This window comes from Brachycentrus maculatus, unplaced genomic scaffold, assembly GCF_059751285.1.
Source record: "Brachycentrus maculatus isolate JH-2025_06_01 unplaced genomic scaffold, ASM5975128v1 h1tg000064l, whole genome shotgun sequence".
NCBI classification, from domain to species: Eukaryota; Metazoa; Arthropoda; class Insecta; order Trichoptera; family Brachycentridae; genus Brachycentrus; species Brachycentrus maculatus.
This window is the reverse complement of record NW_028280818.1, coordinates 28,579-150,474: the sequence shown is the minus strand read 5'-3', so window position 1 is coordinate 150,474 and position 121,896 is coordinate 28,579. Positions and strand designations below refer to the sequence as shown.

The 121,896-nt window shown below is 34.8% G+C and overlaps 2 protein-coding genes across 5 annotated transcripts; both read right to left on the bottom strand.

The window, feature by feature from the left end:
* Window positions 1-320: 320 nt before the first annotated feature.
* On the bottom strand, window positions 321-49,835 carry LOC148311454 (putative multidrug resistance-associated protein lethal(2)03659). Its single transcript, XM_088256592.1, has 25 exons — window positions 49,712-49,835; window positions 33,159-33,250; window positions 28,652-28,737; window positions 28,217-28,361; window positions 26,512-26,719; window positions 24,362-24,584; window positions 23,809-23,965; window positions 22,397-22,599; window positions 20,059-20,431; window positions 19,766-19,908; window positions 18,816-18,968; window positions 18,372-18,565; window positions 16,688-16,873; window positions 15,403-15,599; window positions 14,185-14,330; window positions 12,313-12,539; window positions 10,412-10,562; window positions 9,567-9,797; window positions 9,049-9,166; window positions 7,187-7,420; window positions 6,244-6,430; window positions 4,253-4,425; window positions 2,984-3,083; window positions 1,537-1,677; window positions 321-730 (listed from the first exon to the last, which is right to left on the bottom strand). Exons 2-25 carry the CDS (start codon window positions 33,236-33,238, stop codon window positions 668-670), a joined length of 4,119 nt encoding a protein of 1,372 aa, XP_088112718.1. The 5' UTR covers window positions 33,239-33,250; window positions 49,712-49,835; the 3' UTR covers window positions 321-667.
* A 7,685-nt stretch (window positions 49,836-57,520) lies between these two features.
* Window positions 57,521-78,073, bottom strand: Uxs (UDP-xylose synthase). 4 transcript variants are annotated; one of them, XM_088256591.1, is made up of 9 exons: window positions 77,833-78,073; window positions 69,902-70,392; window positions 66,406-66,585; window positions 64,527-64,632; window positions 63,309-63,422; window positions 62,315-62,502; window positions 60,938-61,070; window positions 59,562-59,698; window positions 57,521-58,666 (listed from the first exon to the last, which is right to left on the bottom strand). In XM_088256591.1, the coding sequence occupies exons 2-9, from the start codon at window positions 70,124-70,126 to the stop codon at window positions 58,544-58,546; spliced, it is 1,206 nt and encodes a 401-aa protein (XP_088112717.1). In that variant the 5' UTR covers window positions 70,127-70,392; window positions 77,833-78,073; the 3' UTR covers window positions 57,521-58,543. The 4 variants fall into 4 exon arrangements, with proteins under 4 accessions (XP_088112717.1, XP_088112714.1, XP_088112716.1 ...); XM_088256588.1 differs by lacking the exon at window positions 77,833-78,073 and adding an exon at window positions 76,797-76,972; XM_088256590.1 differs by lacking the exon at window positions 77,833-78,073 and adding an exon at window positions 73,960-74,068.
* Window positions 78,074-121,896: the final 43,823 nt, after the last annotated feature.

Genomic DNA, 121,896 nt, shown 5'->3' with positions numbered 1-121,896 from the left:
GCCAATTCAAGCTAATCGTCATTTTAAAACGCTAACTGACGTGCCGGACGGTAAATTCTGCGGACGCCCTAAGAGCGCTTGTCCACTACACGGAATTTTGCCATCCGGCACTTCAGTTAGCGTGATAAAACGATGATTGGCTTGTGCTTTGTCCATCTTTCTTCAGATTGGTGCGTGAACACGTTGCGCGTAAATTTGATCACGCTAAACTGTTGTAGTCGCTTTCATTTTTCAAAACCGGACTGTTGGACGGTGAAATTCCGTTAGTGCACAAGCGGCTATACATGTTTCGACATGAATTCTTTTCTATTTGTTTGTAATTTTGTATTTTCCTTTGTGATTTAATATTAATAAACGAAAAAATATACATTTCACAGTGTTTTCATTTATTTAAAGCATAAATAAAATATATGAAATTACGTCCACCGGGCGTGACGTACTGACACGTCCTAGTGAAAGAGTTCGCCTGTTGTATGTTGCGAAATTAAAAAGTGAACTCATCGGTTAACAGGTTAAGGTGATTGAAACAAGTCCCGTCGTCTTGGGTTCATTTCCTATTTCGTTTACTAAATTACTAGTAACGAGAACTGGTATGGTGAATTATAATAATATGCGAATGGGCATTGATTGACAGTATGATAAATAGTGAAATGAGTGACGTTATGGTTCATTCGCTTTTCAATCTACTCTGCGGCGAAGCGCTCCGTTCTTTCTTCTGTCTCTCGTAGCACTGAAAAAAAGGATAATAATAAATTAACATAACAAATGTTTGCGGGAAACGCTTAAAAGCGTCTTTTACATACTGTTGGTAGAGAGCGGGAGACGCTTAGGGCGTTTGTGCAGAACACATTGTTGTCGGGCTGTTATTTTATATATATATATATATTTTTTTTGTTCGGGAATTGTACAGCTTACATATAAAAAAATATATTATAAACAATAGTTACATTAACAATTATAAACATTACATTACATTAACAAAAATAGTTAAAAACAAATAAAAAAAATTCCACATTTATGTTCATCAACTCTGACCCTAATTATACTCAGACAGTCTGCCGCCCGACCCTCAGTATACTAATCACAAGGAACCACAAACCTAATTCTGACTGCATCATATAAATGCAGTGTTATCTTGATCGTTAACACATGAAGTAGAGGTGATCAGCCCTCCGCTTCAGGTACCAGTCCAGGGTCATATTAAATAAATATTAGACTGAAAAATCACAAATATTTATTTTGACCCTCTTGGGAATCGAACCCAGCATGGTAGCCTAGCGTGCTGACCATTACACTACGGAGGTGGAAATGGAAGTGGTAAAAAATATATATAAAAATATTTTTTCCATATATATTCTTAAAAACAAAAAAATATCACTCACATTTTTTTTTTAATTGAGCGTGAGCACACGACCAGTCTGAATGTGTTCACCGTGGGTGATTGTACTCTGATCTGAATGCTTGAGACAAGCTTGAGATCTAAGCCTTAAAGCTACATCTACAAATGAACTACAAGTGAAAAATTAAACAACAAACCTGTTGCGCAATCTTCATTAGCGTCTCGCTCATATTCTTCCCGGTCTGGTTGACCATGCTCCGGAAGACTCCGTGCTCGTTCTGCAGCAGGATGTGCGGATGGTCGAACTCTACGGCTTTACCAGCGTCCATTACCAGCACCTGCAGATCAAACACACCGTATAAATGGAAGTATAAAGTGGTATAAAAATGGAAGTAAAAAAATAGTTGAATAGATTGAATGCGTTGGAGGATGTGGGCCTATAGAAGAATGCTATGCACCAAATAACAGAGGGGACGATCGAGGGAATAAACATCAGAGGACGCCCACGCCGCGAATACCTAAGCGACTTATACAAAGACATGGGCTGCTTGACGTATGAGGAGCTGAAGAGGACTTCCGAAAATAGGCGAGAATGGCGAAAGAGATGTCATCTGTTGCTACAGACCAATCTGCAGGATTGAGACCAGAGAGAGAGAGAAAGATGTTAGGGATATCCTGGAGAGACCACATCTACAACGACGGGGCGCTATGAATAATCAAAGAAAGAAGGCACCTACTCGCGACTATCTCAAAGAGATATCTTTGCGACCTATACGAGGACATGGACTGTTGGACGTATGAGGAGCTGAAGAGGGTGGCACACATGATAGACCGGAATGGCAAAAGAGGTGTCATGTGTAACTGCAGACCTATCCACAGGACTGAGACCACAGAAGATAAAAATAGTAGGTAGCAAAAATGGGTGCAATGCTGAAGGTCGTAAGTCCTGTAAGTACCCAGACTCCATATTCCATTTTCTTCTTCATATATCTTGAGATATCAATAAATATCAGTTTAAAAAAAAACTGAAATTGTTCACAAAACTGAAAAAGGTGAATAATGGCAACTTGACAAGAGCCAATAAATTGTCAATCTAATGATTTTACAATTTTATATATCGCTCACTCCTTTCAACAACGTCATGAATCAAAAAACTTGATTTTTCAGGAGATCATTTTCAAAGTTTAAAAATATAATATAATGTATAAAAAACCAATATCGAGCCACTTATTGAACTTTTTACTGTGCAACAGATCTTTTTAGGTAAAATCTGAATGTTTTTCCTCCATTTGAAAAATATTTAGTAAATTTAAAAAAATAATAAAACAATACCTTTTCTTCAAAATGCAAAAACAACACTTTCTGCCCTGTAGCGGGTAAATATTAAGTTAAAAATATGCCACTTTTGCCGGGATATAGTACATTTTCTTGCCATTCCGAAAACATGCACAACTGAAAATTGTCGATTTTTGATTTATGATGTTCTTGAAAGGAGTGAGCGACTTGTCCTTGTACTGTTATAGCGAACTGTTGAATAAACCAATTGCATCCTAATTACGAGTTCTTATTACCGATACCCGAGCCCCGTAATAATATACTAGAAAGGGTTCCATATCACAGACAGGTGTGCGGATGAGAACTCACCTTATCGGAGTCCATGACGGTGTGAAGTCTGTGAGCTATGGTAAGCACCGTGCAATCTGCAAACTTTTTCCTGATGGTCGTCTGTATGAGGGCATCCGTCCTGAGAACACAAACATATAATTTTTTGACATCTCATCAAAGATGAAGAAGAATATGGAAGTCTGGGCATTTACGGGGCTGACGGCCATCATAGGCTGGTTCAAGTGATCACTTTACACACGTGTAACATTCACCAATTCTACCCATTATTTACATCCACACAACTCAAATTCTCGGAAGTTCTATGTATATGAACCAATTTTAAAACATTATTCTTGAATCACTAGAACTTCACTAGAGACATCTATTGGTGAGATGAAAATGTTGCAAATATATAATCATTCTTTTCCTCTTCGACCCCCATCCCAACTGATGATGCTTAGGGCACCGCATCGACACGGTGTTTGAGACTATCAGGGGGCAGTGTGAAGTGTAATTTGATTTTTATTAAATGAAATTATGCTAAAATATCGGACAACTATTTTTGTTTTTTGAAGCATTTAAATGGGTAATGGAAGTAATATTATTATTCTTCTTCAAGCCCTTTACTGCACCCGACGGTGCATAGAGCACTGCATCATATAAGCACAGTGAAAAAAAGGTGATCAGCCCTCCGCTTCAGGTACCAGTCCAGGGTGATATTAAAGAAATATGATAGTGTAAAATCACTAATATTTATTTTCACCCCTCCTGTGAATCTAACACAGGACCCCAGCGCGGTACCTAAAAACGCTAACCGTTAGACCATAGAGGTGGAAAAAACGTATTTGACGGTACAAATATCAAAATTTAAATCTGCCTCCATAGTGTAATGGTCAGCACGCTCTGCTACCGTTCTGTAGGTCCCGGGTTCGATTCCCGAAGGGGGTAAAATAAATATAAGTGATTTTTTCACTGTTATGTTTATTCAATATTACCCTGGACTGGCACCTGAAGTGGAGGGCTGATCACCTTTCCTTCATGCGTAAACGATCAAGATAACACTGCGTTTATATGACGCAGTGCCCTATGCACCATTGGGGTACGGATAAGAGTTCGATTTTGTGACTACCGCTTTCGGAATAATCATTCCATCATCAGGTCAAATGTAGACGTCAAATGTTACGATTTGACATATATAAAAAAAGGGTTTTATTATTATTTTATTATTATAATATACAAATATATTAAGATGTGGGATCAAGCTAGCGGAATAAGTCGGAACAGCAACTGGGGACTGGGGAGACTCACTGCGGATCCACGTTGGCCGTGGCCTCGTCCATGACCAAGATCTTGTTCTTGCGCACGATGGCGCGCGCCAGGCACACGAGCTGGCGCTGCCCGACGCTGAAGTTGGAGCCGCCCTCCGACATCTTGGAGTTCAGGCCCCCCTCCAGCTCCAGCACGGCATCCTTGATCTCCACCTGCGTGGGAAGAGACGTTTCATTGATTGATTCTGCGGTCACTTTGGGCTAGTATCTAACTATCAACACATTGTTAGCAGAAACGCTTAAAAGCGTCTTTTACACACTGTTGGAAGAGAGCCGGAGACGCTTATAAGCGTTCCATTTGCTTACTTAAAGAGAGAGCGAGAGACAAAAAACATAGTATAATATTCAAAAATTCAATGAAACCAGGTCGCTGGTCAAATAAATTTTATGTGGAAAAAACTATATATTGTTATTTTATTACATATTGCTCACTTCTTTCAACAACGTCGAAATAAATGAAAAAACTTATTTTTCAGGAGATCGTTTTTAAAGTTTGAAAATATAATAAAATGTATTGAAAATAAAATTTTTACTCTGCAACAGATCTTTTAAGGTAAAACCTGAATGTTTTTTCTCCATTTGAAAAATATTTATTGTTAAAAAAAAAAATTAAACAATACCTTTTCTTCAAAATGCAAAAACAACACTTTCTGCCCTGTAGCGGGTAAATATTAAGTTGAAAATATGCCGCTTTTGCTGGGATATAGTACATTTTTTGGGCATTCCGAAAACATGCACAACTGAAAATTGCTAATTTTTGATATATGACGTTGTTGAAAGGAGTGAGCGATTTATAAAATGTAGTTCCACCAAGAAATGTCAGAACAAAAAATTGTCCAGATCAGAACTGGGTTTTTGGTTACTTGTGATTAATAATAATAAATAAAACCCTTATCCGCACCCCAATGGTGCATAGGGCACTGCTTCATATAAACGCAGTGTTATCTTGATCGTTTATACATGAAGGAAAGGTGATCAGCCCTCCACTTCAGGTACCAGTCCAGGGTAATATTGAATAAATATTACAGTGAAAAAATCACTTGTTTTTATTTGACCCCCCCTGGGAATCGAACCCGGGACCTCCAGAACGGTAGCCGAGCGTGCTGACCACTACACTACGGAGGCAGACACTACTTGTAATTGGCATACAATAAATTTTTTGAACTGGACTACTTCTAAATTAAACAAACTCTTAAAATAATAAATAAAATAACATTTTTTTAGTTCTATTTTTGTGAAAAAAACACGAGCATTAAGTGGGTAAGTTACCCTTAGGGCGTTTGTCCACTACACGGAATTTTACCGTCCGGCACGTCAGTTAGCGTTTTAAAACGATGATTGGCTTGGATTGGCTTGGATTGGCTTGTGCTTTTGTCCATTTTTCTTCGGATCGGAGCTCTTGATCGGTGCGTGAACATGTTGCGCGTAAATTCGATCACGCTAAACTGTCATAGTTGCTTTCATTTTTCAAAACCGGACTGCCGGACGGTCAAATTCCGGGTAGAAGCGCACAAGCGGCTATACATGTTTCAACATGAATTCTTTTCTATTTTGTTTTGAATATTGAAAGCATGAACTTTGTGGATCATATTGATATATTATTTCGAGAAATAAAACTACTTTGTGTTTTGATCCACTCACATTTTTATTAACCAACTAGTTTCGGCAACAACCTGTTGCCCTCTTCAGAGTTTAATTTATGACTAGTCATAAATTAAATGACTTAGTCATAAATTAAACCCTGAAGAGGGCAACAGGTTGTTGCCGAAACTAGTTGGTTAATAAAAATGTGAGTGGATCAAAACACAAAGTAGTTTTATTTCTCGAAATAATATATCTTTTCTATTTGTTTGTAATTTTGTATTTTTCTTTGTGATTTACGTATAAATAAACGAAAAAATATATATTTCATAGTCTTTTCATTTATTTTAAGCATAAATAAGCGTTTTTGAAACAATTATCACTACTGACCTCTTCCAAAGCCTTCCACAAGACCTCGTCGGAGTACTGACTGAAGGGGTCCAGGTTCTTCCTCATGGTTCCCGAGAACAGCACGGGCTCCTGCGGGATGATGGAGATTTTCCCCCTCAGGTCGTGCAGCCCCAGGGTTCCCGTGTCCACTCCGTCGATGATGATCTTCCCCTCCACGTACGCCAGTCTGGAACCAACACAGTCACACTATACATTAGTAAATCAGAGAAGAGAAAACCTAATAGTACCTAAATAAAGTCAGCTAATTACGAGGGGCGTACGTGAGGTAAGGTCTCCAAGGCCCGCGCGTCGCCGCATGCAGTGCTACGCAAAATCTGGCTCCTTTCAAGAACGTCATCATCAACGATATCAAAAATCGTCAATTTTCAGCTGTGCATGTTTTCGGAATGCTTAGAAAATGTACTATATCCCAGCAAAAGCAGCATATTTTCAACTTAATATAATATTTACCCGCTGCAAGGCAGAAAGTGCTGTTTTTGCATTCTGAAGAAAAGGTATTGTTTATTTTTTTTATTATAGTAAATATTTTTCAAATGGAGAAAAAACATTCAGGTTTTACCTAAAAAGATCTGTTGCACAGTAAAAACTTCATTAAGTGGATTTATATTTATTTTTAATACATTTTATTATATTTTTGAACATTAAAAACAATCTCCTAAACAATCAAGTTTTTTTATATATGACGCTGTTGAAAGGAGTGAGCAAAGTGAACAAAGTAGCACAATATGTGAACAAAGAAATATTACATCCTGCAAATTATAATAATGGGAAAAAAAGAAGGACTGTGGCTTCGCAACATCCGCGACTGGACCAGGATGAGAGGAGTGGAGTTGTTCCGGACCTTTCAAGCCTTTGTCATAGTGATCGCCAACTACGGGGGCACCTAACAAGGCACACGAAGAACAAGAACTGTAATGCAGACCTGAAGAGTGCGCTGATGATGGAGCTCTTCCCGGCGCCCGTGCGGCCCACGATGCCGAGCTTGTCGCGGGGCTCCAGCGCGAACTGCAGCCCCCGAAGCGCCGGCTCGCCCCCGGGCGCGTAGCGCAGCCACACCTCCTGCACGGCCAGGGCGCCCCGCTCCGGCCAACCGGAGCCCGGGGGCACCGCGCTCTCCAGCGGCGGCTCCGACTCTATTTCGTTGTACTCCATCACCCTGAAATGACCACACGTATTAGCATTTAAAAAAAATATAATTTATTAGTTGCCTAAATTATTTTTCCTTTTTTAACACACTAAGGACGTTTGTGCACCAAGCGCGGTCCGTCCATATATGCTGTGGATGCTCCGCATCCCTTGCGTTTTAGAGTAAAAATATTTAAATGCAATACAATACTGCAATTTAAATATTTTGATATTTCTACAGCGACCATATCATGTTATTTTTTTACAAAAACAGCGCTGTACAAAATCATACAAATATTATTATTATAAAAGAACGTGCATATATCGTCCCGTCTCAGCGTACGCGTAACGAGCAACACGATACAAAGATCGCGGGCGAGTCTAAATACACATACATTCCCAAATACTGGGATTGCGTAAAAAGCACGTAAACAAGCAATACTGGATGCGATTTGTAAACCGCGTGCACAATGTCAGAACTTACGTTCTTTCCGCGCATGCGCACTGAGACCCGCAAGCCAACATCCATATCAACTGTATACGATATTAATGACAGCATCCGACGTTCATAACTAACTAACTAACTAACTAACCATCACGCCGCTTCCCCGCAGGGGTAGGCAGCGAGAATAGAGCGCCACACCACTCTGTCCTTGGCAAAAATTCTTCCCCTGTTCCACGTTCATGCATCTCCCCATACATACCCGCCGATTGTAACGACTCCTAACCTGACCACTTTCAAGTATTTGGCATACCTGAGCGTGCCATGTTTTTCTCGGTCTCCCTCTGCTTCTTTTCCCACTAACATTCGCCTCATAAATTTGTTTTACCGTTCTTTCCTCACTCATTCGTTCTACATGTCCAAACCATCTCAACACACCTTTCTTAATTTTATCGATAATGCTTATCTCAGCTTTGCGTTCCTTCCTTATTTCACTATTCGCACATCTATCATACATCATTTTCTCACACATTCTTCTGAGAGATTGCATTTCGACTGCATTCAGTCTACTTTCATCCTTCTTTTGCCAACTCCATGTTTCACTTCCATACATTAGAGTTGGAACCAGGACTCCGTTGTGCACTGCCAGTTTAGACGTTCATAAACGACGTTCACAAAACGTCTTTAATACTAATGTAATGAACAGAATCACATTCTCTATTGGATTGTTCTTAGTGTGCGCGTTGCTTTGACAGTTTACTTTTGAGCTTGAAGACTGTAGTAAAACTGTTATTGAATATTATTAACCTGGGATTTACTTAATAATTTAAATAAATGAAAATGAATTGATGATATTTAGTATCTGTAATTGTTGAGTTTTGGATTTATGGAGATGGCGTCTAGATATGCATATTTGATATCTAGTACGTAGTAAATACGAGTATAAACATTTGACGTCCAGCATCCCTTCTACAAAAAGTCACCGATCGCCACTGGGGAAAATATAGAGTCCACGAGGTGTAGGCAGAAGGCAGATCTCCTGGCTCCGGAATATACGAGATTGGACTCAGGGATTGGGGATCAGGACTGTTTAGAGCTGCCCGTGACAATTACTCTCAAGCGATAGTCGACGTCGGGAGGACCTAACATGACACAAACAGAAGAATAAGATTTATACACTGCAGAGTTAGAGTCGGTGTTGATGTGGAGCCACTCACCTCTCCACGCTGGTCATCTGGTTCTCCAGCTCCGTGCTCTGGCGCATTCCCCACTGGAACATGCCCGTCAGCCCCATGGCCTGCGTGATGGCCAGCCCCACATTCCCGCCCAGAGCACCTGCAAGTGGTTACATACTTATTTATATATTTCCAAGTTGACAAATGATGCATAAATATTACTTTGAACTGTGGCGAGATTTCGTAAAATTTGACTTATACTGTAGTTGCGAATGTTACACAATCTATAAAGCTTTAAATACAACTTGTACAAAGTGTGGCATGTAGATACAATTCAATTTCATTCAAACCCTTTTCTGCACCCAATGATGAAAAGGGCACTGCTTCTTATAAACGCTGTGTTATCTCGATCGTTAACACATGATCAGCCCTCCGCTTCAGGTAAGTGGCAGTGTCCTATGCACCATTGGGTGCAGATGAGGGTTAAAAAAACCCAGACATCCATATTCTTCCTCGTCTATGTTGAGACGTCGTGGAATGGAGACACAGGCGGTACTCACTGTCGCCCATGAGGAAGAAGCTGAAGGTGACGATGCCGATGTAGAGCACGCAGACGATGTCCAGCCAGAAGCCGAAGGCGCGGGAGGTGGCTATGAAGAGGTACCAGGCGGAGCTGTGCAGGTCCTGGTGGGAGTCGAACTCCCCCTCCAGGGTGCTCTGGGCCGCAAACGCGCGGATGGTGGTCATGCCCTGCAGCGAGGCGTTCAGGTGGGAGAACACGGGACTGCGGGCTGTGAATAATTATATTTATTTATTTATAATTGACATACACATTACAAACTAAAATTTAAATGTTTTCTTATTTATTGTAACTGCAGACAGTTGGTGGAATTACATTTAAAATTTTTGGGGTAATATATCCAAAACTGTCTGCCTCCGTAGTGTAATGGTCAGCACGCTGGGCTGCCGTACAGGAGGTCCCGGGTTCGATTCCCAAGGGGGGGGAGGTAAAATAAACATAAGTGATTTTTTAACTCTAATATTTATTCAATATTACCCTGGACTGATCACCTTTCCTTCATGTGTTAACGATCAAGATAACACTGCGTTTATATGATGCAGTGCCCTATGCACCATTGGGGTGCAGATAAGGGTTTGAAGAAGAAGATAACCAAAATTAAACAGGGTTATTGGATTAAATTCTACTTTTATTTACATATATAAGATAATATGTGACGCGTTTCGTCTTATCAAGACATTATCAAACACTGACCAGTGTTCATGTACTGACTTGATAACTAGAGCCATCTACAGAAAATTACGGTTTCACAAATTGCTCACTCCTTTCAACGACACATATGAAAAAAACTTGATTTTTCAGATCTCGTTTTTAAACATTACTTACTGACTCCCTCGAGACGCTTGACACTCCGGGAGGTGGACAGGTAGTAGATCCTCAGAAGGTAGAAGATGTAGCCTACTACCAGCGTAGGGAGCAGCAGCCAGTAGTTGACTATGGTGATCACGACCACAATACCGATCAGAGAGAGACCAATCTAGAAAGTTCCAATATTATTGATTTATTATTAAAAGGAGACAGACAGTGTATTATTAAAAATAGAGTTTTAGGCGTGCAGGGGTTTGACTTTGTGAGGAATGAAGAGATAAGGCGTCTTCTTCTTCCATGTTCGCTCCCTAGGTGGAGCATATGGCCAACACGAGTCGTCTCCAAGTCACTCTGTCACGCGCCATCTCCTTGGCTTCCTCCCAGGTCAATCCGGCGTCTCGAAGTTCCGCTGAGTATAGTCGGTGAATGGTCGTCAGCGGCCTTCCGGGGCGCCGGAATCTCGGGGTTGGAAGAAGAAACATGAGGGGTTGATGCCCTCAGGTGGCATTCTAAGGACATGTCCCAACCATGTCCACCTTCTTCTCTTCAGGACTTTCAGTATGAGGGGCTGTTGAGTTTTTCTCCTCACATCGTCATTCCTGACGAAGTCATACCACTTTATACCCAGTATTCGCCTCAGGCATCTATTTTCAAAACTTGCTAGTTTCTCGCTTTGAGCTTTGGTGAGGTGCCACGACTCACATCCGTACAGCAACACTGTTAGGATGAAGGCGTTAAAGAGACGACACTTGGTTTTTGTCGAGTAAAGCAGTGAGTCCCAGACATTGCGCATTTTATTGAATATAGCTCCTGCCGTTCCGAGCCGTACATTCAGTTCCTTCTGGACACTACCATCCTCCACCATGAGTGTTCCAAGGTATCTGAAGGTATCGACTCGAAAGAGATAAGGCGTAGGGCGCAACAAATATTGGTGGTAACAACGTTACAACGCAAGGTGATTCTCTTTCGTCCCGAGCCACTGGAGCGACCTGACCTACCTTCAGTTGCCCATTTACCGTACCATTTCGTCGTGACGAAATTTGTAACATTTTAGTGAATACAAGTTTAGCGTAAAACCTGTAAACCTTTTAACTGCGTTCACTTTGTTCCTGAGACGCCCGTGCGCGGCGGTATTTCGCCGTTTTTTAAATGATTACTTTTATCATGTATTTAGTTAAGAAACGATTTATTTTCCTAAACAAAAACGTTCAATGGGATTCATTGTGCCTTTTTGGTACTCTATAATACACTTGTGTCACATTATTCTTGAAATATATCGTAATATAAACAAATAAGATCGTAACATAAATAAATCAAAGCACACATCGTGTGTCACTCTTACCCACTGGCGATGCGTAGCGTCGCGAGTGAGACAGATATAGGGCATAATATAATTACCGACCGCAAGAAAAATCAGGGATCTGTTCTTTTATTTATCCTTGTGATGTTACAAATTATTAGTCAGATGTTACAAATTATTAACAGATGTCATAAGGCCAAGGATTGACGTATTATTTTATTCAAAGTTCCACACCATGAAAAAATCCCTCCAAGTTGAACTGAGGTTCGAAACTTGGAGCAAAGTAAAAACACATACGGTTATGTCAGCCGCGTACGGAGAATGTTTTGTGAAAACACATACGGTTATACGAGCCGCGTGGATCCGGTTAATCTTAAGTAATTGTAAAACAAAATTCTTTTGTCCAAAATAAACGCGGATATATCAAGTAAGTTGAGCATTTATTCTTTTCATTATTTCATACAATTGTTTGCAACCTCTGAGGAGTTAGTGGATGAGTGTGCCCGTGATCAGTGCCAACGGGCTAACCACGCTTCCACACTTTGCCCTGGAACATTCTGAACATAGGGCTAGTGTGTTCATCATTCCATGCTCCAAGAGAGAGACACCCATGGCATACCTGGAGGACATCTATGACGGCCATGGGCAGCATCTCGTCGATGGAGCCCATGTCCTTGGAGAAGCGGTTGAGGATGCGGCCCGAGGGGTTGGTGTGGAAGAAGCGCATGGTGGCGCGCGTGATGGCGCGGAACATGTCGTCGTGCAGCGTCGTGGAGGCGCGCATGGACAGCCAGAAGAACATGAACGAGCGCCCCATCGTCAAGACTATCAGCGTCACGATGAGAGCTGGCATCGGAGACAAAGATAACTATGTATTTATAGATTTAATGTTTGATTTATAGAACTTTCATTACTTTTTATTGTTACTACCATTTTTTAATGATGTGGTCATGTACTCTTTCTTTATATATCGCTCACTCCTTTCAAGAACGTCATAAATCAAAAATCAACAATTTTCAGTTGTACATGTTTTCGGAATGCCCAGAAAATGTACTATATCCCGGCAAAAGCGGCATGTTTTTAACATAATATTTACCTGCTACAGGGCAGAAAGTGTTGTTTTTGCATTTTGAAGAAAAGATGTTGTTTAATTATTTTTTTAAATATACTAAATATTTTTCAAATGGAGAAAAAACCGTCAGGTTTTATCTAAAAAGATCTGTTGCACGCTAAAAAGTTCAATAAGTGGATTAAAATGAATTTTTAATACATTGTGTTATATTTTCAAACTTTAAAAACGTTCTCCTGAAAAATCAAGTTTTTTGATTTATGACGTTCTTGAAAGGAATGAGCGAAATATCAAATCCCGTCGCCAGCAGTCCGCAGGTGTAGACTTTCAGAGAATAAAAGAGGCGTTGGAAGACCTCAAAATAAATGGTCCATCGACACAGCCGCTGTGGGGGGTAAAAACTTGTTGGGAGCAGCAACCAACCAAAAAAAGGAAGGATACGGAAGAAGTCTATATCCAGCAGTGTAGAACAGAAGGCTAGAGAAGAAGAAGAAAGATACTAATAAAAGAGTTTCTGCTCAATAAAAAGCTTCTTTTCATCTCACCAATAGATGTCTCTAGTGAAGTTCTGGTGATTCAAGAATAATGTCGATTGTTGCGTGGTATGATCGATAATCCTGAAATTTTCCGGAGCATCGGTCTGTATGTTCCCGATAGTTACCTAAGACAGCGTCGGCATTGATTGTTTCACATTCCTATACACAGGACCAACCTGCCGATGGTTATGCCTGTAGGAAGAGCTACCGCTATGTTGAACAATATCACATTGGATATTGATCTGTTCCATGTGTCCGAAGGAGTTTTCCGAAGCGGGATTCTTCTACACAATTAACAAGAGTCTTCTTGCTTACTTTTTAAATATATATTTTTTTAATGTTTACGCCTTAAATGTTAGTTTGTAATGTATATATTAATTATTGAATAAATTGAAAAATTGAAAATGTTTCAAAATCAGTTCATATATATAGAACTTCCAAAAATTTGAGTAGTGTGGTTGTCAATAGTGGGTGGAATTGGTGTATGTTACTCGTGTTTAAAGTGATCGCTTGAACCAGCCTAAAAGACAACATTTTGAGTATGTCCAAATACTTGTTCACAAAATCTGGATTATCTCCAATTGTATTATCTGGATTATATTATCTGGATTTCTGCTTAGTAAAAAGCTTCTTTACATCTCACCAATAGATGTCTCTAGTGAAGTTCTAGTGATTCAAGATCAAGGTTTCTAAATTGGTTCAAATATAAAGAACCTCCAAGAATTTGAGTAGTGTCAATAGTGGGTGGAATTGGTGAATGTTACACGTGTGTAAAGTGATCACTTAAACCATCCTATGACGGTCGCCAGCCCCGTAAATGCCCAGACTTCCATATTACTTCATCTTTGATGAGATGTCAAAAAATAATATAAGAATAAAGAATTACCCGAGTAAATGTAGATAAAGTGAGCTCTGGTGAGGTAGGAGTCGTTTCCAAGGTCCACCAACACAAAGTCCAGGCCGGTGGAACTAGTGTTGACATTGTTTGCGAATACAAAGTGGCCGGTGGAACTCAACTCTTCCACGTTTACCCTGCAAATCAAATAAAGAAAACATATAAAACCTTATTTCAGCACAAGTTCACAGCATTTTGGTTGTACATACAACCAAAATGCTGTGAATTTGGTATTTTTACTTATTTTGTAATTTATATTATTGATAGCCTTAAATGTAACGGTGGAGACTGACCGGAGCATTTCGTCGTAACATAACGTCGTAACATCGCTCGCGGCGAGCATCAGAAACTTTTTTTTTTTAGATGGGAATTGCATGTATTGTATTATTTACCTTGCTTATAATGTACAAGGTTTATAGATCATTTAGTGGATTTTTGCTTCTTCTAGCTAATTAAATATGTTTTTATTTGAATCTGTGTTGGGAACAGGAGGGATAATCTAGTGTGGGCCAATCAGGAACTTGTCAGCATTTGCTCATTGCTGGGAGGAAACCACGTTGCACTCCTCGGGAGAAGGCGGACTGTTGACTGTCATTAGCAGACCTTCAGTTCCACTAGAAGAGGTTTCGACTCATCGGAAACTATGGATGGGGCCGCATGGCTCACTATACTGACTACACGAATGCTCGCATCGTAACGTAACACGTTACGACGGAATGGCTCCGGTCAGTCCCTACCATAAGTTTGTCATGTGTAAATGAATTATTCAATAAATTTAATTGAATTATTGTAACTAGTATCTTACTAGTATCTTTTCTTCTTCTTTCTTTCTCTAAACCCTTATCCGCACCCCAATGGTGCATAGGGCACTGCATCATATAAATGCAGTGTTATCTTGATCGTTAACACACGAAGCGAAGATGATCAGCCCTCCGCTTCAGGTACCAGTCCGGGGTAATATTGGATAAATTTATTCTAACACCATAATATCTTATATAATATGTAAATGATAGATTATAAGCACATTAAAAATGAAGTAACAATCCTTTACTATGTCCTAAATTATATTGTTTACCCACACACAGGCCACGCCTTTGTGGGATCTTTTTTTGTATTTATATTTTATTCATATTTTTTTTGTATTTGAAATTATGCCATGTTTGTATAATGCAAAAGAATTTAAAATAAAGAAAAAAAAAATCTAATTACCAGTAGCTGGTCCAGTAGTCGGATCCCGAGGCGAAGATCTGCGCCAGCACGGCCGCGGCCAGCAGGGAGGCCGTGAGGACCCAGGAGCCGGCGGCGCGGAGGTACGCGGAGTACACCCGGCCCCCCACGGCCCCCTTGCTGCGCTGCTCCTCCTCGCTGTCGGCCGGGGGCAGGTTCACTTCATCGGCCGATGTCGTCTGGAAAGGGAAACGTACTCATCGTAACGTAATATGTCAAGGTGAGGGTGTTATATGATGATATGCAGAAGATGAAAGTCCTACTCACTTGCTTAGAGAATACTGTTGACTGATATCAATTGTCAAGGGATAACTGGAGAAGAGTCATTGCTTCGACAAGGGTAGGTCCATTTAGGAACCTGCCCCAGTAACCACAACGTGTATTAAATTAATGATGTCATTAAACAAAATGCATTTTATTTGGACGTTACATCGCTCACTCTTTTCAACATCATAAATCAAAAAACTTGACCAGATAATTAACTATCTGGTCAAATTATAAGCTTAATAATAAAAATGAAAATGGTATTTTCTGGCGTTTCTCATGTGTGTGATTATAATCCAGGATTCGGATCTCACATACTAATATAAGAGTTTCTGCTTAGTAAAAAAGCTTCTTTACATCTCACCAATAGATGTCTCTAGTGAAGTTCTAGTGATTCATGAACAAGGTTTCTAAATTAGTTCATATATATAGAACTTCCGAGAATTTGAGTAGTGTGGTTGTCAATAATGGGTAGAATTGGTGAATGTTACACGTGTGTAAAGTGATCACTTAAACCAGCCTATGACGGTCGTAAGCCCCGTAAATGCCCAGACTTCCATATTCTTCTTCATCTTTGATGAGATGTCAAAAAATAATACAAAAAACTTGATTTTTCAGGAGAACATTTTTAAAGTTTAAAAATATAATACAATGTATTAAAAACAAATATCAAGCCTCTTATTGAACTTTTTACTGTGCAGAAGATCTTTTTAGGTAAAACATGAAGGTTTTTTTTCTATTTGGAAAATATTTAGTATATTTAAAAAAATAATTAAACAATACCTTTTTTTAAAAATGCAAAAACAACACTTTCTTCCCTGTAGCGGGTAAATATTAAGTTAAAAATATGCCGCTTTTGCTGGGATATAGTACATTTTCTGGGCATTCCGAAAACATGCACAACTGAAAAATTACGATTTTTGATACATGACGTTCTTGAAAGGAGTGAGCGACATGTCTGGGTCCCATTCAAAGTATTCACCTCCCTGACGCATACACTTACAGAATTAATGCTGAGATGGCGATGGAACTCTCTGGAGCCAGTGTCGTCCGTGGCGTCCACCGGCAGTTCCACTTGCTCCTCCTCTTCGGACCCACTCTTCAGGAGCTCCGCAAAGTCCAGACCTGACGCTTGAAGAGCTTCGAAGGAACCCTCCGCCGCTATTACTCCATTCTTGAGAATTATAATCTAAAAGGGAAGAACAAAGATCAGCCCATTATCAAATGCATCTGGAGTAAAGAAAGCCTATGTATTTTAGCAGAAATTATATACGTTAAAATTTAGCAAATGTAGTTGGAAAACGGAGCAGAGGAAGATCGAGAAAAACTTGGCACGATCAGGTATGCCAAATGCTTGAAAGCGGTCAGGTATTTCATCTCCTAAGTTGAAATAATCGGCGGGTTTGTATGAGGCGGACATATGCAATTGTCAGCACGCCCGGCTACCGTTCTGGAGGTCCCGGGTTCGATTCCCGGGGGGGTGATTTTTTCACTGTAATATTTATTCAATATTACCCTGGACTGGTACCTGAAGCGGAGGGCTGATCACCTTTCCTTCATGTGTAAACGATCAAGATAACACTGCGTTTATATGAAGCAGTGCCCAATGCACCATTGGGGTGCGGATAAGGGTTTTATTATATTATTATTATTATGTATGAGGAGATGCATGAATGTGGAAGAGGCTAAGATTTTTTGCAAAGACAGAGTGGTGTGGCATTCTATTCTCTCAGCCTACCCCTGCGGAGAAGTGGCGTGATGGTTTGTTTGTAAATTAGTTATATTTGTGGTGACAAAAGTGTATGAGGTGTGTGGGGAAAGTGATTTGCCAATGAATGGCAAATCTAAATTTATAGTTTTTGAAAGAGATGAATGTATCTGGGTGTAAAATATTAGTAAAAGAGGAAATTATGGAACAGATGGAAGATTACCTTTACTAGGGAAGTATGTATGTTTTCTAGGGACGGAAAGATCGATAAAGATATTGAAAGGAGAGTGAATGCTGTGAAAAGAGTGGACGGTGCACTAATATGTCTTTAAAAACAATCGTCGCCTCTTCTACATTCATCCATCCCCTCGCACATTTTTCATTCATTCAAACCCTTATCCGCACCCCGATGGTGCATAGGGCACTGCATCATATAAACGCAGCGTTATCTTGATCGTTAACACATGAAGGAAAGGTGATCAGCCCTCCGCTTCAGGTACCAGTCCAGGGTAATATTTAATAAATATTAAGAGTGAAAAAATCACTAACATTTATTTGACCCCCCCTGGGAATCGAACCCGGGACCTCCAGTACGGTAGCCAAGCGTGCTGACCATTACACTAAGGAGGCGGACTAAAATGTGTCTTTAAAAACAATTGTCGCCTCTTCCACATTCATGCATCCCCTCGTACACACCCGCCGATTATTCCGACTCCTGACCTGACCACTTTCAAGTACTCGACATACTTGATTATGCCAAGTTGTTCTCGGTCTTCCTCTGATTTTTTTTCAACTACACTCCCCTCATAAATTTGTTTTATCGTTCTTTCCTCACTCATTCCTTCCACATGTCCAAACCATCTCAACACACTTTCTTAATATGATGGAAAATACTTTATATCCCAGCCTAGCATTCTTTCCTTACATCACCGTTGGAACATCTATGATTGGAATATTTTGAAAATAATGGGAAACATACATGGTCCACTTCATGCAGGTACTGCAGCTGATGGGTGATGAGAATCCGGGTGGCGGGTCTCAAGAAGCCGGCGATGCAGTTGTCGAAGAGCTGCCTGCCGACGTGGGAGTCCACGGCCGACAGCGGGTCGTCCAGCAGGAAGATGTCCGCCCTCCGGTACACTGCGCGCGCCAGGTTGATGCGCGCCCTCTGACCTGCGGGAACGAGACAATCATTCGCACTACTGCTGCAAGATACAAGTTATCGTTGACTGATTCATCGGTTGAAACATGTAGGGAACAACTAGATGCTTACTTAATGTTACGGATGTAGACGGATGTTAGAGGTCAAAATGAAATATGGAACAAAGGCAAAATAAAGGAATGGAGCGGAGACTGACCATGAAAGAAACAAGCCAATCATCACGAAGCTTGTGACCTAGGAAGAAAGGTACAGTATGCTAACCTCCGCTAAGACTGATTCCTCTCTCTCCGACCACTGTTTTGTCTCCTCGCGGGAAGAGGGAGAAGTCTCTCTCCAGGGCGCACTTCCTGATCACCATGTTGTAGCGGACCCTCTCCATGGGAGCCCCAAACAGGATGTTCTGGCGAATGGAGCCTGTAAACCAAAAATTGACTTTTTCATAAAATTTCGAGGTCCTAATACTTTTCACAAATCGGGGTAGATTTTTAGGAGTTATTTTTACATTTTTTTGACATCTCAATATAGGTGAAGAATGATATGGAAGTCTGGGTGTTTAAAGGGCTTATGACCAGTCATAAGCCCTATAAGGACTTTTCTGTCCGCCTCCGTGGTGTAATGGTCAGCGTGTTTAGCTACCGTGCTGGAGGTCCCGGGTTTGATTCCCAGGGGGGGTGAAAATAAATATTACTGGACTGGTTCCTGAAGCGCAAGAGTGATCACCTTGCCTTCATGTAAGTAATGATCAAGATAACACTGCGTCAATTTTTATTATATATTAACCCTTATCCGCACCCCAATGGTGCATAGGGCACTGCTTCATATAAATGCAGTGTTATCTTGATCGTTTACACATGAAGGAAAGGTGATCAGCCCTCCGCTTCAGGTACCAGTCCAGGGTAGTATTGAATAAATATTACAGTGAAAAAATCACTTATATTTATTTGACCCCCCTGGGAATCGAACCCGGGACCTCCAGAACGGTAGCCGAGCGTGCTGACCATTGCACTATGGAGGCGGGCATAGACTGATTTAGTTAAAATTAATGATGTACTGATCTTTAGTTTTGGTGCGAATTTTCCTTATGATCAAAAGTGCTCCCTTACTTCAAAAAGGTTCAGAACCACCTACGGATCAAAGCATTCGCGTTTCAGCAGTTTCTAGTTGCCTAGAGTAGGTATTATACATCGTCCAGCATTCGGATTTTTACGTACCAACAAATAGCCAGGGTTCTTGCGATGCGTACGCAATCTTCCCGTTGACTTGCAGAGTCCCGCTGTTGAGAGGCAGTTCCTGCAGGATGGCGTTGAACAGGGAGCTCTTGCCGGCTCCCACGGGACCAATCACGGCCACCAAGCTGAAATTTCAAATGGAAAATATAAGTTTAATTTTTTTTAAAGTTTATTTGTAAATACCACTACTTCTTAAAATCTATTGTTCACTATTCCGCATAATTTTAATTTAATTAAACACCATCTTATCAACAGGCTTAAATACAAGAACCAACCTTCCCGGCTTGACTTTCATGGTAATGTTGCTGAGCGTGTCCTCCGACTGCTCGCCGACCCACTTGGCGGTGACGCTGCTCAGCACGACGGCCGGGCTCTCGCCGGCGTCAGGCACCTTCCGCTTGACGTCGTCCAGCGCCTCCACGCGCTCCTCCTCGTCCAGGTGGCGGAAGCGGCCCTCCACGCGCGCCTCCTTCTCGCTGCTTGACGTCGAGTTGACGAACTTCACGTCGTCCTTGTGCTTGCCGTTGGGCTTCTCCGTCGAGTTGGCGTCCACTTCAGGTGGCGGCAGCGGTTTGGTCGTCTCCTCGTACAGCATGAACTTCTGCAGGCGGCCGATGGATATGGTTGCCTCGGCGATCTGCGCGATTCCTGCAAAATTACACGTTATTTATTATTTCATTTTTTTTATTTGGGAATAGTACAGCTTGTATGGCTACATCGTAGAATGCTACGTATTCCATGGACTGATATGGTCAGCAATGAAAATGTGCTCCAAAGAGCAAGAGCAGGGAGACAGTTGCTGACTGGTATCAAAGTCCGGAAGGTGTCCTATCCGGGGCATGTGCTGAGAGGAGAGAAGTACGAGCTATTGTGTCTAATTTTTTAAAATTTTTAAATTTTATTTATTTGGGAATTGTACAGCTTTGCATTTAGTAAAAATATATAATAAAAAATAGTTACAAAAAACTCGTGGATTTTGCACCGCGATAATGCACCGTCGCACAATGCCATCGTTATCCGTCATTATTTGGGTAAAAACGGAACGAATACCATCCAACAACCACTGAATTCACCTGATTTGGCTCTCCTATTCAGTCGACTCAAGAAACCGCTCCCGGAACGCGTTACAGCATCCGAGATGAGGTCATAGAAAAATCAAAGATGGCTCTGATGGCCATACCGAAAACCGATTATAAAAAATGTTTCGAGGATTGATCAAGCGCTGGCATTAGTGCATTGAAGTCGATGGGGAGTACTTTGAAGGGGACAATATCGATTTTGATGAATAATCTTGTATTTTCAATTTACTGAACACATTCTGGAAACTTTTTGATCACGGTGGTATAATTCAAGTCCAATCCGCTAAGCCATTACAAAATCCATTCTAGTTCACTGAGCCATTCCAAGACTATCATTTAAATTGAATGAGTTTAAGTATTGTATTATAATATTATATTATAATAATAGGTAAATAATTACATGTAATACTTAAACTCATTTATTTTAAATTCATTTTGTCAGAAAAAAAAAATATTAAATCATGGTTTTCAACCCCTGCCTTGTTGTGCATATAACAAAGTGCCTTACCATAACTTATACATAATTATTATTATAATACACTACTTAAATTCATTCATTTTAAATTCATTTGTCAGAAAAATTATATAAAATCGTGGTTTTCAACTCCTGCCTTGTTGTGTATAATAATATAATATAATAAAACCCTTATCCGCACCCCAATGGTGCATAGGGCACTGTTTCATATGAACGCAGTGTTATCTTGATCGTTTTACACATGAAGGAAAGGAAAGGTGATCAGCCCTCCGCTTCAAGTACCAGTCCAGTGTAAAATCGAATAAATCACTTATATTTATTTGACCCCCCCTGGGAATCGAACCCGGGACCTCCAGAACGGAGCACAGACCTCCATTCTAGTTCACTGAGCCATTCCAAGACTATCATTTAAATTGAATGAGTTTAAGTATTGTGTTATAATATTATAATATTTTCAACTCCTGCCTTGTTGTGTATACAACATAGAATTTTATCTAGCTTGAACAGAATCAATTTATAGTTTAATAATAAGTTTATCATAATTTATAATTAAATAATATTATTTAATTAACTTGACATTGGCAAAAGCAATATATTCTATATGCAACGCCATTATACCATATCGCTCACTCCTTTCAAGAACGTCATAAATCAAAAATTGTCAATTTTCAGTTGTGCATGTTTTCGGAATGCTCAGAAAATGTACTATATCCCAGCAAAAGCCGCATATTTTTAGCTTAATATTTACCCGCTATAGGGCAGAAAGTGTTGTTTTTGCATTTTGAAAAAAAGGTATTGTTAAATTATTTTTTTAAATATACTTAATATTTTTCGAATGGAGAAAAAACCTTCAGGTTTTACCTAAAAAGATCTGTTGCACAGTAAAAAGTTCAATAAGTGGCTTGATATTTATTTTTAATACATTGTATTATATTTCAAACTTAAAAAGCGTTCTCCTGAAAAATCAAGTTTTTTGATTTATGACGTTCTTGAAAGGAGTGAGCGATATATGAAAAAAAAGAAAAAAAAAGTTGTATGTAGCTCAGTTGGTGTAGTTACCTTGGGGGAAGAACACCGTCATGGTCTGTCTGAGGACGTTGTAGTAGGAGGTGATCACGAAGACAGTCTCGGCCGAGATGTACTCCCCGGCCAGCACGTAGGTCAGGATGCTCAGGAACAGGGACACCCTCGTCACAAACATGATGAACGATATTAGGACGCCCTTTATGTACGACGTGGCGCGGATCTCCTTTATTTCGCGTCTGAAATTCAAAATATATATTTTTTAGGTATTTGCATTTTTATTGTTTACAAAAATACTTATTCATATTATTTTTTGACACTTTACACACGTGTAACATTCCCCAATTCTACCCATTATTGACAACCACACTACTCAAATTCTTGGATGTTCTATATATATGAACCAATTTTGAAACATTATTCTTGAATCACCAGAACTTCACTAGAGACATCTATTGGTGAGATGAAAAGTGATCACTTAAACCAGCCTATGACGGTCGTCAGCCCCGTAAATGCTCAGACTTCCATATTCTTCTTCATCTTTGATGAGATGTCAAAAAATAATATGAAAATAACTCCTGTAATTGGAGATAATCCTGATTTTGTGAACAAGTATTTGGACACACTCAAAATGTTGTAAATACTTATTCATACTATTTCTGTGAGCCTAAGCAGCTCATTATTAGAAATAGATATCAAATTGTGGTAGAGTGGGTTCGAACCGAGAAACTCTGATTCAAGAGTCCGCGACACTAACCACGGGACCACAACCCGACACAATTTCATTTAACATGTTCAACGCATTCCAATATATCGGGAACAATCGCAGAGAAGCCGATAAAACAGCAATTTTCAAAATGTTAAGATGAAGACTGACCGGAGCATTTCGTCGTAACATCGCTCGCGGCGAGCATGTTACGTTGTGACATTACGGGATTGGTGACTGACCGGGATTGGTGTTTGTGTCCTCGAGCTCAGTGTTGCCATAGTCACACCAAAAAATATGCCGCAGTCACTCCTTTCAACGTCATATATAAAAAAAATTGATTTTTCAGGAGATCATTTTTAAAGTTATAAAATGTATTAAAAATAAATATCAAGCCACTTATTGTACTTTTTACTGTGCAACACATCTTTTTATGTAAAACCTGAATGTTTTTTCTCCATTTGAAAAATATTTAGAGTATATTTAAAAGAATAATTGAACAATACTTTTTCTTCAAAATGCAAAAACATTCTGCCCTGTTGCGGTTAAATACAAAGTTAAAAATATGCCGCTTTTGCTGGGATATAGTACATTTTCTGGGCATTCCGGAAACACGCACAACTGAAAATTGTCGTTTTTTGATATATGACGTTGTTTGAAAGAGTGAGCGATTTGTCAAAAAGTTTGCTTTCTTAGTCTTTCTCTCGTAATCCATTCACTCCGTGCTGAAAATGGACCGTACCTTCTGGCCAAGCGAACAAGTTGTGCGAAGGGATCCTCCCAGGTGTACATCTTGATGACTTGGATCCCGCTGATGATCTCGTTCATCAGACGGACTCTTTCGTCCGTACGAAGCGCCGTCCGCAGGCGGAGAACGGATGTTCTCTTCCCGAGCCATCCTGGAAACAATACAGAAGAGTGGATTGTAGTATACTACGGAGCAGGACTCTTCAACCTTCCCGGTCTTTGGGCCATACTGATTACTCCGGTAAGTTTTAATTTTAACTAACTAACTAACCATCACGCCGCTTTGATTTTTGTTTCTGTTTTTTTTTTTTTTTTTCTAAAATCAACTATTTTTGTGCAAATTTGCAAAAAAAGTACACTCAAGTTACTGGTATGTCATACAAATTCTTTTCCCGCATTCATAGTTTATTTCGATAGGTCCCTTGAAAAACGATAGATAGAGGTTTCACTGTATTTAGACCTTTATTTCTATCAAATGAGTGATTATTTTCTATTAGGTGATTGGCAAATTCAGAATAATTATTTAGACAAAAAAAAATAGATTTTACCTTGCAGAGGAATGAACAGCAGCATGAAGACAACCCCGACAACAGCGGAGTAGCCGATGAGCCTCCACATCATGAAGGTGACGAGGAGTGTCTGCAGCGGCCCGATCCACAGGTAGTGCAGGAAGATGATGGCCACATCGAAGCGGTTCACGTCGTTGGACAGCAGGTTGACCACTTGGCCCACTGTGGTCTCCCCCAGAGCGGTCTTGGACAGTCTCAGCGCCTGAAACAAGAGAGCTACATTAACACTTTCTTCTTCTTCTTCTTCTTTCCATGTTGGCTCCCTAGGTGGAGCATATGGCCAACACGAGACGTCTCCAAGTCACTACGCGCCATCTCCTTGGCTTCCTCCCAGGTCAGTCCGGCGTCTCGAAGTTCCGCTGAGTATAGTCGGTGAATGGTCGTCAGCGGCCTTCCGGGGCGCCGGAATCCTCGGGGTTGGAAGAAGAGACACGAAGGGTTGATGCTCTCAGGTGGCATTCTAAGGACATGTCCCAACCATGTCCACCTTCTCCTCTTCAGGACTTTACACAAAGTTATTTATTAACAGCGACGGAAATAAATCATTTGTGAACAAATCGTAAAAAGGTAAAAACTGTCCAGGTAAGAACCTTTCGGCAAAAGCTAAAACGGCAGCGCATAATAGACTCCTGGTACACTGCAAACCCTAATGTGTGGAAGCGAAGCATGGAGTTTGCAGTCTGAAAAAGCAGGATGAAAGCAGACTGAATGTAGGCAGAATGCAATCCCTCGGTGCAGCAAAACCAAGTATGATAGATATTCCAATGGTACTACTACTACTACCATCACGCCGTTTCTCCGCAAGGGTAGGCAGAGAGGATGGAACGCCACACTCTTGACATACACTCCTCGCCTCCTTCACATCCATACATATAGTCATACATGCCCTCCGATTACGCAGACTTTTGACACCGCCAGATTTTAGGTTCTGATTGATCTGATCGTGCCAAGTCTTTTTCGGTCGTCCTCGTTCTGTTTTCCCTCTCACATTCGCCACATATATTTTCTTAGTCATTCTCTCGTTATCCATTCGCTCTACATGTCCATACCACCGTAAAGGACTCTTCCTAATCTTTTCAATTATTCCTTGTTCAGCCTTACATTCCTTTCTTATATCTTCGTTTTTAATTCTGTCATACAATGATTTTCCACACATTCGTCTGAGGGAGCGTATTTCCAATGGTTTTATAAGGAAACAATGCAAGGCTGAGATAAGGATCTGGAGAATATATAAGGCTAAGCCCCCAGAAGCTCTCTCATTCCTCAACAGGGAGCACGACCAGTAACATCACAGTTCTCTTCCAGGAGCGCGAATAGTGCCATTGTAGTTCTACACAGCTACGCGACCTCTACGACCAGCAACTGACTCTGCCTCGGAACGCTCGTGCTCCGTCAACTCGGGAACAGCTACGCGTCTTCTACCACGCTATGAAGAATATTTTAACCGGATCCACGCGGCTCGCATAACCGTATGTGTTTTCACAAAACATGCCCCATACGCGGCCGACATAAGCGTATGTGTTTTTACTTTGCTTCAAGTTTCCAACCTCAGTTCAACTTGGAGGGATTTTTTCATGGTGTGAAACTTTGGATAAAATAATACGTCAATCTTTGGCCTTATGACATCTGTTGAAATATCTGACTAATAATTTGTAACATCACAAGGATAAATAAAAGAACAGATCCCTGATTTTTCTTGAGGTCGGTAATTAGTCCGCCATAAGCATGCCCTATATCTGTCTCACTCTCGACGCTACGCATCCCAGTGGGTAAGAGTGACACACGATGCGTGCTTTGATTTATTTATGTTACGATCTTATTTGTTTATATTACGATATATTTCAAGAATAATGTGACACAAGTGTATTATAGAGTACTGAAAAGGCACAATGAATCCCATTGAACGTTTTTGTTTAGGAAAATAAATTGTTTCTTAACTAAATACATGATAAAAGTAATCATTTAAAAACGGCGAAATACCACCGCGTACGGGCGTCTCTCAGGAACAAAGTTAACGCGGTTAAAAGGTTAATAAATACTATTCATCCGATAAGTGTTTCAATTACAATCCCTGGCCTCCCCTAAGCACCAAGAGCCCATAGATGCACGAATGTGGCTCGAGGACCTACCTTCCTGTAGATGAGTGAGCAGCAGCCCACGCGGAACTTCATGCCCATGTGCAGGATGCCCATCATGTAGGGGTGGACCACGATCACGTTGATGGCGGAGCAGGCCACCACGCCCGCGGCGTACAGGTACGCTTCATCTCGCGTGATGTGCGTCTGGTTGGGCATGCTGTACGATATCAGGTTGCCCAGGAACACGGGCTGGATCAACCTGGAAACCAAACTTGATTGGTTCGGCAATCACTTTGCGGTACAGTAGATTCTTGGTTAGGTTAGGTTAGGTTAGACCAAGGGTGGCCAACCCGCGGCCCGCCGGGTGTCTACTTACTACACTACGAAGCAGTGTTTCTTTGATCGGCGATTACATACTTATTGATGTAACGGGATGTTTATTGTTTGCTTAAAATTTTATTATACAGTTGTACCTCTCATAAGGAGTTGTATTTTATTGTTAAAAAAACACATAAATATCAATATTGTGACAATTCGCTCACTCTTTTCAACAACGTCATATATCAAAAATTGTCAATTTTCAGTTGTTAATTTTTTTGGAATGCCCAGAAAATGTACTATAAATATCCCAGCAAAAGCGGCATATTTTTAACTTAATATTTACCCGCTACAGGGCAGAAAGTGTTGTTTTTGCATTTTGAAGAAAAGGTATTGTTTAATTATTTTTTTAAATATACTAAATATTTTTCAAATGGATGAAAAAACCTTCAGGTTTTACCTAAAAAGATCTGTTACACAGTAAAAAGTTCAAAAAGTGGCTTAATATTTATTTTTAATACATTTGATTATATTTTTCAACTTTAAAAATGACCTCATAAAAAATCAAATTTTTTGATACTTATATGACATTGTTGAAAGGAGTGAGCGAATTGTTTCGCCAAGTTATGGCATTTTCAAACGAATGTCCCTTTTCCTTTACCCGACTGCACGCATTATATTTGCGCGCCTGGCGACAGTCCTCAGTGCTTAGGTAGCTCTTTTGCTGAGAGGACATGTTGCGCATTGTTTCCTTATTATGTTTCTGTCATATTTTCGGTGTTCAAATAAAATTAACTGGGAAAACCTAAAAAGGAACTGGGAGTGCGATTAGGACTCGCAGGGTCCGCATTTAACAGTATGAAGGCTGTCTGGAGATCGGATTTTTACTTGGTGAAGACCAAATGACGCCTATACAGTGCCTGCATTGCTCCTGTTCTCTTATACGGCTGTGAAACATGGCACCTTACAAGGGCCCAGAGCAGCCGTGTACTAAGCTTTGAGAATAAATGTCTGCGGAGAATTTTAGGCGTGCGGTGGTTTGACTTTGTGAGGAATGAAGAGACGCAGCAAATCTTGGTCACAACTGTCGTCAAGAAAAGGCGATTCAGTTGGCTTGGCCATGTACTCCGCATGCCTCCCGAGAGCCGCCATCAAGCTTGCCTCTTTTACAAGGCATCAGGTTCGCGCCGCCCAGGACGACCACTGCTGACAATTCGTCGGCAGTTCTCGTAAGAACTTCGGGACGCGGATCTGACTTGGGAGGATGCGAGGGAGCTGGCAGCCGACAGAAAAGCCTGGAGACAGTTTGTGGACTACGTGTGCTCCGCCTAGGGAGCGGATATGGTTTAATATATATAATATAATAAATGAAATGAACACATTTCAATGTACTTTTTATCATTTTGCATGTTATCCAACCTTTCCTGAGTGGATTTACCTGAGAACGCACTCCATGAAGAGGAGCAGGAACCCAAACATGGCACACTGCAGGCCGTAGCAGCGAAGAATGACCCTCAGGAGGCTTGGCGACTTCTTTTTCATTTCGTCTTCCCATAACTTTTCAAATTTGTCCCCTAAAAGATCTAAAAACAGAAAAAAAACACATTCAAATGAGTATCATTAATCATATTATTTTTTATATCTTAACATAGATATGGAAGTCTGTGCATTTTTATTATATCTATATGCAAATGTATAATAAAATATATATTTAACATTATTTATATATTTTATTATGCATTTGAATATAGCCCTTGATTGAGGTCACTGGTGCCCTAAGGCGCTGCGGTCTAATACAGGCAAGATCACCAGTGCCCGCCATGGCATTTAACGTATTAACAGTACAAAATGTAACATATCATTGTATTCTTACTTGACTTGTGGTCTTTGAGTGGTTGGTAGAGGTCGGATGCTTCCAAATCCCTTTTGTATCCAGTCCAAAATAATCTGTTAGTCCATCTGAAACATGAAAATAAAACTGTTTAACCTGCTCTTTAAACTGTCGAAAAATATTGAAATATTATTTTAATCACACTTTCCCATTCACCCCTCTTGACAATGTCACGTCTGCATTAGTTGATTGATTTGCATTCACAATTAAACTGACAAAATACTGTCAGCAAAAGATGTATTGTAAAAAAGTCTTCTTCTCGTTTTGTAGATCCTAGGGATCCTTCACGCGTCCTTCACGGTTACTTTGAAGGGCGATACGTGGAAGTCTGTCTTCTGACATTCTGTTTATATGTTCCTTCCAGTATCCCCTTCATTGTCGTCCCCACCTCACGATATCATCCGTCTTACACATGCTCCGGATTTCGGTATTTCTTACTCGGTCTCGCAATGTGTTTCCGGTTATAGATCGGAGAGTCTTCATCTCGGAGGTTCGAAGTCGAGATTTTGTTCTGGAAGTATCTGCTTTAAATATTGAAATCTTATTTTAATCACAACTTTTCCATTCATCGCTCTTGACAATGTCATGTCTTGTATTTGTTGATCAGTTTGCATTCACAATTAAACTGACGAAATACTGTCAACAAAAGATGTATTGTAAAAAAGTTGTATTAAAATATACAATGGTTATTTCGCAGATTCGAAATGATTTATCCTTTTGGCAAGGTGACATATTTTACCATGAATTATAGAAAAAATTGTCAGATTAAGCTGTAAAGAAGATGCCCCCGTTATGTTGACGACTCTTTTAGTTTTAAAGAGAGTTAAAAACATTATCATTCATCGTTCACTTTGTTATATTACCATACCACAAAGTTAACAATGCTTTTTTTTATAAATATAAATTGTATACATTGATTTAAATCACAATTTTAAACAATTAAAAAAATATATATTGCAGAGACCCACCAAGCCACCTTGTGTGTCTTGTCACTGGAGTTCTTTTTCAATACATTTTTATTTGTTTTTAACCATTTTAACCTAATAAAGGGTCCACCAAATAACTTTTTTTTTTCAAAAACAGGGCGCAAAACATCGAGTGTAGCTTCGGCTGTGTGGCACGTAGCGCCGTCCTGTTGAAACCAAATGTTGCCAATATCCTCCTCTTCAATTTTTGTGAACAAAAATCCGTTCAACATGGCCCGATAACGATCGCCATTGACTGTAACGGCCACTCCTTGCTCATTTTCAAAGAAAAATGGCCCAATTATGCCTCTGGACCAAAATCCGCACCAAACAGTGACTCGTTTTGGGTGTACCGGCTTTTCAATGTATGCGTGCGGGTTTTCTGTGCCCCAAATACGACAATTTTGCTTGTTTACATACCCGCCAAGATCAAAATGAGCTTCATCCGAAAAGATGATTTTTTTGGCAAAATCGGCATCTTCTGTAAGTCGATCGCAGGCCCACTCAGCGAAGCGAAAACGCATTGGATGGTCAGTTGGCTTCAACTCCTGAACCAATTGGACTTTGTATGGCGTCATACCAAGGTCTTTATGCAAAATTCGTCTCAATGATGTCTCCGAAATGTTCAATTGTTGAGAACGACGGTGAATTGATGTTGATGGCGCTTCACGCACACTTTCTGCCACAACATCGATATTCTCGGGTGTACGCACTGTTTTTGGCTTTTCACGCTTTGGTTTATCGATGAGGATGCCAGTTTCTTTCACTTTTTTCACAAGATAACGAACATACGGAGCTGACGGTGCTTCTCTTCTTCCAAAAACCGTACGCAATTTTCGCACACATTCTGCAACATTACCATGATTTTCAAAGTAATGTCGCAATATTTTCCAGCGTTGTTCAAGCGTATACACAACCATATTCGCTCAGCGGAAGGATAAAACTAATTATCTGTCAAATCAGACATGAGCTAAGTGTTACCATTCACGAAATAAGCACTAGTTGAAAAAAAAAACTTTAGATGGCGGACCCTATATATCCACACAAAAAAGAGAAAAAAATTAAGAATATAAACATTTTACAATTTTCTAAAATTAACTCTTGATCATTTGCCCATTCCTTTATTTTGTCTTTGTTCCATACTTTATTTTGACCTCTAACCTCCATCGGCAACAAATTAAAAATGTTCGGAATGATATATGTATTGCAGTGTTGGACTCCCATATTGATTGTTAATTCTTGGGACTATCAAACCTTCCTTGTGTGTAAATCATGTATTATGGTTGTGTACTAAAAGATTTCAATATTTAATATACAAAATAGATTTTTAATATACAAAAAATAAAGTGAGTTCTTCTATTCAACGAATAAAAGGTGGTGAAATGATTAATTCAACATTTAATTTGCCCATTCATCTGACGACGTATAGCGCACGTATTTGAATAACATTTCAGGCGCCAGTTTAAAAAAACATTCAACACTTCTGCATTGTTATTATGTTGCGTCGCCAACTGCTTTTACACACATCGCTCACTCCTTTCAACAACGTCATATATCGCTCACTCCTTTCAAGAACGTCATAAATCAAAAATCGTAAATTTTCAGTTGTGCATGTTTTCGGAACGCCCAAAAAATTTACTATATCCCAGTAAAAGAGGCATATTTTAAACTTAATATTTACCCGATACAGGGCAGAAAGTGTTGTTTTTGGATTTTGAAGAAAAGGTATTGTTTAATATTTTTTTTAAACACACTAAATATTTTTCAAATGAAGAAAAAACCTTCAGGTTTTACCTAAAAAGATCTGTTGCACAGTAAAAAGTTCATTAAGTGGCTTGATATTTATTTTTAATACATTGTATTATATTATTAAAATTTAAAAACGTTCTCCTGAGAAATCAAGTTTTTTGATTTATGACGTTCTTGAAAGGAGTGAGCGATATCAAAAAACATGATTTTTCAGGAGATCGTTTTTAAAGTTTAAAAATATAATGAAATGTATTAAAAAATAAATATCAAGCCACTTATTGAACTTTTTACTGTGTAACAGATCTTTTTAGGTAAAACCTGAATGTTTATTCTCCATTTGAAAAATATTAAGTTTAATTAAAAAAAATTGAAACAGTCCTTACAGTAAAAAATATTTAGTATATTCAAAAAAATAATGAAACAATACCTTTTCTTCAAATGCAAAAATAACACTTTCTGCCCTGCAGTGGGTAAATATTAAGTTAAAAATATGCCGCTTTTGCTGGGATATGGTACATTTTCTGGGCATTCCGAAAACATACACAACTGAAAATCGTCAATTTTTTATATATGACGTTGTTGAAAGGAGTGAGCGATTTGCCCTTCAATCATGTGTCATTCAACCTGACAGACGTTGCATGGCTCAGTTCAACTGCTAATTAAACTTCAATTACGGTTCACAGTTAACCAATCCACTACTCCATTCAATTTTAACCGAACCAGTGTTATTATCATTAATTTATATATTGACACAGACCGGGGTGTGAGTAACAACACCAAGATGAAGCTAGTCAGGAGCTTGGTCCACTCCATTTTTCTCTATGCTGCTGAAACATGGACCATAAAAGCAGCAGAAAGGAAAAAATAGATGCCTTCGAAATGGGGTGTTGGAGGCACATGCTCCGAATTCCACGGACAGCTAGACGCACCAATTAGTCCATTCGCCAGGAACTACGCTTGGATGGCTTGACTCAGGCCAATATATGTACCCGACGGATTCTCCAGTTCTTTGGACACGTTGCGCGTGGCAACGAGGATAGCCTGGAACGACTAGTTGTGATCGGTAGCCTGGAGGGAAAGAGAGGGAGAGGAAGATCCCCCACACGATGGACCGATCAAAATAAGGCAGCAGCAGGCACCTCGGTGGTTGGAGCGCTACGTGCAGCGCAGTCAAGGGATAACTGGAGAAGAGTCATTGCTTCTGCAAGGGTCACAACCCTCAGCAATGAGGAATAAGACGGAGAAGATATATTGACATCTCAATATAACTGAAGAAGAATATGGAAGTCTGGGTATTTACGAGTATACGAACTTCATTTATGTTTGGGTTTGCCCAGTGAGACAGTGTACTAACCCATTGTTTATCTGTACCATAGAACGGGGCTACATGAACTTTGATGTGTTACTTGAGCTCAGTGCAATTTTTTTTTTATTTAAATCTGTATTTGGTCTACAATAATGAACGTATCAACATGATTCATTGTTTCCCTGACAGGTGACACTTATTGTCACAATACTTCGATCGATACCACGATCTAAATATTTGTTTTGTACTGGGCTCAAGTAACACATCAAAGCTCAAGTAGCCCCGTTCTACAGTACTTAAGTTATGTTTCATTCAAACCCTTATCCGCACCCTAAGGGTGCATAGGGCAGTGCATCATATAAACGCAGTGTTATCTTGATGATAACACTGCGTTTATATGATGCAGTGTTATCTTTCCTTCATGTGTTAACGAACGTTGTTTCCTTCATGAAAAACGATTGTAACTCACGAGAATGTGATGGAGGAGAGTGGGTTGCTGGTGGCTCTAGGGTTGGGTTTCAGACCCTCCTTTTTCTTGTCAGTATCCATTGCTCCGCAAATCTGTAACAAGCAAAACATATTATACAGGGTGAGCCATTAGTTGGTACATATCAATGCAATATGGTAATGCATTGAAAATGCTAGGATTTGTTCTGCGTACTGCCAGGGTTTTCCAAAATACCCGCGTGCTGAGAACTCTTTATAACTCCTCGGTGCGAAGTAGACTCGAGAGTGGCTCCATGATTTGGGGGCCACACGAGCTTAAGTACTCTCTTATGACAGAGCAAGTCCCAAAGAAGTTTCTGAGGTATCTCTACATGAGAGAGTACGGCTATTATCCTTGGCTCTACCCGACCGAGTTCCTCCAGGGTATGCTTGGCAACAATAATTTAGAGACTAGAAGGAATGTGTATTTGATTACGCATTTTTTTCGATTGTTACGCAGTATGATCGATAATCCTGAAATTATCCGGAGCATTGGTCTGTATGTTCCCGATAGTTACCTAAGACAGCGCGGCATAGATTGTTTCACATTCCTATACACAGGACCAACCTGCCGATGGTTATGCCTGTAGGAAGAGTTACCGCTATGTTGAAAAATATCACATTGGATATTGATCTGTTCCATGTGTCCGAAGGAGTTTTCCGAAGCGGGATTCTTCTACACATTTAACAAGAGTCTTCTTGCTTACTTTTTAATTTGTTTTTTAAATGTATACGCCTTAAATGTTAATTTGTAATGTATATATTTATTATTGAAAAATCGAATTGAATTGAATTGAATATCAATTAGATTGGGGTCATATGAAGGCAGGGAGACAAGCTGCACTCCAGATATATACATAGATGAAGAACAATGTGAAAGTCTGGTATGAATATGTTGAGATGTCAAAAAAATAATATTGTTACGGCGCAATATTTCTAGCAACTTGAACTATGACCCCAAGCGCCCGCTAGAAGCAGGGCGGAGTGCGGGGAGTGTTTACGTTATACCCTTATGAGATTGAGGCAGGGGAGTCTGTGGACACACTTGTCATTGTACTGTCACGGCGACCTGTTGAATAAACCGATTGCATCCTTATTACGAGTTATTATTACCTATACCTGAGTCCCATAATAATATAAAGAATAACTCCTATAATGGATATTTGTAGCGATGCTACATGTTTGTTTAATATTTGATACCATATATCGCTCACTCCTTTCAAGAACGTCATAAATCAAAATACTTGATTTTTCAGGAGAACGTTTTTAAAGTTTAAAACTATAACACAATGTATTAAAAATATATATCAAGCCACTTATTGAACTTATTACTGTGCAACACATCTTTTTAGGTAAAACCTGAAGGTTTTTTCTCCATTTGAAAAATATTTAAAATATTTAAATAAATAATTAAACACAACCTTTTCTTCAAAATGCAAAAACAACATTTTCTGCCCTGTAGCGGGTAAATATTAAGTAAAAAATATGCCTCTTTTGCTGGGATACAGTACATTTTCTGGGCATTCCGAAAACATGCACAACTGAAAACTGACGATTTTTGATTTATGACGTTCTTGAAAGGAGTGAGCGATATGGCTGTTTGCAATCAGAGGGAAGATAGTACTTGAACATTAAAATGAGAACATATTACAAATTAACATTTAAAAAACATAAATTACACAATATGATAGTAAGGAGGGCAAAGGAAAAAGGGAGTTTAGGGAGGGAAAAACTAAGGGAGGAGGTTTGATGAACAGTTAGGATTCTGATTATAGATAGTAATGTCTCAGATGTTTCTTAAAAGTTATTAGGGAAGGTTTAGATTTTTAATTAATGTTTTACTTAGTAAATACCACTATTTCTTCAAATCTATTGTGACACGTGTTTCCTTGCATTCATCATCATTTTCAAACACCGTATTTAAAGTAAAACATTAATTAAAAATGGATAGATTTTACCACAAACTGACTGCCGAATCAATCAAAGAAATAATTTCATAATTAATTAATTTAATAATTGTACACCTTTCACCTTTCCTTCGTGTGTTAACGATCAAGATAACACTGTGTTTATAATGCAGTGCCCTATGCACCATTGGGGTGCGGAAAAGGTGCTTCTTTACATCTCACCAATAGATGTCTCTAGTGAAGTTCTAGTGATTCAAGAACAAGGTTTCTAAATTGGTTTATATATATAGAACTTCCAAGAATTTGAGTAGTGTGGTTATCAATAATGGGTAGAATTGGTGAATGTTACACGTGTGTAAAGTGATCACTTAAACCAGCCTATGACGATCGTCAGCCCCGTAAATGCCCAGACTTCCATATTCTTCTTCATCTTTGATGAGATGTCAAATAATAAGTGCGGAAAAGGGTTTGAATGAATGAATAATTTTACATCACATTATCTTTACGTGGATTTCGTCAATACTTGCATTTTTTTTCGGAAGGTAGAGTCAACTCAGAATGCTGATCTAGCGTTTACGTTTACACATAATACTTTTATGGCATAAGTGTCTTGTTGTACTATCTTTTGTTCAAACATGGAGTCAGGCATTACGGAGCCTCATCACCCTGACTTGCAGAATCACTGATACTCGTACAATGGCGATGTAGCTTTGTGACAATATATGGTATATGGTTTTACAAGCAGCTAAGCGTGATTCGCAATATTAGACAACCTTAGTGCTGTCTATAACTTAACCCTTCACTGCATTGTGTATCAAATTTGTTAATAAAAAAATAATAATAAAACCCTTACCGCACCCCAATGGTGCATAGGGCACTGCTTCATATAATCGCAGTGTTATCTCGATCGTTTACACATGAAGGAAAGGTGATCAGCCCTCCACATCAGGTACCAGTCCAGTGTAATATTGAATAAATATTAGAGTGAAAAAATCACTTATATTTATTAAACCCCCCTGGGAATCGAACCCGGGACCTCCGGAACGGTAGCCGAGCATGCTGACCATTACACTACGGAGGCGGACAAAATTTGTTACATACCCAAAAGTTAGTGTTAAAACGTCCTTTACAAAAAAAGCAACCGTTCTTTGTTGTTACTGATTAGATACATTCATAACTCACGTATATAGTACATAATTTAGCCAAAAGACGCGCTATGAACGCCAAAATAATAACCTCACTTGTCTCTCCAAGACCAACTGTCAATGCAGTCATGCAGTCATGCAAAAAAAAGTCATGCAGTGAATGGTTAAATAAACAATCAACTATTTTATGTATATATATATATATATATATATATATATATATATATATATATACATAAATATATAAAAATATATATTGTGTCCGCCTCCGTAGTGCTATGGCCAGCACGCTCAGCTACCGTTCTGGAACATTCTTCGCGTCTTCCACGTTCATGCATTTCCTCATACATACCCGCCGATTGTTACGACTCCTAACCTGACAACTTTCAAGTATTTGGCAAACCTAATCGTGCCATGTTTTTCTCGGTCTTCCTCTGCTCTTTTTTCCACTTACATTCGCCTCATAAATTTGTTTTACCGTTCTTTACTCACTCATTCGTTCTATAGTGCTTCAAATATAAATTATACTTTTGGTTGAGTTAAATACAGATTGATGGGAAGATTGACGCATTTAATATAATCAATACGCATGCTCCTATTGACATTTCAACGAATCAATTGACTAGAATAGTATATAGCACGCTTTAAGTATTCCACAAGTTTCAGCGCTTGTTCAAGGCGAGTTTCTTTATATTTGATTCGTAGACATCTCAACATGGATGAAGAAGAATATGGATGTCTGGGCATTTACGGAGCTTACGACCATCATAGGCTGGTTCAAGTGGTACAAACGTGTAATGTGTAACGTTCACCAATTCTACCCATTATTGACAACCACACTACTCAAATTCTTGGAACTATAATATATATATATATATATATATATATATATATATATATATATATATATATATATATATATATATATATATATATATATAAGACTGATTAATATAAATCAATAGTTTTCAGTATTGTCCGCCTCCGTAGTGTAATGGTCAGCACGCTCGGCTACTGTTCTGGAGGTCCCGGGTTCGAATCCCAGGGGGGGTCAAATAAATAAAAGTGATTTTTTCAGCCCAGACTTCTTCTTTACACACGTGTAACATTCACCAATTCTACCCATTATTGACAACTACACTACTCAAATTCTTGGAAGTTCCATATATATATATATATATATATATATATATATATATATATATATATATATATATATATATATATATATATATATATATATATATATATATATATATATATATATACATATATATATATATATATATATATATATGAACCAATTTCGAACATTGTACAAGAATCACTATAATTTTTACTAGAGACATCTATTGATGAAATGAAGAAGCTTTTTATTGAGAAGAAACTCTTATATTAAGTATGTGAGGTCCGAATCCTGGATTATAATCACATACATGAGAAACGCCAGAAAATATCCTTTTATAATTTGACTTTGCCCAAATGCCCAGACTTCCGCATTCTTCTTCATCTATGTTGAGATGTCATAAATATAATATGAAATAACACATATAATTGGAGATAATAATCCAGATCTGTGAACAAGTATTTGGACACACTCAAAATGTTGTTAATATGCATATTTAATTCGATATACATACATATATAAATATATTTTAATTAACCTAATCTTACAGATAAAATTAACAGTTTTTAATCAGATACATATATCAATCAATTCACAAGTTTATCGAAACAATTACACACTCATTACTGTCATAATCAATTATCAAATACAGATCAATTAAAATATCATTACTGATAAAATATATTTATCATATGTGGAGGTTATAGATGATTTTAAGTAATCAGGAATTCTAGCTTGTAAAATTGTTACGTTTTGGTGCGATTCAATGATTTCATATTGGTTTAACACAGGATTGGTCACGTTTTGTCGCAACTTTAATCAAAATTTCGATAAAATACAGTGAACAGGACAGATTTGCATTTAAAGAATTTTTTGTGCAATCTTGGAAATGTAACATTTTAGTGAGGGCCTCCACATATCGCTCACTCCTTTCAAGAACGTCATCAATCAAAAAACTTGATTTTTCAGGAGAACGTTTTTAAAGTTTAAAAATTTAATACAATGTATTAAAAATATATATCAAGCCACTTATTGAACTTTTTACTGTGCAACAAATACTTTTAGGTAAAACCTGAAGGTTTTTTCTCCATTCGAAAAATATTTAGTATATTTAAAAAAATAATAAAACAATACCTTTTCCTCATAATGCAAAGACAACACTTTCTGCCCTGTAGCGGGTAAATATTAAGTTAAAAATATGCCTCTTTTGCTGGGATACAGTACATTTTCTGGGCATTCCCAAAACATGCACAACTGAAAATTGTCGATTTTTGATTTATGACGTTCTTGAAAGGAGTGAGCGATATGTTATCAACATGGATATATTAACAACATGTAAATCTTCTTCTTTTCCTTTCATAGATTTTTATTTTTATTTAATATGGTTACAAGTTATTTTAATAATTATATGTTATCAGCTGTAGGTACGTATAGATGAACAACAGATAGATGATTTCGTATGTTTTCCAGGGATGGAAAGATTGATAAAAATATAGAAAGGAGAAATGTGAATCTTTTTTTTTTAAAGTGAAATATTTGGGTTTTTATTATTTACACATATATTTCAATTTCATACTATTTCTGTGAGCCTAAGCGGCTCATGATTAGAAATAGGTATCAAATTGTGGTAGAGTGGGTTCGAACCAAGAAACTCTGACTTAAGAGTCCGGAACACTAAACCACGGGACCACAATCCACAATCTTCTAACTCTTATCCGCATCCAATAGTGCATAGGGCACTGCATCTTATAAACGCAGTGTTATCTTGATCGTTAACACATGAAGGAAAGGTGATTAACCCTCCGCTTCAGGTACCAGTCCAGGGTAATATAAAATAAATATTAAAGTGAAAATATCACTTACATTTATTTTTGACCCCCCCCCCCCGGGAATTGAACCCGGGGCCTCCAGAACGGTAGCCGAGCGTGCTGACCATTAAATTACGAAGGCGGAAATATAAATAGTTCAAGGAAATTATTTTTAGCAAAACGAACCCGATCAGCGAATGCTTTATTTGGATGTATGCAAGATCCGAATTCCGGATTATTTTTACATACTGGGAAACGTCTGAAAACATCAAACATTATTTTTTTAACAACTTCAGATTTGTGAACGAGTATTTGGACACACTCAAAATGTTGTGAATAAAGAATGCGACACAATGGATTCGACTTCTTGGAATGACAAATCTAAAAACGTATGCAAAACTACAGTGACCTCGAGACGGGTTACGTCAGTATGGTTCAGGGGTCGGCAAATGGCGGCCCCCGAAGCATTTTATAAAAAAAAAATCCGATACAAAATATATTTAAAAAATTAATAATAGAACCCTTATCCGCACCCCAATGGTGCATAGGGCACTGTGTCATATAAACGCAGTGTTATCTTGATCGTTTATACATGAAGCGCGCAAATTCGATCACGCTAAACTGTCGTAGTCGCTTTCATTTTTCAAAAAGATTAGTAAAATTCCTGTAGTGCACAAGCGCCCTAACTCCGTCGTGACAAGTGTTTCTAAGCATTGCATCTGAACAACACGGAATGCATCGACACACGTGGCATAAAATATTTTCAGAAATAGTGGAATTTACCAAGTAAAATTTTATTTTTATTCAGATACCCCCGACTGCAAGTACCTACTTCGTTTTAGCATGGCATCACATTTTTTAAATGTTTCGTCGGCATATTGTGATATCCTAACTATACACGTTTTTATTACTGATAAAAAATATAACAGACATTATTGTCAATGACATATCTCTATTTTACTATCAGATTTAAGATAAAACCACTATAATCTTAAATTTAAATTATTGTTTTAATAGATTTATATTATCCACTGGCACTTCGTGATGGAATTGCATTTTAATATATTATTAGATTAAAATCAATATTTTTAGCTTTTCCACTTTATTTTTATTTGACCAGCGACCGGGTTTCGTCGTTACCGACATCATCAGACTGGTGGGAGGCTATACAAATTGTTATGTTTATATAAAACAAGGCAGGAGTTGATAACCATGATTTGATATAATTTTGTTGAGAAAGTTTCTCAACAAAATTATATCAAATCATGGTTATCAACTCCTGCCTTGTTTTATATAAACATAACAATTTGTATAGCCTCCCACCAGTCTGATGATGTCGGTAACGACGAAACCCGGTCGCTGGTCAAATAAAAATAAAGTGGAAAAGCTAAAAATATTGGTTTTAATCTAATAATATATTTTATTTAAAACAAGTAAAAAACAAGTGTTTTCTTTAATCATTGTAATAATATAATGTTTTAATCTTTTTGAATGAATTTATAATGCTTGATATTTAATTATTAAAGAAAACACTTGTTTTTTTAAACCACTTGAGTTTATTTAAGACTAAGTTTCGCTTCTAAGCTAAGCTTCCATTTTCAGCGCTAAATGTAAACTATCATTTCATCTTTGAAACTGAAAATATTTATTTTTATAGGTGTCTCAATTTGAAAAGAAACATGTATCCTTTCTTAGCTCTACCAGTTGACCCTAATTATGGAAATCAATTAAATATCTATATGTAACGAGAAAAAAATGCTGTGTAGCGATGATACGAGAGCATTAAACCTTGAAAAGCTAATTGCACACATCCGGTCAATGCAGATTATAAACCTAGTACGATTACGCTAAACGAGTGGAACCATTGTTAGATTTGCAAACAGTCGTCACCTGTCATTATGACGTAACACATATCGCTCACTCCTTTCAACAACGTCATACATATATCAAAAATCGTATATTTTCAGTCGTGCATGTTTTTGGAATGCCCAGAAAATGTACTATATCCCAGCAAAAGAGGCATATTTTTAACTTAATATTTACCCGCTACAGGGCAGAAAGTGTTGTTTTTGCATTTTGGAGAAAAGGTATAGTTTAATTATTTTTAATTATTTTTTTAAATATACCAAATATTTTTCAAATGGAGAAAGAACCTTTAGGTTTTACCTAAAAAGATCTGTTGCGCAGTAAAAAGTTCAATAAGTAGCTTGATATTTATTTTTAATACATTTTATTATATTTTTAAACTTTAAAAACGATCTCCAGAAAAATCTAGTTTTTTTTATATAAGTATGACGTTGTTGAAAGGAGTGAGCGATATAATATGTTACGTTAAGAAGTATACTATTACTGCCGTGAGTATGTAAGAGTATTCTTCTTCTCCTATGGGTGCCGACTTCTACTAGAAGCGGGTTACTAGAGTATAGTTACTAACGATAAGTACTACCAAATTTGGCGCTCTCCGGAGATTTCACAATATGGTGAAATATAGCACACGTGATCGGCCAGCGACAAGCACTACCAAATTTCGCAGAGCTACAACCTTGATAGACCACATTGTTTTGCTGTTTTAAAATCATTGCTCCGGACATCCGCAATAGGCCGAACGTTGCACCATTTATATGTAACTATTGCACCACGATATGCAACCTTTCAAACAATTTTCTCATTTAGCGTTATCTCAAACATTAGTTAGGAATCTCACTGATAAGAAAACAGACAATTATCAAGTACCACTATTATTTATTTAATAACATTTTATTATTTCAAATTACAAGATGGACCCCAAGAATTATACGATGGAGACCTTGGGAGAGTAAAAGAGGTGTCGGAAGACCCCAAAAGAGATGGTCTGAGAACAAGTCGCTATGTTCAATAATATAAATAAATAAATAAATAAAATTTATTTTTTATTTATTTATTTATTTTTCATAATACATAAGTATATACATTCAAATATACATATTCATTTCATATTTACATTTATTATATGTATTACGGCTCTTTAGGCATGGCCTGTGTTGTTCCGAATACTAACATGTTAATAAAATTTTTATTTTATTTTATTTTTATTTTTTAATAATATGCACACAAAGGGTTGACACTAGGCCCGAGATGAATTTGAATGTTACAATTACCTGTTTTATTTGTTATTTATTATTGTGAATGTATTTATATTAATGTTCTGATAAATTTATAAATAAATAAACACATCACGAGAATGATCCATGGTTGCCCTGGATATCGGCTGTCCAAACTCAAAACACAGTAAGGGACATTTTTTTATAGTACGTTTTTTTGCGTTTTTGGACTAAGTAGAATCTACTTAGTCCAAAAATGCAAAAAAAACGTATTTATATCATATAACCCTTATCCGCACCTAATGGTGCATAGGGCACTGCATCAAATTGACGCAGTGTTATCTTGATCATTACTTACATGAAGGCAAGGTGATCACTCTTGCGCTTCAGGAACCAGTCCAGGGTAATATTAAATAAATATTACAGTGTTAAATCACTAATATTTATTTTCACCTCCCCCCCTGGGAATCGAACCCGGGACCTCCAGCACGGTAGCTGAACACGCTGACCATTACACCACGGAGGCGGACAAAAAGTGTTTAAAGTTTGGACAGCCGATATGGCATCTTGTGGCAAATGAAATCTGACGACATGGTAATTAACTAACTCAGATGACCATCTTTTCTACTGTTAATGAAATGTCAACAGCTTTATCTTCCCGAATGTGTGAGTAAGGTATGAGGAGAGCAAATTCCACTATCTTATCTGTGATCACGTTAGCGGAGACATCGAAATGGGTAATCGCTATAAACCGCAAGTTTACTCGCGGCTCAGCGGAGATTACGCAACACGTTATTAAAAAGAAGATATATATTTTTTGACATCTCATCACAGATGAAGAAAAATATGGAAGTCTGGGCGTTTACGGGGCTGACGACCGTCATATTCGAAGTTCTATATGTCGCTCACTCCTTTCAAGAACGTTATAAATAATAAAAAAATAGATTTTTCAGGAGAACATTTTTAAAGTTTAAAAATATAATACAATGTATTAAAAATAAATATCAAGCCGCTTATTGAACTTTTTACTGTGCAATGGATCTTTTTAGGTAAAACCTGAAGGTTTTTTCTCCATTTGAAAAATATTTAGTATATTTAAAAAAATAATTAAACAATACCTTTTCTTCAAAATGCAAAAACAACACTTTTTGCCCTGTAGCGGGTAAATACAATATTAAGTTAAAATATCATCTTTTTCTGGGATATAGTACCTTTTCTGGGCATTTCGAAAACACGCACAACTGAAAATTGACGATTTTTGATTTATGACGTTCTTGAAAGGAGTGAGCGATATATGAACCAATTTTGAAACATTATTCTTGAATCACTAGAACTTCACTACAGACATCTATTGGTGAGATGAAAAGAAGCTTTTTATTAAGCAGAAACTCTTATATTAGTATGTGAGGTCCGAATCCTGGATTATAATCACACACATGAGAAATGCGAGAAAATATCATTTTAATTTTTATTATTTAAGCTTATAATTTGACCAGATAATTTATTTACTACATTTTGAGTGTGTCCAAATACTTGTTCACAAAATCTGGATTATCTCCAATTATGGGAGTTATTTTTCATATTATTTTTAGACATCTCATCAAAGATGAAGAAGAATATGGAAGTCTGGGCGTTTACGGGGCTGACGACCGTCATATGCTGGTTTAAGTGGTCACTTTACACATGTGTAACATTCACCAATTCCACCCATGATTGACAACCACACTACCCAAATTCTTGAAACTTCTAAGTATATTGATCAAACTCAAAACACAGTGCGTGTGTTCACTGGAGGCATCTATGGTGGGATGAAGAAAGGTTTTACTAAGCAGAGACTCTTTCATTTGTAGGTGAAGCAATGTAAAAAATAACTCCTGAGAAGTGGAGAAAACCCAGATTAAGCTGCAAAAAAAATTAAAATCATGTTTTCAGGCGATTCCCACTATGTGAAAATAATCCAGTATTCACATCTTGCATTCATACAAAACGGGTCTCTGCCAAATAAAAGCTTACCTAATCCAACATAGATGGCTGTTGTGAACTCATATGTACTGTGTTATGAGATTGAGCAATATATCTAGGAGTTCGAGAAAATTTGAGTAGTGTGGTTGCCAATCATAGGCAGAATGGTGAATGTTGTACTTGTGTAAAGTGATCACTTAACCAGCCTTTGATAGGTCATAGTCCCGTAGTATTATAAATACGTAGTTTTCCATGTTTTTCTTCCTCTATGTTGAGATGTCAAAAAAATATTTTATTTATTGTTTCGGCATTTACTTTGTGGTAAGACATGTTACAATGATTAAGGAAACACTTTACCTGACGATGGAAGTTTAGCTTCCGAAACTAGTAGTCTTTAATAAAACTCAAGTGGTATAAAAACAAGTGTTTCCTTAATCAAAAAATAAATCAAACATTTCTTTGAAAAAAAAATGCGTAATGAATAATTGGACATATTTAAGAAGTTGCATGAGTATAGTGGAGGGAAAGACCACAGAGTGGTGTGGCATTCTATCATATCTGCCTACCCCTCGGGGAAGCAGCGTGACGGTTAAAAAGTGTCCACAGACCAATCTGCATTAAAAAAGACGGCAATCTCACGCTTCGCAGATTATTTTTGAATTATAATGGCTTCGTTCATTTAAAAACGAGGTCATGGTTCGTATTGTAAATATACATATCGCTCACTCCTTTCAAGAACGTCATAAATCAAAAATCGTCAATTTTCAGTTGCGCATGTTTTCGGAATGCCCAGAAAATGTACTATATCCCAACAAAAGCGGCATATTTTTAACTTAATATTTACCAGCTACAGGGCAGAAAGTGTTGTTTTTGTATTTTGAAGAAAGGGTATTGTTTAATTATTTTTTTAAGTATACTAAATATTTTTCAAACGGAGAAAAAAACTACAGGTTTTACCTAAAAAGATTTGTTGCATAGTAAAAAGTTCAATAAGTGGCTTGATGTTTATTTTGAATACATTGTATTATATTTTTAAACTTTAAAAACGTTCTCCTGAAAAATCAAGTTTTTTGATTTATGACGTTCTTGAAAGGAGTGAGCGATATGTTACATTAAGGAGTATACTGTTATTGTCGTAAGTATGTAAGAGTCTTCTTCTTCTTATGTGAGTGCCGACTTCTACTAGAAGCGGACTATCATCAAGGCTAGTATTTGAACACACTCAAAATGTTGTAAATCTATTGCAGTGTTCGACTCCCATATTTATTGTTAATTCTCGGTTATCATGAATTATTTTTAATTATTTTTACGTATTGACATCTCAACATGGATCTATGAGTAAGAATCGGAGTGACCTAAATGGAAAATACCAAGATAAAAGCATTGACCTAATTGAATCCGTAAATGGGACCAAACGCAAATTGAAAAACACGCCCTTTCCGAGGCGCTGTTCCAGCGGTCGGCACGCGGCGCCGTACGGGCGACAGGAGGAATTCTAGGAAAACGTTCAAGGCGCCAGAATGCCATCGTAACATGGGCCAGGGAAGGCGAACCTTTTTGAGCCTGAATGACAATAAAAAAAAAACATATGGCGCATGCCACATGCCATGGAAATAAAAATGCATAAAATGTTTGTGTTACTTCAGATTTTTAATATAAACAAAGCATTAATATATCAAAAAATATGTAATTAATGGTTAAAATAAAAGAAATAAATAAAAATAGACTTATTCTGTTTTAGACGGGGCTGACGACCGTCATAAGCTGGTTTAAGTGATCACTTTACACACGTGTAACATTCACCAATTCTATCCATTATTGACAACCACACTACTCAAATTCTTGGAAGTTCTATATATATGTATGAACCAATTTTGAAACATTATTCTTGAATCACTTAAACCAGCCTATGACGGTCGTCAGCCCCGAAAATGCCCAGACTTCTTCATCTTTGATGAGATGTCAAAAAATAATGTGAAAATAACTCCTGTCATTGGAGATAATCCAGATTTTGTGAACAAGTATTTAGACACACTCAAAATTTGTAAAAATGGACTTAATTGAAAAATGTAGAACCCTTAAAACTTCATTATTAGTGAGATTTTTGTTGTTGGGTGCAAGATGACATTTTGTTATATCGGGTTCATAGCTGGAAGCTTTTAATAGAATACAAGCAGTAGTACTTTCGTCTATTTAAATGTTTTGTATTTTTAATACTATATTATATTAAACCATATCCGCTCCCTAGGTGGGGAGTATACGGAGTCCACAAACTGTCTCCAGGCTTTTCTGTCGGCTGCCAGCTCCCTTGCATCCTCCCAAGTCAGATCCGCGTCCCGGAGTTCTGACGAGAACTGCCGACGAACTGTCAGCAGTGGTCGTCCTGGGCGGCGCGAACCTGATGCCTTGTAAAAGAGGCAAGCTTGATGGCGGCTATCGGGAGGCATGCGGAGTACATGGCCGAGCCAACTGAATCTCTTTGGATTTTTTTTGTATGATCACTCTTTTTCTCTTCATTCCCGTGCCATGCGAAATCGTCTGGCTTGCCACCTATGGCACGCGTGCCATAGGTTCGCCATCCCTGATATGGGGTATTGGAATATGAACTGGGCATGCCGGTGAATGGAGGCATTTCCAGGAAAACGAAGGTTCCTACCTACACAGGGGCAGATCTTGCTTGGCGCTATTTTACCAAAATAGCACTGTATGAATACATATTTAAAATAAAATATATTAAAAAATATTTATTATTTTTCCCACAGAGAAGACATTATTACACAACTCATGACAATCTAACAGCTATATGCTTAAATGTAGATTGCCAGATAACTGAATGCAGGGGAAGGTCAATGACAATTCGCTCACTCCTCTTAAGAACGACATAAATAAAAAAACTCGATTTTTCAGGAGAATGTTTTTAAAGTTCAAAAATATTATACAATGTATCAAAAATAAATTACTGGCCACTTATTGAACTTTTTACTGTGCAACAATCTTTTTAGGTAAAACCTGTAGGTTTTTTCTCCATTTGAAAAATATTTAGTATATTTCAAAAAATAATTAAATAATACCATTTCTTCAAAATGCAAAAACAACACTTTCTGCAATGTAGCGGGTAAATATTAAGTTAAAATATGCCTCTTTTTCTGGGATATAGTTCATTTTCTGGGCATTCCGAAAACATGCACAACTGAAAATTTACAATTTTTGATTTATGACGTTCTTGAAAGGAGTGAGCGAATTGTCTGACGAGTAGTCCGATATATGAATGAACGAATATTTTTAACCATTTCCTACTCTTAATTTTTTTAAAAAATATTCTTGTTTTTACCGTTTATTTTTTTATAATATATCTCATATATATCTTACTTAAAACTTAAATTATACTTTTTAATACACTCAATTATTCACGATATTCGTTTGGAAATTTTGTGTTTGAACAAAAGTTTGTCCGCCTCTGTAGTGTAATGGTCAGCACGCTCGGCTACCGTTCTGAAGGTCCCGGGTTCGATTCCCAGGGGGGTCAAATAAATATAAGTGATTTTTCACTCTAATATTTATTCAATATTACCCTGGACCTTTCCTTCATGTATTTCCCTGGACTGGTACCTGAAGCGGAGGCCTGATCACCTTTCCTTCATGTGTAAACGATCAAGATAACATTGCGTTTATATGAAGCAGTGCCCTATGCACCATTGGGGTGCGGATAAGGGTTTTATTATTATTATTATATTTCTTAGTTAGTTTATTTTTCCAAATATTTTCTGCTTCGACAATATTTCAGATTACAACTAGCTTCATCTCTATTATTCTTCTCGTCTTATTTCTCATTGCTGAGGGTTGTGACCATACCATAGTGTAAATATAATTACTTATATAGTATTATATTTTCATATTTTTAAAGTTTTTTTGTTTTTATTTTCTGTTAGTCTGGTATTTTTTATTTTATATTAACACTTTCATTCAAGTTCTACTTCTTATAATAACTATTGTATTCTTGCCAGTGTTCTTTACTATGACCTAAAATATATTGTATACCCACACACAGGCCATGCCTTTGTGGGATCTTTTTTGTATTTATATATTATATTTATAGTTTTTTATTTGTATTATGTTGTATAATGTAAAATAATTTGAAATACAGAAAAAAAATTATACCCGCACACTACGCCTATCTAGGATTTTGTTTACAACATTTTGAGTGTGTCCAAATACTTGTTCACAAAATCTGGATTATCTCCAATTACAGGAGTTATTTTCATATTATTTTTTGACATCTCATCAAAGATGAAGAAGAATATGGAAGTCTGGGCATTTACAAAAAAAAATGTCAAACATAATAGGATTTGTTTTTTTTTTTTAATTTAAATAAATAAATAAAATGTGGTCATGGTTGCACGTACAAAATATTCATGATATTTTTTATCATTAAAACTATAAATATAATTGTATTCAAATCTATAATGGCGTTCAGAATATCTTTTGTTATGTTATTATTTCTCGTTTTTTATGCAGATTTCATAAAATTTCAAAACGAATACAAAATGCATTCTAAAGTTACCAATAATTATGTGCATTCTTTATTTTTAATTTAAGATTTACTTGGTAAATACCACTTTTTATTGGCACAGCCAATTTACCAATATTATCAATTACCAATTTTTATTAACAGCGGTATTTACCGAGTAAAACTTGGATTAAAAATCGATAGATATTACTACAAAGTGACTGTCGAATCAATTAATGAAATTGTATTAAAAAATCCTACAACGATATATGTTATACATGTACATAATATAACTAAATTTAAAAAAAATACCTACCTATGATAATATATTTCGAGCAGTATAAAAATGTTACATAATATTTACATACACATCATATTCCACAATTCTAGGCGGTTTCTAGGTTAGAAAACTCTATTCAAAGTTCGATTTAACAACATAAAAATAAATTAGATACAAATTATTCGATACTTGGAATAAATTTCCATGTTATCCGCCATAGGAATAGCAAAAATGATGTAATGAAAAATTTAACAGCTATATAAAATGATTTTTTAAAAAAAAACTTTTGAAAACTCCCGAAACGTCAGATTCAAAAATGTGCTCCAAAATATGACATTTGACAGGTTAGTTTAGTGACATGTGCCAATTTCGAAGGAATTGTGATATATGTTGGATGAAATAACGTATTAAAATTCCAGAATTAGGATATTGTAGTCTAAAAGTGGCCGGAAATAGATTATAAACGGCTTCAAACTCAAATTTCAAGCATGGGAACATGCCAAATATAAGGTCAACACAAAACATTTTTACGCGTATTAATTACATAATATTAATGAACAAATAACCTAAAATTAATGCCGGAGCTATTTATGGCTCTGTCTAAAATCCACACTCTTCATGTGAGCTGTTTCGAAGAAAAAATACAAGGGCGATGACAGTAAAAGAAATAAACACACCTGACCGGCGTGATACTTCTGTGCAATAATTGTTTGGTAGTTACCTGTGAGTTATTTGCAAAAACAACACCGCACTTTTAACACAATAAATTAATATAAACACTTGAAAGATTGCATCGTGCGAGACACGAACACGACGCTCCGCCGCGCAAACCCAAAACAAAACTGAAATGAGAATCGACGAAATGAATTTTACTGAAATGGGATCGTATAGTTAATCAAAATGTGACCAGCAAAATGATTATCTGCGTTCTCACCGCGCGACTCAACTCCAATACAGTAAAGCCTCGATATAACGGACTTCTATTTATTTTATTTTATTTGCTTGGGAATTGTACAGCTTAACATTTTAAAAAATATATTTAAAAAAATCTGTTACATTATCAATAATAAACATTACATGATTTAACCCGTACATCCCCCATTAGCTACTGTTGTCTCCCATAAATTATTACTGCACATGTTAAAACTGTCACTTAGAATTGTATAGCTACATAAGGACCGTAGTCCATTTGATCTTCACATTCGTTTGATAATGCCATAACAAGGCGAAACAATTGTCACAGTATAATTTTTTTATGTGCTTTTTTAATAAAATACAGCTAAGTGGACTCAAAAAAATCTGTGTTTGATTTAAAATTAATACATAATAAACATTACATTACATTAACAAAAATAGTTACACCAACCTTTAGCTACTGAGGTGGATTTAATTTCACGTAACCACTGACGTGGGGGCTTTAGAGGCCCGTATATATATTTACTTACATTTAAAAATCTTTACGTTTTTAGGACTTAGTGTTTAATAATATAATTAGCTTTATTGGACAGATTTAAATAAAATAAAATAGTGTTTGTTTAATTTATTCATTTAAAATTATTTCAAAGTTAAGAAAACACTAAGCATTAATAATAAAGCCAATAAAACAATTCCACATTTATGTTATAATTACTATGAAAACATTAAGAGAAAATAAAAGGAAAAAAGTGGTAAGGTAAGGTATAGTATGAAAAATGGAATATGCAGGAAGGAAAAAGAAAGGAGAGTAATTAATGATAGTGGTTTAAGGATTTTTTCTACAAAATTTAACAAAATACAGACAATAATCCGGGAAAATGTAAAAAAAATCTGTTAATATTATACACAGGGCTTTTTTTCTACGGGGACAAAAAGGCGATTCAGTTGGCTTGGCCATGTACTCCGCATGCCTCCTGAGAGCCGCCATCAAGCTTGCCTCTTTTACAAGGCATCAGGTTCGCGCCGCGCGCCGCCCAGGACGACCACTGCTGACAATTTGTTGGCAGTTCTCGTCAGAACTTCGGGACGCGGATCTGACTTGGGAGGATGCAGGGAGCTGGCAGCCCACATAAAAACCTGGAGACAGCTTGTGGACTCCATGGAGCGGATATGGTTTAATAATAATATAAATATAGATCGTAATTGATTTTGAAAATTAAATAAAAAATTATCTGTAAAAAAAGGTGCAGGAACGCCGCGCCGCGCCTCGCCGTCGGATGAATGTACAGATTAAATGTTGAATTAATCATTTTATAACATTTTATTTGTTGAATAGAAGAACTCTCTTTATGACTAAAAGAGTCATCTACGATCTACGTAACGGGGGCGTCTTCCTTTAAGCTTTATCTGACAAAAAATTCAATAATGCACGGCAAAATACACTACCTCACTAAAAGGATCAATTATGGACAATCTGTGATGCGCCAATCTGTATTTTTGAATACACCTTTTTTACAATATACCTTTTGTCGACAGAATTTCGTCAGTTTGTCGTGAATGCAAATCCATCAACTAATGCAAAACGTGACATTGTCGAGAGCGATGGATCGGAAATTGTCATTAAAAGATTTTAACTTTTAAATTTGATTTACGAGTGTCCAGATTTGACTGTTGATAAATTGTAATCGCATATAATCAATTATTCATTCTTATATTTTTGATATCTTAACATATCGCTCACTCCTTTTAACGACACATCAAAAAAACTTGATTTTTCAGGAGATCGTTTTTAAAGTTTAAAAATATAATAAAATACAATGTATTAAAAATAAATATCAAGCCAATTATTGAACTTTTTACTGTGCAACAGATCTTTTTAGGTAAAACCTGAATGTTTTTTCTCCATTAAAAAAATATCTAGTATATTAAAAAACATAATTAAACAATACCTTATCTTCAAAATGAATAAAATGTATTGTTTAAGTATTTTTTTTAAATATACCGAATATTTTTCAAATGGAGAAAAAACATTCAGGTTTTACCTTAAAAGACTGTTGCTCAGTAAAAAGTTCAATAAGTGGCTTGATATTTATTTTTAATACATTTAATTATTTTTTTTAACTTTAAAAACGATCTCCTGAAAAATCAAGTTATTTGATATAAAAGGTTGTTGAAAGGAGTGAGCTATTTGTTTGCTAAATCATTTCCACCATCTTCATTTCTTTAATTCACTCAAGGTTAGTATTTTACCTTGAGTTAGTATTTTACTATATAATGAATTTTCTTGGTTCTGGCTTCTTCTTTACTCATGTGGATTGCGTCTTATGGAATTAGATTAGATTCTTGGCTCCAGTCTTGCCAAATTAAAAAAAAACTTTTTTTTACGGAGTGGGTAAATACATGACCAACAGCTGAGAGTTAGTGCAGTGTCAGTCACAAATAAATAAAACCAGTCTGATGATGTCCGTTACGACGAAACCCGGTAGCTGGTCAAATAAAATTCATGTGGAAAAAACTACATAGTTGTTATTTTATTCTATAAATAAATACAACACATATATTTTCAACTTTGTTTTAATATAAAAATCTTCAAACTCATTTTACATACATAAATACAAAAAATTCTGATAAATAAAAATGACTATGTACAAATAAACAAAGAAACTCCCTACCAGTATAGAAATAAATTAGAAAAAAGGCAAAAATATGACTTATAGTACTCCTTACACACCAATTTTACAGTAATGTCATAGAAATTAAAAATAAAGGGCTAGATCTATACAAAAATAAAGATCCGCTGTAAATAGGGATATTGACCCCCTTCACACAGTTATTGGCCCTGTCGATTTCATACAAACCTGTACATTCACGCAAAGCTATGCCTGAGTGGGATTTTTTTTATTACGTTTTAACCGCCCTACCCATACGAATGTATGTTATACATCCACTATATTATCACCCAAATGCAACAATCCGTATCCCGTACGTTCTCAGGTACAAAAAAGTATACCCGCAACCACAAAATACTTGCGATACGTCAAATTGTTCCTACTCACCCTACGCATAGCAATACATCATATGCTGCATCTAGTATTTCGAGGTCAATATCGCTGGCTACCTCGTTTGCAGAATATGTCGAGATTATGTTGGTTGATATATTACATATGGAAATGAGTAGGTCATGTCGCTCACTCCTTTCAAGAACGTTATAAATAAAAAATTGTCAATGTTCAGTTGTGCATGTTTTCGTAATGCCCAGAAAATGTACTATATCCCAGCAAAAGCGGCATATTTTTAACTTAATATTTACCCGCTACAGGGCAGAAAGCGTTGTTTTTGCATTTTGAAGAAAATGTATTGTTTAATAATTTTTTTTAAATATACTAAATAATTTTCAAATGGAGAAAAAAACCTTCAAGTTTTACCTAAAAAGATCTGTTGCACAGTAAAAAGTTCAATAAGTGGCTTGATATTTATTTTTAATACATTGTATTATATTTTTAAACTTTAAAAACGTTCTCCTGAAAAATCAAGTTTTTTGATTTATGACATTCTAGAAAGGAGTGAGCGATGTGTGACGACATATTATGTTGAAAGCCAAAGGATATAAAAAAGAGTGATAAATGGGTGCATTGTTGAAATATTTTGTCTGATAAATTGTAAATAAGTACATATTGTTATTCAGAAATCTAATGAAAAAAAAACTGATGTTTTTTTTTACCCACTTTTTGAATTAAAACATAAATGTATTAATTTTAAATCAAACACAGATTTTTGAGTCTTAATTATCTCTTTATACCATTTCTCTTTATACCTTTAGACCATTATTTCCTAAAAATCTACTGTGACAAATGTTTCGATACATTCCGCATCACATACGGTGTTTGAAAATGATACGGAATGCATCGAAACACGCGACACGGTAGATTTTAAGAAATAGTGGTATTTACTAAGTAAAACATTAATTAAAAACTAAATAATAGTATTTAAATCATGTTTATTGGTAAATTTATGCATAAATTTTAATCAAACACAGATTTTTTGAGTCTACCAAGTTGTATTTTACTAACAAAAACACATAAAAAATTAATATTGTGACAATTGTTTCGCCTAGTTATGTCATTTCCAAACGAATGTGAAGATCAAATGGACTGACGGTCCTTATGTAGCTATACAATCCTAAGTACTTGCACTTATAATTGTATAGCTACTGTATATTGTATAACTAGGCGAAACAATTGTCACAATATAAATTTTTTATGTGTTTTTGTTAGTAAAATACAACTTAGTAGACTCAAAAAAATCTGTGTTTGATTTAAAAATTAATACATAAATTAAAATGGAGTTCTACAAATTAAACGCCAAATCATTAAATAAATGAATGCATGTAGAGTGGAACCTTGATATAAGATAACCATGTCAGGAGATTTTTCTCTTATAAAGTCTTTCTTACATTCTTCTGTAAAAGATGAAAGAACGCATTTTGGTCGCCGGACTAAATGATTTTCATCCGCCTAGTGTAGTGGTAAACGCGTTTGGCTACCAAGCTGGAGGTCCCGGGTTCGATTCCCAGGGGTTCAAAATAAAAACAAGTGACAAACAGTTTGCTTGTAAACCAATGTGCTTTAACACACTAAGGACGGGAAAGGCATTTCTATCCGTTCGGTCGATTGATGCTTAAGTACGGCAAAGGTATTTTTAAATTCTTCGCTGGCCTCAATTTAAAGGCAGAAAATAAGGTATTATCCAATGTTTTTAAATGAATATTATATACCAATCTCTTTATTAAGGTCTTAACTATATGTACATAATTATGAAATGCCGTCGCCAGCGGTCCGCAGGTGTAAAAAATACCGGTCCGAAATGTGTCAAGGGCCAATAACTATCTCTCTTACCCTACATACATGTTATATTTTTGAGCACAGCATAATTCGACTCTTGTCAGACTCTCAATTAAATGGTACAGTAACCTAGAAAAGAGCAGAACGCCGATATACAAGGCGTGGTAACTAAAGAAAACGACAACGGCTCTCAAGCAAAAAACAAACCAAAAAAAACAAAGATGATTTCAAATTTTATTATAGATTTGTGAAGACTCCGATGCAAGTACCATATCTATATTTACAACATTTTGAGTGTGTCCAAATACAAATAAAAAAAAAATGAATAAAAAAATAAAAAATAAAATAAAATAATATAAAAAAAAATATATATCTATATTTAGTACGGCTGTATTATTTTGACGTTTCCCATACGGTGCTAAAAACTTGCGTGCGACGATGATAAGTGTTTTATACACCATATGAAAATGTGATTTAAAGACGGGAAAAATGTGAATACAATTCCTAAATGTTGCTTTTATAAACCATAGTTGAGTTGAAATGTATCTTTTTTTTTTTTTTGACATCTCATCACAGATGAAGAAGAATGTGGAAGTCTGGGCATTTACGGGGCTGACGACTGTCATAGGCTGGTTTAAGTGATCAATTCTACCTATTATTGACAACCACACTACTCAAATACTTGGAATCTCTATACATCTCGGCTGTCCAATTTTAAAACACAGTAAGGGACATTTTTTGTGTAGTAAGTTTTTTTTGCATTTTTGGACTAAGTAGTGTCTACTTAGTCCATAAATGCAAAAAAAACCTACTACAAAAAAATGTCCCTTACTGTGTTTTTAATTTGGACAGCCGATCTATTGGTGAGATGAAAAGAAGCTTTTTACTGAGCAGAAACTCTTTTAGTAGTATGTGAGGTCCGAATCCTGAATTATAATCACACACATAAGAAACGACAGAAAATATCATTTTCATTTTTATCATTTTAGCTTATAATTTGACCAGATAATTTATTTACAACATGTTGTAAATAAAATGTATCAATTTATGTCAGCCCTGGTAAGTATTTGAAAACGAATAAAACACATCGCAAGTAGCCGCTATAGCTAGCGTAGCGGCATGATCACCCTGAAGGACGACATGCGCGCTACTTAAAGGACATTGGCAGAAACAGTATGAAGCCGCGTGCGCCTGTACGCCAAGCACAGCACGCACGCACACACTGAGAAACGTTTGTGTATTGGTGATTCTATCCCTGATTTTTTTCAGAATTTATTTATTTCCGACGCTACAAATGTTTAACTTTATATTATAATACTTTTGTGTAATACGTAATCATATTATGGAGGAATACAAAAATTCTGTGCTCGTATCTATTGTATTTTATATTGATATTCTCATTTTTAAAGTTAAATTGTAGTAAATACATATCACGGGTAGGGGAAGGTTAATTCAAACTATGTGACCCAATACATATATCGCTCACTCCTTTCAAGAACGTCATAAATAAAAAAACTTGATTTATTAGGAGAACGTTTATAAAGTTTAAAAATAGAATACAATGTATTAAAAATAAATATCAAGCCACTTATTAAACTTTTTACTGTGCAACAGATCTTTTAAGGTAAAACCTGAAGGTTTTTTCTCCATTTGAAAAATATTTAAGATATTAAAAAAAATAATTAAACAATACATTTTCTTCAAAATACAAAAACAACACTTTCTGCCCTGTAGTGGGTAAATATTAAGTTAAAAATATGCCTCTTTTTCTGGGATATAGTACATTTTGTAAGCATTCCGAAAACATGCACAACTGAAAATTGTCGATTTTTTGATTTATGACGTTCTTGAAAGGAGTGAGTGATGTATTTTTTTTTTGGACATCTCAAAATAGATGACCAGTAAATGCCCAGACTTCCATATCATCCATGTAGAGATGTCAAAAAAATTATATAAAAAGTAACTAATAATTGGAGATAATCCAGATTTGTGAGTAAGTATTTGACACACTCAAAATGGTGTAACCCAATTACCATTGACGCTATCATCACCATCTGTGAGCACAAAAGGCAATAACTTTTTTGCTACTCCACGTTTAAGTAAAATCGGGAGTGCATTGTATAAATTTTGTGATATGCAGCGTGCCGGCCATGACAGTTTTGAGATGTGGAGATTGGGTTCATCATCCAGACCATATAACCTAACATCCCCTGCATTTTTATTACAGATAAAAGATAAATAAATATTATTTTCCAAACACCAAAACCTAAACACCAATTTCGGATTCAAATTGAGCCATCTACTGATAAAATCTCAAATATCAAAAAAAAAAAAACAGCATTTACCTTAAAAGCTAATACTGCTTTGTTGTTTCTTTGTCATTTGAAGGGAAAAGATGACATCATTTTCTGTTTTAAGATAAATAAAAAATCCAGCACGTCATTGCATCGTGTGGTATTTTTAAAAAATCGTGACACTCACACGCGTTTTGACATGACACGCACAGAAAAAGGAATTTAATTCAAACATTTCTTTTGTATTACACATTTTCACTCTTACCACTCTGTAGGCCAGACATTCTGGCCCGTATGATTCTAGTAGGCAGCTCCGTGGGCCACAATGTCCGGCCCGGCGGAGGTATAACTTTAATCACCGATTTCTCTATCACCCAAGTATATTCTAACAACAAAATATTTCAGATAAATACAGTTAATCTTGATTAACACGGTCATACGAATTGCCAGACAGAGTGTCCCAAAATTAGGTAACCAAAATTTTTATTTTAATGGTAGAAAAACGTCGCATTTTTTTTGATCAGAGTAGCTGTTCAGTTATGAGAAAAAATGGTCAGAGTGGAAAGGGTTAAAACATATATTTAAAAAAAAAAAAACTTTTATAAATTTATACCGCGCCTAAAAAAGATTCACTTAAAAAAAATTGTTTTATATTTGCATAAGTTTTCCGATATACCTGTTTATCACTCAAAAGAAATGTATATATACATGTGTGTGTGTGTGTGTGTGTGTATGTGGAACATAAATGGTAAAATGTAAAATTTCATAAAACTTTAAGGGTCTCTAATTTTATCTTTACGGAATTAAATATGTACATCGTAGTCATACGGGAGAAAGTGACCAAGTGCATTTTTTTTACAAAAACATGATTGTTGACTTTTAAATATCTTACTAGCTTAATATTGCCCTGAAAAAATATCGAGGCGATTTTAAACTTGGAAGTATAATATATAAAAAAAAACTAACTAACCATCACGCCGCTTTCCGCAGGGGTAGGCAGAGAGAATAGAGTGCCACACCACTCTGTCCTTGCAAACATTCTTCGCCTCTTCCACGTTCACGCATCTCCTCATACATACCCGCCGATTGTTACGACTCCTAACCTGACCACTTTCAAGTATTTGGCATACCTGATCGTGCCATGTTTTTCTCGGTCTTCCTCTGCTTCTTTTCCCACTAACATTCGCCTCATAAATTTGTTTTACCGTTCTTTCCTCACTCGTTCGTTCCGCATGTCCAAACCATCTCAACACACCTTTCTTAATTTTATCGATAAAAATGACTGACTGCATTGATGTTTATTTTCTTGCCGAGCAAAAGTGTCTTAAATGGCCATCCTGAACATTTTTCGTTTTGTTAGTTGGTCACTTTCTCCTGTACGACTGCGACATTTGAAATAAATGCGCTTATTTTTTTTTAATATTTGGGATTTTGTCATTGAATGCCTCAATTCTGATAAGAGTTATGTGTAAAGTGGGAAAGAAACAGGAAGAGGTAGGAACACTATTTGTCAGGAAGTGTTTTGAGGTCCTCGGGTATGTAGATGTTCCTCTCGGAGTGGCTGCTTCGATTCAACTCGTTCCTGAAGTAGTCTATCGTCTTCTTGAGGCCTTCTTTCAGCAGCACCTACAAAAACGAATATGTATATAAATTACGAAAACGGCACTATATAAATTATCCAATAAATAAATAAATAAATTAAAACCAGTCTGATGATGTCGGTAACGACGAAACCCGGTCGCTGGTCAAATAAAAATAAAGTGGAAAAGCTAAAAATATTGGTTTTAATCTAATAATATATTAAAAATGCAATTCCATCACGAAGTGTCAGTGAATAATATAATAATAATAGTAATAAAACCCTTATCCGCACCCCAATGGTGCATAGGGCACTGCGTCTTATAAACGCAGTGTTATCATGATCATTTTACTTATGAAGGAAAGGTGATCAGCCCTCCGCTTCAGGTACCAGTCCATGGTAATGTTGAATAAATATTACAGTGAAAAAATCACTTTTATTTATTTTTACCCCCCTTGGGAATCGAACCCGGGACCTCCAGAACGGTAGCCGAGCGTGCTGACCATTACACTACAGAGGCGGACTTAAGATATAATTATTAATTAAACGGAATTAAGATATAATAAAATAATTATTGTGACTTTAAAACAAGGTTACAAATTAATTATTAAATGGAAAATTTAATATGCACGCAGTGCCCTATGCACCCCAATGGTGCATAGGGCACTGCGTCATATAAACGCAGTGTCATCTTGATGGTTTACACATGAAGGAATGGTGATCAGCCCTCCGCTTCAGGTACCAGTTTATATTGAATAAATATTAGTGACGATGAAATCCCGTGAAATGGACAAACGCCCTTACAATGACTTTTATCACCCTCTATGGTATTAATCTTAAAATAAAACACAATTATTGTCAGCCAGGATACAAAGATCTTCTTATCATGACTGTATATAGAAGAGAAAACTATGAAGATGGGTAGATGGAAGTGTAATGTACCTTGGGCTCCCAATCCAGATGGGTCTTGGCCCTGGTGATGTCCGGTCTCCGACGCTGAGGGTCGTCCTCCACGGCGGCCATCTGCGATACGGTGCTCTTGCATCCATCCACCAGGTCTCGGATGATCAGTGCAAATTCTGATATAGAAACATTTCCCATTATAAATACATGATGCGCTTGAAAAATTGTCAAATGGGAAATGCGATGGCAGAATTTGTCTTCAAATGCTTCGATGGGCCTCTGGGTCTGTCTACTGTGGTAGTATTTTTTGGTTAGTATTTTTTTTATTGCTTCTATTTTGTTTTTCTTTTAAACTGGTTAATTTTTAACCATCCTACTCTCGGGTTATTATCCGAGAAGCAAAAAAAATCACTTCTTTTTCCTACAGAATTGCGAAAACAATGTTTGTTATATTCAGACCTGACAATTTAACTAACTAACTAACCATCACGCCGCTTCTCCGCAGGGGTAGACAGAGAGAATAGAACGCCACACCACTCTGTCTTTGCAAACATTCTTCGCCTCTTCCACGTTCATGCATCTCCTCATACATACCCGCCGATTGTTACGACTCCTAACCTGCCAATTTTTTTGCCATAATACTGCACTTAGGATGGAACTGATGTAATTTCTCGCTGTCGCGTCCCATCTCTCTCTCTCTCACTCTATCTCGTCCGAATGTATATCCAGTACGCATTAAATATTTATGGCACAGCTATTTTTTGGTGCGTGTACGCAATACGGGTTAGCGCGGAATGGTGCAGAAAAAATGCATGTATCACGTATGCTCGTGTGTATAGGGCGGTTAAATTACGCAAAATAAAATCTGATAACTTAAGTTCTTTTTTTGCAAAAAAAAACACAAGTATGAAGTGGTTAATATTTTGTACAGAACCATTTTTGTAAAATACTATCAATTTTTACTTAAAAATGTTAATAATATTATTTTATTTTTATTTTTTATTTATTCGGGAATTGTACAGCTTACATATAAAAAAATTATATAATAAACAATAGTTACATTAACAATAATAAACATTACATTACATTAACAAAAAATAGTTACGTTAAAAAAAAAACCCAATTAAACAATTCCACATTTATGTTATAAAACTTTTAAAAAACATTCAGAGATTTTAAAAAAAGGGTATTATATAAAATAATAGATTTAGCAGGAAGGAGAAGAAGATATCCAGTCCCCGGTGAGTGGTTATATACTAATATTATTAACATTTTTGTAAAAAAATAAATAAGTAAAAATGACTAATTACAAAGTAAATGCTTTAAATATTAGTAATATTGAGAATAATACTATCTCAATGTTATATTATATATATGGCGATGTCAAAGAAAAAAACTATAAGGTCAAGATTTACCTTCTATGGTGTGCTCCACGGGGTTGCCAATATTGACGGGCTGTGTATAGTTAGACGCCATGAGGGCCACCAGTCCATCTACCAGGTCGGAAACGTACTGGAACGACCTAGTCTGCTTCCCGTTACCGTAGATCTGCAATAGAAACAGGTCAATCCATTGTAGTCTGGCTCCATCCCAACTAACTATCTAATTATCTTTGTAGACTGTTGGGACAGCTTCCTCGTCCTCAGGCTGTAGGTCCTTCTGTCATATACAACGTCACCTAGGCCATGCCTTCGAATAAGTTATCTTTCTGTAGCATCCATGAATTTTTTTGGTGTTTCTCTAGATGTCTTTCGAGGAAGATCCATGGGGATTGCCTGCTTTACAATATGTTCAGGTTCTCTGCGTCCTATGACCCCATACTGTCTCAATTGCCTTTCTTCTACCTTACTATTGATGTCTATTACACACAGGCTTGAATGTCTATTGCACAGAATGCGTGAGCTCTTTATTTTGAATAAGCATTCGCATTTCAGCACTTTCTAGTTGCTTAGAGTAGGTGTTATACATCAACAGATCAATCTATTGTAGTCTAGTCTGGATTTCTAAGCCTGTAGGAGATGTTCAGTGCTAGAAACAGCTCCTACCCCCTCTCTTCATTCTTCAACATCCCAAGGACACAAGTCTAAATTAAGACTTAGCTTCACATACAGCGTTTGAAAGTGATGCGGAATGCATCGAAACACATGTCACAATGGATTTTAAGAAACAGTGATATTTACCCAAGTGAAATTTAAATTACTTCTTTTACTACTCTACCTGTCCGCCTCCGTAGTGTAATGGTCAGCACGCTCGGCTACCGTACTGGAGGTCCCGAGTTCGATTCCCAGAGGGGGATTAAATAAATAGCAGTGATTTTTTACCTCTATACATATTACCCTGGAGTCGTACCTGAAGCGGAGGGCTGATCACCTTTCCTTCATGTATTAACGATTAAGATAACGCTGCGTTTATATGATGCAGTGCCCTATGCACCATCGGATGCGGATGAGGGTTAGAAGAAGACTACTACCATCACGCTGTTTGCTCCGCAGGGGTAGGCAGAGAGGATGGAAAGCTACACTCTTCTGTCCTGACATACATTCCTCGCGTCCTTCACATCCACACATCTAGTAATACAAGTCCTCCGATTACGCAGACTTTTGACACCACCAGATTTTAGGCTCTGATTGATCTGATAGTGCCAAGTCGTTTTCGGCCGTCCTCGCTCTGTTCTTCCACTCACATTTGCCAAACATACTTTTTTAGTCATTCTCTCGTTATCCATTCGCTTCACACGTCCATAGAAATTTTAATTAATTTAGTTTAGTCAGAATTAGGGATAGAAAACATACGGTTATAGAAAGGTTCTGCAAGGCTTGCATTACGAAGTTGGACACGACTCTCCCGTCTCCCGCGTGCATGCGCGGCCCATACGTGTTGAATATGCGAGCAACACGCACGTCCACATGTTCCTGCTTGGCGTACGCGTACGCCAACGTCTCCGCCACGCGCTTTCCCTCATCATAGCACGCACGGGGACCTGTGAGGAAAGAGTTATACACACGTGAGAGAAAATATAGCTTGGAGTCTAGTACAGTAAGCTTTTTTTATATATTTTTTGTTCAAGCCAAAATAAAAATTTTAGTTTTTTAAAAATTATTCTTCGGTATCTAAAATAAAGAGCATGTTCACATGAGCTTAAGTACTCTCTTTTCGTAGAGAAAGTCCAAAAGAAGTTTCTGAGGTATCTCTACATGAGAGAGTACGGCTATTATCCTCGGCTCTACCCGACCGAGTTTTTCCAGGGTATGCTTGGCTACAATAGTTTAGAGACTAGAAGGAATGTGTATTTGATTACGCATTTTTATCGATTGTTGCGCGGTATGATCGATAATCCTGAAATTATCCGGAACATTGGTCTGTATATTCCCGATAGTTACCTAAGACAGCGTCGGCATAGATTATTTCACATTCCTATACACAGGACCAACCTGCCGATGGTTATGCCTGTAGGAAGAGCTACCGCTATGTTGGACAATATCTCATTGGATATTGATCTGTTCCATGCGTCTGAAGGAGTTTTTCGAAGCGGGATTCTTCTACACCTTTGGCAATAGTATTCTTGCTTATTTTCTATTTTTGTTAATGTTTACAATTTAAATTTAAGTTTGTAATGTGTATGTTAATTATAAATAAATAAATTGAATTGAATAAGCTAAAATTTTCTTTATTTCTCTCATTTTTCTCAAAACACGATTTAAGTTCGAATTAGTGAGCTGGAACTATATTTGCAGATGAAAAAAAATGCATTTAACACATCTTATGCGGGGCCGATTGAGTCCTCACCGATTGGGTTGACATGCCCCCAGTAGGTCTCCGGCTGCGGATGGACAGTGGGGTCCCCGTACACCTCCGAAGTGCTGGCTATCAGCACCCTGGCACCGACTCTCTTCGCCAAGCCTGGAAAAAAACAACAGTTATGGAGGCTACTACGCCTGAGACATTACTATCTATCATTAGAGAATAATTGTTGAGTGGAAATGCGATGACTGACCATTTTCTTTAAATGTCTTTGCACTGTTCCGTGTCTTTCGGGGTTGTGGGCGTCTGTGTACCGGCCAACGTCGAGTCGGAATCGGATCTAGCTGACCAATTGAACTAAACACTAATCCCTTTCACTGCCTATACTGGGGTACTTCTAGAAAATTTGGTGAGGGACTTACAATCCTGTATTTATTTAGATTGGCAGTGACAGGTATATTGAAAGCTTTTAAATGTAAATTCACAGTAAAATCAGGATACAATTTTATATTGTTTCACATTTTCAATAAATTTCGCAACTTAGTTATAAAAAAAAACTGTTTAGCAAGAGCAGATCTGTCAGGAAGTCTAGATGCTTCTGTATCAGATCTGGGCATGCGGTGGGACAGCTTTTAATACAATCTATCATTAGAATCCTAACTGTCCATCAAACCTCCTCCCTTAGTTTTTCTCTCTACATCCTTCCCTAAACTCCCTTTTTCCTTTCCTTTCCTTATTATCTTCAATTTGCAATTTATGTTTTTTAAAATGTTCAAGTACTATCTACTCTCTGATTCTAAACAGCTATATCGCTCACTCCATTCAACAACGTCATATATCATAATACTTGATTTTTCAGGAGATCGTTTTTTAAAGTTTGAGAATATAATAAAATGTATTAAAAATTAATATCAAGCCACTTATTAAACTTTTTCTGTGCAACAGATCTTTTTAGGTAAAACCTGTAGGTTTTTCATTCATTTGATAAATATTGAGTATATTTAAAAAAAATAATAAAACAATACCTTTTCTTCAAAATGCAAAAACAACACTTTCTGCCCTGTAGCGGATAAATATTAAGTTAAAAATATGCCGCTTTTGCTGGGTTATAGTACATTTTCTGGGCATTCCGAAAACATGCACAACTGAAAATTGAAGATTTTTGATATATGACGTTGTTGAAAGGAGTGAGCGATATATGATGATCATGATATATGATGATATGTGATGATCAATTAGCCAATAAATGATGGTGAATATTACCGAGCATATTGATGGTTCCCACGGTGTTTGTTTTGATGGTTTTGACGGGATTGTACATGTAGTGGGGCGGAGACGCCGGGCTTGCCAGGTGATAGATCTCATCGACCTAAAGAGCAGTTTCATTAATTGATTCGGCAGTCACTTTGCGGTAAAATCTATCCATTTTTAATTAATTTTTTACTCAGTAAATACCACTATTTCTTAAAATCTACTGTGACACATGTTTCGATGCATTCCGCATCACATACGGTGTTTGAAAATGATGCAGATTGCATCGAAACACGCGACACGGTAGATTTTAAGAAATAGTGGTATTTACTAAGTAAAACATTAATTAAAAACTAAATAATAGTATTTAAATCATGTTTATTGGTAAATATATGTATCAATTTTAATCAAACACAGATTTTTTGAGTCTACTAAGTTGTATTTTATTAACAAAAACACAAAGCAAATTAATATTGTGACAATTGTTTCGCCTTGTTATGTGTTTTTGTTAGTAAAATACAACTTCTTATTCTTCTTCTTCAAACCCTTATCCGCTCCCCGATGGTGCGTAGGGCACTGCATCATAAAAACGCAGTGTTATCTTGATAGTTAACACATGAAGGAAAGGTGATCAGCCCTCCGCTTCCGGTACCAGTCCAGGGTAATATTGAATAAATATATTAGATATAATATTGAATAAATATATTACTATCCGCACCCCAATGGTGCATAGGGCACTACATCATATAAACACAGTGTTATCTTGATCGCTGAAACACATGAAGGAAAGGTCCAGGGTAATACTGAATAAAAAGTAGAGTGAAAAAATCACCATATCATATTTATCATATTTATTTGACCCCCCCCCCTGGGAATCGAACCCGGGTCCTCCAGAACGGTAGCCGAGCGTGCTGACCACTACACTACAGAGGCGGAAAAATGTGAGCAGTATTTATTTATTGAACGGCTAAAGCCTTTAACATAATACATATACATATACAGTATCTAATGTAAAAATATACTAATGAATACACTAATAGAGAAACAAAAAGTCTTAATAACATAAAGTAATAATAAAATAACAAATAGTAAGCACTGGTAAATACACGTCTCCTTCACACACTATCAGCGAGCGGCGAGAGAGAGTGAAACACAACGTTTAAATTTATCCATTATAACATGGAGAAGAAATGCTGAGAAAGTACAGGCTTCAAGGTGGATAGCAATATATTAAATAAATCTATTCCATAAAAGCATGAAAAAATCAAGTATTATTTTTTGACATCTCATCAAAGATGAAGAAGAACTCAACAGAGTTCTTTGATGAGATGTCAAAAAATAATATGAAAATAACTCCTGTGATTGGAGATAATCCAGATTTTGTGAACAAGTATTTGGACACACTCAAAATGTTGTAAAAAAACCAAGTGTCGTCTCTTTAACGCCTGCATCCTAACAGTGCTGCTGTACGGATGTGAGTCGTGGCACCTCACCAAAGCTCAAAGCAAGAAACTAGCAAGTTTTGGAAATAGGTGCCTGAGGCGAATACTGGGTATAAAGTGGTATGACTTGGTCAGGAATGACGATGTGAGGAGAAGAACTCAACAGCACTTCATACTGGAAGTCATAAAGAGGAGAAGGTGGATATGGTAGGGACATGTCCTTAGAATGCCACCTGAGAGCAACAACCCCTCGTGTCTCTTCTTCCGACCCCGAGGATTCCGGCGCCCCGGAAGGCCGCTGACGACCATTCACCGACTATACTCAGCGAAACTTTGAGCCAAGGAGATGGCGCGTGACAGAGTGACTTGGAGACGTCTCGTGTTGGCCATATGCTCCACCTAGGGAGCGAACATGGAAAGAAGGAGAAGAAGAAGATCAAAAGCATTACCTCGATAAACAAAGGATTGACAATGTCATGGTGAATGAGTTCAAAGTTCTCGTGGCCTAGCCAGTGCTCCACGTTCCTCTTGCGGCCCGTGAAGAAGTTGTCCACCACGATGATCTCGTGACCCTGCATCATCAGCACGTCCACCAGATGAGAGCCCACGAACCCGGCGCCGCCCGTTATCTGCGGAACGCAACGATGGTTAATATCGCAATTATTGGCTAATAAATTAAATAAAAGAGTAATCTACGATCTACGTAACGGGGGCGTCTTCCTTTAAGCTTTATCTGACAAAAATTTCTATAATTCACGGAAAAATATGGTACCTCACCAAAAGGATAAATCATGGTCAATCTGTGATATAACCAATCTGTATTTTTTTATACAACTTTTTTACAATACACCTTTTGTTGAGAATGGATTAATATCAAAATGTTGGATTATTGGCTAATAAATTAATATGGAAAATCACAAGACTTTCGGTAGCATTCTTATTGAAATATGTAGAGAAATAAGGGATATATGAAGGTTTAAACTTTAGATATTTTTATAAAACGAAAAACGTGCGTTCGCATAAGTCATCAAATTTCCATCATCGAACATTTTATGACGTCATATCGCTCACTCCTTTCAAGAAGAGTGATGTGGTTTATTGTCTATGGTTTTTAGAGGGTAATAGTAGTGTGGATTGTTTGTTTACCACTACACTACCATTTGTGTTATACAAATATGAGGGGAAGGGGGGGGGGGTGGACCATAGACATCAACAAATGTTACCAAACAATGTTACCAATATTAAAATAACTCCATCGTTTCTGTGACGTCATTCGTTGCCAACTTACGAAAATAACATTTTTTCGAAGCCGAATTTTCCTCATCTGTACAATGTTTTTTGGCATCTCTCGCGCTCTACCAAAAGTAAGCAAACAGAATGCTTATAAGCATCTCCCGCTCTCTACCAACAGTATGTAAAAGACGCTTTTAAGCATTTCCCGCAAACAGAGTGTTAGTATACTAATTAGGTTCGTATACTATGTAATCATAAGTAACCGCAAACCCAATTCCCATCTGTACAATGTTTTTTGGCATCTCTCGCTCTACCAAAAGTAAGCAAATGGAACGCTTATAAGCGTCTCCCGCTCTCTACCAACAGTATGCAAAAGACACTTTTAAGCGTTAAGTAGAGAATTCATATTTCGTTATCACTTTAGGTATCAATATTGTATTATCTTTTTTCTTTAGCAAGTAAAATGTAATTATTACAACATTTTAAAAAACGATTACAAATGAATATATGCAACAATACATTAAAACAGCAATAAATATAACATAAAACCATTAGTTATATGCATTATGTTTTATCTCCTTTTCCTGTAGGGAATGTATGTTAAACTAAACTGTGTTTAAAATGTAATTAACACATTTGTCTGTAACACTCTCCTTATCATTCATCGTTCACTTCTATACCCGTTGATTTATTAAAATTATAGGTCTTCTTCTTCTTCTTCTTTATGTAGATCCTAGGGATCTGTTTGTGCCTCCGCATGTCGCTCTTGGGATGTCGACTCCCAGCTGTATTTCCATCTTTTCGGAGGTCTGCCTGGGGGTCTGCGTCCTTTAGGGTTGCCTTGGAGGGCGATACGTGGAAGTCTGTCTTCTGACATTCTGTTTATATGTTCCTTCCAGTATCGCCTTCGTTGTCATCCCCACCTCACGATATCCCCCATCTTACACATGCTTATAAGATATATATATATATATATATATATATATATATATATATATATATATATATATATATATATATATATATATATATATATATATATATATGTAATAAAATGCCTAGGTACCTACCTATACATTTTATTAAGTACTTACATATAGTACCTACATAAAACAGATCTACCACCAGACGTCGCATGCGTCGCACTGAATAAAACAAAAGACATCAGATAGAAAAAATATAATATTCTGAACTGTCAGAATCAGAGAGATAGATAGAAAATTATTGTAAAGATTAATTAAGAATAAACTTTAATTATAAACTTCAATTACAAAGCAACACATTGTTTATTTTTATTATTATACACCCACTTTACATATTATTTACACAAGATATAGATATAAGGTGATTAGCGAATTCAGAAAAATTACACTGGCCAACAATTTACAACTTTTATTTTGTAACTGGCATGAAAATACCTGATCTTTATGCACTTTGCATAGCTGAATACAAAAAAGAAAGCAAAAAAATGTAGCACGTCAGATTTTTTAGTTATGGATATTTTTAATTCTAATATTAACTCAAGCTTATCTTATTATTTATGTATAAAATATATTTAAAAAATTTATGGTATCGTATTCAATATTAATAAGTTAATATATTTCCACTGTTACTCCATAATTATCAAAACTTTTTTTTAATCCCTTAGACCTTAGACTAAAACATGTCTAGATACCAACCACTATTACGGTTTCAACGTATTAGCTTGTCACCATATAGACTTTGAATAAGAACGATAAACTAAGTCCAAATCAGTCATCAAAATTTCAGTTACAAAAACATTGTTGGCCAGTGTTTATAATTAGTAAGGCACCTTAGATGTTTTTTAATTGTGATATTGAATTTACTCGTTTTTCAATTAGACTATAATTAGACTATAGACAGTTAGAATATAAATTTTACATGTAAATAAAACTGCTCTTTGTTTAATCTAGAAAAATTAGAAATAAGTAAAGCAATCAATAAAGACTTACCCATAATAAATACCCAATTAAATTTAACTTCGAGTCCACTTTTAAAAATATTCCCATTGTGATTCATTTGTCTTTTTCCTCTCTTTCAAAATTAAATTTTTTTAGCAAATGTCAGACCATAATAATTATATTTTAATAACCTGATGATGGAATGATTATTCCGAAGCAAAGAACGCAATCTACGAATTATCTCATAGTTGAGAGTCAACGTGTTGATGAGCATATAGAGAAAGGTATGGTAGAGAATGTCCAAAAGAAGTTTCTGAGGTATCTCTACATGAGAGAGTACGGCTATTATCCTTGGTCTACCCGACCGAGTTCCGCCAGGGTATGCCTGGCTACAATAATTTAGAGACTAGAAGGAATGTATATTTGATTACGCATTTTTATCCATTGTTGCGACGGTATGATCATAATCCTGAAATTATCCGGAACATTGGTCTGTATGTTCCCGATAGTTACCTAAGACAGCGTCAGCATAGATTGTTTCACATTCCTATACACAGGACCAACCTGCCGATGGTTATGCCTGTAGGAAGAGCTACCGCTATATTGAACAATATCTCATTGGATATTGATCTGTTCCATGTCTCTGAAGGAGTTTTCTGAAGCGGGATTCTTCTACACCTTTAGCAATAGTTCTTGCACATATTTTATTTTAATGTATACGATTAAAGTTTTTTATAGTTTGTAATGTATATATTAATTGAAATAAATAAACTGAATAGAACTGACTTACCAAGATTCTTTTCCGCGCCTTGTAATCAAGATACTTCACGTCCGGGAATCGCTTCGGTATCCTCACTTCCAGAACCCTGAGCTTCTCTTCCAATTCGTAAATTTTCCTATGCGCCTCAGCCAAGTTGCTGACTTCTGCCACCTCGTTGGCATTGTTCCCCTCCTGGTCCTCCTGCTTCATCTCCCTGGCGTCGTTGGGCAACCCGTTCTCATCCTTGTCCACCATCTTGTCCTTCAAATTCTGGATGAGGCTGTCCGGACCAAACTCGTTATCGTCTATGAAGCTGAACTTGCGGATCCCGGCCTTCTTCGGCTTGTCCTTGGCAACGCTGATGTGTCTCGCTTTCTCCGGAACGTCCACAACTACATTCTCATACACCGTGTCGGCGAAATCGTCCGCGTGACCTCTGACCTTGCCGCCTTTCAATTTGACGTCTTTTTTGTAAATATCTGTGTCCTCCGTCTGCACGAGGCTTTTGTAAAAGGCTAAAACTGAAAATTACAAAAAAATATATTATAAAACAAAAACTATATATGTTTTGAATATTGAAAGCAATAATTTTGTTTATCATATTGATATATTATTTAGAGAAATAAAAAGACTTTATTTTTTGATTCTCTCAAGTTGTTGTTGATGTGAGTGGATCAAAAAACAAAGTCCTTTTATTTCTCAAAATAATAAAAACTAGATAGTTTTTTTCACCTTCATTTTATTTTAATTCTGTCCCCCACTGTAAAGTAATGGTCGCATGCTCGGCTACCATTCTGGAGGTCCCGGGTTCGATTCCCAGGGGGGGTCAAATAAATATAAGTGATTTTTTCACTCTAATATTTAATACTAATTTGATCAGTCCATCGTGTGGGGATCTTCTCTCCCTCTCACTCTTAAATCTATTCAATATTACCCTGGACTGGTACCTAAAGCGGAGGGCTGATCACCTTTCCTTCGTGTGTTACCGATCAAGATAACACTGTGTTTATATAATGCAGTGCCCTTTGCACCATTGGGGTGCGGATAAGGGTTTGAAAAAATTAATTTAATATTTATTCAATATTACCCTGAACTGGTTAAAAAAATTTGCTTAGCAAGAGCAGATCTGTCAGGAAGCCTAGATGCTTCTGTATCAGATCTGGGCATGCGGTGGGACAGCTTTCAATACCCTGGACTGGTACCTGATGCGGAGGGCTGATCACCTTCCCTTCATGTGTTAAGAATCAAGATAACACTGCGTTTATATGATGCAGTGCTCTATGCACCATTGGGGTGCGGATAAGGGTTTTATTTTATTTGACCAGTGATCGGGTTTCGTCGTTACCGACATCATGAGACTGGATGAAATTCTACACTATAAATAAAATAAACCAGAAAGCAATTAAGCTTGAAATGTTCATGAAATTAGCTAGTTGAACTACCCCTATTGAGCTTCTATATTTATGCTTCTCTCGACAGTCTGATTACATGGCCCTTAATTTGAAAAAAAAAAATGATTTTTTCAAATTCAAAACATAGGTACATATATCGCTCACTCCTTTCAACAACATCATTTATCAAAAATCATAAATTTTCAGTTGTGCATGTTTTCGAAATGCCCAGAAAATGTACTACATCCCAGCAAAAGAGGCATATTTTTAACTTAGTATTTACCCGCTACAGGGCAGAAAGTTTTGTTTTTGCATTTTGAAGAAAAGGTTTTGTTTAAATATTTTTTTCAATATACTAAATATTTTTCAATTGGAGAAAAAACCTTCAGGTTTTACCTAAAAAGATCTGTTGCACAGTAAAAAGCTCAATCAATGGCTTGATGTTTATTTTTAATACACTGTATTATATTTTTAAACTTTAAAACGTTCTCTTGAAAAATCAAGTTTTTTGATTTACGACGTTCTTGAAAGGAGTGAGCGATATATTTATACGTAGGTGCACAAAACGAACCAAACCATTGAAAACAAAGAACAAAACCATTTTTAACATGATTTTCACATAAAATTAAAAACACGATAATGTATATTTACTGCAAATCAGTGTGACTTGTGCTGTTGCCTTTCCGAAACCAATTCAGAAATGGAATTGGGCGACAGTATTGCCAGGAAATTATCACTTCTCTATTCTATGCGATTCGCCGATTTTATAAATGACAATGCATTCGCAATGACGACAAGTTATGACAATAGATCTATTACATTTGTTATGACTTATTCGAAGTCCCATACCTTAAAATAAAAAATTATGATGCGGAGTATGTGCATTGTTTTAGCGTTTGAGCTCATGTATTATTTTTATTGCTAGATTAATATATTCCTTTCAAATAATATACCGTAGAACGGGGCTAGTTGAACATTGATGTGTTACTTGAGCCCAGTACAAAAATAAATTTAAATCTGTATTTGATCTATAATAATGAAGTATCGTGACAATAAGTGTCACCTGTCAGGGAAACAATGAATCATGTCGATACGTTCATTATTGTAGACCAAATACAGATCTAAATATTTTTTATACTGGGCTCAAGTAACACATCAAAGTTCAAGTAGCCCCGTTCTATGGTACTAGATCTATTTTTTTATTTTTTATTTATTTTATTTTATTTGGGATTTTTACAGCCAAAAAAATATATTATACAACATTAATTAACAAAACTATGGCCAATTAAAAAAATCCTCCGATAATGCTATTCTTATGAAAGTTATGTTGGTTGGGGTGAGTGTGTGTGTGTGTGTGTGTGTGTGTGTAGTACCTATTCCATGTCAACATAAATCATCCAACAAACAGGGATTATAAACAGTTGGCTTGTTGAATAAATGTATATATATATCGTATGCCGTATCATTTTTCATAATATCGTACAATAATTTAGGTGTGTTTTGACCTCTTCTGAACCCGTGAGACTGACTCAAAGAACCCCCGGGGTTCAATCGAGCCCAGGTTAAGAACCAATGGTGCAGAGTGATGTGGTATTTCGCGCCTACATTCGAACCTGTATACGTACACATCCTACAAACAAGCAACAGGATGATTCAGAAAAAAACCTATATATACGTTCTACCCACTGAAATACCCACCATTATATGTACCCCTAGACCTAATAATACCAATTATTGTTAGTATATAATGACATTTTAGAAATATTTTTAGTCAGTGTTTGATAATGTCTTAATAAGACGAAACGCGTCACATATTATCAAATATATGTAAATAAAAGCAGAATTCGATCCAATAACCGTGTTTCATTTTGGATATATTGCCCAACAATTCAAAATGGAATTCTACCAACTGTCTGCAGTTACAATAAATCTTCTTCAAACCCTTATCCGCACCCCAGTGGTGCAAAGGGCACTGCATATAAACGCAGTGTTATCTTGATCGTTTACACATGAAGGAAAAGTGATCAGCCCTCCGCTTCAGGTACCAGTCCAGGGTGATATTAAATAAATATTAGAGTGAAAAAAATCACTTATATTTATTTGACCCCACCCTGGGAATCGAACCCGGGACCTCCAGAATGGTAACCGAGTGTGCTGACCATAACACTACAGAGGTGGACAAGATCAAATATATGTAAATAAAAGTAGAATTCGATCCAATAACCCTGTTTCATTTTGGATATATTACCCAACAATTCAAAATGGAATTCTACCAACTGTCTGCAGTTACAATAAATACTAAACTAACTAACTAACTAACCATCACGCCGCTTCAGAGAGAATAGAGCGCCACACCACTCTGTCCTTGCAAACATTCTTCGCCTCTTCCACGTTCATGCATCTCCTCATACATACCCGCCGATTGTTACGACTCCTAACCTGACCACTTTCAAGTATTTGGGTATACTATATATATATATATATATTTATATATATATATATATACATATATATATATATATATATATTATATATATATATATATATATATATATATATATATATATATATATATATATATATATATGTATATGTGTGTGTGTTTTGCTTCCTATGCACAATTAAGAAAAAAACGTTTTTTTACGTATCCCGATAACAATGTGTTAACTGTCAAGAATACCAAATAGTTGTACTCACTTACTTAATTTTTATAAGCGCCTCAAATCTAGTTTTAAAAAAAAAACAAATGAAGGTACAGGTTCAAATTTTGTAATGGACTATCTCCATTTAATGCCCGTTAACAACTAACCAAGTATTTCTAAACTTTAAACTTTACTCAGTAAGAAAAAAATTAATACGTGTTAATATGCAAATACAAAAAGATTATTCGATTGACGTCGATTTGAGAAATGTTTTTGCTACATATAATAATGACAGATTACTGTCGCAAATGAATATGTTTTTTACTAGCTGTGTGCAAGGTTCAATTTTGGTATATTTTTCATGGCGTCATCGTACCGATGATAAGGTATAAGACGTTAGTAGACACATCGCTCACTCCTTTCAACAACGTCATATATCAAAAATCTTCAATTTTCAGTTGTGCATGTTCTCGGAATGCCCAGAAAATGTACTACATCCCAGCAAAAGCGGCATATTTTTTACTTAATATTTACCCGCTACAGGGCAGAAAGTGTTGTTTTTGCATTTTGAAGAAAATGTATTGTTTAATTATTTTTTTTAAATATACTAAATATTTTTCAAATGGAGAAAAAACCTTCACGTTTTACCTAAAAAGATCTGTTGCACAGTAAAGTTTAATAAGTGGCTTGATATTTATTTTTAATACATTTTATTATATTCTTTAACTTTAAAAACGATCTCCTGAAAATCAAGTTTTTTAATATATGACGCTGTTGAAAGGAGTGAGCGACATGTACTCTTTGTCTGTAACGACAGATTGTTCAGTTCTTTGGATACGTTGCGCGTGGCAATGCGGATAGCCTGGAACGACTGGTTGCGATAGGTAGTCTGGAGGAGCAGAGAGGGAGAGGAAGATCCCCACACAATGGACCGATCAAGTTAAGGCAGCAGCAGGCACCTCGGTGGTTGGAGCGCTACGTGCAGCGCAGTCAAGGGATAACTGGAGAAGAGTCATTGCTTCTACAAGGGTCACAACCCTCAGTAAGAGGAATAAGACGGAGAAAAAGACACATGTATGGGCAGGCAGAATGAATAGAACGCCCCAACACTCCGTCTTTTGGAAACTTTCTTGGCCTTTTCTACATTCGTGCATCTCATATATTATTACTGACCATACCAAGTTCTCTCCTCTGATTTTACTTCCAAGTACATTGCCTTTTATATTTATTTTATCATTTTTTCTTTACTCATTCATCCCATATGTCCAAACCAGCATTCTCCATTTTATATTAAATATTTAACACCACACAGTGACCGAGAAACGAATGTTTGGACATGGAAAAAACCAAGGTGACAGGACAGACAAGAGGGAACCCGGCAGGACACATGAAGAAGAAGAACGTTTTACTTTTCTTCGCATGTTACAGCCTACCAGGAACTTCTTCTTCTTTTTCCATGTTCGCTCCCTAGGTGGAGCATATGGCCAACACGAGTCGTCTCCAAGTCACTCTGTCACGCGCCATCTCCTTGGCTTCCTCCCAGGTCAGTCCGGCGTCTCGAAGTTCCGCTGAGTATAGTCGGTGAATGGTCGTCAGCGGCCTTCTGGGGCGCCGGAATCCTCGGGGTTGGAAGAAGAGACATGAGGGGTTGATGCCCTCAGGTGGCATTCTAAGGACATGTCCCAACCATGTCCACCTTCTTCTCTTCAGGACTTCCAGTATGAGGGGCTGTTGAGTTCTTCTCCTCACATCGTCATTCCTGGTGAACATCCCTGTTCACCAGGAACAGCCTTACTAATACCTCGGCACTTAGGGTTATCAAGTCCTTGCATACAAATCTCACGTAATTTCATACAATAATTTCTTCCATTTGGAACATGTCCACTTTTAACTATTTGTTATATTCAGGGACGTGCATTCCATATAAGCAGTGCATATCCTAACTGACCTGTGTTACAAATATTGTATAAACGCAACCAGTACCTACCCGTCGTAGTTACAGAGTCGTAACAATCGGCTGGTATGTGTGAAGAGATGCATGAACGTGGAAGAGGCGAAGAATGTTCGCACAGACAGAGTGGTGTGGCGTTCTATTATCTCTGCCTACCCCTGCGGGGAAGCGGCGTGATGGTTAGTTAGTTAGTACCTACCCTACCTTGTTATGTAGTACCAGCTTACCTTACTACCTACCTCTACTGCCTACCCTAGTAAGTAGTACCAGCTTACCTTACTACCTATTTCTACTGCCTACCCTAGTAAATAGTACCAGCTTACCTTACTACCTACCTCTGCTGCCTGCCCTAATTAATTATCTGTGCATATAGCTCATAGCAATTATAGAATTACACCGTTGCATTTAAATTACACTTATTTTTATACAATCAAGTAATTTCATAAATTCTAAACATGTACATATTTAAATATTTGGTATATTCAATCATGCCATATCTATTTTTCAACAATATTTGCCTCGAAACACACGTAAAAAAAATCTCCTAAAACATTGTGCAAAAATATGTACCTATATTTAAAAAATACAAATTGTTAAATAACAATTTTTTTAACTAGAAAAGTTTTATTAAGATTATTTCCTTATTCGATTATAAGCGGTATTTTTGTCGTACGTCAAATGATAATAACATAATTTATTCACAAACGATTTTAAACTTTTATCGTCGTGAAAAATAATTAGGTAAACGGGTTTTTTTTACCCAATATGGTAATGTGAAATCTAAAATATTGAACACGTCGCAGCAGTAAAATACGATTTTATTTAACGAAATACGTTTTTTTGTCGTAGTTTCAATACTAATATACTCGGCAAAAACGTCTGACAAAACAATAACAAAGGTTACAGAATGATAACCAAAAAAATATCGGATTGCTACTTACGTAAAATTATACACAATGAAAAAAATATTATGGATCTCATCTTCCTTATCCTGGCTAGCATTATTTTCACCTATGATTTATATATTTTGGAGACGTCTCGCGGTCAGGAGACATTTTTACGATTTTGACATTTGTAAAATTCCACCGCGAAGCGAGACTTGCAGCGAAATAAAAATAGCGATTATCAATTCAGCGATGCCAACGTTAGAAATAAATACGCTAATTACTGCCATCTGCTGAATTTGTACCGAATATGTTCAATTATATTTTAGAAGCAAACCTTTTGTATGGTTAGTTTATCGATTTTGTCGCTAGGTGGAAAAAAGTATTTTAACCATTCCATTAGAGCTAGGGATGTCCATTTCGCCGAATACATTGATCAGTAATCACGAATTATTTTTGCCTAGAATTTCACATATCTCTTAACAGCATTGAAGAAGTTTTACTGTATCCAAACACGCCAACCATGGAGGCGGAGGCACTTGAAAAATAGGGTCATTTAATAAACTGCAAGCTTTTACTGTGCACTGATACATAAAATGAATAAATCCTTGAACCACGATTTAAAAAAAATACATATAGGTACCAACTATCCAATTCTGAAGTTTTGGATTTAAGCTTTATATTTAAATAGGTAAGTACTTTAAATAAAAAATAAACGGAAGTAAATTGAAAGAAGTTACAAAAAAAATGAGTTAAGTTTCAACCACCCATACCAAACCTATTTAAAAAAAATCAAATACATAATAAATGATTAATAACTGAATACATTAAAAAAGTAAATATTTTTTTAGTAAAAATATCATACGTCAACCTAAGGGCGCAGAAAATATCTCGACGGGGAACTTGAAAATGGACAGCCCTGCTAATGCAATATTATCAGCAAGTTTGCAAAAAGGAAAAAAAAACTGACATAATGAATGATATATTATATCACTGAATATGGGTGTACGGGTGTATTTTTTTAATGAAAAAAACCTGTAATTTTTATATCCTTATTGGAAACCAACTCGATACTGCAATAAATGTCTAATACCTGAATGATTTTGTTCCGTATCGATACACAAAATGTTTCACTAAAGCAGGAATACAGAGCAATTTGTTCCGTCAATTTGAACAGTAATTATGATGTTTGCTTTGTCAAATTCGTGCATTATCAAATGATCTCGTTATAAATTATACTGTACAGCAAACGTAATAAGATAATTTATTTCAGTTGAAGAATTAAACTAACTAAACAATACAACAAAATTTACGAGAAATGTCATTTTTGCATTAGCGGGCGAATGTTGCTTGTTAGAAATTATTGTTGTAATAATATTATTTTTATCGCAGTACTTACTTGATAATAATATTAATCGCATGGGGGCAATCGGGGTAAAACAGAAGATAATTTTTAAAGAAAAAAAAAACTCAAACACTCCTTTCAACAACGTCATAAATAAAAATAACTTGGTTTTTCAGGAGATCGTTTTTAAAGTTTAAAAATATAATAAAATGTATTAAAAATAAATACTAACCCACTTATTGAACTTTTTACTTTTTACAGATACCCTTTCTTCAAAATGCAAAAACAACACTTTCTGCCCTGTAGCGAGTAAATAGTTAAAAATATGCCGCTTTTGCTGGGATTGATTGCTCAACTGAAAATTGACGATTTTTGATATATGTCGTTGAAAGGAGTGAGCGATATGTATATGTTACGTGTGACAAAATGTTTATGTGCATGGTCGATTGGGTCATAAGCAAATATTGAGACAGTCGCCGCACGCACGACCTATATTTTAAATCATTTTAAAAAAGTGAAAACCTTGAGAAATGAAGATGAATACGCCAGTATTGTATAATTAAAATGTAACATTGTTTTAAAATCACTATAAATGTGTTATTATAACTTAATTATAATGTCTTCCATTTTCGAAGCTAACCGTTTATTTATCATAGTGCTTCAAATATAAATTATACGCAAGTATTTTTTTTAAATTTATTATTTATTTTAAATTTTTTGTATTTATATCTATATACATAAAAATTTTAGTTTGTCGACAATCTTAAACCTTCGAATGTCATTCACCGATTGCTTTGAAACGTTGACACAACATGTAATCGAATAGGCGCGTGTTTGTAGCGCGCGTGAAAAAAAACTTAGGCGCGTGTTTTTAAAAACATGATCGTTTGAAGAAAAACATCTAACTAATGGCAGCGCCATCTGTTGAACGTTACATCAGCTCACGCAATATTAAATATCTCTCATGGCGGACAGCGTGCTTCTTGACAGCTGTTGTCATTACACATTTTATTTTATTTTTCGATTGCATTGGTGTTCCATATATATATTTTTATTTTCATGGCTTCACAAGCAATGAAAATATATTGTGAAATTAAACTTATTAGAAATGTGTTGCTCTCTTTCATTATATTCCATTTAAAACATTTTGAGTGTGTCCAAATACTTGTTCACAAAATATTCTTCTTCATCTTTGATGAGATGTCAAAAATAATATATTCCATTTAATTAGAGTAAGCCACAGCAATGCGTGGCCAGGTACGGTAAGTATAAAATAAATAAAATGTTTAAATTAACAATCAAGCGAGTGTTTTCGACTAGAATTTTCACTCATGAATTACATGAAATTAAAGTAACTTTAAACATAAAGAGTAAATCCACTCATGAGTAGGCATAGGCTATGAAACTTATAAAGTTGAAGCCTGGGTAGGGTCATGATAAGTGGTGTTGCGTCAGCCGTAGCTAGATTTCAGAGTCACTTGGACGTTAGATAATTTTAAAAAATAACAATCACCATGTTTTTAGTACTTACCCAACCAATGACTAAACAATGCATATTTTTGCGTCACTCGCAATTTCCGCTTAATCATTCTGCCTTGGCCAAATAGTTGTAATAACGAAAATAATGTGACTTGGAACACAGCCACCCTAACTCAACTTAATTTAGGGTGGTTGTGTTTACTTTGTTAGGGGTCGGTGGGGTGAAATTCCAATAAGATAGGATTAAACACTAATCTAACAAGCAAAGGGACAGAGAATCTGTTTAATAAAACACAAAATACCTACCTGTCTGGTATTATACTGGTATACCCAATATACCCTTGTTTTTTCTAACTAACTGACTAACTAACCATCAGGCCGCTTTACCGCAGGGGTAGGCAGAGAAAATAGAATGCCACATTCTCTGCCATACCACTCTGCGTCTTTGCAAAACATTCTTCGCCTCTTACACATTCATGCGTCTCCTCATACATAAACCCGCATACGAACGATTTAAGTAGTTAGTTTTTTAGAGTTCTTTCTTCACTCATTGAATGTGGTTAGTAATAGAAATAGTGAAAGACTGAGGAAAACTCGGTATGATCAAGATCTGTCATTGTAAACATTCTTCGCCTCTTCCACGTTCGTGCATCTCTTCATACATACCCGCCGAATATTCCTACTTCTGACCCGACCGCATTTAAGTACTTGACATACCTGATAATGTCAAGTTTTCTTCAGTCTTCCTCGCTTTTTTTTTCTAACTACATTCGCCTGATGATTTTTTTATTTCTTGTTTTTTTTAAGTAAAAATGAAGAATTATTAATTATAAATAATAAATAGATATGTTAAATTAATAATAATGAGTAATTATAATAATAATAAATCATAACAGTTTTGGTTGTGTCCAAATCCCTGTTCACAAATCTGGTTTTCTCCACAAAGGAGTTATTTTACGTGTAAAAATAGAGATAAATCTTTTCCTTCTATTAGATTTAAGTTTTGTACTGATATATTGGAGAAACTATATTATATATACTAAAATCATTTATTTATTATTATTATTTATTCCATTTAACCAGACTGAGTAACCGCAACGCGTAGCAGACTACGCAAAAAAATAAACCTTAGAGATTATTGAAAATAATTAACAATCCTGTGACCATTTCTCCCCGATTTCCTATTTATCAATTATTACCGAGGAAGGGGTGACGGGGATTAGTTGGATCACGTTTTATTAACTTTTTAGACACCGGCGGATTTAAGGGTTGGGGATAAATAAGATCAAAAATACTACAGGGTAAAAAAAACAGTCAATTATGCTAATTTGAATACAGAGGAATAACAAGATTTGTATGCGTAATGTGAGCTAAATTAAACTTACAAAGCTTGGATGTTTTACAAGTAATTTCAACCATATGCGCAGATACTTTTTCAATGTTGTCGGCAAAAAGGTACTTAGTAACTTAAAAATTGTCTTGTTTATCCCCCTCTTCTTCTTCTTTCCGTACCACTTCTAACGAAGATCGGCGATCATCATGGCTATCTTCAATTTTGATGCTGCAGCTCGGAACAGAGATTTGGTGCTTCTGCCAAACCACTGTCGTAGGTTTTTCAGCCATGATGTCCTTCGGCGTCCTTGAGTTCTTCGCCTCTCAATCTTTCCTCGATTAGGTGGAGAAGAGGATATTTTTCATTTCTCATGACGTGTCCGAAGTACATCAGCGCATTCTGCTTGATGGTTGGTAGGAGTTTCTTATTGGTATTCATCCATCGGAGGACCTTTAGGTTGGTGCCCGATCACGCCATGAAACTCGCAGGATCTTGCGATAGAGACCCATTTCAAACGCGTCTATTCGGTTTTCCAGTGTCAATTTTCCAGTGCCAGTTTATCCCCGTTTTATTAATAAAAAAACGCATTATCGCCGCACCCTAGAGATGAATTAAATCTCACGGATATGGCGGCTTATGTAATGACAATATTTAGGGGTGGGGTACTCATTTATTCACTATCCCCTCAGTTGTAGATCATCCGGGAAAAACTAATGAAAATTTAATTTAGAATACATTGATATAGCTAAGGGTTGTTTTATCGGCTCTGCCAACAGCCCTCGGGGCGTCAATTCCATAGGGAAGTTATATTGAAGAATTATGAATTATTATAGAATCTACAATATTTTGAGTGTGCCCAAATACTTGTTCACAAATCTGGATTATCTCGAATTAGGAGTTATTTTTTGTTGTTGTTTGTATGACATCTCAACATAAACGTACCTCAACGTAAATAACCAGACTTTTATATTTTTCTTCATCTATGATGTTTGAGATGATTATTTGAGATGTCGAACAACAACAAAAAATTATTTATTGATTTAGCGTTTAATTTGTAGAACTCCATTTTAATTTATGTATTAATTTTAAATCAAACACAGATTTTTTGAGTCTAAGTTGTATTTTATTAACAAAAACACATAAAAAATTATATTGTGACAATTGTTTCGCCTTGTTAGGGCATTACCAAACGAATGTCAACAAAAAAAAAATTGAAAAATAACTCCTAATTAGAGATAATCCAGATTTGTGAACAACTATTCGGATACACTCAAAATGTTGTAAGTAAGGACCATTTGAAAGTAAATTGTGGAGGTCCTGACAAAAAAGTTACATTTCCAAAATTGCACAAAAACCCTTTAAATGCAAATCCGTTCTGTTAACTGTATTCTATCAAAATCTTAATTAAAGTTGCTTTAAAACGTGACTTATCCTGTGTTAAACCAATATGAAATCATTAAATAGCACCAAAACGTAACAATTTTACAAGCTAGAATTCCTGATTACTTTAAATCATTTATAATGGAAATGTAACGTTTTGGTGTAGACCCACAATTAAAGAGACGTTAAATAAATTTACAACAATATATGTATTAATTGTTATATCAAACGCAGATTTTTTGAGTGTACTCAGTTGTATTTCATTGTTAAAAAACACATCAAAAATAATATCGTGACAATTGTTTCATACATCGCTCACTCCTTTCAACAACGTCGTATATATCAGGAAACTCAATTTTTCAGATCGTTTTTAAAGTTTAAAAATATAATAAAATGAATTAAAAATAAACATCAAGCCACTTATTGAACTTTTTACTGTGCAGCAGATTTTTTTAGGTAAAACCTGAATGTTTTTTCTCCATTTGAAAAATATTTAGTATATTTAAAAAATAATTAAACAATACCTTTTCTTCAAAATGCAAAAACATCACTTTCTGCCCTGTAGCGGGTAAATATTAAGTTAAAAATATGCCGCTTTTGCCGGGATACAGAACATTTTCTGGGCATTCCGAAAACATGCACAAATGAAAATTGACGATTTTTGATATATGACGTAGTTGAAAGGAGTGAGCGAAATATGTGATGAGATGCCAGAAAGTATGAAGAAATTGAGGAAATTGAATGAATTTAAAAATAAATTTGGGCAGGTTTTAAATATCAAGTTAAAAATATGCCGCTTTTGCTGGGATATAGTACATTTTCTGGGCATTCCAAAAACATGCACAAATGAAATTTGACGATTTTTGATATATGACGTTGTTGGAAGGAGTGAGCTATTTTTAAATACATGTATAAAACAATTCATTAAAAATGCACACATGTTTCATTTTGAGGTACCTACCTACAAAGATGCACCTACCCGAATCCAGGAATTTAAAAAAAAACATCAAATGGCAAAAAAATACAATCTGTTTATTCTCGGTCGCCGTCATGTCTGCGCCCGAACATCCCTAGAACAATATTTCATCCCAAAACACCTTTTCTTCGCCAACAATACCATGTAATTAATAGCCTTATGATCCAAGAAAGAAGAAAAAAAAAACAAAAACAAAAAACGACGCATAGACAAAAACCATAGATCATTTCTCTCGGAATTCCTATGGCTGTCAAACTAAACGTGAAAAATTGAAATCGGTCGCGAAATGCGTAACGAATTCGCGCTGGTGTGTGTTTTAAAATTTAAAAACGAAATATGCATGGTTTGTATAATTCTTCTGATCCAATGGTGCAAAGGGCACTGCATCAGATTGAAGCAATGGTCGTCAGTTAAACAGGATTTTAACTTCAAATTGGACGTTTCTTTACCAAATTGGATGTTTAATAAATAGAATTTTTTAATTTGACGTAATACTGTATTTTAAAAAAATGTTATAATTTTTAAAAGTATATTCAAAGTAGTACTCATGATTCAAAGAAGTATTGAAAATGTTGTCTGAAAAATTGAGTATACATCGCGCGCACAGACTACGACAGCGCGCCGCGCATGTTTTATTTTAATCTGTGTAGGGACTAGGAGGAATAATCTAGTGTGGGCCAGTCAAGAACTTCTCAGAATTTGCTTATTGCTGGCAGGAAACCACGTTGCACTCCTTAGGAGAAGTCGGACTGCTGACTGTCTTCAACAAGCCTTCCGTTCCACTAGAAGAGGGTTCGGCATTTTGTGTCCTAGCTTGGTTTATGGTACCGAGGTCTTTCACTAGTTTTATCTAAAAAAGCAACATTAAAAAGACAGAACGGAGTATAATCGATTTCCCCTTAGTTTTGATAAGAAATTGATGATACGAGAGAAAATGTTGAATATTTCGAATAGTCGATATTTAGAAGCAGAACAGGGAAAAATTACGAAAATTATCGTAACATAATGGTTACGAATTTTCATAAAAAAAACATAAATTGAACTTTATATTAACTAAAATTTTTACGGGTTATAATAATAAAAATAATTTGGATAGTTTGTATGGCGCCATTTTCGTAAAATACTTCCTCAAGGGCGCTTAGAAATCATGGATAATAATAATAATAAAAGGATGATGATGATAATGATAAACAAAAAAATTGATTAAAACGTCGTCAAACGGTCTCGGGCCGTCGAGTCTGGAGCGGGGAAAAGGTGAGACGACAAATTAAAACGCCTTCCTCTTGATCCCATGGGCTGGAGAATGGCCAAGGTGTTGGGCAGGACGCCTTCCCGAGCGATGGTCGTCACGCTGGAGGGCAGCTTGTTGAGCTCCTCGTCATTGCGGATGGCCAACTTCCAGACTAGCACAGTTTAAACGGGACTTCACTTTTATCCTCTTTTGCCGCCCTTACGTGATCCAGGTTATGGAGCGTTTCGACAATACCTCTTCCGTTTTGGAGTAAGACAGGATTCTGCTTGAGAATGTGATGACACATTATTTCAGGATTTCTCTCATTTGGTGTGGGTATGTCCAATTTTTTGAAAGGGAGTATTTAAATTGGAAAGAAATGTGCAAAAGGGGGTATTCAGTTGACAAAAATTGATGGGGCGATGAGACATAAGGATCTATGGGATTTGGTGGTGTCTTATTTGGAAAATGTGACAAACCAATAAGAGAAATAATAATTCGTTTGATAATGCCCTAACAAGGCGAAACAATTGTCACAATATATTTTTTTATGTGTTTTTGTTAATAAAATACAACTTAGTAGACTCAAAAAATCTGTGTTTGATTTAAAATTAATACATAAAAGAAATAAATAAGCTATGTGACGGATCTTGATTGATAGACATAAACTAAATATGCTACAAATCCTTGTACATAATAAACAAGGAAAATTTTCTAAGATAACTGACAAATATCAAAATACCTGCTTTTCTATTATTTGCTATTCTTTCTGACTACCCCTGCGGGAAAGCGGTGTGGTGGTTAGTTATTTAGTTTAGAAACAGGTGTGATGGTGATGATTTCATTATAAAACCCGATGACGGTACAATTTTATAAATATCGACGCAACTTTACCGTGAAATCTTCAATAACTACGACCATTGTTTGCTTATTTTAGACTATGATTTTTTTCTCTATTTTTTGCTTTATCATGTTGCAAAAATTATGTTATTTTATAATATTTTTGCAACAGCGGAGTGTGAGAACAAGGATATTAATTTTTATTTTTTTCTTCATAAATTGATTCCCATCATGGCATATGGGATCGGAAGCAGACCGGACACCGTTGGCACAAAAAACGAGTTAAGAGTGTCTGAAATGAAGACTCTAAGAAGCATTTCGCTCAGTCCTTTCAAGAACTTCATAAAAACTTCAAAATTCGTCAATTTTCAGTTGTGCGTATCTTCGGAATGCCCAGAAAATGTACTAAATCCCAGGAAAAGCGGCATATTTTTAACTTAATATTTACCCGCTACAGGGCAGAAAGTGTTGTTTTTGCATTTTGAAGAAAAGGTATTGTTTATTATTTTTTTTAAAATATAATAAATATTTTTTAAAGGGAAAAAAACCTTCAGGTTTTACCTAAAAAGATCTGTTGCACAGTAAAAAGTTCAATAAGTGGCTTGATATTTATTTTTAATACATTGTATTTTATTTTTAAACTTTAAAAACGTTCTCCTGAAAAATCAAGTATTTTGATTTATGACGTTCTTGAGAGGAGTGAGCGATATCTGGCAAGAGTCTATGAGATAGAATAAGGAACACCAGGATAAGGGAAATATGCGAGATGGAAGATGTTGTTAGGTGGGGAAGGCAACGAAGGAGACAATGGTATGCGCATGTGAGGAGAATGGAACCATCCAGACTCCCCTACATTGCACTGTACGGCCGACTTCGAGGTAGAAGACTCCCGTGCAGACCACCAAAGAGATGGATTGACGGCTGGGAATCGCAGTTTTTGCATTGAAAAAATTTATTTTTCTTCGAAAAATTATATGGTTTTAAAAAGAAAAGAGTTATCGAAAGGTAAGGAGCTAAAAAAAATACTTTTACATATATTCTAAAAAACAAAAAACATTCTTTAAAAAAATCAAGTGTGAACAGACGTGTGACCTCTCCGATGGAATGAATTCTGTACTTGCTAATATCCCCTTAAAGGTATGAGTTTAATTCCATGTATGTACAAAGATTTATAAGCTCTTTAAACACACATTATTGAAAGAAAACCTCTTTTTATCTTTTCGTTGTTCTTTGCAATTGTTTTCACATTTTTGTTGTGTTTCTCGACAAAGGTTTTTAATGATAATCTTTTGTAGTATAAATTAATATAATAATCTAGACAGGTCAGTTTAATACATAATAAAAACCCAATCCATATAACCATGTAAAGTTTCCCCCCCAGAATCATCAATCTCCCATATAAATAATGTATTATTCATAAATTCATAATCGATCATTCGATTCTTTGAAAAATAAAGCATTTAAAAAGCCAAGTTATGATCGTGTCACTTTTTATCGCCGAGAACAACAACAAAAAAAACATATTGGCGTTTCTGGGAAAAGAAAAAAATGAGAAGAAAAAAAAACTCTTTTCGAATTTCGGACAACAAAACCATAGATGACTGGGAACAAGCGATTGTTATGTCAAATCATTTTTGAAAATGGAATTAATTTGGGCGCGTGGGTTGCCATTGGAAATAATAATTTAGAAATATCGGTTTTTTCGTTTCTAGAGTAGGAACTTTATTGGATAATGTAAATTTATTTTGAAAGCGATAATTTTTATCCTATTCAATATTCAGACATAATTTAATGGGATATTATACTCTATAAAATACATGTAATCGAATTGTATTTACATAAATATATATATATTTTTTCTTCTAATATGCTAATTTTTCAAAATGTTTCATACCTGCTTTATTTGACTTATATCTATATATTCTATTAGTATAACAAGGCAAAATAAGCTATATCCAACCTTTCCAGCCTAATGAGTACGTGTATGCAACCGTGAGTGCTATTCCCCTTTTCCTCTCTCTTTCTCATAAAGCAGTAATATTCTTCAACCTGGGTTCTTCACTGTATCTTCTGGATCTCTTTAAATAAATTATATACAAATATATGTATATATATATATACATATATATATTTATATATATAGATATATATATATATATATATATATATATATATATATATATATATATATATATATATATATATATATATATATATAAATATATCTAACCCTTATCCGTACCCAATTGTGCATAGGGCACTGTATCGTATTGATGCAGTGTTATCTTGATCGTTACTTACAAGAATGCAAGGTGATCACCTCTGCGCTTCAAGAACCAGTCCAGGATAATATAAAAAAACATTAGACTGTAATATTAATAATATTTATTTTCACCCACTTCCCTGGGAATCGAACTCGGTACCTCCAGCACGGTAAATTACACCACGGAGGCGGACATATGTGAAATACCGTGTAAAAACGTATTATAAAACAAATAAATAAAACATAGTAGATAGGTTTCCTTATTCAAAAAAATTGAATTCAGGATATCAAAAAAAAAATCATTATTGTTTATTACATCTGAATATAATTTTGAAAATATACAAGGAAAAAAAATGAAGCAAGTATATGGACAATTTCAAAACGTTGTGTAATAAAAATTATTCACCTAGCTGCCTTCCGCACACCTCTCTGCGCATAGTACCTACTGACAACTTCAAAATGTTGTGTAATAAAAATATTCACATAGCTTCCTCCCAAACACCTCTCTGCGCATAGTACTGACAGTTTCAAAATGTTGTGTAATAAAAAATATTCACCTAGCTTCCTTCTGCACACCTCTCCGCGCATAGTACCTACTGACAATTTCAAAATGTTGTGTAATAAAAATTATTCACCTAGCTTCATTCCGCATGCCTTTTTGCGTTTAGTACTGAGCTCTTAGCACGTGCGAAGGTTGTAACAAAAACTAAGAAATTCCAAATAATTCTTACGCATTGCTATTATTTAATATCTTATTATCTTAGTACCTACCTACTTTAAGTATCGTGTGAATTTAGTTTTGTTTCCGAGCGAACAATGAAGTGAATTTAATAATATCGGCAACCTAATTCGTTTTATTTATGCGTGTAGGTATAGTCTGTTTGTCGTTAATCATGTTCGGTCATATCGGTGTGGAATCATTCATTACTCAGACTCATAACCTGACTTTAGTTCGACTCGGTATACTCCGTTCGATCGGCGTCGACAAGTGCGGTAATATAATAAAATAAAAAATAAAAACTTCATCGTTTGCCAACCTTTATTTGCACCCAATGGTGCGTAGAACTTGAGTGCAACTTAAAACTGCATTGAAACTCAGTGTTATCTTGATCGTTACTTACATCACTCCAGAGCTCCACGGACCATTCCAGGGTAATATTTAATATTATTTTTTGACATCTCATCAAAGATAAGGATGAATATGGAAGTCTGGGCATTTACGGGGCTAATATGAAAATAAATCCTGTAATTGGAGATAATCCAGATTTTGTGTGAACAAGTATTTGGACACACTCAAAATGTTGTAATATTAAAAAAACCTTCTCCGTTAATAGGAATAAGTTCCTCATCATTGAGGGTTGTGACCCTTGTGGAAGCAATGACTCTTTTCCAGGTATCCCTTGACTGCGCTGCACGTAGCGCTCCAACCACCAAAGTGCCTGTTGCTCCCTTAACTTGATCGGTCCATCGTGTGGGATCTTCCTCTCCCTCTGTTCCCATACAGGTTAGACATCATTACCAGTCGTTCCAGGCTATCCTCATTAAATAAATATTAGAGTGAAAATTCACCAATACTTGTTTTCACCCCCCCCCCGGGAATTGAGCCCGGGCTCTCCAGAACGGCAGCTAAACGCGGTAACTATTACATTTTAAATAAGCACATGAATATTGAGAGCAAACTAAGAATATACAAGACATGTGTGAGACCGATTGCCACATATGGGATAGAGATCAAAGCAGATACAGCGAGAACCAAATCTCTTCTAAGAACTTCAGAAATGAGGACATTGAGGTGCAAAGCACGTTAACAAACCGAATGAGGAACACGGGAATTGGGAAAATGTGTGGTATGGAGGATATAGTCAGATGGGGAAGACAGCGAAGACGATTCTGGAAAGCCCATGTCAATAGAATCCAAGAAAATGGACTAGCCCGAATTGCTTTTCAAGAGAATTCAGACAGAAGAATACCACCTGGAAGAACTCCAAAGTGATGGCGTAATAGCTGGCAGTTCACGTTACAAGAGACGGATAACGGAACAGACACATCCGAGGATCTATAAGAAGAAGAGAAGAAGAACAATTGGACTTTTGGTGTTTTTTAAAAAGAAAGTTTCTAGTGATAAAGTGTTTGTGATATGCGCGCAGCAACTTGAAATTTCATCATTCCTGCTCCCATGAAGATTGGAGATGCATGTAGCGCAGATCTGGTAAGTGGATTGGTTTTTTCTTCGTTAAGATGGAGTTCACGTGTCTAGCGAGAATTAGCGTGTGATGTGAAAAATATGTATTATTTAATTGATTACCGAAAACTGGGTAATTTTGGTGGCGAATTTTTATTAAAATTTATATTTATTTATGAACGTATCCTTATTCATGGAATTTAAAAATATATATTTAAAATATAAGACAATTAAATGTTTTTGTTGTTAGGGAACAAGTACTTTGCAATTTTTTACAGGAACAACATTTTCTAATGTATTCGAGTTTCTAGTGATAAAGTATTTTTCTTCTCCTTTCAACTAATTATTTCATCTTCTAATGCCATTGTTTGTTATCGATATTATTATTCGGATGTTCGGATAAAATCACTATAAAAACTTTAATATTATTTTTTGACATCTCATCAAAGATGAAGAAGAATATGGAAGTCTGGGCATTTACGGGGCTGACGACCTTCATCGGCTGGTTTAATTGGCCACTTTACACACGTGTAACATTCACCAATTCTACCCATTATTGACAACCACACTACTCAAATTGGAAGTTCTATATATATATATATATATATATATGAACCAATTTAGAAACCTTGTTCTTGAATCACTAGAACTTCACTAGAGACATCTATTGGTGAGATGTAAAGAAGCTTTTTATCAAGCAGAAACTCTTATATTAGTATGTGAGATCCGAATCCTGGATTATAATCACACACATGAGAAACGCCAGAAAATACCATTTTCATTTTGATTATTTTTTATTATTATTATTTTTTTTAAAGCTTATAATTTGACCAGATAATTTATTTACAACATTTTGAGTGTTAAAACTTTAATAATAAAATAAATAAAACGGGTTAGAAACATATTTATAGGAACTTACAAAATAATAATATATAAGTAGTGATTTTTAACAAAAAATATTTTATAAAAAACCCATTACAAGACTTATTACAAGATTTATTACAAGATAAATATTTTTAACATTTTACTTTATTTCTTTTGTTAGTTTATATTACATTTAAAACAAACTATTTTTTACTCTTAATTTACGTCATATATACTTATTTATTTTTACATCTTCATACAGCATACAAACCATTTCTTTTCAAATTCTCTCAGACTCTATTCACTCATCATACATTCAGGCATCTTATCACTAATTCATACCCTTATACGTTATACAATTTTGCGACTGATTCTTTATATTTTTTTTTTACAATTTTTTTTTTTCCCAAATGGCAGTCTTATTTTATCCATATCTAGTGTATTTATGATTTTTTTATTATAATTTTAAACTACTTTATCGTACATATATGATCAAAATCAAACTAGGGATAAATTAAAAGATTGAGAAAGGATTTGAAGTGGTATGAACATGCGGCGCGAATGGACAACGAAAGAATGTGTAAGAAAATATATTTGGCAAATATGAACGAGAGAACAGAACGAGGATGGCCCAAAAAGTCTTGGCACGACCAGATCAACCAGAACCTAGAATCTGGTGGTGTAAAAAGTCTACGTGATCGGATGGCATGTATGACTGGATGTATGAATGTGAAAGAAGCTAGGAGTGTATGTCAGGGCAGACAAGTGTGGTGTTCCTTCCAAATTTGGGTATTTTTCATAAAAATTTGTGTATTAAAATTGTATTCATAAATGTATGCGAGAAGAAAAAAAAGATGCAGTTCATTGACTTTATTTGTTAATAATATTGTCCCTACCACATGTAACTCCTTTAAAATTGTATATAAAGGGTGGAGGACAAATTTTTGTGTGCTCAGAAGCGAGTGTTTTTGCCTAGAATTTTCACTCATGAATTACATGAAATTATAGCAACTTTAAACATAAAGAGTAAATCCACTCACGAGTAGGCATAGGCTATGAAACTTAAAAAGTTGAAGCCTGAGTAGGGTCATGATAAACGGTGTTGTATAAGCCGTAGCTAGGTTTCAGAGTCACTTGGACGTTAGGTAATTAAAAAGAAATAATTAAAATTGTGTGCTCAGATAAGATTAAAATTCAAACGTATATACTTACGTCGCGCTCGCTCTTTTTCTATTGGCGTCGCTTTGTTCTTCTCGCCCTTTTAACTTTGTTATTTTCGTTGTTTCCATTTCCGCGTTTACGTCTTCCTCATCATCAGTGTTCCAGTACCATTAGTCGTAACATGTGGCGTGGTTATGGTATTAGCAATAGCAGAACGTAGCTAGTTTTTATGTATAAATACTTATTCTTTGAACGGAGTATATATGCTCTGTTCTTTACAATACACAGACGACGGTTGGTCAGGAATTAGTTGCGTGCCAGTCAGGCTGAGATGAGCCGTGATCAATCTTTGGTCCACTTCACCCGCGCACAATCCCGAGTCTCGGGTTCAGGACCCTGCGCCGACTACAGTGTCTTCCATGAAGAACGCTCGTACAATTATCGAATGAAAAAAAAAACAGCTAGATAGAAGAATATTTGAAGTAGATCGTGGATAGTGAAGTAGATTTTTAATTATTTGGATAATGGTCGAGTGGGAACTGCGATGATTTTTTTAGATGGGAGTAGCTTTTATTATATACCTTGCTTATTATGTACGTTTTGTTTTGTAGGTTTTGTCCGCCTTCGTAGTGTAATGGTCAGCACGCTCGGCTACCGTTCTAGAGGTCCCGGGTTCGATTCCCAAGGGGGGTACAATAAATATAGGTGATTTTTTCACTGTAATATTTATTCAATACTACCCTGGACTGGTACCTGAAGCGGAGGGCTGATCACCTTTCCTTCATATGTAAACGATCAAGATAACACTGCGTTTATATGACGCAGTACCCTATGCACCATTGGGGTGCGGATAAAGGTTTTATTATTATTATTTTAATATGTGCAAGGTTTATAGATCATTATGTGGGTTTTAGTTTCTTCTAACTTAAAAAAAATGTGACATCTCAACATAGTTGAAGAAGAATATGGAAGTCTGGGCATTTACATGGCTTACGACCGTCATAGGTTGGTTTAAGTGATCATTTTATACACGTGTAGGATTCATCAATTCTACCCATGATTGACAGCCACACTACTCAAATTCTTGGAAGTTCTATATACATATATGATCCAATTTTTAAATACTGTACATGAATCACTAGAATTTTCACTAGTGACATCTATCTCACATACAAATAATATATAAGAGTTTCTGCTCAGTAAAAAATCTATACATCTATGTATTATATACACATATAAAGGGTTATATTATATATATATATATATATATATATATATATATATATATATATATATATATATATATATATATATATATATGTATATATATATATATATATATAAATATATATATATATATATATATATATATATATATATATATATATATATATATATATATATATATATATATATATATATATATATATATATATCGTAGTCGTACAGGAGAAAGTGACCAACTGACAAAAAGTAAAATGTTCAGTAGGGCCATTTAAATCAATTTTGCTTGGTAAGAAAATAAACATTAATACATTTAGTCATTTTTAACAAGTCAATATGTTATACTTCCAAGTTTAAAATCGTTTTGAGTTTTTTTCAGAGCAATATTAAGTTAGTATGATATCAAATAGTTCATAATAACATTTTTTAAAACAAATGCACTTGGTCACTTTCTCCTGTATGACTACGATATATATATTTTACGTTCTTACATTCGAAACACCCTGTGCTTCTAGGGTCAACCATAATGAGAATTAAATTTTTCATATTACGTTCTTTGGGTGTTATTGTTTAAGATGATCCCTCTTCCTTTTCACTAGATAACTTATTAATTATCTGGGATAACCTATCCACCTAAATCCTGTAACAATGAAGACCACTTTCATTGTTCGCGCTCACACCTGGCGGCGAAAAGTCGAACTAAGAAAAATTACTGACGTATTGAATATTAGTTCGGGCGAGTTTTTTACTGTACCGACTCCAATTAATGTTTATTTTATTATTATTATTTTATTATTATTTCGAAAATGAATACGAAATGTTTTGATAAATCGCCCACTCCTTTCAATAACGTCATATATAAATGAACTTCATTTTTCAGGAGATCGTTTTTAAAGTTTAAAAATATAATCAAATAGATCGAAAATAAATATCAATCCGCTTATTTAACTTTTTACTATGCAACAGATCTTTTTAGGTAAAACCTGAATTTCTGATTACTTAAAATCATTTATATTATAAATGGAACGTTTTGGTAAGGACCTCCACATATCGCTTACTCCTTTCAAAAACGTCATAAATAATAAAAAAAAGATTTTCCAAAAGAACGTTTTTAAAGATTAAAAATATAATACAATGTATTAAAAATAAATATCAAGCCACTTATTTAACTTTTTACTGTGCAACAGATCTTTTTAGGTAAAACCTGAATGTTTTTTCTCAATTTGAAAAATGTTGAGTATAATTAAAAAAAAAACAATACCTTCTTTTCAAAATGCAAAAACAACACTTTCTGCACTGTAGCGGGTAAATATCAAGTCAAATATATGCCGCTTTTACTGGGATAAAGTACATATTATTTTTATTTTTAAATTTTAAAAATACAATAATATTATTAATTGGACATGTAGCAGTATAAAACTCGTACGTCTTGTATTTCACGAGTAATAACGAATGCAGATCAAATTGGAAACATCTGACAGGCGCAAAATATAAGGCAAACAATAGATTCGCGGAATTTTAATTTAATTTATTTTTTATATACTCACATAATATGTGAAGGCCCACGTGAGTGACGCATATGGTAAAATTGATTTTTGGTCCCTCTACACTCTGTATACAGCAAAGATAATATATATAGTACGATCGTTGATAACTAAAAAGTCGTTAAAGATAAGGTATGGAACAAAGGCAAAATAAAGTAATGGGTAAATGATCAAGAGTTAATTCTATGAAAATTGTAAAATAGTTTATATTCTTAATTACTTATATCATTAATTATTTAAAAAAAAAATGACTAAAATTAAATATGCTGATCTTTATATATAAATTTTTAAACGATAAATTACTTAAATATTTTAAGTATAAAATAGTGTTAAACAATTTTTTTATGAACATATTACTAGAAATAAGGATAAAATAAGACTGCCATTGTTGAAAAAACCGAGTCGCAAAATTATGATACATAATGGTTTGAAAATGTATTATGAGATGCCTGAATGCATGAATAATGAAAAGAGTCTGAAAGAATTTTAAAATACATGTTTTGTTTACTGTAAGAAGATATAATATAAGCTAATTAAGAAATAAAATAAAAATTCTCTCTTTTTTGTGTGTATATTAGGTTAAAATGGATAAAAACAACTAAAAATATATGTAAAAAGAACTCCACCGACAAGACACACAAGGTGGCTTGGTGGGTCTCAGCAAAAAATGTTTTAAATTTGTTTGTAATTGTTCTTTAAATAAATTTATACTATTAATGTTTATAAAAAAATGTGAAAAACGCATTTAAAAAAACACTTTCGCAAGGAAGAAAAAATATTTAAAATTTTAAAAACACTTAGAATACAGAACTTTTATTCTGTATTAGAAACTGACATTAAAAATTAACATTTCACAAACCGTAAAAAATGTGTGTAGAAGTCTGATGGTCCAGGGTTCGATTCTCAGGGGGGGGGGTCAAATAAATGTGATTTTTTCACTCTAATATTTGTTAAATATAACCCTGGACTGGTACCTAAAGCGGAGGGCTGATCATATTTCCTTTATGTGTTATGGATCAAGATAACACTGCGTTTATATGATGCAGTGCCCTATGCACCATTGGGGTGCGGATAAGGGTTTGAATTACCCCCAAAAATCAGGAGAGTAGTCTATGACCGAGTAAAATTTTGTGGTATTTTGAATATTTAAAGCATTAACTTTGTGGATCATTGTAATATATTTTAGAGAAATAAAACACTTTGTTTTTTGATCCACTCACATTTTGATTAAACCAACTAGTTTCGGCAACAACCTGTTGCCCTCTTCAGGGTTTATTTTATAACTAAACAGACATACATAATACATATATCAAAGGGGTGCAGTATGTATGATAAGTCAACTCTAGGGATATTCAAATAATCTGTTTACTGTTTCTTCGATATGTTATGTATGTCTGTTTAATTATAAAAAAACCCTGAAGAGGACAACAGGTTGTTGTCGAAACCAGTTGGTTTTAATAAAAATCTGAGTGAATCAAAAACCAAAGTGTTTTATTTCTCCAAAATAAATTTTGTGGTGTTTATACCGGTGCAATTAAGAGGCCAGAAGAAAGAAGAAGACAACGAGGTCAAAGATCCATCCAACAGACATCAGCATATTAATTGGTGTTTTATTATTGTAAAACAAAACGCTGGAAGGTAGGTAATTAATAACGTTTAAAGTTTTATTTCCAATGATGACAAGTCAATTCATCGGCCATAAAACACTGTGGGCATTCCACGGTTTAAAAAAGTGACTGGCAACACTGATTTTTAATTAATTCGAAACGACTTTGCATTTTTTCTATGGCGGAATGCTGTCGGGAATTCTAAGCGGCCAGTTATAAGTTGTAGTCTTCCGATATTGTTTTAGAGGTTTACCCTTTCGCGGCCAGTCTACTTGTTATTTTTTTTAATACAGGCGGACCTCAACTTTCGAACATGATTGGTTCCTGAAAAAAGTGTGCGAAAATTTATCTCTTCAAAAGTAGAGGGATGTAAAAAAATAATAATATGAAAACACCAAAATTGTTCTTTAATGTGTATAAGTATGTATTTGTATATATATGTGTGTATGTATGCGTATGCATATATATGTATGTATATTTATAAATATATTTTTTGACTTCTTACCTAGAAAAAAAAAAAAAAATATCCTGTAACCACCCTTTATTAATTCCTCTCCTTTCCTTCTCCTTTCCTGCTTAATCTATTTTTTTTGTTGTTTTTTGTTATCTCTGAATGTTTTTTAATAGTTTTATAACATAATTGTGGAATTGTTTAATTGGCTTTTTTTTTTAACGTAACTATTTTTTGTCAATGTAATGTAATGTTTATTATTGTTAATGTAACTATTGTTTTATGTCATTTTTTTATATGTAAAAATTACTAACAAAGTGCATATTGAATAAAAAAATATTTTTTTAATAAACTAGTCAAGAATTAGTTGTATTTTACTATTTTTTTATTTAATTTTCTTCATATAGAGTTTTGTAATATGAAATACTGTTATGGATCGCCCTACGCACTCGAAATATGTGTTTTCCATACATCTAGTCATACATGCCCTCTGATTACGCATACTTTTGACACCACCGCATTTTTGGTTCTGATTAATCTGATCGTCCCTTCGATGTCTTTTTCGGTCGCCCTCGTTATATTTTCCCGCTCACATTCGCCACATATATTTTCTTAGTCATTCTCTCGTTATCCATTCGCTCCACGTGTCCATACCATCTAAAAGAACTCTATCCAAAATTATTATCATTATTATTACCTATAAAATGGAGTATTTTTAATTGCCATTTTTAATTGCGGGAAATCTGTGTTGAAAAGTCGAATGGTGAGCATATTGTCCTCTAAGAATCTTTAAAAACTACGCTTCTCTGCATTGTATGTATGTCCCTACTAGAATCAACATCACACACACACACACACACACACACACACACACACACAAACACACACATTCATTCATTTGCTAGATCTACAATAAATATCTTTTAATTGTTTTGTTTTACATATGTTGCTGTTGTAAACCCAAATAAAAAAGATATAAAAATTAAATAAAAATGATTGTTTTTTTTATTAACCGGAAAATCCGTTAAATCGAGCGGTTATTTCAATACGATTTCGCGTTCTAAGGGTTAAGTTTTCAAATGTCTTGCGCTGTCAGAAAAAGGCGGGAACGCGAGACAACCAAACGTCAGACCTACATTCTTTTCAGGTTATGTAATTTGTTTTAGAAATACTTTTGGGCCGTAAATAATATGGTTTTGACATTTTATAACTCTTTTTAGGGTTGTTTTAATGTCTAACGCGTGTTGAGACAACATAAATACGAGTCCTTCGATTCTAAAAATTCCGATAAGCCCGCTTAGGAACCATTAAGAATTAATGAAAAGAAAACATTTTTTCAAGTATATGATATACAAAAGTGCAAAAGCATGCATAAAAAAATATCCCTTGTCGTATTCAATATTAAAATAATCGAATTAATGCTAAATATAAGAGATATTTTGTTGTCTCTACAGTAGGTACCTATATATTAGTATTTTTAAAACAACGATTCAAGCAAAAATGGTAGTGACAGTGACATCTATGGAAAATTAATTATTTTATTTAAACTTCATGAACTTAAAATAGCGTACAAATAGCGTAAAATAAGTACATTGGCGGGAATTATTGCTAAAAGGCAATATATTCCAACCAACCAAAAACAGACTGGTGATATTGATCAAAACGTTTGATACCATATAAAGCTGTTTACAATCAGAGGGTAGATAGTAGTTGAACATTTAAAAAAACATAAATTACTAAAGACGATAATAAGTTAAGTGCACTTATGTATGGAAACAAAACATGGAACTGGCAAAAGAAGCATGAAAGCAGAGTGAACGCTGTTGAAATGCGCTCCCTCAAACGAATGTGCGGAAAATCATTGTATAACAGAATTAAAAACGAAGATATAAGAAAGAAATGTAAGGCTGAACAAGGTATAATTGAAAAGATTAAGAAGAGTGCTTTAAGGTGGTATGGCCATGTGAAGCGAATGGATGTCGAGAGAACGACTTAGAACATAAATTACAAATTAACATTAAAAAAACATAACTTACAAATGATGATAATAAGGAGGGCAAAGAAAGAAGGGAAATTAATACATTGAAAAAAAATTACACTCAAATCGCTCACTCCTTTCAAGAACGTCATAAATCAAAAAACTTGATTTTTCAGGAGAACTTTTTTTAAAGTTCAAAATTATAATACAATGTATTAAAAATAAATATCAAGCCACTTATTGAACTTTTTACTGTGCAACAGATCTTTTTAGGTAAAACCTGAAGGTTTTTTCTCCATTTGAAAAATATTTATTTAAAAAAATAATTAGACAATACCTTCTCTTCAAAATGCAAAAACAATGTAATCAATATTACATTGAATCATTAGTACTCCTTTCAATTTTTTTTTAAAATTCTTAAAACGTTCAATCTGAAGTTAAAAACCTGTCTAAAAAGATATCGCTAACTCCTTTCAACACCGTCATAAATGAAAAATCGTCAATTTTTAGTTGTGCATGTTTTCGGAATGCCCAGAAAATGTACTATATCCCAGAAAAAGAGGTGTATTTTTGACTTTATATTTACACCCGCTAGAGGGCAGAGAGTGTTGTTTTTGCATTTTGAACAAAAGGTATTGTTTAATTATTTTTTTAAATATACTTAATATTTTTCAAATGGAGAAAAAACCATCAGGTTTTACCTAAAAAGATCTGTTGCACAGTAAAAAGTTCAATAAGTGGCTTGATTTTAATTTTTTAAACATTTTATTATATTCTTAAACTTTAAAAACAATCTCCTGAAAAATCATGTTTTTTTATATATGACGTTGTTGAAAAGAGTGAGCAATATGTTAGAAGTAGAAATGTGTAGCAAATGAATTAAATTGTTATATTTTATGAAACTATATTTAAAAAAAGGGAAAAATAACACAATGCATCGGGTTGTGATCCCGTGGTTAGTGTCGCGGACTCTCAAGTCAGAGTTTCTCGGCTCGAACCCACTCTACCACAATTCGATAGGTACCTATTTCTAATAATGAGCCGCTTAGGCTCACAGAAATAGTATGAAATTGAAATATTTGTATAAATAAAAAGGCAAATATTTCTCTAAAAAAAAACACATCTGGCGTCAAAAATACAGAATAATAATATAAAAATTTTCTAATATATATTCCGTTTCAATCGACAGAACACGACATTGGCTGTATAAATTAACGATTAATCGTCCATGTTCTAGGAAAATACACGGCAAATTATCGTTCAGCGAATTCCCACACAATCGGGACAAAACAGCGACAATGGGACGGCATAAAAACCGAGAAAAAAGGATAAATGCGTTATAAATCTGGACAAAAATGTCTATTGTGCCCTTCCCTTTTGTTAATAACCAAACGCCATTTGATAGACTCAGTATTTCCTTGGCCGGTATATTAAAATTTAATATTATTTATAAACCTGTCCTGATGTCATTTTTAAGGTTGGTATTCGTGGGACAGGCACCCATGGCATTTACACATGTGTGTGTTCATATGTGGAGTGGAACCCGGTTATAACATCACTGGAGGGACCAAAAAAATACGAGGCTATTCCGTTTATCATAAATGAGGCTTTACAACATTTTGAGAGTGTCACCAATAATGTCTCTAGTGAAGTTCTAATGATTCAAGAACAACGTTTTGATATATATATATATATATATATATATATATATATATATATATATATATATATATATATATATATAAATATATATATATATATATATATATATATATATATATATATTTATATATATATATATATATATATATATATATATATATATATATATATATAAATATATATATATATATATATATATATATATATATATATATATATATATATATATATATATATATATATATATATATATATATAATATATATATATATATATATATAAATATATATATATATATATATATATATATATATATATATATATATATATTTATATATATATATATATATATATATATATATATATATATATATATATATATATATATATATATATATATATATATATATATAGAACTTCCAAGGATTTGAATAGTGTGGTTGGCACTAATAGAATTGGTCAACGTTACGCGTGTGTTAAGTGACCCCTTAAACCAGCCTATGACTGTCGTCAGCCTCGTAAATGCCCCAGACTTCCACATTCTTCTTCATATTTGATGAGATGTCACAAAAAAAAAATGAAAAATTAAAAACTTGTATTAGACCAGTGTTACGCAAACTTTTTATATTCAAGGTACAACGCCTACCAAAATAAGAAATTTCAGAGGATCATTTTTACCATATTATGGTAACATATTGAACATATTATGTTAAATGCGAAATGTGAGCCTTCTTAATCAAAATTTGGAGAGATTGTGTTATTTTCACAAAACTAGCCTTTTTTCCGCGGCACGCCAACTAACAGACATCGGCTCACACGTCGGCTGTCTTTTTTTTTTTTTGGACTAAGTAGATTCTACTTAGTCCAAAAATGAAAAAAAACGTACTACGAAAAAAATGTCCCTTACTGTGTTTTAAGTTTGAACAGCCGACGTGCTTCAGATATCAGTGTTTCTTACGCGGTTTCGCAACGCGTTTCCGGTTATAGATCGGAGAGTTTTCATCCCAGAGATTCGAAGTCGAGATTTCGTTCTAGAAGCCTCAATTCCATAACCGAGTTCCACTGTGTTTACGGGTACATACACCTTCGAGTTTGGTAAAGAAGAATGCTTATTGGAATTACGACTGTACAACAATAATACTATATCCCACGGTCTACTGTGACCATAAAGTCTACGCTATAAAATTTGTTCAAAATATTATTTTTAACATAACGAACAACTTATTTCTACACATTTTAAAACTATTACTCAAGTACCTAGAATTGTATCTACATAAAGACCGTCAGTCCATTTAATCTTTACATTCGTTTGAAAATGCCATAACTAGGCGAAAAAATTGTGACAATATTAATTTTTGTGTTTTTTTAAAATAAAATACAACTTAATAGACTCAAAAAATCTGTGTTTGATTTAAAAATTAATACATAAAATAACGAATAACATTAAAAAATGCAACATTTTTAGATCACTCATTGATCTATCATCTTAGATTTACTTTTTAGTATAGGTGTCGCGTCTGGTTGACATTTTCAGCAAGTTTGTTAAGTACATAAATATAATGTAATTTAGTATATACCTAGTATGTACCATGAGCAAACTCATATCCTATGTAAAAAAGTAAGTCAAATCATAGAACTAAAATCACGCACCTCAACATAGAATCATTGAATCGTTTCAAATCATGCCCTTAAAGTGATAGAGAGTGTTTGCGTCTAGAATTTTTACTCATGAATTTTTCTTTTTCTTCCTCAAACCCTTATCCTCACCCCAATGGTATATAGGGCACTCCACCATACAAACGCAGTGTTATCTTGATCGTTAACACGCGAAGGAAAGGTGATCAGCCCTCTGCTTCAGGTTCAGTCCAGGGTAATATATCAATATTAGAGTGAAAAATTCACTTATATTTATTTGACCCCCCTGGAAATCGAACCCGGGATCTCCAGTACGGTAGCCGAGCATGCTGACCACTACGGAGGCGTACAAAAAAATATAAGAAATATAAAGAATTCATGAATTCAGAAATATTAATAAAATATAATTTATATTTGAAGCATTAACTTTGTGATTTTCCATTTTATAATTAAAATGTTACTTTGTTTTAAAATCACTATAAAATTTATAGTGATTTTAAGATAAAGTTACATTTTAATTATATGTTAATATATTTTTTTAAATATAATATCACAGCATAGCACTCTAGAGGTAGTATTGAACGAAAATGTCACTATAAATTATCAAAATTATTTTATTTATCAAACACATAAGTGTTTGATAATGTCTTAATAAGACGAAACGCGTCACATATCGTCATATAAGTATATGTAAATAAAAGAAGAACTCAATCCAACAACCGTGTTTAATTTTGTATAAATTACCCAACAAATCAAAATTATTATTATTATTTTTTAAAGTAGATATTTCTTAATGTTATGGTCACCCCAGGTCTCGACAAGACCTGACCCCAGAGGATAGTGTGCCTGTATTGTTAGTTATCAATCATGAACATCGTTAAATTTGTTATAAGCGGATCTCATAACATATTCCCAATGATTGAACGTCTTCGATTCGGACTGAAGGGTTTCTATATTGATTCGGTTCAGAATTCTAGACAATTCGTAATAAATAACGAGTAGGTACAAAGCACCTGTTCGATTCCAAAACCCAGTAAGCGATGAGGGGTTTTAAACGAAATTGCTCAAGAAACAGCAAAAAAACTTAGTTTTGTACTTGATCTGTATGTGATGAAAACACGTTTTTGGTGAAATCGTTCGGAGAGGAAAAAACACGTTTTTGATGCAAGTGTTCTGGGAACAACAAGAATACGTTTTTGATTAAATTGTTCGAGGAACAAGGAAAATAGGTTTACGGTTGAAATTGTTCAAGTAACAACATAAATACATTTTTAGATGATATTGTTCTATAAACAATAAGTACATAAAAGACACGTTTTTGATGCAAGTGTTCTGGAAACAACAAGAATACGTTTTTTATTAAATTGTTCAAGGAACAAGGAAAATACGTTTACGGTTGAAATTGTTCAAGTAACAACATAAATACATTTTAAGATGATATTGTTCTATAAGCAATAAGAGTACGTTTTGGGTAAAATCGTTCAGAAACGTACAAAACACGTTTTGATGAAATCGTTCAAGGAACAACAAAAATAAGTTTAAATTGAAAGTGTTCTAGAAACAACTAAAATACGTTTAAGTTGAAATTGTTCTGAAAACAACAAGAATACGTTTTTGATTAAATTGCTCAAGGAACAACAAGAATACGTTTTTGATTAAATTACTCAAGAAACAACATGAATACGTTTAAGATGAAATTGTTCTGAAAACAACAAGAATACGTTTTTGATTAAATTACTCAAGGAACAACAAGAATACGTTTTTGATTGAATTACTCAAGTAACAACAAGAATACGTTTAAGATGAAATTGTTCTGGAAACAACAAGAATACGATTTTGTTTAAATGAAGGAACAACAAAAATACATTTTTTGGTAAAATCGTACAGAAACAAACAAAACACGTCTTTGATGAAAGTGTTCTGGAAACAACAAGAATACGTTTAAGACCCAATATACGATAAATCGAAACAAAATTGTGATTCTTTCATTCGGCGGCATCTATGGTTCTTTATTTACGTTGAGATGTCATTATTGTAAGATTTTTTTATTTTCTTCTTCTAACCCATATATGCATCCAAAGGTGCATAGGGCACTGCATCATATTAACACAGTGTTATCTAGATCGTCAATTGCTCGAAGGCACAGTGATCTGCCCGGCGCTTTTTATTTTGCTGATTTTTTATTATTTTATAAACTTTTTTTATCAAATCCGATTATGTTAGCAAATGCAAGTTTATGAATGATATAATTAAATATAAAACCGCTCATATCGGATAAAAAACGTAATAAACCCACCCGTCTGGTCCTAGGGGTGTGTTTTACAATGATCATTTTTACAGATCATGACTTCTAACCCCGCATCATTAGGCCGAGGGCCCAGTTTTTCAATTTTTGTTTTATTAATAAAAATTGTAATACAGATTCCAAACTCACATACTAATAAAAGGGTTTTCTGCTCAATAAAAAGCTACTTTTCATCTCACCAATAGATGTCTCCAGTGTAGTTCTAGTGATTCAAGAACAATTTTTCTATATTGGTTCATATACAATATATAGAACTTAGTGTGATTGTCAATAATGGGTAGAATTGGTGAATGTTACATGTGTGTAAAGTGATCATCTCTACCAGCCTATACGTTCGTTAGCCCCGTAAATGCCCAGACTTCCCCATTCTTCTTCATCTTTGAAGAGATATCAAAAAATAAAATGAAAATAACTCCTATAGTTAGAGATAATCCAGATTTGTGAACAAGTATTTGGACACACTAAGAATGTTATAAATAAATTAACAGGTCAAATTATAAGCTAAAATAATAAAAATGGAAATGAAATTTTTTGAAGTTTCTCGTGTATGTGATTATAATCCAGGATTCAGACCACACAAACTAATAATATAAGAGTTTCTGCTCAATAAAATGTTTATTTTCAAGTCACCAATAGATGTCTCTAGTGAAGTTCTAGTGGTTCAAGAACAATAATTAAAAGCTTGTATTAGACCAGTGTTCCGCAAACCTTTTCTATTCAAGGTGCACCTACCAAATTAAGAAATTTCTGAGGTGCATATTTACAATATTATGGTAACATATTTAACATATTATGTTTAGTGCGAAATGTGAGCCAACTTAACTGAGCACAGGCAATCAAAATTTGGAGAGATTGTGTTATTTTCACAAAACTAATTTTTTTTCCGCGGCACACCAACTAATGACCACGGTACGCCAGTGTGCCGCGGCACACACGCGGTGGAACAATGATCTAAGGTGCCTTAATAATAATATTTATTCTGAAGAATCACCTTATATTTGAAGAAGAATAAATTTAATAAATTAACGGGTATAGAAATGTAAATAAAACTGGTATTTGTTAGGATAATCTCCAGAAAAATTAGAAATTATAAAGCAATTAATAAAGTCTTCCCCATAATAAAAACAACTAAATTTAAAAACATGTCCACTTTTAAAAAATATTCACATTGTGATTCATTTTTCTTCTTTCTCTCTTTCAAAATTTTATTTTGGTATAAACTTCAGACTGTAACAATTTCATACATTTGACCTGATGATAGAATGATTGTTCAGACGCCGGTAGTCAAGAAGTAGTGTTTTTTTTTAAATGGTAAAGAGACTGTTTGATTCCCCATTTGCTCGTTTTAAAAACGTGCCCTAAGTAATAGTGCATTGATTGTAATTCTTCCCCCGGGGCATTGTTTGACTAGAGATCAGTGTAATCCTCCTTCCACCCCGTTACCAGATGGGGGAAGACTAACTTAATATCGTCTAACACTTATTATTTAAGTTAGAAGTTGGGGGTCACATCGCTAAAGGATTCCCAGCAGACAAAAGTACCTATTTGGGGCTCGGTGAATTTCGCGGACAGATTTTCCCGCACACTGATTTTTTTAGGAAAAATATTTAAAATATCATAACTGACTGACTTACTAACCATCAAGCTATTTACCTGTACGGATATGCGTAGAGCATAGAACGCCAAACCGCTCTTTGCGAACGTATTTTTTACTTTATACACTTTTGTTTATTAAAATCCTCGTACATATACATACCGCTCACTCCTTTCAACGTCATATATCAAAAAACTTGATTTTTCAGGAGATCGTTTTTAATGTTTAAAAATATAATAAAATGTATTAAAAATAAATATCGAGCTACTTATTGAACTTTTTACTGTGCATCAGATCTTTTTAGGTAAAACCTGAATGTTTTTTCTCCATTTGAAAAATATTTAGTATATTTAAAAAAAAAAATTAAACAATACCTTTTCTTAAAAATGTGAAAACAACACTTTCTGCCCTGTAGCGAGTAAATATTAAGTTAAAAATATGCCGCTTTTGCTGGGAAATAGTACATTTTCTGGGCAATCCGAAAACATGCACAGCTGAAAGTCATCGATTTTTTAAATATGACGTTGTTGAAAGAAGTGAGCGAAATATGTGATGAGATGCCAGAAAGTATGAAGAAATTGAGGAAATTGAATGAATTTAAAAATAAATTTGGGCAGGTTTTGACTTTGGTTTTGTGTGGTATACTTCTGTGTTTTGCGCGGAAAAATGAAAACAACCCTTTTGCTTGGTCGATGCGATGCGCAGCCCTATTATTCGCCCTGAAGGGTGGGTTGAGTAAATAAAACGCTTTATTAGATTTGCAAAAAGTACTTCCAACATATATGCAGGGGCTGATTTTGATGCATTTACCACCCTTGTTCTCCTCATGCAACTGAATCTTCATCACAGTGTTAGCTATAATATTAAATTGTTGACCCCAAATCTTTTGCTTGAGAAATGATTAAGGATCAAAGCGATATTTATTTCTCATATTATTTTTTAACATCTCATCAAAGATGAAGAAGAATATGGAAGTCTGGGCATTTACGGGGCTAACGACCGTCATAGGCTGGCTTAAGTGATCATTTTACACGTGTAACATTCACCAATTCTACCCATTATTGACAACCACTCAAATTGTTAAAAGTTCTATATATATGAACCAATTTTGAAACATTATTCTTGAATCACTAGAACTTCACCAGAGACATCAGTTGGTGAGATGAAAAGAAGCTTTTTAATTGAGCAGAAACTCTTATATTAGTATGTGAGGTCCGAATCCTGGATTATAATCACACACATGAGAAACGCCAGAAAATATCATTTTCATTTTTCACTGTTTTGGCTTATAATTTGACCAGTTAATTTATTTACAGCATTTTGAGTGTGTCCAAATACTTGTTCACAAATCTATGAGATCGAGATAAAAAGAGACTATATAGAACTTCCAAGAATTTGAGTAGTGTGGTTGTCAATAATGGGTAGAATTGGTGAATGTTACACGTGTGTAAAGTGACTTAAACCAGCCTATGACGGTCGTCAGCCCCGTAAATGCCCAGACTTCCATATTCCTCTTCATCTTTGATGATATATCAAAAAAATGTATGAAAATAACTTCTGTAATTGGAGATAATCCAGATTTTGTGTACAAGTATTTGGACACACTCAAAATGTTGTATAATTTTTTTATTTAAAATTCACTTTTTGTAATACCTCTGCTTCACGACTGCCAGTTTGTAATAAAACGTGATATAAATACGAAGTTAATCTAATCGATTATTGGATTCGATCGACTATCGTCAGTAAAATAGATTATAAAAAATGGCATATTCTTCTTCATCTTTGATGAGATATAAAGAAATAATATAAATAGCGGTATTTACTAAGTAAAACTTGAATTAAAAATGGATAAATTCTACCACAAAATGACTGCCGAATAAATTAATGAAAATATTGTTATTTACCTTGTGATTAGTGATTGTGGAAACAAGCGAGAACAAAAAGCCTTCTTAGGACATCCGAAATGAAGACTCTACGACCCATTGCAGGCCTTCGCGACAGAGTTAGAAACTCAGAAATAAGATAAATCTGCCATATTGAAGATGTTGTGCGATGGGGAAGAGAAAGAAGACGTTTCTGGAGAAATCATGTGGGAATAGCGAGTTCGGATCGAGTGGTGAGGATACAGCGGACAGCAGCATAAGCGGATCAGACCCCCAGGAAGACCACTTAAACGATGGAGGGATAGCTGGTCTTCCACCTCCCAGGAGTGGACCAGAGAATGACAGGACTTAGTTCTAAAAAGAAGAAGAAGAAGACGAAGAAGCTTGTAATTTGAACGAAATTAAGGAAAAAAGTTCGTTTTATTAGTCTAAGCAGTATCGCGCTATTTTTATATAATAGGGTCCTTTATTCGCCCGTAAGGAACAGGACCTTTAATCTGAACAAAACAAAAATAATATAAATAATAGTAATAATAAGACAGGTTGTTCGTTTTTCACCATTTGACGGTCGAGTGGATAACATAGGAACTAATCGGTGTCGCATCGGTTGACTTTTGAAGTGTGTGTTACGGGTTTGTTTTGAGATTGGCTACCTTTTGTTGGGAGGACTGCCGTCTTACCTGCGCGGCAGGTGTTGCCAACTGTGCCATGAAGAAAAAAAGTTTCATTGGATTTATGACATATGTCTTCTTCTAACACTTATCCGCACCCCAACGGTGCATAGGGTACTACATCATATAAACGCAGTGTTATCTTGATCTATGTATTAAATGTTAAATCAAACACTGATTTTTTGAGCCAACTAAGTTATATTTTATTGTAAAAAAAACACAAAAAATTGTTATGGAATTTATGACGCTCACTCCTTTCGACAACGTTATAAATAAAAAATCGTCAATTTTCAGTTCTGCATTTTTTCGGAATGCCTAGAAAATGTACTATATTCCAGCAAAAGCGGCATATTTTAAACTTAATATTTACCCGCTACAGGGCAGAATGTGTTGTTTTTGCATTTTCAAGAAATGGTATTGTTTAATTATTTTTTTAAATATACTTAATATTTTTCAAATTAAAAAAAAACATTAACTTAATAAGATCTGTTGCACAGTAAAAAGTTATTGATCTTGCAAGTGGCTTGATATTTATTTTTAATACATTTTATTATATTTTTAAAATTTAAAAACTTTCTGAAAAATCAAGCTTTTTGATATATGACTTTGTTGAAAGGATTGAGCAATATCTTCGACATGATAAGACCTCATTCTTAATTAGTGTATTTTTCAAATGCGGTGATTGAAAGATAACATATATTTACATCATAACCTTTTCCAATTTTTATTTAGAGATTTAAATATGTTGTCTATTAAAATAATGTTATCGACCCCTTAAAAGATAGAAATCTACACATTTATTTTTATCTGTCATTTATATCTCGTCTTAATGTCAGACATTTCTTTTTCCCGCCACAAAAACCTAACCTAAAGAGATTAAGCATTTTTTTCGGAAACGAATCTCGTCCTTCGTTACATCCCTCGCGTTTAGAAATGCGCCTTATCCACAGAAACAATAAGCGCTATTTTCCCGTACCATATTCGAGTTATATTTATGACAAAGTGTGACATGAAGTTCGTGCATCATTTTTCTTTTTTTTAAAATTTATTTTAGGGCTGTTCTGTTTCGTGAATTATGATTTTGGTGGTCCGGAATGACCGATGATTTTAAAAAGGTACCTACCTACATGTCTAGGCAAAACTGAGGTTAGTTTTATGATTGCAACCTAACGTTACTTATGTCGCTTTTCTAGTTTAAGAGTGGGACAACTTAAAACGGTGATATTTATTGAGATGGAGTTTGATTTTGAACACAATTTTTTTAATTGTGTTTTTTTTTAAAACAAGTCTTCGAGTAATTTAATCTATAATGTAAAAATGTCAGTTAATTAACAAACTTACGAAAACATATACAGTGGAACCTCTCATAACGAATTTCATTCGTTCCAGCATACTACTCGTTAAGCGAAACATTTTTTCCTATACAAATCAATGTAAAATACGATAATGCCGAAAGAAAATTCAATTTTTATATTTTTTTTAACGTTTATTCAAATAAAATTACTTATAAATTGTCGAGGAGTGTAAAAACTTGGAATGTAATATAGATTTGAAAAAAAAACTTGAGTAAAATATGAATTTAAGACAAATAATTAATCTCTTTTAACTAGAAAACTGTTTTAAGACATTTTCAATAACTCCTGTATTTGGAGATAATCCAGATTTGTAAGCAAGTATTTGGACACACTCAAAATATTATAAATCTACATTTAAATCAGTCGCACGATGATTTTCCACACATTCGTCTAAAGATGCTAGGAACAGAGTAAATGGTGCACTAAAATCAGTTTTAGCAAATAAAAATCTATCAGCGAAAGCTTAACTGGCAGTACGCAACGGAGTTCCGGTTCCAACCCTTATGTATGGAAGCAAAGCATGGCGTTGGGAAAAGAAGGATGAAAGCAGACTGAATGCAGTCGAAATGCGATCCCTCAGACGAATATGTGGTAAAACGATGTTTGAAAGATGTTTGAATGATGAAATAAGGAAAGAATGCAAGGCTGAGATAAGCATTATCGATAAAATTAAAAAAGGTGTGTTGAGATGGTTTGGACATGTGGAACGTACGAGTGAGGAAAGAACGGTTAAACAAATTTATAAAGCGAATGTAGTTGGAAAAAAATGCAGAGGAAGACCAAGGAAAACTTGGCACAATCAGGTATGTCAAATACTTGAAAGCGGCCGGGTCAGGAGTCGTAATAATCGTCGAGTATGTATGAGGAGATGCATGAATGTAGAAGAGGCGAAGAATGTTTGCAAAGACAGAGTGGTGTGGCGTTCGATTCTCTCTGCCTGCCCCTGAGGGGAAGCAGCGTGATGGTGAGTTAGTTGGTCAAACACAATCGTTAAAAGAAACCTATATCTGCGATATCGAATGAAGAATTAAAATAAATTAAAAACCTCCAATAGAAGATGTAATCTTTAATATATTAATAAGCCTATGGCAGATTTGGGAATGCGACAAAAAATCGGGACAAAATCAGGAATTTACATTTAGTAGGTCTCCTTTGGTTCGTCCCGTAAAGATGTCGTTAAATGCTGTCGTCCTTTCGGGCGGTCCGGGTTTGAGTCCCGGCTATTAGAAAAAACAACATAATATGCCACTTTCTTGGAAGCCGGTATCATTCGTCAACCCGGGAAAATACAAAACGCAGGGTCGTCCATTTTTCGGCAAAATAAATTGAATTAATAAATTTATTGGTCAACGTTTGATCATTTGGATTTTTTTTTTATTAAGTGAAATATTTATGTTTTTATTGTTTACACAAATATTTTAATTTCATACTATTTCTGTAGAAATAGGTAGCAAATTGTGGTAGAGTGGGTTCGAACCGATAAACTCTGACACGGGACCACAACCCGACACAATGTGGTGACTTTTATTATATGGAGCTGAACTGTGGAATTTTAAAGGTGTACTCTCTAATATGCAATTCAGTTCGCTACCGGCTGAGCGAGATGTCGAACGTGTTATCCGCTCATTTTTTTAGAATGTGTTTGGAATTTTATGTTTGTTTTTTAGATTATACATACTTATATGTAATACATTGAAAAACTATTTTTTATCATTTTTTAAACCCCTTCTTCTAACCCTTACCCACACCCAATAGTGCATAGGGCACTGCCTCGTATTGACGCAGTGTTGTCTTGATCGTTACTTACATAAATGCAAGGTGATCACACCTGCGCCTCAGGGACCAGTCCAAGGTAATATTAAATAAATACTAAAGTGTTGAATTACGAATATTTATTTTCACCTTCCCTCCCTGGGAATCGAACCCAGTATCCCCAGCACGGTAGCTAAACATGCTAATCATTACTTTTAACTTTTAACTCCTTACCTTTTAATAACTCTTTTATTTTCAAAATCATATATTTATTTATAAAAAAAACTGTTTTCTTCATATCAAAATGGCTCTAAGTCCCTTCTAAAATCACGAAGCAGATATCAATCTGTAGATGACTTTCCTCTTTATGCGAAACCGTCCTCAGGTGTCTGTCTTATCATTCTAAAAACAGGTAGAATATCATTCCGGCGGTATGTACCTGCCTGCAGAGATCTAATCAGAGTTTACACTGTGAAAAAATGTGCATTATTTCTACGCTGGTAACATCCATGTGTCACATTTAAATTTGAAAACGGAACCCGGGATTCTTTTTGACATTCGCCGAAATAAATCGTTTTAAATCCATTCCCCTTGAATACCTCGCGTTATCCATATATAATATTTTATAGGTCCTTTGCATCAGATTGTTTTAAAGTGCGTTAAGACATTTTTTTAATCGATAACTGACAAAAAAATATATTGTTATGTCATCTCAACTATATGACGTTATCCTATTAATGTATTATTAGTATGCTATTAATTTGATTTGGCGTTTAAATTGTAGAACTCTATTTTAATTTATATATTAACCTCTAAGCTGCTCGATTTCGAGTGTCAATCTTTCCATCCCGTGCTGGATTATTTTACATTACAATATTTTTGACAAAAAAAGCATATTTTTGCCTATTTTTTGTAGTAAAACTTTCGGATATCCATCATAGATGTTCACAGTACACAATGCACTTTACTTATTATGTTTTTATGGTGTATTTACACAAAAATATTAACATTTACGGACTCGCGGCATAAAGTATGGCGGCTGTATAGAAGACGCGGCTGTCGTATCTGCGGAGCACGAGCCGACCGGAAGTATTCACGATAAAGTTGACACTAAATTAAAATAATTTTGATATTTTATGACAATAAATCAAAGAGAACTAATTCATCCATGCCTCGAATCAAATTTAAGTGCAAAAAATTATCCATAGGTGTTGATATAAGTACGTAAAGTTGAAAAACGACTATGCATGCGATCCGCAGTCAACGGTACTTCTATAAAAAACGACAATAGATGCGATCCGCAGCTTACGGGTTAGTTGTTAAATCAAACGCAGATTTTTTAGTGTACTAAGTTGTATTTTATTGTTAAAAAAAACACATAACAATCAATATGTGACAATTGTTTTGCCTAGTTATGGCATTTTTAAACGAAAATATAAACAAAATAATAATTGAATATAATATAGGTGTAATAAAATAAACATTATAATAAAATAGGCTAAATAGGAAAAAGCCTCGGCGAGCTACCGGTAGCTCACGAGCTACTTTGTGGCGATCACTACACTAGAGTCATAACATTTTTCAGTATTTTTGTCTGTGAATTAAACATAATTTAAGAAAATAACATTTTTTGTATTTTATTATTTTTATATTTCATTATTTTGTAAATTAAAAGCTTCGATAACTCAATGAAACACTCTCATTATCATCCATTGTTCACTTTGTGAAATACCACTTTTATTCGTGACTAGTTCGCGATTATTTGTCATGAATAAGTGTTTATAAAATGCACTTTACACGCGTGTAACATTCACCAATTCTACCCATTATTGACAACCACACTATTCAAATTCTTGGAAGCTCTTTATATATGAACCAATTTTGAAACGTTATTATTGAATCGCTAGAACTTCACTAGAGACATCTATTGGTGGGATGAAAAAAAGGCTGATGAATTTTTGTAAAAAATTATAAAATTGGTTACACAACAATGGATGAGAAGCAGAGTGTTTTTTTTTAAACAATATATTATTTCTATCTACTTAGTACCTAACAATATATAAATTAACATCTATTGTCGTCAACAAATTCTATTTTATACATCTCAAGGGCCCTCCACTGCGATTCAGTTGACAGAAAAGCGATTCATATAAATAATTTAACTAACTAACTAACTAACCATCACGTCGCTTCACAAACCCCACACCACTCTGTCTTTGCAAACATCCTTCGCCTCTTCCGCGTTCATGCATCTCCTCATACATACCCACCGATTGTTACGATTCCTAACCTGACCACTTTCAAGTATTTGGCATACCTGATCGTGCCATCTTTTTCTCGGTCTTCCTCTGCTCTATTTTCCATTTTCATTCGCCTCATAAATTTGTTTAACCGTTCTTTCCTCACGCATTCTTTCTACATGTCCAAACCATCTCAACACGCCTTTCTTAATTTGATCGATAATGCTTATCTAAGCTTTGCATTCCTTCCTTATTATAAATTATTTAGGTCTCATCAAATTGGCAATTTCTTCATATTTTCGGAATATGCCACTGATGTATTTCAATACGTAACAAGAGACAATATTGGCTTTATCTCGTTACCTGTATGCCAGCTGACGGGCGCCCCTCGCAGAGGCCTGCACCACCCCTACTACGGTCTACAATACCCACCCTCCTCTGTCAAGTGCAGGTACACTGTGCGAAATACTATTATCATTGTCTTGATCAATTGTCCCTTCAAATTACAAGCCGGGATGCTGTGTCACAGGGTAGTTTGGACGACGCAACGTGTTCGCAATGAATGTTGTGAAGAAGATATGAAAATTAATAGTGTTTTTTTTTGTCCAAGTAATTCTGAATATATATATATATATATATATATATATATATATATATATATATATATATATATTATATATTCATATATATATATATATATATATATATATATATATATATATATATATATATATATATATATATATATATATATATATATATATATATAATGGCTACGGCTTATGCAACAGCGCTTTTCATGACGATACTCAGGCTTCAACTTTTATGCCTACTCGTGAGTGGATTTACACTTTATGTTTAAAGTGACTATAATTTCATGTAATTCATGAGTGAAAATTCTAGGCGAAAACACTCGCAATTATGAGCGTTGTAAAAAAATTTAAATCGTGTTTTCAGACGGTTTTATTATTTTTTTATTATTTACGAGTTCAAGGGATCTTGCATCCCTTATGTATGTCACTACGATCATATTAGGTCAATAACAGCACGCACAGCTACCGTTTGGAGGTCCCGGGCTCGATTCCCAGGGGTGGTCAAATAAATATTAGCGATTTTTTCACTCTAATATTTATTTAATATTACCCTGGACTGGTACCTGACGATAAATATATATATATATATATATATATATATATATATATATATATATATATATATATATATATATATATATATATATATATATATATATATATATATATATATATATATATATATATATATATATATATATATATATATATATATATATTTATATATATATATATATATATATATATATATATATATATATATATATATATATATATATATATATATATATATATATATAATATATATATATTTATATATATATATATATATATATATATATATATATATATATAAATATATATATATATTCATATATATACGCGAAAAGTGGCAAAAGTCACACATAAAAATGGTCAATATGTGCTTGATTAAAATGAATTTTTAATAAAGAATTTTTTTTTTAAAAATGTACCAAAAAACCGCGGAGACTTTTCAAATGACCTATTTTATTCAAATTCCTTGGTAACGTCTACTTCCTGACCAAACGAATCCTAGACATGGGCGATCGAATTAAAAACCGATATAAATTACGTCGTCACCGTATATTCGTTTTTTTGTCATTCTAATTATATGCTCCTTCACTAAAGTCATATATATCTTGTCAACACATATTTTAAGACATATTGAAATTTAATAACCGTCATATGGTCCATCCTACGATACATTTGAACCGGAACACACTGTGCTTTTCTTGTTGACGTTCACATAATAGACACGCCCAACGAATGCAGTAGGATCTGCAAAAACAATACCCACGCAAAATAGTACCTTATTCTTCTTCGTGGGTTACAATTTTTGTGATGATTGGTTTGCATTTATCCTCCGCTCGTCTCTTCAACTCGGCGTACCCTCTACGACGCATGTCAGAGATAATCTGGTCCGTGTAGGTTTTCTTTAAACCCAGGTAATATTTAACGTAATTCGATTTTTTTGCTTAAAACACATTTTTTATATTGAAATCAAGTTTTTCTTCGAAATTAATATATGGTGTTGAAAAGAAACGAGTAATTAAAAGGTAAGGAGTTTTATATATATATATATATATATATATATATATATATATATATATATATATATATATATATATATATATATATATATATATATATATATATATATATATATATATATATATATATATATATATATATATATATATATATATATATATATATATATATATATATATATATATATATATATATATAAATATTTATATATATATATATATATATATATATATATATATATATATATATATATATATATATATATACATATATATTTATTTTATTTTATTACACGACAGTTGAGTTATGTTTATGTTGTAACATATTTTTTTTAAATATAATTTTTTTGTTCTTATTGGATTTCATTTATTTTTCGTAAATATTCTGTTGGTTAGAAATAAAACTAAAACAAATTTGAAAAAAACGACAATTTTTTTTTTCTTCAATATATTATATTCTTTAAAAAACAAATTCCAGTAGATCTAAATAATATATAAATACCTATATATAATAATAATAATAATAAAACCCTTATCCGCACCCCAATGGTGCATAGGGCACTGCGTCATATAAACGCAGTGTTATCTTGATCGTTTACACATGAAGGAAAGGTGATCAGCCTTCCGCTTCAGGTACCAGTCCAGGGTAATATTGAATAAATATGACAGTGAAAAAATCACTTATATTTATTTTACCCCCCTTGGGAATCGAACCCGGGACCTCCAGAACGGTAGCCGAGCGTGCTGACCATTACACTACGGAGGCGGACATACCTATATAATCCAATCTATATATTTAAAAAAAAATGTACGTGAAAACACGTGAGGCTTCTCCCACAGCCGCTTTCGTACTGAACTGCATATTTGAGAGTAGACCCTTAACGACTGCAACCAAAAAAATATCAATTTATAAATCTTTTTTTTGTAGTTTCTACATTATCAGCTGATCGCGCCGTACAAGTCTCGACAGATAACAATAATAGTATTCTCTGACTGCATTCTGTTTCCTAGTGACGTCACGTACACACGGCGTCATCCATTCGCCATTTGGTATATTCGGTATTAAGTCACTAACCTCATATCGCTCACTCCTTTCAAGAACGTCATAAATCAAAAATCGTCAAATTTCAGTTGTGCATGTTTTCGGAATGCCCAGAAAATGTACTATATCCCAGCAAAAGAGGGATATTTTGTAACTTAATATTTACCCGCTACAGGGCAGAAAGTGTTGTTTTTACATTTTGAATAAAATGTTTTGTTTAATTATTTTTATAAATATACTTAATATTTTTTAAATGGAGAAAAAACCTACAGGTTTTACCTAAAAAGATCTGTTGCAAAGTAAAAAGTTCAATAAGTGGCTTGATATTTATTTTTAATACATTGTATTATGTTTTTAAACTTTAAAAACGTTCTCTTGAAAAATCATGTTTTTTTATTTATGACGTTCTTGAAATGTGTGAGTGAAATGTGTGTTTTGATGGTTTGGGCATGTGAATGAGTGAAGAAAGCTAAATTTGTAATTAAAATGTTACAATTACCTGTTTTATTTGTCATTCATTATTGTAAATGTATTTACGTTAATGTTCTGTTCAATTTCTAAATAAATAAAATAAAACAACTTTATTTTAACCACTTTTTATTGGTACACTTCATCCAACCGGTTTCGACAAGAACCTTGTCATCATCAGAAATTACTATAATTTTATGTAATTTATTAGTGAAAATTCTAGGCAAAACCACTCGCTATTTTTATTGCTATTTTAATTTTCTATACTTCTTTAAATGTCACAACTACGTTTTCATTGAAGATAAATACGCATGCGCGAGAGAAGGGTACAGAGATACACACAGTATCGCTGTTCCCCTCACTCACCCCGTGAAATGCTACTTTTAAAGGGAAAACATTTCCCCTCATTGCCAGTGAAGCCTTCATCCCCTATGGAGGATCTGACTATGTAAACATCCGCCCTCGTAGCGCTATGGTGAGGTGTGTGGTCTATCAACCAAGAGTCCCAGATTCTCCGAGATGATCAGCTGAAATCTACATAAATAAATAAAAATGTAATCACAATATTTTGATAATTAAAATGTAACTTTGTTTTAAAATCAGTATAAATATTTTATTATAATGTCTACCGGTTTCGAAGCTAACAGCTTCTTGAATTAAATTGTTTAGTAGATAGTGTTTTAGTATTATTAATCAGTCTTGATAAAGAAGCGGTTAGCTTCGAAACCGTTAGTCAATATAATTAAGTTATAATAAAATATTTATGGTGATTTTAAAACAAAGTTACATTTTAATTATAAAATGGAAAATCACAAAGTTAGTGCTTCAAATATACAATAAATTGTACAATATTTTGATTTGTTTGATTTTTTTGCAGATAGGTACCTACTTTGTGGCACTTTTTATAAAACTTCACTAAAACTAGAATTTTGTTTTCAACATTTTCAGAGTATCCAAATACTTGCCCAGCCACTTGCTCTCGACATTTGACGTCTCAACATAGATGAAGAAGAATATGTAAGTCTGGGCATTAAGAGGGCTTGCGACCTGCCATAGGCTGGATAGGTGATCACTTTACACACGTGCAACGTTCACCAATTCCACCCAAGATTGACAACCAACGTGTGTAAAGAATAATAATAATAATAATAATGATACTAAAAATATGAATAAATATGGATAATTTTTGCTGTTAATTTATTAAATATTAAAATCAAACACTAAATAAAGTCTAAAAACACCTTAAAAACTCCTTGTTATGCCATTTTCAAAGTAATGAAATTATTTGAAAATGCCATAACAAGGCGAAACAATTGTCACAAATTTTGTGTTTTTAATAATAAAATACAATTTAGTAGAATCAGTCTTTGATTTAATATTTAATTAAAATACGTAAATTATAAAAAATAACGTAAATTAAAAGCCAAATCAATAAATACATAATTATACATATATATAAATATATATATATATATATATATATATATATATATATATATATATATATATATATATATATATATATATATATATATATATATATATATATATATATATATATATATATATATATATATATATATATATATATATATATATATATATATATATATATATATATATACACATATATATATATATATACATAAAAATATATAATATTTAGGCCATTTTCGTAAAACACTACCGCAAGGTTGTCATAGGCTGGTGAAGTGATTATTTAACCATCCAATGACAAATCGTAAGCCCTGTAACTACCCAAACTTCCATATTCTTCTTCATCTACGTTGACATGTGAAATGTATGTCTTATATGTGTTTTTCCACGTTGACCATACATATGTTGTATCGATTTAGACGTAGGGTCTGTTCTGTACGGTAGTATGGAGTGCGTAGGCTATAGACAAGCCATGGTTGTCCTCCGTCACAGCGGATCGATTGACACGCCCCCTGCTGTGTCGTCATGGTGACGCGTACCCCCCCCCCCTCTTCCACATTCCCCCCACAGCCTAAACGCACCCTGCCAACCCCTAGGGGTGGAAAACGAAAGTGAAATGCATCGACTGGGAAAGTCTACAGCGACTGAAATTGTTGGGCTGTATAAAATACACATACCGCTCACTCCTTTCAACAACGTCATGTATTAAAAATTGTCAATTTTCAGTTGTGCATGTTTTTGGAATGCCCAGAAAATGTACTATATCCCAGCGAAAGCGGCATATTTTTAACTGAATATTTACCCGCTACAAGGTAGAAAGTTTTGTTTTTGCATTTTGAAGAAAAGGTGTAGTTTAATTATTTTTTTAAGTATACTAAATATTTTTCAAATGGAGAAAAAACATTCAAGTTTTACCTAAAAAGATCTGTTGCACAATAAATAGTTCAATAAGTGGCTTGATATTTATTTTTAATACAGTTTATTATATTTTTAAACTTTAAAAACGATGTCGTGAAAAATCAAGTGAGCGAGCGAAATGTCGACGGTTTGTTATGAATTATAATTTTTACTACTACTATCATCACGCTGTTTCACTGCAGGGGTAGGCAGAGAGTTCTCGTTTTTCCAAAACTAAAACTATCTATTTTCCAACATTCCCCAGATAGGAGTATAGAATGAAAGTGAAACGCAGTGGGGGTGGCGGCGAAAAGAGTATGGGAATTGTAGGGTGGGTATCACGAGAACCTTGAATAACGAATAACGTAGGTACACCCATACCTCGCTTTACGGCCTAGGTACATACGTTCCACGAAACTTGGCCGCAAAGCGAAAAGCCGCATGAGGAATCAATTATTCTAATACAAATTCAATGGGATCGGTTCCAAACTTGTTAAATATGTAAAATGGTTTATCATTCAAAATACATTTTATCTTTTTATTTCATTTAAATAAAAAATACACACATAACAAGTACCGCAGAACGGGGCTACTTGAACTTTGATGTGTTACTTGAGCCCAGTACATTTTATTATTATTATTTAGATCTGTATTTCGTCTACAATAATGAACAAACCGACTGATTCATTGTTTCCCTGACAGGTGACACTTATTGTCACGATACGTTCATTATTGTAGACCAAATACAGATTTTTTTTTTGAACTGGGTTCAAGTAACACATCAAAGTTCAAGTAGCCCCGTTATACGATACATACATTTCGCTCACTCCTTTCAAGAACGTCATAAATCAAAAAACTTGATTTTTCAGGAGAATGTTTTTTAAGTTTAAAAAAATAACGCAATGTATTATAAATAAATATCAAGTCACTTATTGAACTTTTTACTGTGCAACAGATCTTTTTAGGTAAAACCTGAAGATTTTTGCTCCATTTGAAAAATATTTAGTTTATTTAAAAAAATTATTAAACAATAACTTTTCTTCAAAATGCAAAAACAACATTTTCTGCCCTGTAGCGGGTAAACATTAAGTTAAAAATATGCCGCTTTTGCTGAGATATAGAAAATTTTCTGAAAACATGCACAACTGAAAATTGATGATTTTTGATTTATGACGTTCTTGAAAGGAGTGAGCGATTTGTACATAAAACAACAGACTCCAAAAACCAACAATAATCTATAAACAACAATTAAACAACTTCATGTTACATGAAATATGTGTATGTATTCATACATATTTTTTTAAAAATGGCTTTAATCTGAAGACGATAAAGAAATGGTAATCAGCACATCACTGTCGTCATCATTTTCGCTGGTAAGGTTGGGCCTGGCTTTAAAAAATTGTCCAACGTTGTTCGTCTAGCCTTCTTGTCTATTTCGTTCTTCAGTGATTGGCAGCATCCAGATAATATATCGACATCGAAAAAAAGTTTTTTTGCCGGTATAGCAAAACATTTTAGGCCATAAACCCATAAATCGTCATGAACATATTACTAGAAATAAGGATAAATAAGACTGCAATTGTTGAAAATAATCGAGTCGCAAAATTGTTTAATGTATAAGGGTTTGAAAATGTATGATGAGATGCCTGAATGTATGAAGAATGAAAAGAGTCTGAAAGAATTTAAAATTAATGTCTTGTTTACTGAAAGGAGATGTGTATGCCGAATCAATTAATGAAATTAAATGAGTATAAATAACTCATTCGGCAGTCACTTTGTAGTAATATCTATACATTTTAAACATGAATTTTAGTCGGAAAATAATAATTTAAGAAACGTCTGAGACATTACTATTTATATAATTTTTTGACATCTCATCAAAGATGAAGAATAATATAGAAGTCTGGACATTTACGGGGGCATGACGACCGTCATAGGCTGGTTTTAGTGATCACTTTACACACGTGTAACATTCACCAATCCTACCCATTATTGACAACCACACTACTCAAATTCTTGGAAGTTCTATATATATGAACCAATTTAGAAACCTTGTTCTTGACTCACTATAACTTCACTAGAGACATCTATTGGTGAGATGTAAAGAAGCTTTTTACTAAGCAGAAACTCTTATATTAATAATAAAAATGAAAATGTTACTTTCTAGCGTTTCTCATGTGTGTGATTATAATCC

Bases quoted from the DNA above. Each gene is read 5' to 3' on its own strand.
- LOC148311454 (XM_088256592.1), bottom strand. From the start codon at position 33,238: ATGGATACTGACAAGAAAAAGGAGGGTCTGAAACCCAACCCTAGAGCC. The intron at 6,431-7,186 runs GTCTGCATTACA...TGTTGGTTCCAG, and splicing joins ATCATCAGCGCACTCTTCAG to ACTGGCGTACGTGGAGGGGA. The intron at 1,678-2,983 runs GTGAGTTCTCAT...TTTGATCTGCAG, and splicing joins CCGTCATGGACTCCGATAAG to GTGCTGGTAATGGACGCTGG.
- Uxs (XM_088256588.1), bottom strand. From the start codon at position 76,857: ATGCTAGCCAGGATAAGGAAGATGAGATCCATAATATTTTTTTCATTG. The intron at 64,633-66,405 runs GTAATGCTTTTG...ACTGCTCTTTAG, and splicing joins TCAATCCTTTGTTTATCGAG to GTCGATGAGATCTATCACCT. The intron at 58,667-59,561 runs GTACATTACACT...TCGTTTTTGTAG, and splicing joins ATCTGGATTGGGAGCCCAAG to GTGCTGCTGAAAGAAGGCCT.